This window comes from Mustelus asterias, chromosome 7, assembly GCF_964213995.1.
Source record: "Mustelus asterias chromosome 7, sMusAst1.hap1.1, whole genome shotgun sequence".
NCBI lineage: Eukaryota > Metazoa > Chordata > Chondrichthyes > Carcharhiniformes > Triakidae > Mustelus > Mustelus asterias.
In genome coordinates this window covers 124,759,825-124,904,003 of record NC_135807.1, presented here as the reverse complement: position 1 = coordinate 124,904,003, position 144,179 = coordinate 124,759,825, and the positions used below count along the sequence as shown (strand labels likewise).

General features: G+C 46.1%; 1 non-coding gene and 1 pseudogene across 1 annotated transcript; one reads left to right on the top strand and one right to left on the bottom strand.

Moving 5' to 3' along the window:
* The first annotated feature begins 49,708 nt into the window (after window positions 1-49,708).
* Window positions 49,709-106,552, top strand: LOC144495498 (dynamin-like GTPase OPA1, mitochondrial; annotated as a pseudogene).
* A 26,776-nt stretch (window positions 106,553-133,328) lies between these two features.
* LOC144496201 (U2 spliceosomal RNA) lies at window positions 133,329-133,521 on the bottom strand. The gene has a single exon (XR_013498388.1). It is a non-coding gene; the product is annotated as a U2 spliceosomal RNA (small nuclear RNA).
* Between the last annotated feature and the right edge of the window lie 10,658 nt (window positions 133,522-144,179).

Below are 144,179 nucleotides of genomic sequence, written 5' to 3'. Positions count from 1 at the left end.
CCCAGTCTATCACGCAAACCAGCCTCCCATCCATTGACTCTGTCTACATTTCCCGCTGCCTCGGCAAAGCAGCCAGCATAATTAAGGACCCCACGCACTCCAGACATTCTCTCTTCCTCTCTCTTCCATCGGGAAAAAGATACAAAAGTCTGAGGTCACGTATCAACCGACTCAAGAACAGCTTCTTCCCTGCTGCCATCAGACCTTTGAATGGACTTACCTTATATTAAGCTGATCTTTCTCTACCCCCTAGGTATGACTGTAACATTACATTCTGCACCCTCTCCTTTCCTTCTCTGTGAACGGTATGTATAGTGTGCAAGAAACAATATTTTGCACTGTATCCCAATACATGTGACAAGAATAAATCAAATCAATTCAATCATTACACATACCCCTGCCCTGTAAAATCCAGCCCTTGGTCCTGGGTTTGCCTCCTGCATTTCAGAGAAAATCAGGCAGGAGCAGTTAAAATGTGATAGGACCTCTGAGATATGTCCCAATCTGGTTGCCTGCAATATATCTCAGGCAGTGGTGATACCTGCCCCAATTCCAGTGAGGACCCTTTGAATATGCATGTCTGGCTCCAATGACCTCCTTGACCTTCCATTTTAACTTGAGTCCTGATTGAGGTCGGAGAGTTAGCACAGGTGACGTCTCCCTGACAGCGTCTCCTCTGTAATGGACTTACCTGATGTGATGAAGCCAAGGACCCGGGTTCAATTCCAGCCTTGGGTGACTATGTGGAGTTTGCACATTCTCCCCGTGTCTGCGTGGGTTTCCTCCGGGTGCTCCGGTTTCCTCCCACAGTCCAAAGATGTACAGGTTGGGTGGATTGACTATGCTAAATTGATCCTGAGCATCTAATGATCTGCAGGTTAGGGGGAATTAGCGGGTTAAATACTTGGGGTTACAGGAAAGGACCTGGGTACGATAAAAAGGTGGCTCGTGCAGACTCAATGGACTGAATGGCCTCCTTCTGCACTGTAGGGATTCTAGGATTCCAGTAAGGCCCACTGAACTAATTTCAGCCACTTCCGCGTCTGACCCTGGAATCCCACATTCCGCAATCATGATCTCCCCCCGCCCACCCACCCAATCTGCATCACCAACCCCCACAGCCCCTCCCCCACCCCCCTATCACCCACCACCTGCATCGCTCTCAGCCACGTGGCTCCTTCTTGACATAGAGACACAGAGAGCTGCACAGGGACACCTGTTCAACTACCCGTCAAGTTTAAGTGAGATCAGAGGGTCTGTTTACCACTCGAACGGGCAGGCACCTGGCGCATTCCATCAATTAGTCGGCCAAAGGCTAAAGTAGGCCCCTGTGACTGAAGAAAGCCAATCAGCCAAAGGTTTCTTTACCCGTCCGGGCTCTGACTGCCCACTTCCACATTGAAGAGCAAAGTCAATCAGTTTCAGCATGCCTGAGGCATGACGATATTCAGATGAACGCACTCCCCAGATTCTGCAAGGGGCAACTTCAAAACAATATTTGTATATTTGGAGACTGCGCCTGACTGGCATGTTTGTATTAACTGCAGTACAACTGGCTGCGTTTCGTGTAAACAGTGCACAGGAGGTTATGCAAAGGGGTCATGTTTTTGCACTTAAACATAGAACTATAAATATAGCATACTCAAAGTCAGTTGCTCGCTACTAACGGACTGTTGCAGATAGAAACGAGAGTCCCCCGAAAATCCAAACACAGCTTGACCTGACATGAACTGACCCCAGTCCGTTCAAATCCAGAGAAACCCAAGCACCAATCTGTGCGCCTGTCATGAGGTCCAAGAAAACACGTCTTTCGCTGCATTGTGCGCAGGAATTTCCCGTGTCCCATCAGCGAAATATTTTCCTGTTCAAAGTGTGGTTCATCGAATCAAATCATAGAATCATAGAATCCTATAGTGCAGAAGGAGGCCATTCGGCCCATCAAGTCTGCACCGGCCACCATCCCACCCAGGCCCTATCCCCAAAACCTCATACATTTATTCTAGCTAGTCCCCCTGACACTAAGGGGCAATTTAGCATGGCCAATCGACCTAACTCACACATCTTTGGAGTGTGGGAGAAAACTGGAGCACCCGGAGGAAACCTATGCAGACACAGGGAGAACGTGCAGACTCCACGCAAGACAGTGACCCAAGCCGGAAATCGAACCCGGATCCCTGGCGCTGTGAGGCAGCAGTGGTAACCACTGTGCCACCATGCCACCCGTTTTGGGAATTCGTTTCGGGAGTTCTGGCTGGATCGGTTGAGAATCTGCCACCCTTACCTGAACTGGCCTCCATGTGACTCCATATCCACAGCAATGTGGTTGACACTGAACTTCCCCCTCAAGGGCAACTAGGGGTGGGCAATAAATGCTGGCCCAGCCAGTGATGCTCTTGTCCCATTAATGGACAAACAAAAACCTAGAGTAGCATCTAGTGGGGGTTAAAAGGTCGAGACTCTTTGCCACATGTAATCTGGACAGCAGAGCCTACAGAAATAAATAGGTTTAGGAAATGGGAGAGCATTTAAAATTCACGCTTTGACCCAGGTAATTGGTCACTCTGTGTTTAGTCAAAGAAGGGACCATTTCCATTTAAAAACCTGCCCCTTCCCATGGCTCACTGGGAACCAGAGTTTGCCTTGGAATGTTTACCCATATACACACATAACCCGGGAGCAAGCAAATTAAACAGCTTCAATGCTCACGGAGATTTGGACATAAGTGGATTACGCCCATAGCTACAAAATGCCCATCTTTAATGTGGGTGGAATGTGTAATAGGTGTTTCAGTCACTCATCTGTTGAAATTACAGTAGTGGATTTGCAAATTTCTGGCCAAAGTAATTTCCTGGCGGTTTAAATAAAAGCTTACATTGCCTCGCGATTTGAATTAACCAATGTAAATAAAACAGAACTGGAGCTATTTTTAAAAAATAAACCAATAAACTGATCATTCAAATTGAAGTTATTTGGAGTTAAATGGAATAGTTTGGATACAGACACCACCTCCAGCTGAGAATCCCAGAAATGGGGTGTGTGGCACGGAGGCAGCAGAATAGTTCCCTGTGAGTTTCCTTCCTCACCATGTCACCCTCACAAATTACATTGCTTTCCTGGGGTAACTACCCATGAAAATTGTCCTTTTTTTAATTTGAGAAACTAATAAGGCAGTCAGGAATTAGGGAACAGAGTAGGAAGAAACCCTCTAGTTACAGAACACAAAGTTAATTGGCCTGGAGGGGAGATTAAATATTGTATCAGTCTGAACTCCAGCACAATGAACCTGAACATGCCAAACTGATGTGTGTGTGCATGCACATGTGCATGTGTGTGCGAATGCGTGCATGTGTGTGCATATGCGTGAGTGTGTGTGCATGTGTGTATTGCATGTGTGTGCATATGTGCATGCATGTGCATGCACATGTGTGCATATGTGCATGTGTGCGCGTGTGCGTGCACATGTGTGCATATGTGCATGAGTGCGCATGCACATGTGTGCATATGCTCATGTATGTGCATGCATGTGAATGTGCGTGCATATGAGTGTGCTTGCATTTGTGTACATGCATGTGTGTTCATGCATGTGTGTGCGTGTGTTTGCATGCGTACATGTGCCTGCATGTGTGTGCAGGCATTTGTGCATGTGTGTCTGTGTCCATCGGTCTCATTTCACAAACTGAGGCCCATTTTATCTTTGTGCGCTGATGTAAAATGAGTAGCAGGAAACTGGCAGATCACTTTGCATACCTTCCAATTTTTTATTCCGTTGGCCTAGTTTTGGGTGAGAGAGGTGCAAAGTGACCCGGCTTAGCCCTGCACTGGCACTTCAGCACATCTTCATCCCTAGTCATGTGGCTGTTTCACACAGTCTGGCTGTATTATTTATTGAGTCAAACACATTATTAACAAATCTGTCATTGTTGCCAGTAGCTGGCAAGCATTTTTCAGTCACAGGTATCTCATGACATGCCTTCACTTTTACTTAGAATGAAGTCTGACATCCTAATCTGGAAATTTAAAATTGGATTCATGACCTAACTTATTTACAGTTCTTTGAAAATGTGGGACTTGCACATGAATGGACATTACTCAGTGACTGCACACTCTATTGATCAAATGCGTCCTTGTGAGGCTACTTGGAATTTGTTTTAAATTTTACCACAGTGTCTTGGAAATGATTTTATGAGGAAATCCAAACTTTCTTTGCGCATAAACTGGAACAAGTCTAAAGAAATGCAGAAATAAGAGTTCATCTATTTTTACCCTTTTGATAATGTTTCAAATAATGTTTTAAAATTCTCATCATTGCTTTCAAAACCTTCCATAGCCTCAACCCTCCCTTTCTCCAACTCTCGAACTCTCTGAGATTTCTGCACTCCTCCAATTCTGGTCCCTTGCATATCCCTGGTTTTCATCACTCCACCATTGGTGGCCAAGTGTTCAGCTACCTGCGTCCTAACCTCTGGAATTCTCTTCTTAAACCCTTCTTCCCCACTATTTCTCTTTCTCCAGATTCATCAGAATGTTCCCAGGGCTCCAAGTGTTAGGCTATGAGGAGAGCTTACATAAGCTAGTCTTGTATTCGCTGAAACGTAGAAAATTAAAGGGTGATTGTATAGAAAACAGGGAATGGGATCTTCCAGCCCCGCTTACCCAAAGGTGGAACATCCCACATAAGGTCAACGGACCTTTGCATGGTCCGCCCCTCGCCCGCTACGATTCCCTTGGCGAGCGGGACAGGAAAATTCCCTCCTTTATCTCAGACCCAGAGTTCTGCAGGGTAGTATCCCACGCCCAACCACCTTCAGCTGCTTCATCAATGACCTTCCTTCCATTATAAGATCAGAAGTGGGGATGTTCCCAATTACACAATGTTCAGCACTATTAGTGATTTCACAGGTACTGAAGCAGTTCATGTCCAAATGCAGCAAGACCTGGACAATATCCAAGTTTGGGCTGACAAATGACAAGTAACGTTCACGCCATACAAGTGCCAGGCAATGACCATCTCCAACAAGAGAGAATCTAGCCATCGCCCCTTGACATTCAATGACATTACCACCACTGAATCCCCCACTATCAATATCCTGGGGGTTACCATTGACCAGGGCTAGCCATGAGCAGGTCTAAGGCTACCAGAATAGGTCAAAGGCTAGGAATTCTGTGGCAAGACGTTTACCTCCTGACTCCCATAAGTTTGTTCACCATCAACAAGGCACAAGTCAGGAGTGCGATGGAATACTCTCCATTTGCCTGGATGAGTGCAGCTCCAACAACACACAACAAACCTGAAACCATCCAGAAGCCCTCTTGATTGGCACCCCATCCACAAATATTCTTTGATTTGATTTGATTTATTATTGTCACATGTATTAGTATACAATGAAAAGTATTGTTTCTTGTGCCCTATATAGACAAAGCATACCATTCATAGAGAAGGAGAGAGTGCTAAATGTAGTGTTACGTTCATAGCTGGGGTGTAGAGAAAGATCAACTTAGTGCGAAGTAGATCCATTCAAAAGTCTGATGGCAGCAGGGAAGAAGCTGTTCTTGAGTCGGTTGGTACGTGACCTCAGACTTTTGTATTATTTTCCCGAAGGAAGAAGGTAGAAGAAGGTATGTCTGGGGTGTGTGGGGTTCTTAATTATGCTGGTTGCTTTGCCAAGGCAGCGGGAAGTATAGACAGAATCAATGGATGGGAGGTTTGTTTGCGTGATGGATTGGGCTACATTCACAACCCTTTGTAGTTTCTTGTGGTCTTGGGCAGAGAAGGAGCCAGACCAAGCTGTGATACAACCAGAAAGAATGCTTTCTATGGTGCATCTGTAAAAGTTGGTGAGAGTTGTAGCGGACGTGCCAAATTTCCTTAGTCTTCTGAGAAAGCACTGGTGGGCTTTCTTAACTATAGTGTCGGCACGGGGGGACCAGGACAGGTTGTTAGTGATCTGGACACCTAAAAACCTGAAGCTCTTGAACATTTCTACTTCGTCCCCATTGATGGAGACAAATGTTGATTGATTCATACATCTTATTGGGTTAATAATTCTATATGAATGTGAAGCTGTTGACGTTACCCATCTTGATTTGGACTGCTGCACCCAATTACTAAAAGTTTTACTCTTTTCTCCTGATTCTTACATGTTGAAAGTCCAGCTGTTTTGCTTGCCCAGATGTGTTGGTAAATTGGCTCACTGCCTAACATTGCTAACATCTGGCAAAGATACACCCCGTGATGTGATTGCACTGGTTCCTGGTTAGACGTGCTCCTGCGAAATGGAACTATCACCGCGATTGACAACAAGTCTACAATCTGTGCAAGTTCTTCAGGAGCGGTGGGGGCGGGGAGGGGGCAGGGGTGGGGGGGGCGGTGGGGGGGGGGGGGCGGTGTCAGCAACGTTTGAACTTAAAGTAGCCACAAGTTGGAAGAAAAAAGTGTTACTGCGAGGTGAGTAGCTGCTAAGTAAACATACTCAATGCATATCACTTTAAAGCCGAGATCTAAATTGACAGCCCGTGACACAGCACGTCCTATTTATCCACTAAAACTAAAAGAAATCACACGTAACTTCTTTTGTGGCAGCTTCCAGCATGAAACCTAGGGAAAATGCTTCCCAAGTTCAGCATCATCTGTGATGCATAAAGATCATATTTCAAAAGGAACTTTCCTTCATTCTCTGGTAATTTCATTATTATATATCTCCACCACTCAGTGTGCAATTACCAAGGACGTACTGTCAAGGAGGTGGATTATAAACAGCATCAAGCAGCAGAGTCGGACAAGTGGGCACTATGAGGTTCTGAAATTATTATAATATCAAAGAAATGCCATGAGGTTTTCCTTTTTGAAATTCCATATAATGTGGGTATAGTCTTTTCACCGATGTAGTGTAAGGGGCTCCATATTCTCTTTTTTTTCCCCCCCCCTCTCCTGGAAACCGAAAACCAGTAATCCCTTAAGAATGCAGCGCAAATCAAAAGCTCAGGGTGAGATTAGCCCTGAAGAAAGGGGGAATTCTACAGACGGCTCCTCAACACACTTCTAATGAATGGTGTATCATTACAGCTCCACATGGAGTAGTGTTGCTGCCGAAAGACAGATTGTGCTGAAGTGGAGAAAAAGGATACGTGGGAACAGTTTGCGAAATCAGGGTACTGTGCCGAATTAGTGACCAAATAACTCTGACTTAACCCTTTCACCCATACTTGCCAATATGCAAGAACTCAGGCCAGTACCTCCATGGCTACAAATCCCTTTCTATGTCAGTGAGGAAGTTCCGTCCACCGTTAGGGGTGAGGCAGGGCCTCAATCTCTCACTTTCCTGCTTTGGCTGAACCCAGCCTGACCTTCAGTCACATCGAACCTGAACCCGCAGCTCGAACGATTGAGAACACAGTAAGAAGTCTCACAACACCAGGTTAAAGTCCAACAGGTTTATTTGGAACCGTGAGCTTTCGGAGCGCCGCTCCTTCATCAGGTGAGTGGAGAGGTGGGTTCACAAACACGGCATATATAGACCGAGACACAATTGCAAGACAATGGTTGGAATGAGAACCCGGTGCCAGAGGGAGGAGCGAGAATCTGTCTCCGCTCCCACATTTGTTCAACTCCTGTTTTTAGCTATTGCATTGGGGCTCTGTCGCTTCAAGAGAAATACCTGCGCTGCGGTTCTGTCAAGTTGAAGGAAATCAAAGTTCTGAATCTGCTGTTATGATTTGGAGGGATCGGCTGGACAGCTCCTCAAACGATTCAGCATGAACACCTATCAATGATTTATCACTGAAATTATTTCACAAAAGACACTCTCTGCTTTTCATTAATCTGTATATTACAGCGAATTCCAATTCTCTTCCCACGCCGAGTGGTGCACCAAGGCAGATTTTTGTCTGCTTCCATAGCTAGTAATTCCCGGAATAGGTCGCTAGTCTGTCTTATAGCTTGAGAGAGGCCAATGAACATCAAGCATGGTGGACCAGGAGTCTCTGCCACTCCTGGAAGGATTTGCAGGTTGATAGTTGCCCTGTTTGGTCATGTTATGAATGCGCCTTCCTTGGTCATCAAGCCTCAGGGTGGACGCAGATTCATAGAATCATAGAATCCTTACAGTGCAGAAGGAAGCCATTCGGCCCATCGAGCCTGCACTGGCACTAATCCCAATCAATCCCCGGAAACCCATGTATTTATCCTGCTAATCTCCCCAACACTAAGAGGCAATTTACATGGTCAATCAACCTAAACCACACATCTTTGGAGTGTGGGAGGAAACCAGAGCACCCAGTGGAAACACCCAGAGGAAACCCATACAGGCACAGGGAGAATATGCAAACTCCAGGCACAGGGAGAATATGCAAACTCCACACAGTTACCCAAGGCCAGCATTGAACCTGGGGTCTCTGGTGCTGTGAGGCAGCAGTCCTAATCATTGTGCTGTTAGGAATGGGTTAACTGCAACCTTCCACTTCAGACCTAATTTGTATGTTAATTGTTTAATAGTACTCACCGGGATATATAAAGGGGTTACAGGTGGCACTGGGTATTAGGTGTGTGTGTATGTGAAGTTGTAAAAGAGAATAAAGTGAGTTTGTGAAGAAGTGGGACTTATATCATCTTTTATTACTGGACTGCAACTGAGAGGCTTAAAATGTGCCACTGTGCCGCCCTTTACTGTGGGGAGACAGCAGAATTCGAAGCTGGAGCTTCTGGCTCAGAGGCAGGGACGCTATCCACTGTCCCTCAAAACCGCCTTGTTACAGGGAGAGAGATCCAGAAAGTCCAAAATGTTAGAACCATGTCGCGAGCAGCATTTCCGCTCAATAAAGAAAAGGGCGAGATGGAGACTCAACCTTTCATCAACTGAGTGTTTTGTTTTGTTCTTTGGATGAGGACAGAAGTGCCCCCAATAGATAAATTCTTGCAACATCTGCAGAAGATTGATATTGCTTCAGGACACTCTCACTTCCTCACACTGCTCTCGGTGTACTCAATCAGATTGTTGTAACTCACTTAGTGCCCGCATTGATTGTTCTAAACATAAAAGTGACCAGTTTGAAGTGAGTAAGAAATAATCTAGACTGAAGAGCATGCTGAATTATTCTTGACTGTTCTTGGTGCAGATATACTTGGGGAAAGTTTCCTCCTGTTCTGCGTTCAATGGAATTGTAGCTGTGAGCATGAAGTTTGTGTTTATGGTTTTGCTACAAATAGCACATGGATTACATCTTCCCTGATTGTTAGCGACAGTGGATATGTAGGGGATAGTAAACCTGGTTCCCAGATGTTGAAAATGTTTTTCCTTCGCCTCATACTGTTGCGATTAAGCAACGCTGTAGTGTTTCTCATATCAGGAGCTGTGTGGAGGAGCAGTTTGATCCTTGAGAGAGATCCATCATTTCCAAAAATAAATGCCTTGAAACAGGAGTCCAATTAGCATTATTTCCATGAGTTGCAGCTTCAAGTAGCAATTTGCCAATTGTTTGCTCCGATTTACTATTGGCTGAACTGGGTATAGGACAGTGGGCGGGATGTTCTGGCTGCCTTCGCCCTGAAACCAGAAAATCCTGCCCAAGGTCAACGGTCCTTCCCATGGTCCGTCCTTCGTCCGCTCCGATTCCTGTGTCGGGCAGAATGGGAAAATTCGCCCCATAATTATCAGATTCCGATGTCAGGACATTTGAGATTTGCAGCTTTCTGTCACTGTGTTCCCCACATTTGCCCATTTAGATGAGGCAGTGGTATAGTGGTATCGTCACCAGACTAGTAATCCCGAGACCCAGAGTATTGCTCTGGGGACCCGGGTTCGAATCCCACCACTGCAGATGGTGAAATTTGAATTTTTTTTAAAAATTCAGAATTAAAAGTCTAATGATGACCATGAAACAATTGTCAATCGTCATTAAAACCCATCTGGTTCACTAATGTCCATCAGGGAAGGAAATCTGCCATCCTTACCTGGTCTGATCTACATGTGACTCCAGAGCCACAGCAGTGTGGTTGACTCTTAAATGTCCTCAGGGATGGGCAATGAACTAATGAAAAAAAAAGCTTTCCTATCAAGGTGACTGGACAAAGTACAGAACTTGTATCTCAGGCTATTTATTCCTCCATTTGGTCCAAAGATGTGTGGGTTAGGTTGGTTGGCCATGCTAAATTGCCCCTTAGTGTCAGGGGGGCTAGCAGGGTAAATACGTGGGATTACAGGGATGGGGCCTGGGTAGGATTGTTGTTGGTGCAGGCTCGATGGGCCAAATGGCCTCCTTCTGCACAATAGGGATTCTATGATTCTATGTTTCCCTGGTGAGAAGACAAGGATTAAAGTGCACTTTTCTTCCAGCTCTTTGCAGGACATATCACCAATGCAAAAGTCTATGTATGTTTCTTGACATTTGAAGTTTTAACAAAGCCATAATAGACAGAACATTGGCCTTTACTGCTTGACCAGAAGTTGGAATTCACATTGGAAGTGGTGTGTTACAGTTCATTCAGGACACGTGCTGTGACAACATGCACTTCTTATATGCATCTTGTGATGGCACTGGCTCCAATGTTCTCTCCATCACATGGCTGACCAGGAATCTCTCCTGTTCTTACCACCTGCATGTCTTGGAAGGATTCGCAGGTTGGTGCTCAATCTGTTTTGGCTGCATTGTGAACGCACGTTCCTTGGCCATCATGTCCTGCGGTGTCCTATGGGACTCAAACCTTGGAGCTTCTGGCTCAGAGGCCGGGGGACTACCCGTGGTGCCAAAAGACCTCCACAAACAATGGGTCAATGGAGTTTTACCTATGTGGGGAAGCTAGCAGCCCTCCATTGCAGCCTGGCATCATAAATGTGAGTTAAAATCCCATCATGGGAGCTTCAATTTCATCAATTAAATAAATCTGAAATAAAAAAATAGTATCTGGAATGGTAGCAATGAAACAACCAGATTATTGTACAAACCCAACTGATCCAAGAATGTCTTAGAGAGAAGACTGAGAATGAGAGAGAGAGAGAGAGACAGCGACTGGAATTTAACCACCCTGCTCACCACAGGAATTGGAGCAGGCAGGGGGGGGCAGGGGGGGCAAACCATGGGAAGGTCAGTTGACCTTGGGCGGGATTTTACAGTTTTAGGACGAGTGAGGCTGTAAAATCCCATCCAGAGAGTGAGAGACAGAGAGAGCGACTGAGAGAGATAGAAAGAGGGAGAGAGAGAGAGAGGCAGACAGAGAGCATGGCATGAACAGGCAGTAAAATTGTACCCTCCATTTTGCTGGCCCAGAAATGTGGTTGACTCGTAACTGCCCTCTGTCATAGCCTAGCCAGTTATGTCAAAACACTATGAAAGGTCCACCTTCTCAAGGACAATCAAGGATGGGCAATCAATGCTGGCCTTGCAAGTGATACCACATCCTGTGAATGAATATTTTTTTAAAAGCATTGAGTTTGCAATCGTATGCACTTCAGGATAAGAGACAAGTAAAGTAGTCCGTTAATGTAGGGTGTTGGCTGTTGGATAAGTTATTCTTGTGTATGTGATATAACGACATATGCGATCTCCTGCTTATCATTCATTTATCCAAGCACAAAACGGCCTTAAAAAAATTGTGAAACAGGCAGGAATGATTAAGGGGCAGGAGTTCACAAATTTAAAGCATTTACCCATTTTATTCATCCACTGAACAACTCTACTCAATTAGCACAGACAGGAATTTCACCCAACGCTTTGATCAATTAATTAAAAATGCCTCAGAGCATTTCCTTAAGAAGGAACCTTAAATCCCTTCTCACATCGCTTATATGTCCAACCCTGGTCTTTTCTGCGCTTCCCTGCCCTCAGGTCCACCAGTGTAACGTCCTAACTATGTTAAGGGTTGTGGGTTTTAATCCAAAAGAGATGTGGTTGCATGCGTATGTTCAAACTAACAACAACAGATTTATCCTCGAACCTCTTGCCTGTACAGAGCACAAACTGAAATTAAAAAGCAGCAGCCTGTGTAACACCCTAATGATATCGCCATCAAATCATGTGACTGGCTCTTAAAGCAATCATGCAACCATTTAAATAAATAACCACCAGCTTTCACATAACCTAAATCCTATCCTCTCAAACACTTACCCCAATGCCCTCCACCTATTCTCTCAATCTTTAAAAGCTTTTTTCCAAACTTATCTTTTCAGCCAAACATTTTAGTCATCCCATCCCAGTTTTCACATCTTTTGAATCTCTGGAGAGCTCCTTGGGGCACTTTCAAAGCTAAACACACTGCATAAATACACGTTCCTGTTGGACGAAAGGTTTCAGCGAAGCTATCTTGGGAGAGGGAGATCTTTATTGTGGAAAGAGCATTGCAGATTTCCTGACTACAATGCAATCATTTATAACACCGCACACAGACCAAAATTGTGCTATCGTTATGGAACTCTTTAGACAATTTTATTTTGAATTTCTGTAAAGATAGCCAGGGAATCTATTGCTTGACAACATACTGGCATGGTGGCACAGTGGTTAGCACTGCTGCCTCACAGCGCCAAGGACCCGGGTTCAATTCCCGGTTTGGGTCACTGTCAGTGCAGGGTTTTCACATTCTCCCCGTGTCTGCGTGGGTTTCCTCCCACAGTCCAAAGATGTGCGACCTAGTTGATTGGCCATGCCAAATTGCCCCTTAGTGTCAGGGGGACTAGCTAGGGTAAATACATGGGGCTCTTGGGATAGGGCCCAGGTGGGATTTGTGGTCAGTGTTGACCTGATGGGCTGAATGGCCTCCTTCTGCTCTCTAGATTCTATGATTCTATCTGAAGATATTGATAACACCCACCAACTCAAAAGTATTGAACCAAACTTGATCCAAAAGGTGGTGCAGAAAGCTTTTCTGCTGGGTTTTTAACTGTTAAATCAAGTGTGTAAGGAGTTAATCCAAAAGAGATGTGGCTGCACAAGTATCAAATATAACCCTATTTGAAATGTTCACTGATTCCTGCTGAACTTATAATTTTTGGGGGGGGTTGGGTTGGGTGAATAATTTGGAAATACACAGTTTTCATTCAGCAGGAGTGGACACCAGAAACTTGGCTCTACTCCTTGATTGGAATCAGAGAATCTCTACAGTGCAGAAAGAGGCCATTCTGCCCATCGAGCCTGCGCCAACAACAATCCCACCCAGGCCCTATTCCCATAACCCCATGTATTTATCTTGCTAATCCACCTGACACTAAGGGGTAAATTAGCATGACCAATCCACCTACCCCGCACATCTTTGGACTGTGGGATGAAACCGGAGCACCCGGAGGAAACCCATGCAAATACGGGGAGAGCGTGCAGACTCCACACAGACAGTGACCCGAGCCGGGAATCGAACCCGGGTCCCTGGCACTGTGAAGCATCAGTGCTAACCACTGTGCCACCGTGCCGCCCACTGTCACCCACCCCCTTCATCTACAAATTTCCTCTTTGCAACGCATGGGCAGATGGCCTAAACTGGTCACCCATACCCAATACACACTTCCATTGAGCATAGCTCTGCTGCCGTAGGACTGCTAAGTCGTAAAGTGTCTTCCATTTTACCTTTTAATTGCTGGGCACTTGCGGGAAAAAGAACAGTTGAGGCAATTCGTCTAGTAAATGCCGCAGTGCCTTCAGAGTCTGCTACTAAGTCTGTTTTAGTTATTAATCAATAGCTCCATAGCAATGCCCCATCAGATCTTTTCCCATATTTATTTCCCTTCTAAATCCTCAGCTGCTGTATCCTTAATTGTTTGCTCCACTTGCAATAAATTGAACACCGTGGGACTCCCAACAGACAGAGGAATGTCATATAACTGCATTAAGCCCTCAGCCAGCGATATTGCCAAGGGTAAGTTATAGCTTACTAAAAAAAATTGACAAAATCGCCTTTGAAGTTACAGGAATTTGTTGAACACAGTGCAGCGTGTGAAACATCAGCCTTGCACCTATGACCTGAGTTCAAATCCCAGCCCAAATTAATGACCAAGGCATTCTCCTCGCTGATGTCGGAATCTGACGTGAAGTTGAGTCTGGGAAATCTCAATTCAGTTGTTACTTTCCATGGGGGCTCCCCCTTCTAAACTGGCACTAAATGGGAAGTTTGGGACCAAAGGGTGACTGGTGTGTGTGTGGGGAAATGGAAAATGGGGTTCTCCTCTGTAATTGGGGCAGGGCACATGGTTCCAAGTCATCATGTTGCAACAATAAATAGGGGCCACCACCCAATAGTGCCAGGGGGCTCTGTAGTATTGGGTGTGGAGGCCTGAGATCTAATCCTCATACAGTCAGCACATTACATTGCAGGCAGGAAACACCCAGGAGACCCGAATGAACACAAAACACATTCAGTTCATGAGCTGTCTTTTAAATAAGCTTTCCTCCACAACAGGCACTAAAACCCGGCGAGATGCAGAAATGACCTTCGATTCTCCCGTTTAGCACGCTCCTTGCAATATGGCCACCCAGGGTTTATGTCCTTTCATTTGCTTGACTTCCCCAATCGGCCTTGGCTGACTGTGCGGAGTCTGCACATTCTCCCCATGTCTGCGTGGGTTTCCTTCAGGTGCTCCGCTTCCTTCCACACTCTAAAGATGTGCAGGTCAGGTGGATCGGCCATGCTAAATTACTCCTTCGTGTCCCAAGATGCATAAATTAGCAGGATAAATACGGGTGTTATGGGATAAAACTCGATGGGCCAAACGGCCTCCTTCTGCACTGTAGGGATTCTATGATTCTATGAATTTAGAGGTCTCTGTATCCCATGGGATTCTTTATTGAAGTGTTGGCATTTTAAGGGCAGCCAGAAGCCTCCTTTATAGAAGCCAGTTGCTTGACATCATGGTCCCCTGACTCCATGACACATTTGTCGCTAACCTCTCAGTCCTGGGAGAACCATAAAAATATTTCAATATCGATCAAGGTCATCTCAGTTGGGGTGCTGTTCTTGGCAGTGAACAGTACTATATTATTGTCCCCAGAGAGTCAAAGAGACAGCTAAACTTATTCACTCACAGAATCAAGGCAGTGCAGGAGAGGCCAGTAGTTATTGCCCATCCCTAATTAATATTTCAGATGGTAGTTAAGAGTCAACAACATTGCTGTGGTTCTAGGCCGGAGCAGGTAAAAATAGCAGATTTTCTTCCCAAAAGTACTTTAGCGAACCAAATGGGGTTTTCTATACCAATTTGGTAGTTTCACACTATTTTTTTAATTTAAATTCCGGATTTTATTTAATTGATTGAATTTAAACTCCACAATTGCTTTATTGCGGGATTTGAATATTTGTGGGTCATTTATTCTGGCCTCTGATTACCAGTCCGTTAGAATAACCACCATACCACTGCTCCCGAGTGCGTCATAGAAGAATTATAGATTCACTGCAGTGCAGAAGAGGCCATTTAGCCCGCCAGGTCTGCACCAACTCTCTGGAGTATTTTATCCAGGCCCTCTCCCCCACCCTATCCCTGTAACCCCACGCATTTACCATGGTCAATCCATCTAACATACACATCTTGGAACACTAAGGGTCAATTTAGCATGGCCAATCCACCTAACTTGCACATCTTTGGACTGTGGGAGGAAACCGGAGCACCCGGAGGGAACCCACGCAGTCACGAGGAGAACGTGCAAACTCCACACAGACAGTGACCCAAGGCCGGAATCGAACCCAGATCCCTGGCGTTGTGAGGCAAAAACGCTAATCAGTTTTCACTTGTGGAATCCAGGCAAGAGTTTCACCAAAAGATCCATTCAGCCCAGTTCACTTCCTAATGCATCCCTGAACTCTGTACCTCCACGTTTGTCTGTTCAATTTTTAATTACAATGGAGTTGCGACAAGCGCTTTGCATCGATCACAGATCAGAGGGAAGTGAGTAGTTGGTTTTACATTTACGGTAAAAAAATTACGTAGTAACTGGCAATAACTGAGAAATAACAGACCTTAACAATGTAAGATCTGTAAGTTATTTGGCACATTGATGTTATCAACCTGAATTTCAACTGCAAGTGATTAAATAGTCTTGCAACACAATCAAGGCTTTTATCTAAAGCATCGCATTTAATACTGAGCAGACACGGGGAGAATTGCAAACTCCACTCAGACAGTGACCCAAGCCAGGAATCGAACCTGGGTCCCTGGCACTGTGAGACAACAGTGCTAACCACTGTGCCACAATGCCACCCTGGGTTGGTATTGACTGGAAGGCTGGTGTGAATCAGTTTGGTGTCCGTAGCAAGGCGGTTCGATCCATTGTTTTAGCTCAGGTGGATTTGGAACCTGCTCCATGGTGGAGATTGCAGCATTGCAGGTCAGACCTGCTTTCGGGCAGAGAACGGAAGCAGAAATGCTCTTACAGACTTGAATTCAATTCCAAGTATTTTAACACTGAGGAAGCATGTTTTTGACAAATTCTTCCAAAAACACTCTTGCCTCGTTCATACTTTACCTAACTGCAAATCTAAGTTTACCTGTATTTTTTTCATTATTCATTCAAGGGATGTGGGCTACACTGGCGAGGCCAGCATTTAGTGCTTATCCCTAATTGCAGTGGAGAAGGTGGTGGTGAGCTCCCTTCTTGAACCGCTGCAGTCTATGAGGTGTAGGTACACCCACAGAGCTGTTAGGGAGGGAGTTCCAAGATTTTGACCCAGCGACAGTGAAGGAATGGTGATATATTTCAAAATCACAATGGTGATTGGCTTAGAGGAGAACTTCCAGGTGGTGGCGTTCCCAGATATCTGCTGCCCTTGCCCTTCTAGATGGTAGTAGTCAAGGGTTTGGAAGGTGCTGTTTCGGGAGCCTTGGTGAGTTGCTGTGCATCTTGTAGACAGTACACACTGCTACCACTGTGCATCTGTAATGGAGGGAGTGGATGGGGTGCCAATCAAGCGGACTGTTTTGTCCTGGGTAGTGTCAAGCTTCTTGTGTGTTGTTGGAGCTGCACTCATTCAGGCAAATGGAGAGGATTTCATTACACACCTGACTTGTGCCTTGTAGATGGTGGACAGGCTTTGGGAAGTCAGGAGATGAGTTACTTGCTGCAGGATTCCTAACTTCTGACCTGTTCTTGTAGCCACACTATATAGCTAGGCCAGTTCAATTTCTGCTCAATGGTAGCCCCAAGATGTTAATAGCAGGGGATTCAACAATGGTAATTCATTGAATGTCAAGGGGTAATGGTTAGATTCTCTCTTATTGGAGATGATCATTGCCTGGCACTTGTGTGGCACCAAAATTACTTGGCCACTGGTCAGCCCAGGCCTGGATATTGTCCAGCTCTTGTTGCATTTGGATGTGGACTGCTTCATTATCTGAGAAGTCACGAATGGTGCTGAATATTGTGCAGTCATTAGCAAGCATCCCACCTCTGATCATATGATGGAAGAAAGGTCATTGATGAAGCAGTTGATGATGGTTGGGCCTAGGACACTACACTGAGGACCCCCTGCAGTGATATTCTGGAGCTAAGTTATCTGACCTCCAACCAGCTCAACCTTCTTCCTTCGTGCGAGGTATGAGTCCAACCAGTGGAGAGTTGAGCCCCGCATTCCCATTAACTATTTATTGTTACGTGGGAAGTTTTGAGACAGAATGAGAGGGCAGGTTTCTCAGTAAGTAGTCAGCACAGCCAAAGGCCTGAAGCAGAACTAAGGCATGAGAATTGTGAGGTGGGAGTCTGAGAAGAGAAGCGGCAAGTTAAAACTGCAACGTTGCAAGGTAAAGCTCATCGTTCAACACCAGACCAAAGCTTGACTCCTCATTTTATTTCTTTACTTGCTGGATCAAGATACTCTCCAGACAATTCAAAAATTGAATTTATTTTCACTTCATATCTAATTACAGTAGTTGTCACTGAATCATAGAATCTCTACAGTATAGAAGGAGGCCATTTGGCCTGTCGGGCCTGCACCAACAACAATCCCACCCTATCCCTGTAACCCCATATATTTACCCTGCTAATCGCCCTGAAACTAGGGTCAATTTAGTGGTCAATCAACCTAACTCACTCACCTTTGGACTGTGGGAGGAAACCGGAGCACCCGGAGGAAACCCAGGCAGACACGGGGAGAATGTGCAAACTCCACACAGATAGTGACCCAAGCCGGGAATCGAACCTCGATCCCTGGTATGAACGTAACTCTTTCAACCCCTCTACTGGCTCCGACTTAATTGACACACTTATTCTCTGCCATCCAGTATCAGATGAGCAGAAGTTTCCTCCAATGGAGAGAAGACAAGCTCTATTCCCAGGATATTCCCAGGATTCACAACTTTGGCAGACCACGAGACCCTGATATAAGTTTTGACCCTACATTGGAGAGTGTCCACTTCCACCTCCATAACATCAGCCATCTTCACCCTTGCTTATCTGTCCCTCAGACTCCATCAATGTTGAACCATCCAGCCTCCCAATTTCCATGAATTTAAGCTCATCCAAAACCCTGTCACTCACATTCTAACTCCCACAAATCCCGTTCACCCCTGTGCTCACTGACCTGCATTGGCTCTTGATCCCACAATGCCTCCATTTTGAAATTCTCACGCTTATTTTAAATCCTTCCATGACTTCTTTCATCCCTGTCTCAGTTACCTCCCTCAACTCTACAACCAAGAACAACAAAGAACAGCACAACACAGGAACAGACCCTCCGGCCCTCCAAGCCTGCACCGATCACGATGCCTGCCTAAACTAAAACCGTATGCACTTACAGAGTCCGTATCCTTCCATTCCCTATTCATGTATTCATCTCATTGCCCCTTAAATGCTGTTATCATACCTGCTCCCACCACCTCCCCGGGCAGTGCGTTCCAAACATTCACCACCCTCTGTGTAGAAAACTTGCCTCGCACATCTCCTCTAAACTTTTCCCCACGCACCTTAACCCTATGTCTCCTAGTACTTGACTTTTCTACCCTAGGAAAGAGCTTATGACTATCCACTCTGTCCATGTCACTCATAATCTTGTAAACCTCTATCAGATCGCCCCTCAATCTCCGTCATTCCAGTGAGAACAAACCAAGTTTATCCAATCTCTCCCTACATAACCCTCCAGGATATGTTAGCTCCTTTAATTCTGGCCTCTTGCCAGATACCCAGCGCTCCACCATTTGTGACCATGCCTTCAGCTACCTATAGGCCCCAAACTCTAGAATTCCCTTCCTTAACCACTCTGCATGCCTCAAGGTGCTCCTTAAAACCTAACACCTTGACCTTGCTGGCACCTCCATGTTTGTGGATGTGGTCACACTGGATAGAGGAGCTGGTGTCTCCCCCATCCAGATATCATGTAGAATATGAAGGTATGGCTACACTCAGTTTCTGCCTCAGGTGACATTTAAGGCTATAGTGTGCAGCAATTTGCCCCAAACACGGTGCGGGATCTACATTAAAAGATGTTGATTTTGATTCCTTGACTGAACAAGAGTGCACAGGTTTGTCCGACTATTGGAGGACTCCACAACTTTCCTCATTGAAATTTAGCCTGTGAACTGCGAGGACATTAAACAAAATGGAGCCAGCAGCATAACTCAAACCCCTTTGATGGCACGGTGGCACAGCGGTTAGCATTGTTACCTCACAGCGCCAGGGACCCGGATTCGATTCCTGGCTTTGCTCACTGTTTGTGTGGAGTTCGCACATTCTCCCCGCGTCTGCATGGGTTTCCTTGGGGTGCTCCAGTTTCCTCCCATACTCCAAAGATGTGCGGGTTAGGTGGATTGGCCATGCTAATTGCCCCTAGTGTCAGGGGGACTAGCTAAGGTAAATGCATAGGGTTATGGGGATAAGGCCAGGGTGGGATTGTGGTCGGTTCAGACTCGATGGACCGAATGGCCTCCTTCTGCACTGTATGATTCTATGATTCTGTGCCCATGGCCAACACATGGCAGAGAAACACCAACGTTTACGATGGTTCTCTATTGCCTTTGTGTGTGGCCACATTTCACCCATTCTCAATACCTTTAACCGAACATGAAACTTTAAAAGGTGCGCTTTTCAACATTACCTCTGGATCATAAAAGGCGCTCATTATAGATTTGTACAAACAGCTGCAAACCGGTCTAGGATGTAGGGGTTTTTTTTCTCTTATCTACAATTACAATGCTGCGGGCAACCACTTCAAAACTTACCCAATTAATACAGCTTTACCAACAATTAGCAGTTAACAATTTACCTCAGAAACCATTCTTCCCTGTGGGAACTGCAAAACGTTAGCCAATGAATTGTGCAGCGGCTGGCTGCTTTCATCCAATTCAGAGAAAGTCTTAAACCCTTAATTCATTACAGCAGATTACTCTGACCCGTCTTTGAGCTCAGCGACCTTAAGGCCGAGGTCTCCCCTCATGGCAGGAACCTTTGTGCCTTTTCGGTCAGCCGTTAAGCTGTGGGCTGCTGTCCTTTTTAGCTTGACCTCTGAAAGTCAAAACTGCTCTGGCTTATTTCTTCTCCCCGCAGTAAAACAAAAAAGGGGAGAATGAAAATGGATGGTAAAACACTTAACATGAAAAAGACGTCAGTGAATGATGGGATTTTTATCAGCCCAGAGTTAACTGAGGTGCTTTTGATGAGATCGGCAGAGATCACGAGAGGTCAAAGGTTTCAGTGGACAATCTGTGAAGTGGAAACGTAATGCTGGCCACAGAATTGATGTGAAGGCAAGGCACAGCGTTGAAGATAGGAATTTGGATTCTGGACTCACCCAGAGTGATGACAGTCTTGCACATGGGCTTTCTGCTGTTGACCTAAGGGTAAATGCTCAAAGAGCTAGAAGTGATTATCATGATTTATAAAACAATCATCATCCAATGAGCAACTTAGTGTCAGTGTTAAATTGCAGGTACTCTGTGGAGTGACGCTCCTATGGACCCATGTTATAACACTGCTTCTACCCTATTACTTAACTGGCTGCACTGAGACTTGCATATGTTTTTTAAAGTTTTCCATTTAAGTTTTATTTTGTTAGTGTTGCAAGTCGACAGGGCAGTGAAGTTACTGTGAAAATCCCCTAGTCGCCACACTCCAACGCCTTTTTGGGAACACTGAGGGAGAACTTAGCATGGCCAATGCACCTAACCGGCACATCTTTGGACTGTGGGAGGGAACCGGAGCACCCAGAGGAAACCCACGCAGACACGGGGAGAACGTGCAGATTCCGCCCAGACAGTGACCCAAGCTGGGAATCAAACTCAGGACCGTGGTGCTGTGAGGCAGCACAGCTAACCACCATGCCACCGTGCCGACCTTTCCATTTCACCGTTCCATTCAATTGTACTAAAAATTGAAGTGAAGAGCAGCTGAGACCGGTACATTGGCTTTAATGTGGTGAAACGTCCCAAGGTGGTTTGCAAAGAACAATTTGGGCAGGAAGCGGGAGAACATTCAAAAGAACCATAAAAGGAAGGGTTAAACAGGTAGGCTTTGAGGGGGATTTTGTGTGTGGGGCAAGTAGGAACTGCAGGGAATGCATAGAAATCCAAGCGTTAACTTAAATCCAACCTGTGTCCGATCAGAATGGAGTTCGGGGAGGGGTAAAAAAGACGCAGTGTTTTGGGGCCGCACTCTCGCCAGGCACAATTTTAACTCTGGGGTTCTGGGAGGCGTGACAGGCCCACACTGCAAGCAGGTCAGGAGCTTGTAAATATTCCAAAGCTTCCCCCTCTTTACAGATTCAGCGGGAAGGATTGTCCGGCAGACTTCTGGCCCTTGGTGACAGAGCCAGATGGAGCTACAGTCCCCGATGTGACTTCCTAATCAGCAACTTTGGGTTCAAAGAACAAAGAACAGTATAGCACAGGAACAGACCCTTCGGCCCTCCAATCCGGCGCTGATCATGATGCCTGTCTGAACTAAAACCATATGCATTTACGGAGTCTGTATCCTTCCATTCCCATCCTATTCATGTATTCATTTAGTTGTCCCTTAAATGCCACTATCGTACCTGCTCCCCCCACCTCCCAGACATTCACCTCCCTCTGGGTAAAAAACCTGCCTCACACAGTGGTTAGCACTGCTGTTTCACAACGCCAGGGACCAGGTTCAATTCCCGGTATGGGTCACTGTCTGTGTGGAGTTTGCACGTTCTCCCCGTGTCCGCATGGGTTTCCTCCGGGTGCTCTGGTTTCCTCCCACATTCTGAAAGACATGCTGGTTAGGGTGCACTGACCAGAACAGGGGCCGGAGTGTGGCGACTAGGGGAATTTCACAGTAACTTCATTGCAGTGTTAATGTAAGCCTTACTTGTGACTAATAAATAAACTTTATTTGACTTTACTTTAAATTTTTTCCCACACACCTTAAACCTGTGTCCTTCACTTTCCTGTTCAGGATTGCAGTTGCACCCCCCCCAACTCCCCCTCATTGCTGCAGGCCCAATCACAAAGCTAGCAACACTACAGCCTCCTCCAATCCACTGTGAGAGTTGAAGGTCAATCTCCAAGACACTGCCGCGTGCAACCCTGGAGAAAAATCAAGGGGATATTGGGCCAAATTCTCCAGCCTCCCAGCCGTGGGTTTCCCACCAGCAGGAGGTGGCCCGTTGTTTGCTAGCGGTGGGATTTTCGGGTTCCCGCCACTGTCAATGGGAATTCCCACTGATGTCACCCCACGCCAATGGGAAACCCGTGGACAGGGGCGCGCTGCCGGACAGACCAGAAAATCCCGCCGGCATGAATGGCCAGAGAATTCCGGCCATTGTCTTTTTGGTCCTTTTCTTTGAACATTTCTCTTTAACAGATGTAAGAATATTGAAAATTGGAGGATGAAAAGTCTGTTTGGCCAATAGTCAAGCATCATCCAATTGGATAATGAGACCTTTTGCTTCCCAATTGGCTGAGGAAGGCAATGTATCAGACGGATGGATCTGCTGGCTGACTCATGTCAAGAACATGTTGTGATGAAACCTCCAGGGATAAATTTAATCACAGTTGGCAATCCAAAGGTCAGATATGTTCTGGATAGACGGGTTCTGAATGTAGACTGAAGGGAGTCTCTGCACGCCACAACCAACAAGTTTAAAAACAATATTTACTCCCTCTCAACCCAACATTAAAACTGTGGACCCGCCCTGATCCCAATCCTAGCCCCCCGCCCCTCCACCATCCCGATCACCTGACTGACCCTCTCCTAGTTCCCCCACCCTTTACCAACTATGCGGGGGTCTCTGCTACCTGGCCAGTAGGCCCAGAGTTTGAAGCCTATTCCTGTCCAGTAGCTTTAACTTAAATGAGGCCTGCAGTCCAATATCGGAGGAGGTGCCTCAGGCCTAACCTATCCCGGACCAGGGACCATAGGGACACAATGTTTGGGGTTTAGGCATTCCAGTATACAGTGTTACTGAATGTTAGCTGAAGAGGCATTGCTTGGGCTTCTCGTCCTGTCTTCCAACAACATGGCAAGGCAAAAAATCCGTTCAAACGATAATTTATTAGGCCGGAACTTTCCAGCTGATCTTCCAGTCCCGCTGACAGCGCACCCCACAATGGGTTTCACAGGGGGAGGGGTGCATTCAACGGGGTTCCCAGATGAGAAGATCCCGCTGCTGGCCAATGGTGGGCCGCCTTCCACCGTCATGAGAGCAACGCAGTGGGTTACACAGTAAATCCCACCCAAAGACTTATACAAAATATCCTGGAAAATCTGTAGAATCTTGAAGTGATGTTAGCCTGCATGCCCTCTGGGCTGTGTCACTTTCTTCTCTGTTTCCTGAGTTGCAACAAAGATGTACCTCAAAAGTACTTCATTGGCTGTAAAGTGCTTTTGGATGTCTGTCGTTGTGTAAAATGTTGTATAAGTCACTCAAACTAGCCTCCCATCCATTGACTCTGTCTACACTTCCTGCTGCCTCAGAAAAGCAGCCAGCATAATTAAGGACCCCACACATCCCGGACATTCTCTCTTCCACCTTCTCCCATCGGGAAAAAGATATAAAAGTCTGAGGTCACGCACCAACTGACTCAAGAACAGCTTCTTCCCTGCTGCCATCAGACTTTTGAAATGGACCTACCTCGCACTAAGTTAATCTTTCTCTACACCCTAGCTATGATTGTAACACTACATTCTGCACTCTCTCCTTTCCTTCTCTATGAAGGAATGGTATGCTTTGTCTGTGTGGCATGCAAGAACCAACACTTTTCACTGTATACTAATACATGTGACAATAATAAATCAAATCAAACACAAGTCATCCTTTCTTTTTCCTTTTCTTTTGGGGCGAAATGGTAGCACAGTGGTTAACACTGCTGCTTCACAGTGCCAGGGACCTGGGTTTGATTCCCAGCTTAGGTCACTGTCTGTGCGGAGTTTGCTCTGTGGTTGTGTGGGTTTCCTCCAGGTGATCTGGTTTCGCTCCCACATTCTGGTACTGGTTAGGTGCACTGACCCGGACTGTGGCGACAAGAGGAATTTCACAGTAACTTCAATGCAGTGTTAATTACTTGTGACTAAAAAAACTTTAAACTTTTTCTGTACAATTAAATGCAAAGCTAGGAGCAGAGCTTCCAGGATATCAGGATGTGTAATATAAATACTGAATGGTATCAAATCACAAATGAAGCAGCAGGTGTTGAGTCGTGTACAGATTTAAATGATGGGTTGTATTCGATTTTTGTTAACAGGATATGTACCCTAATTGCATTTTTGTCACACTGTTTAACAGCTCGAGGTTGGAAAAGAGCAAGTTTTAACCACATGTGGGTTTATTTCCTTGCATTAAGTTTTGGCAGAGCAGACTTACATACACACACCAACAAGCCAAGATGAACTAGCACTTTCACTGGCTGTCCTAGTAATCAGCTGCCAATGATCCATTGAACGAAAGTCTCAGAGTACGCTAATTGCCTATTAATAGCAGCAGGGGATAAAGCAATGCCGAATGGCCTCCTTCTGCACTGTCAACAGCCAGAAAGTTATAGCCAATGTAACCATGTCATCCATTCTGCAATTATGTCATTATATTAGCAATTGTAACTTGAATTGCGAGATGTTAAGTTATATGGCGCAACTTCGATAAAGTGAGCCCAAATAATGGGCGGCACGGTGGCCCAGTGGTTAGCACTGCTGCCTCACAGCGCCAGGGACCTGGGTTCAATTCCCGGCTTGGATGATTGTCCGTGCGGAGTTTGCATGTTTCTATCCGTGTCTGCGTGGGCTTCCTCCGGGTGTTCTGGTTTCCTCCTACAGTCCATAAGACGTGCTGGTTAGGTGCATTGGCCATGCTAAATTCTCCCTCAGTGTACCCGAACAGGCGCCGGAGTGTGGCGGCTAGGAGAATTTCACAGTAATGTCATTGCAGTGTTAATGTAAGCCTACTTGTGACTAATAAATAAACTTTACTTTACTTTAAATACAACTATTTGTCCTGCATGTCTCTGCTCATATTGGGTCATTGCATTGCGCCTACTGGCCTAGATAACTACATGAGCATTATTAATCGTCCCCCATACCTCTGCGTTCTTTACTGTGAAAGGAACTGAAAGTGTCGACCCTGCTGATTAAAGTGTCAGTTGCCTGGTGATACAAGTTTGATGATTCGCAATTTTGGAAAGAACTGAAGACATACAAATTGAGCGGAAACGTCACTTTGGTATATTGTATATCTCAGGGATATGTAGAGATGACACCAGTTTCTTTGTATGTAATAGGTTTTACTGAAAGTGCTTTAAGATGTCTACTCCATGCTTCTAGCTCTGGCTGCCAGCTCTTTCTGCAGCTTTTGTTTATTTTCCCGAAGTCCACACCCAAGTTCAACTAATCGAGCACAATGAGCATCAATGGGATAGACTCACATAATCAAATACAGGACAATTTAATGCTACAGTCACCTTGGCAACTAACAACAGCCACCCCATGCTGAAAGTTGGCTTGAGTTCTTGTTGACGCACATAGCAGTTAAGCTGGAGTCATGTCCTCACTACCAAACCCCAGTCTGACTCCTTAGTCATTTTAGTCATTTGTGAACTGAACTCCCACTTACCTGACGAAGAAGCAGCGCTCCGAAAGCTAGTGGCTTTTGCTACCTAATAAACCTGTTGGACTTTAACCTGGTGTTGTGAGACTTCTTACTGTGTTTACCCCAGTCCAACACCAGCATCTCCACATCCTTAGTCATTGCCAAACCATGGTCTGGGCACCAAGCCTACTAAGAGTCGGAGACACTTATTGATGAATATTTAGTTATTGCAACACATACAGAGTACCAGTGTTGCCCATTTATTTATCCAGTACAGTACATTTCATTCTTCTGCATTAAATGCCATCCTCCAATTGCTCTGGCCACTTTTATATTTTGTCTAATCATTCTGAATTTCTGAGATCTCACCTTTGATCCCACTGCCTGACCCAACTTGGGAACACCTCCACATTACTCTCCTCAGGAACCAACATTCCTCCAATTTGGATGATAAATAATGCTGATGCCCCACTGTGTGTTTATGACATGCACAGAAACAGACATAGAAAATAGAAGCAGGAGTAGGCCATTTGGCCCTTCGAGCCTGCTCCGCCATTCAACATGATCAAGACTGATCATCAAATTCAATATCCTGACCTTGCCTTCCCCCCATACCCTTGATCCTTTTAGCCCCAAGAGCTATATCTAATTCCTTCTTGAAATCACACAACATTTTGCCCTCAACTACTTTCTGTGGTAGTGAATTCCATAGATTCACCACTCGCTGGGTGAAGATATTTCTCCTCACTGCAGTCCTAAAAGGTTTACCCCTTATCCTCAAATATGACCCCTAGTTCTGGACTTCCCCATCATCGGGAACATTCTTTCTGAATCTACCCTATCCAATCCTGTTAGAATTTTCTCAGTTTCTAATTTAGGAGAGGTGATGGCCTATTGGTATTATCACTAGACTATTAATCCAGAAACTCAGCTAATGTTTTGGGGACCAGGGCAGAGAGTGGAATTTGAATTCAATAAAAGAAATCTGGAACTAAGAATCTACTGATGACCATGAAACCATTGTCGGAAAAATCCATCTGGTTCGCTAATGTCCTTTAACGTGGAGATGTCGGTGTTTGGACTGAGGTGGACACAGTAAGAAGTCTCACAACACCAGGTTAAAGTCCAACAGGTTTATTTGGAATCACAAGTTTTCAGAGCGCTGCTTCTTCATCAGGTGAGCTCATGATTCCAAATAAACCTGTTGGACTTTAACCTGGTGTTGCGAGACTTCTTACAATGTCCTTTAAGGTAAGAAATCTGCCGTCCTTACCTGGTCTGACCTACATGTAACTCCAGAGCCACAGCAATGTGGTTGACTCTCAACGGCCTTCAGGCAACTGGGATTGGGCAATAAATGCTGGCCAGCCAGCGACGCCCATGTCCCATGAATTAATTTTTAAAATCCCTCTCATTCTAACTCCAGTGAATATAATCTGAACCGATTTATATATGACAGTCCTGCCACCCCAGGAATCAACTTGGTAAAGCTTTGCTGCACTCCCTCTATGACAATCACTGAACATCAGGAAGCAACTCAGATTTGACCAATGTCATACAATTGCCCCCACTTCAACGACGTCTGCCAAGAGAAATCTCTCAGACTTCACTTTATTTCTGCAACACACTGATGACATGTTTATATTTTCTTATTTCATCCTTCCCTGGCAGGCATGAATGGTGCATAGTGACAGCAAGAGTGGGAGCTCGTTTCACATTACACCGTGCAAATGGAGCCCTGCGACCAAAGTAGTAGCGTATTGGTATTACCGCACTGCTTCCAAGCCACGCCCAGTACTGAAAATGTAATGTAACGCAGCAGAACTTAATTAAAATGACACAAGCCGCGAGCTCCATTATGCATTCTGTTGGCGTAGCAGACATTACATCAGCTTCACGTGTGTTGAGTTCAGCACAGAGTTCACAAACCATTTTTTCTGCCATTTGGCAAAGTGCCCAACGCTCAAAACCTCAGCGATTTACACACTATCACCAAAAGAAACCTTACAGCATCTTCTCTTCCTATTTTGCCAATGTTTGTAATAAGATGACGGTTTTAGACAGCACATAAGCAGTTATGTAACCTTCGAAAACAAGCCTCTGCCAACAAGCTGTCATTCATCCCCATCACTAATGAACTTTTAAAAGCCACCTCTTCCCTTTTCCAGCGACTGTCTTTGGCAGATGCCAATTGCAGGTCAGTTTCATAGATTTCAAAATCAACCAGACAGGGTCTCTGTGTGCTGATAATGATTTAGTCATTTCTTTAATACTTTTAACTTCCCTTTTTTTATATAGTGTGAACAGGGCCATGGTTTATGTTTAAACGTTTCATAAAAGTTGCTAAAATGTGGATTGCTTCCAGATTACTGGACCCTTCCGAAATGCTGGGTGTGCTGAAATGGGTATTCAATGGCCACACAAAATGGGCTCATAAGTGAATTGGCACCATGCCCAACTTTCTTTCTTGTTGATGTGCCTTAACGGGCACAGTGTGAAATGGTTTGCCAACTCGCTACCAGCCTGATTCACACTACATATAACAAGAAAATACATGCTGGTTAGGTGCATTGGCCATGCTAAATTCTCCCTCAGTGTACCCAAACAGGTGTCGGAGTGTGGCGACTAGGGGATTTTCACAGTAACTTCATTGCAGTGTTAATGTAAGCCTACTTGTGACTAATAAATAAACTTTAACTCCTGGTCTGTTTGGAATATGAATCTATTTCTCTCTCTCGGGCACTGCTCAGTTTATTAAAAACTCCCACCATCTTCTGGAAAGTGCTAATCTCATTTACTAATGCTTACGCCAACTCTTACACACCCAATTTTGATATGATGGGGGGGGAATTTTCCCGTCCAGCCCGCCACGGGAATCGTAGCAGGCGGGGGGAGGAGCGAACCATGCAAATGTCCGTTGACCTCAGGCGGGATTTTCCAGTTTTGGGGCGAGCGCTGCTGGAAAATCCAGCCCAGTGTCTAAGCATGTTGCAACTTTCCCGATGAACAGATTATTTACATGCAATGACTTCAGTTCAGCTCTGCGTCTCCATCGTTCATCCGGAGCAGAATGATCAGTCTACATGGCTAGCCTTTTTCAAATGCTTAACTTTTGAAGATGGTTAATTATTATTGAAGGTGACAGTGCCCTATTATGTTAACACGGTCTTCACAAATTAGGCATTCAATTGGATGGTTTGCACAATTTATCATGCTGAATTTCCATACTACATTGGGTTTTCTTTTAAATTCGTCAAGTGCATGACATGAAATCAGCTTATTGGCAACTAGATTAACACAATAAACTTTAACACATTTCTCAGATCAAAATGAATTAGGAGGAAATAATTGTAGGGATTTCACTGGGATCAATTTAATTCGCTGCACCTCAGTTCATTGCATGAAGCTCTTTGAATTGTTGTCATGTGAAAGATGTTGTATAATGCCAATCACAGAACAGGTTTAAAAGAGGTTCATTCAAAATGCTGCCAAGTTATTTGTCACATTTACAAAACCCATCTATCTGTGGAATTGTATACTGACTTGTGAAATCACTGCAGTGTCCAGAAAGACTTTTTGAAACAGATGAGGGAATTAGACCATAAGATATCGAAGCAGAATTAGGCCATTCGGCCCATCGAGTCTGCTCCACCATTCAATCATGGCTGATATGTTTCTCAAGCCCATTCTCCCGCCTTTTCCACGTAACCTTTGATCCCCTTACCAATCAAGAATCTATCTCTGTCTTAAATATACTCAATGAACTGGCCTCCACAGCCTTCAGTGGCAATGAGTTCCACGGATTCACCACCCTCTAGCTGAAGAAATTCCTCCTCATCTCGGTTCTCAAGGGCCGTCCCTTCACTCTGAGGTTGATCCTAGTCTCTCCTACTAGGAGGTTAAAGTCCAACAGCTTTATTTGGAATCATGAGCTCACCTGATGAAGGAGCAGTGCTCTGAAATCTTGTGATTCCAAATAAACCTGTTGGACTTTGACCCGGTGTTGTGAGACTTCTTACTGTGCCCATCCCAGTCCAAGGCTGGCATCTTCGCATTAAAGGACATTAATGAACCAGATGGGTTTTTTCGACAATCGACAATGGTTTCATCAGTAGTTTCTTAATTCCAGATTTTTTTTATTGAATTCAAATTCCACTCTGTGCCCTGGTCCCCAGAACATTAGCTGAGTTTCTGGATTAATAGTCCAGTGATAATACCAATAGGCATCGCCTCCCCTAAATTAGAAACTGAGAAAATTCTAACAGGATTGGATAGGGTAGATTCAGAAAGGATGTTCCCGATGATGGGGGAGTCCAGAACTAGGGGTCATATTTGAGGATAAGGGGTAAACCTTTTAGGACTGCCGTGAGGAGAAATATCTTCACCCAGCGAGTGGTGAATCTATGGAATTCACTACCACAGAAAGTAGTTGAGGCCAAAATGTTGTGTGATTTCAAGAAGGAATTAGATATAGCTCTTGGGGCTAAAAGGATCAAGTGGTATGGGGGGAAGGCAAGGTCAGGATATTGAATTTGATGATCAGTCTTGATCATGTTGAATGGCGGAGCAGGCTCGAAGGGCTGAATGGCCAACTCCTGCTTTTATTTCCTATGTCTGTTTCTGTGCATGTCATAAACATGATGTGGAAATGCCGGCGTTGGACTGGGGTAAACACAGTAAGGAGTCTAACAACACCAGGTTAAAGTCCAACAGGTTTATTTGGTAGCAAACGCCACTAGCTTTCGGAACGCTGCTCCTTCGTCAGATGGAGTGGAAATCTGCTCTTTTCAGATTTCTTTTAATATTCTTCCTTTCCAAATATTTATATAATTGTACTTGATACTTATTGATGAATATTTAGTTATTGCAACACACACAGAGTATCTGCAGATTTCCACTCCATCTGACGAAGGAGCAGCGTTCCGAAAGCTAGTGGCGTTTGCTAACAAATAAACCTGTTGGACTTTAACCTGGTGTTGTTAGACTCCTTACTATGTCATAAACACACAGTGGGACATCAGCATTATTTATCATCCAAATTAAAGGAAAGTTAGTTCCTGAGGAGAGTTATGTGGAGGTGTTCCCAAGTTGGGTTAGGCAGTGGGATCAAAGGTGAGATCGCAGAAATTCAGAATGATTGGACAAAATATAAAAGTGGCCAGGGCAATTGGAGGATAGCATTTAATGCAGAAGAATGAAATGTACTGTATTGGATAGATAAATAAGCAACACTTGTACTCTGTGTGTGTTGCAATAACTAAATATTCATCAATAAGTATCAAGTACAATTATATAAATATTTGGAAAGGAAGAATATTAAAAGAAATCTGAAAAGAACAGGAACATTGAACTACCTACATACAACCAGTCAGAATGGTGATAGCAGGACACAATGGGTTGAATGGCCTCCCTCTTTGATATAATTTCTGTGTTTCTATGAAAGCACACATTAAAATACTCTAAATCTGACTCCATTTGGCCAATTTACAAAAGAAAAATGGCCAGTATAGATCTGGAAGTGTTTGATCTTTTAGATTAATAGTTGTATATTCTTTACCAGTGATACGCGATTAAATCACTCGGGAGGCTAGATTGTACCCGGGAAATAAGGGCTTTTATTACTGACAAGAATGGAGCACACTATATACAATACAATCCCAGACTAAAGGGTCACCAGGCAGTGCAGTGACCTTCATACTTCCCCTGGTAGGCGGAGCCAACTGGAGTGTACCACAGAACAATATCAACAGGTAGAACAGCCCAACCCTAACACCAACAGTAACTACAGTAACATATCTACAAACACCCATAGTGCTGACCATCCATGGCTCAGCACTCATAGTGGTAACCAACTATGGTTCACCACAACCAGGAAACAAGATAAACCTGTGGCTCCATTCAGCACAGCAAGCAATATTTTCAAATAACATCCGACATGAGAAAACATTGCACTGAAACAATGTTTGCCAATTGAGAATGAGGCAGGATTTCTTATTCATTTACGTACATTCAGCAGCTGACCACACAGTGAATTAGCACTTAACTGCTTACATAGCCAGCAATCCAGCAAGGGCAGTGCGGTGGCAAACACTGCTGCCTCACAGCATCAGGGAACCAGGTTCGATTCCAGGCTTGGATCACTGTCTGTGCGGAGTCTGCACGGGTTTCCTCCAGGTACTTCAGCTTCCTCCCACAGTCTGAAAGACATGCTGGTTAGAATCATAGAATCCTTACAGTACAGAAGGAGGCCATTCAGCCCATCGAGCCTGCACCAACAACAATCCCACCCAGCTCCCTATACCCGCAGCCCCACGCATTTACACTGCTAATCCCCCTAACCTACACATTTTGGGACACTACGGGGCAATTTAGCACATCTTTGGACCGTGGGAGGAAACCAGAGCACCCGGAGGAAACCCACACAGACATGGGGAGAACGTGCAGACTGCACACAGACAGTGACCCGAGGCTGGAATTGAACCCGGGTCCTTGGTGCTGTGAGACAGCAGTGCCAACCACTGTGCCACCAGGGCATAGGTGCATCAGCCATGCTAAATTCTCCCTCAGTGTAACCAAACAGGCGCCGGAGTGTGGCGACGAGGGGATTTTCACAGTAACTTCATTGCAGTGTTAATGTAAGCCTACCTGTGACACCAATAAATAAACTTTAAACTTAACTTTGTCATGGTCATGTCCATCCCAGGCAGTTCTTGTTTGTCAGAAAGCGATCATACAGGGTATAACTCCATTGCCTCTTCAGGCGAGAATGAAGAGGCAATGATGAAGCCAGGTTAGACCATAAGACACGGGAGCAGAATTGGGCCATTCAGCCCATTGAATCTACTCCACCATTCAATGCGACTATAATTGATCTGATATGATAATCCTCAAATAAGGTTCGTCCCTTTATTCCAAAATCCATAAACCGAAGAGATGAACTCAGCAGGAAACCAGGTAAGCTGTTCCTTCAGGGGTCTGTCCATGTGGTGAACTTTGAATGTGATACTGCAGCACTTTGGGGCTTAATGGTTAAAGCTGGTCTCCGTGGGTTTTTTGATTAAAATATTCATAGAATCCCTAAAGTGCAGAAGGAGGCCATTCGGCCCAATGAGTCTGCACCAACTATAATCCCACCCAGGCCCTATCCCCGTAACCCCACCCATATTTACCCTAGCTAGTCCCCCTGACACCAAGGGGCAATTTAGCACAGCCAACCAACTTAACACGCATATCTTTGGACTGTGGGAGGAAACAGGAGCACCCGGAGGAAACCCACGCAGACACGGGCAGAACGTGCAAACTCTGCACAGACAGTCACTCGAGGCCAGAATTGAGCCCGGGTCCCTGACGCTGTGAGGCAGCAGTGCTAACCACTGTGCCACGGTGCCACCCAATTGTTATTTATAACTTTTTATCAAGGCACTTGTTTTGTGTTCCAGTTCTATTACATTAGCAATCACATCCAGCATAAGAATGGTCATGAAGTTCCTACTGATAGTTCTTGTTTAGAAACACTTTTTCCATGACATGAATATTATGTACTCTGTTTGAAATTTGTTTGGTTTTTTTATTCTCTCAGTGACTATCCTGTCCATCAAATACATACATGTGATAGGTAATGTGGTAACATTAAAATCTAATCACATCAACCTGACTATAAAAGCAAGTTTTAATTTGGTGAGAGCAGTTTTAAATTTCAAACCCTGAGATTTAGCATTGGTGTAAAGTGACCACATAATAAAATGTATTCGGAAGGTTTGGGTGAAAACCCAGAAGTTTCAAATTTCAAACTGTGGCTGAATTTCAGAGGCACTGCCTCTTAATGTCTTGCCTCCAAGATGCTACCAGCACCTTCCAAACTCACGACCATTACCATCTAGTTTTAAAGTTTATTTATTAGTGTCACCAGTAGGTTTACATGAACACTCCAATGAAGTTACGGTGAAAACCCCCTACACTCTGGCACCTGTTCGGGTACACCGAGGGAGAATTTAGCATGGCCAACGCACCTAACTAGCACGCCTTTCGGACCGTAGGAGGCAACTAGAGCACCCGAGGAAAACCCACGCAGACACAGGGAGAACGTGCAAACTCCGCACAGGCAGTGACCCAAGCCAGGAATCGAACCCGGGTCCGTGGCACTGTGAGGCAGCAGTACATTTGCGGACGACACAAAGATTGCTGGAGTTGTGGACAGTGATGAACATTGTCAGAGAATACAGCAGGTTATAGACTGGCTGGAAAATTGGGCGGAGAAATGGCAGATGGAATTTAATCCAGATAAATGCGAAGTGACGCATTTTGGTAGATCTAATGCAGGGGAGAGCTATACAATAAATGGCAGAACCATCAGGAGTATAGACACACAGAGGGATCTGGGTGTGCAAGTCCACAGATCCTTAAAGGTGGCAGCACAGGTGGAAAAGGTGGTGAAGAAGGCATATGGCATGCTTGCCTTTATTGGACGGGGCATAGAGTATAAAAGTTGGCATATGATGTTGCAGTTATATAGAACATTGGTTAGGCCACATTTGGAATACTGTGTCCAGTTCTGGTCGCCACACTACCAGGATGTGGAAGCTTTGGAGAGAGTGCAGAAAAGGTTTACCAGGATGTTGCCTAGGATGGAGGGTATTAGCTATGAGGAGAGATTGAGTAAACTAGGTTGTTCTCCCTGGAAAGACAGAGGTTGAGGGGCGACCTAATAGAAGTTTATAAAATTATGAAGGGCATAGATAGAGTGAACAGTTGGAAGCTTTTCCCCAGGTCAGAAATGACAAACACAAGGGGTCGCAAGTTCAAGGTAAGGGGGGCAAGGTTCAATACAGATATGCGGGGGACGTATTTTACACAGAGAGTGGTGGGGGCCTGGAATGCATTACCAAGCAAGGTGGTTGTGGCAGACATGCTAGGATCATTTAGGACTTATCTAGATAGCCACATGAACAGACTGGGAATAGAGGGATACAAACGGATGGTCTAGTTAGGAACACATGATCGGTGCAGGCTTGGAGGGCCGAAGGGCCTGTTCCTGTGCTGTATTGTTCTTTGTTCTTTGTTTGTTCTTTGGACCACTGTGCCACCGTGCTGCCCAAGGCAACAGGCACACGGGAACATCACCACCCGACCACCCGAAAGTTCCCCTCCAAGCCATTCACCATGCTAACTTGGAAATATATCACTGTTCCTTCACTGTCAATGAGTCAAAATCCTGGAACTTCCTCCCTAACAGCACTGTGGGTGCACCTATACCACATGGACGGCAGCGGTTCAAGAAGGCAGCTCACCACCACCTTCGCGAGGGCGATTAGGGATGGGCAATAAATGCTGGCCCAGCCAGCGACGCCCACATCTCGTAAATTAATAATAAAAACAAACCACAAAAAGCATGATAATTTAAACATTCAGAGGAGCAGCTCAGAGGCAAACCTGAGATGTTGGCCAGAAGAGGCCAAGTTACGTTCAGAAAGACAAGTTCAACATGGATTCTTGTGGACTGGGAGTGCTGCCAGAGCCTTGTTCAGATAACATAGGCCTCCCCTTGTCCAAGCTGTAACCACCCCCATCACCTCACAACTGCCAACCCCTCTCCATCCTCAGTGACCTTACTGGGGTCCGTTTCTATCAGTTATCACCAGCGGCCGACCTTGGCAGACAGATGCTTTGCCCACACTGGCATTCACTCTCGATGACTTTCAGGGGAGTCAGTTTCGGTGGATATTCAACTGAGGCCCTGACCAGAATAATTTTCATTCAGTTTGACATGCCGTAGCATCGATTACACCGGGGCCGGCGGGTGGGGATGGGGGGGGCGGGGGGGGGGGTGGGGGGGGCTTGTTCAAAGACACTCAAGACTAAAATGGGCCCTTATGTATCTGATGCAGCACAGGCTTTCTTTCACAACGTTTTGCCAAGCTTTATTTGATGAAGAAATCAATTAGTGGCAGCAGATGCACATTACCACCCACAGAATCACATCCTCCAGTCTATGTCCATGTTTTGCCAAATTCATGGCCTGTTTAAAGATGCCATGATTATGTTTGCAAAGGGGATTTTTTTCCAATTCCAGCTCAGCTTGTTACACAAGGAGCTGAGTCACGGGTTCATATTCTTTCCAAAGCAGCCTAAGTCAGTTTTATTTGCCAGATTTCCATTCCGTGCTAGTGTAGGAAAAGGTTGTGTGTTATCTTACAGCAGTATGATTACTGCTCAGCACTCGCCCTAATCCTCGCCTGCATTCAGTAACCATTGTGAGCTCGTTAAACACACTGGGATAGCTGGACTTGTGAAACAATGGCCTACATTTTCCGGCCATTCCCGTTGGAGGGATCAAGGGCACAGTGGGGGAATTTTATGCCTTGTTTCATGCCATGCTCAGAGGTGGGAGGTTATTTAACCAGACAGGAGAGTGACCTGCGAGCACCCCTTCCCTTTCCTGCTTCCCTATCTGGGTTGGAAAGACCTGTGGTCAAACCTCACCTCCAACAACCAACTGAGGCCCTTAAGTGGCCAGATAATGAACATGTAAAGGTCTGATCCTGCTGCCACTGGCATTAACCCAATAGTGGGCACAGAGCTTAGTATGCCAGGAACACGCCAAGCAAACCTGTGTGAGCTGCTTGTGGTCTCCTGAGGTGGGATGGGGAGGGGGAGGGGTGGTGGTGCCTCGTTCAAAGGCATTCAATGCCTGATCGAGGAACCTGGCAACGGACCTGGCAAAGGTGCCACTTGAGAACCATCATCCTGCCCTTGCTGCCAACAAAACCCCCACCCTTTCCCCTGAGAACCCTCCCCACCACAAGGCTCCTTCCACCATGCTTACCTCTGACCTGGTTCGTTCATTGCTATTGAGTATCCAATGACTTGTCATTCCCGCAGCAACCATCGCCTCCCTGGTGACACTGGTGAGCGGCTAGCCTTAGATTGGCCAGGATGGTGATCCAGATTTCAGGCCCTGGAGTTGTTTGATCCAAGAAACATTGACTGAAGGAGCAGTTAATACCCCTGGGTCTTCCCAAAGGAGGCAACACGGGATTCTCGCTGACTCACCAGCTGACCCAGGGAAACTAATTTGTACATATCAGGTTCCCACAAAGAGAAGGGTAATAATGGCTAAATAATCTGTTCTACATCATACTTACAGCATAAAAACAGGCCATTCAGCCCAACATTATTGGCTGCAAGATCAATATTGGCTAGGACACTAGGAGAACTCACCTGTTCGTCTTTGAATAGTGCCATGTGATCCTTCATATCTACCCGAAAGGACTGACAAAGCCTTTGCTTAATCAATAGGTGGCACGGTGGTTGGCACTGCTGCCTCACTGCGCCAAGGACCTGGGTTCGATTCCCGGTTTGGGTCACTGTCTGTGCAGAGTCTGCACGTTCTCCCCGTGTCTACATGGGTTTCCTCCAGTTTCTTCCCACAGTCCGGACGATGTGCTGGTTCAGTGCATTGGCCATGCTAAATTCTCCCTCAGTGTACCCGAACAGACATCAGAGTGTGGTGACCAGGAGATTTTCATAGTGACTTCATTGCAGTGTTAATGGAAGCCTACTTGTGACACTAATAAATAAACTTAAAACTTTAAGTAATGTCTCTGACAATACAGCTCTTCATTGGTACCACATCTGTGATATATATATATATTTATATGTTACATACATGTTAAATGTGTAGCATGTGGGCTTTTAACAGAGTTGATTTGGATTACATTCTGCACTTCTGTCTGTTTTCACATGAAAACGGAACCCACTGGCCCTGAGCAGCAGCAGCGCCAAGAAAACATCCAGTGCTGCTAGGTTCATTCCAGGCTACTTGGGAGGCTCTGCACTGAGCAAAAGCTGACTGCTGTTAGCAGCGGAACAGGGAGCTTAGTGCAAGGGCCTTTGGCAGAGCTTTGGTAAGCAGCGTTGGAGGGTTCAATGGTCCCATTAGTTGGATGTGTTCAAAAAGAACAATGCAATGTCAGTCAAAACAGGCAATCAGATCATGCGATGGGCAAATTAAATACTGCTCTCATTTAAAGATTGTTAGCTGTGTGGAAATAAAAGTGCAATCATAAACTTGCTTATAAGGGAAACCTTTACACTGCCAGTGCACACAGAGGCAATCTCCCCCACATTGTGAGCTCAATTTACATGTTGGGAAATGTGCGTTATATTCTCATAACTTTGTCTTATCTTAATAGAGGTATCAATTCTTAACCGATACAGGTAAGATCCCAGTCCTGAAGTGCCGAGTTCTTCTCAGTCTCCTGTCAAGACAGTATGTACATCTGGGACACCTCTTTTAAATATATTTTCTCCTACGTGGTCACTAAATCCTGTGTTTTAGGAGATCCAAAATGGCAGCTGGGCAATGTCTGCTGTATATTACAAGAACTCAGTGGTTAATGGTGATCCCCACTCACAAGCTGCTCACTGTAATTGTGGTCCTGTGATGTGAAAGTGCACCGACGAATCTCTTGGAATCATTTCAACCTCAATTCTACGGGAAATGGAAGCTGACCATGTACAGATTGCAAGCGCAAGGCTCAGGGTCACAGGGTCGCAACCTGCTGGCCTGCATGTCACCAAACAGGATGTTCCTGTCTGAACTCTTCCTAAGTATTTGCTGCCATCTACAGTCCAATTAAAAGCCTCAGCCATTTAGGGAGATAAATATGTGTATGTGATAAGAAGAAACTTTTTCTGAAGTATTCCCACTTGTAAAATAAATGCGATGTGAATAAATCAGCACACGCATGTTGGCCTGAGCAAAGACCAGAACTGTGTCACACAGGGTGGAATTCTCCCATGGTCCCAACAGATAGGTTCAATGGCAGACAGAGGGGGAATGTGGGCGGCGGGGTTGGTTGGGGGGGGGGGAGCAGTGGGGGGGTGGGGGGGGGAGCAGTGGGGGGGTGGGGGGGGGCAAGAAGGCAAAAATCAGTTTCACGCCAGCATGAATTTCCCACATTATCTTCCGCCGGTACACCCACCATGGCGGATCAGGAACCCTGCTGGAGGCTGGCATTAAATTGATTTGCATCCCGCTCATGAGGTGCAGATGAAGACTCATCCGGAATCTTCCAGCCACTTCCGATGGTAGTAGGCAAGCACGCCAGTGCAAAGTGTGTCTGGAACAACACAGCATGCAGATGTTGAGACTCACCTGAACAATGTTTGGGGATGCCTCCGGAGTTTGGGATAGAGCCCACCCAGCGACTCTGGAGCCTGGAACACCACAGCAGTATTTCCAGGTGGATAGAACAAAGAACAATACAGCACAGGAACAGGCCCTTCGGCCCTCCAAGCCCGCGCCGCTCCCCGGTCCAGGATTGAATCCTGAATCCAGGATCCCCGCCCAATTTTCCAGCCTATCTACATACCAATATCCTATCCACCGAGCTGTCCCTCACAGCTATGATGCTTTGTTCATTACAACCTATTAACTTACCCCCACCCCCCCATTCCAGACCATGTGATCTCCAGGGAGAGGCGAAAACCCAGAGTGAAAAACCCCAGGGCCAATATGGGGAAAAAAAAAAAAAAATCTGGGAAATTCCTCTCCGACCCCCTGAGGCGATCGAAACGAGTCCAGGAGATCACAATGGCCCCGATCGGAAAATGCTTCCCAACCCTAGTCATTTCCACTTCCACGAACACCATATGAATTCCCTGCCCCCGAGACAGGTTCCCAACTATCCGCAGTCTCACTCTGTACTGGCACCAGCAAGATGATCGTAGAATGAAGCCTTGAAACGAGAAACCAGGAACAATTAGCCCGCGCCGCTCCCTGGTCCAAACTAGACCACTCTTTTGTATCCCTCCATTCCCACTCCGTTCATATAGCTGTCTAGATAAGTCTTAAACGTTCCCAGTGTGTCCGCCTCCACCACCTTGCCCGGCAACACATTCCAGGCCCCCACGACCCTCTGTGTGAAATATGTCCTTCTGATATCTGTGTTAAACCTCCCCCCCTTCACCTTGAACCTATGACCCCTCGTGAACGTCACCACCGACCCGGGGAAAAGCTTCCCACCGTTCACCCTATCTATGCCTTTCATAATTTTATACACCTCTATTAAGTCTCCCCTCATCCTCCGTCTTTCCAAGGAGAACAACCCCAGTTTCCCCAATCTCTCCTCATAACCAAGCCCCTCCATACCAGGCAACATCCTGGTAAACCTCCTCTGTACTCTCTCCAAAGCCTCCACGTCCTTCTGGTAGTGTGGCGACCAGAACTGGACGCAGTATTCCAAATGCGGCCGAACCAACGTTCTATACATCTGCAACATCAGACCCCAACTTTTATACTCTATGCCCCGTCCTATAAAGGCAAGCATGCCATATGCCTTCTTCACCACCTTCTCCACCTGTGACGTCACCTTCAAAGATCTGTGGACTTGCACACCCAGGTCCCTCTGCGTCTCTACACCCTTTATGGTTCTTCCATTTATCGTGTAGCTCCTCCCTACATTATTCCCACCAAAATGCATCACTTCGCATTTATCAGGATTGAACTCCATCTGCCATTTCCTTGCCCAAATTTCCAGCCTATCTATATCCTTCTGTAGCCTCTGACAATGTTCCTCACTATCTGCAAGTCCTGCCAGTTTTGTGTCGTCCGCAAACTTACTGATCACCCCAGTTACTCCTTCTTCCAGATCATTTATATAAATCACAAACAGCAGAGGTCCCAATACAGAGCCCTGCGGTACACCACTAGTCACAGGCCTCCAGCCGGAAAAAGACCCTTCCACTACCACCCTCTGTCTTCTATGACCAAGCCAGTTCTCCACCCATCTAGCCACCTCCCCCTTTATCCCATGGGATCCAACCTTTTTCACTAGCCTACCATGAGGGACTTTGTCAAACGCTTTACTAAAGTCCATATAGACAACATCCACGGCCCTTCCTTCGTCAACCATTTTGGTCACTTCTTCAAAAAACACCACCAGGTTCGTGAGGCATGACCTCCCTCTCACAAAACCATGTTGACTATCGTTAATGAGTTTATTCCTTTCTAAATGCGCATACATCCTATCTTTAAGATCTTCCAGATTCAGGGTTATCGAGGAGGTCCAACTTCCAGCCTTAGTGCTCCCAGAGATCCATACTCTTTCTCAAGAGCTCCATCTTCTTTCTTCAATAGTAGATCGGTGGTGTTGAGTGCCTTTTCAATATGACACTCATTAAGGAAGGTGGAATACGTGCCATCAGCTCTGCCCGCCACGGAATAAGGCGCAAAACACCCAGTTTCATAGCTAGTGAGATTGGGGTCAGAAGATATGATGTGGTATCCCGCCGGCCTCCGCAATGGGAAACACTCCACATTCCCACCCACCCCCATCATGGAACTAAATCCCAGATCGCCCATGGATACTCTTGTATCAGTAACTCATGGAAAAGTCTGTAAAGCAATTCTATCGACACGGCGGCACAGTGGTTAGCACTGCTGCCTCACAGCGCCAGGGACTCTGGGTTCAATTCCCCCCTCGGGTTACTGTCTGTGTACAGTTTGCACATTCTCCCTGTGTCTGCGTGGGTTTCCTCCGGGTGCTCCGGTTTCCTCCCCCAGTCCAAAGATGTGCAGGTTAGGTGGATTGGCCATGCTAAATTGCCCCTTAGTGTCAGGGGGACTAACTAGGCTAAATGCATGGGGTTATGGGGATAGGGCCTGGGTGGGATTGTGGTCGGTGTAGACTCGATGGGCAGAATGACCTCCTTCTGCACTGTAGGGATTCTATTGTGGTATGAAAGCGCATGGAATAAGATATTCAGCTCATCACCCAACTTACTTCCAAAGATTATGTACAAACCGAATTTCACCCAACCTCTTTGTCACCTGGAAGGTAAAACAAATGGAAATCTAATCTCACCTCCTAATTACTCTGTTCGTTTGATTTTTTGTGTGTTCTTTAGCACTGCGATTCCATTGTGACTGTTTCTTCTCTCCCTGCACCGCCCCTTCCCTCCGCTAGAAAATAATAAAGGTTACCCCAAGACCTCTTAGGAAGGTGACCTGGCTTTGAAAGCCGTGCAGTAGATTTTACTTATCTCCAGTGTTGCTATGGCAATGTATCCAGCACTGTAGGATAGATCCTCTCATCCAGAACTCACAGTGGGAAGCCTTGCTTGAAAGGAGTATGCACTGAAGAGCCAGCGCTTGTGTTGGTGTAACATGCAATTCCATAGAATTCATAGAAGCCCTACAGTGCATAATGGGAACCATTCAGCCCATTGAGTCTGCACCTACTCTCTGAAAGGGCATCTTACCCAGGCCCATCCCCACATTTCGCCCCCCCCCGGCCCCGCCGCCCCGCCCGCCCCCCCGCCTCCGTCCCATCCCCGTCCCATCCCCGTCCCATCCCCGTCCCATCCCCGTAACCCTGCGCATTTACCATGGCTAATCCACCTAACCTACACATCTTTGACTCTAAGAGGCAATTTAGCATGGCTAATACACCTAACCTACACACCTTTGGACTGTGTGGACTGTGGGAGGAAACCCACGCAGACATGGGGAGAATGTGCAAACTCCACACAGGCAGTGACCCAAGCCGGGAATTGAACTTGGGTCCCTGGCGCTGTGAGGCAGAAGTGCTAACCACTGTGCCACCATACTGCCAATAATAGAATTGGTGAACTTATCTTCACATTATAGACTCATACATTTCGGCAGGTAGGCTGACTAGGTCATGGGTGAGATTGTATCTGCTATTAATTAATTATTTCTCAATTTCTTTCCAATTAAAGCATTAAATCTAAATTAAATCAAGCAATGTAGAACACTCTCAACATAACCTCGGTATTTTCCATGCAGCAGTTTTGTTGCTGCTTCTGTGTTTTGTTCCTGGAATGGTCAAGTGTAGCTTGCTCTGAAATTCCCTCTTGTTTTTTGTCTATTGAAAAGATTGTACCAAATGCAAGGTTCAGCACAGGGACAAATTTCAGCCTTTGATTTTAGTTTATTTTATTTATTTGTCACAAGTAAGGCTTACATTAACACTGCAATGAAGTTACTGTGAAATTCCCCTAGTCGCCACAGTCCAGCACCTGTTCGGGTCAATGCACCTAACCAACACATCTTTCAGAATGTGGGAGGAAACCAGAGCATCCGGAGGAAACCCACGCAGACACGGGGAGAGCATGCAAACTCCACACAGACAGTGATCCAAGCCGGAAATCGAACCTGGGTCCCTGGTGCTGAGAGGTAGCATTGCTAACCACTGTGCTACCCTGCCGCCAAGTGTTAAATTAATTAATCTGTGCTGGGGCCCATGACCGGGTGATTGTGGTTGGATTCCTGCTCCCATATATGCACACTTGTCCGTGTACAAACATTGTAGAATGCTTCATTGGACTCTTTGCCATGTCCCACAAACTCAACAGCGTCCAGCCTCACCGAAAGAGAGTAAGCATTAGAGATTCAGGGACGCACTGTACATGATTTCAAATCATTCTCTCTTAACCTAAAGTTAGAGTGTTAATAACTATGTAAACTAGAGATGAAGTTAATGTAGATTACAGTTGATGTAGTGCACAGTGTACACCAGGTGAATAGCACCAGTGGCTGGCTGAGTCCAGATAGATGCATAGTCTCAGGATATGGTGTGCCAGAAATTCCTGGGCCTGGTGGTCAACACAATGACAGCACAGAGTGGATTGATTTGATTTGATTTATTATTGTCACATGTATTAACATACAATGAAAAGTATTGTTTCTTGCGCACTATACAGACAAAGCATACCGTTCATAGAGAAGGAAAGGAGAGAGTGCAGAATGTAATGTTACAGTCATAGCTAGGGTGTCGAGAAAGATCAACTTAGTGTGAGGGAGGTCCATTCAAAAGTCTGACGGCAGCAGGGAAGAAGCTGCTCTTGAATCGGTTGGGACGTGACCTTAGACTTTTGTATCTTTTGCCCGATGGAAGAAGATGGAAGAGAGAATGTCCGGGGTGTGTGGGGTCCTTGATTGTGCTGGCCGCTTTTCTGAGGCAGTGGGAAGTGTAGACGGAGTCAATGAATGGGAGGCTGGTTTGCGTGATGGATTGGGCTACATTCACAACTTGTTCTAATTTCTTGCGGTCTTGATCAGAGCAGGAGCCATACCAACCATACCAACCTTTCTGGTACAACCAGAAAGAATGGGTAGGACAGGAAATTCTGGACAGGTCCTGAATCCGTCCGGTCTCCAAAATCTTTCAAATTGCACCCAAAGTCCTCTGGAAGTGAATTGTTTTTTGAGTCTGTTCCACCCTGCTTGCATTAACAGAATGGTTTTGCTGGTACAATGGGACCATTTGTCACAAGTACCATCATTTCCACCAATATTATGCATGCATTCATTTTGGGACCAGATCGGGGCAGGTGTGATCTCACAACATATATCATGCTTCTAAGGCCAGGACTTTTAACCCCTGATGGGGCAGGAATGAAAATCCGTGCCATCTGTGGGCTCTTCACTGGTCTGTTCCTGGGTCATTTTGCAGGGGTGGTAGAGTGGGATTGGCAGGGTTGGAAGCCTGAAAGCAGCAGGTAGCCAATTTAGGTAATTAACAGCCTACTGTTGGAGGCTCTCAGGAATTTTTCAACCTCCTATTGGCCCTCCCAGCTTCAAGAGCCCACTGTTGAATTTAATTGGATGGTAAACATGTGCTTTGGTCAAAGATTGGCCAGTTCAGGGAAAATCACTGCCAGGAGGCACAGGCAGCACGGTGGCACAGTGGTTAGCACTGCGGCCTCACAGTGAAAGGAACCCGGGTTCAATTACCACAGCGGATGACTGTGTGAAGCTTGAACATTTTCCCTGTGTCTGCGTGGGTTTCCTCCAGGTGCTCTGGTTTCCTCCCACACTTCAAAGGTGTGCGCATTAGGTGGACTGGCCATGATAAGTTGCCTCTTAGTGTCAGGGGGACTAGCAGGATAAATAGGTGGGATTATGGGGATAGAGCCTGAGTGGGATTGTTGTCGGTACAGGCTTAATGGGCCAAATGGCCTCCTTCTGCACTGCAGGGATTCTATGATTCTCTGATTCTAAGTGGCTGTTCCAATACAGTGCGAGCTTCTGATCCCCATTTGACACCAAAGTTGGGGTCCCAAAATGAGACGGGAAAATCCTGCCCCGATGCCAATCGTTAGCAGGGTAATCTGGGGTTAGCGGGGTAACTCATTGGGGAGAGTTACAGAACAAAGAGATCTAGGGGTACATGTTCATAGCTCCTTGAAAGTGGAGTCACAGGTGGACAGAGTGGTGAAGAAGGCATTCAGCATACTTGGTTTCATTGGTCAGAACATTGAATACAGGAATTGGGATGTTTTGTTGAAGTTGTACAAGACATTGGTAAGGTCACACTTGGAATACTGCGTACAGTTCTGGTCACCCTATTATAGAAAGGATATTATTAAACTAGAAAGAGCGCATAAAAGATTTACTAGGGTGCTACCGGGACTTGATGGTTTGAGTTAGAAGGAGAGGCTGGATAGACCGGGATTTTTTTCTCTGGAGCGTAGGAGGCTGAGGGGTGATCTTATAGAGGTCCATAAAATAATGAGGGGCATAGATCAGCTAGATAGTCAACATCTTTTCCCAAAGGTAGGGGAGTCTAAAACTAGAGGGCATAGGTTTAAGGTGAGAGGGGAGAGATTCAAAAGTGTCCAGAGGGGTAATTTTTTCACACAGAGGGTGGTGGGTGTCGGGAACAAGCTGCCAGAGGTAGTAGTCGAGGCGGGTACAATTTTGTCTTTTAAAAAGCATTTAACAGTTACATGAGTAAGATGGGTATAGAGGGAAATGGGCCAAATGCGGGCAATTGGGACTAGCTTTGGGGGTTTAAAATAAAAGGGCGGCATGGACAAGTTGGGCCGAATGGCCTGTTTCCATGCTGTAAACCTCTATGATTCTATGACTCTCATCAATGAGAAAATGGTGAAATTGAATTTGAATGACGCAGCCAATCTTTAGCTCATGCTGCTGGGTCCGGGGTCATTTTGACTTTATAGTAAGATGGGCGAGAGGGCTAGCTCCACCCCCATTTGGGCGGCACCGTGGCACAGTGGTTAGCACTGCTGCCTCACAGCTCCAGGGACCTGGGTTCGATTCCTAGCTTGGACCACTGTCTGTGTGGAGTCTGCACATTCTCCCCAGGTCTGCGTGGGTTTCCTCCGGGTGGTCCGGTTTCCTCCCACAATCCAAAGATGTGCGGGTTAGGTTGACTGGCCACGCTAAATTGCCCACAGTGTCCTGGGATGTGTAGGTGAGAGGGATTAGCGGGGTAAATGTGTGAGGTTATGGGGATAGTGCCTGGGTGGGATTATCAGTGCTGTCTCGATGGGCCGAATAGCCTTTTTCTGCACTTTCGGGTTTCTACGATTCTATGATTAGCCGATGTAAAAGTGATTGCAAGAAGCAACATTCAAATTCACTTCTTCAGACTGTTAATCAACCTAAAAAGTCTTCACCAGGGAATGGTGGTGATAATGCAACAACAAAGATGTGACCCACTTTCAAGATATTTTTATTTCCCAGTGGGGCTTGAAAACTGGAAGGAGGTAATTTGTGTTCTCAAGGCCTTGCTAGCCATTCATCACAGAACTAACAACTGAAGGTAAAAAGTGTGTTAAGTAGAAATTAGATCCAGCTTGAAATTGCTGTCAGTAGATCAGACACTGCAGCCACCTGGTTGGAATTTTCATATCACAGGATCGGATCTGTTCACAGTGATGGAGAAGTACATCATCATTACTGCCTCTGACTGGATAATTTTCACTTTTAATTGGTTCATTATTTTCTGGAGGACTGAAGGTGAGGAAAGAGTGGCAGACCCATTCAGTCTTTTGAACCTGCTCCGGCACTGAGTTAGATCATGCCTGACCTAACCAAGGGGTAGCACGGTGGCACAGTGGTTAGCACCGCTGCCTCACGGCGCTAGGGACCCGGGTTCGATTCCCGGCTTGGGTGACTGTCGGTGTGGAGTTTGCATGTTCTCCCCGTGTCTGCGCGGGTTTCCTATGGGTGCTCTGGTTTCCTCCCACAGTCCAAAGATGTGCGGCTTAGGTGGACAGGCCATGCTAAATTGCCCATTAGCATGAGGGGAGCTAGCTAGGGTAAATGTATGGGGTTATGGGGATAGGGCCTGGGTGGGATTGTGGTCGGTGCAGACTCGATGGGCTGAATGGCCTCCTTCGGCACTGTAGGGATTCTATGATCTGTATTTTAGTTCCATTTTCCCACCGTAGCTCCATAATTCTCTGAAAACCCTTGCTGATAAAGATTTAGCAATCTCAATCCCGAAACCCCAACGTCAATGCTTTTTCGGGGAGAGACTTCATGATTTCCACTGCACCTTTGCGTGAGGAAGTGCTTCTTGACATCATTGTGTTGATGAAGGTAGGGCGGTTGATGTCATATACATGGATTTTAGTAAGGCGTTTGATAAGGTCCCCCATGGTCGGCTTATGATGAAAGTAAGGAGGTGTGGGATAGAGGGAAAGTTGGCCGATTGGATAGGTAACTGGCTATCTGATCGAAGACAGAGGGTGGTGGTGGATGGAAAATTTTCGGACTGGAGGCAGGTTGCTAGCGGAGTGCCGCAGGGATCGGTGCTTGGTCCTCTGCTCTTTGTGATTTTTATTAATGACTTAGAGGAGGGGGCTGAAGGGTGGATCAGTAAATTTGCTGATGACACCAAGATTGGTGGAGTAGTGGATGAGGTGGAGGGCTGTTGTAGGCTGCAAAGAGACATAGATACGTTGCAAAGCTGGGCTGAAAAATGGCAAATGGAGTTTAACCCTGATAAATGTGAGGTGATTCATTTTGGTAGGACTAATTTAAATGTGGATTACAGGGTCAAAGGTAGGGTTCTGAAGACTGTGGAGGAACAGAGAGATCTTGGGGTCCATATCCACAGATCTCTAAAGGTTGCCACTCAAGTGGATAGAGCTGTGAAGAAGGCATATAGTGTGTTAGCTTTTATTAACAGGGGGTTGGAGTTTAAGAGCCGTGGGGTTATGCTGCAACTGTACAGGACCTTGGTGAGACCGCATTTGGAATATTGCGTGCAGTTCTGGTCACCTCACTATAAGAAGGATGTGGAAGCGCTGGAAAGAGTGCAGAGGAGATTTACCAGGATGCTGCCTGTTTTGGAGTGTCGGTCTTATGAGGAAAGGTTGAGGGAGCTGGGGCTGTTCTCTCTGGAGCGGAGGAGATTGAGGGGAGACTTAATAGAGGTTTATAAAATGATGAAGGGGATAGATCGAGTGAACGTTCAAAGACTATTTCCTCGGGTGGATGGAGCTATTACAAGGGGGCATAACTATAGGGTTCATGGTGGGAGATATAGGAAGGATATCAGAGGTAGGTTCTTCACGCAGAGAGTGGTTGGGGTGTGGAATGGACTGCCTGCAGTGATAGTGGAGTCAGACACTTTAGGACCATTTAAGCGGTTATTGGATAGGCACATGGAGCACACCAGGATGGTAGGGAGTGGGATAGCTTGATCTTGGTTTCAGATGAAGGTCGGCACAACATCGTGGGCCGAAGGGCCTGTTCTGTGCTGTACTGTTCTATGTTCTATGTTCTATCACCCATGAATGGTCGAACTTTAAGTTTGAGATTGTGCTCTCTTGTCTGGACTCCTCACCCGAGGAAATAACTTCACCACATCTCCTTTGATCAAATAAACACTTTAATTAGATCACCCCTTAATCTTAAACACTCAAGGGAATACAAACCAACACAGCCTTTCCACATAATTTATCTTTTTTAGCCCCTGTGTCATCCTGGTGAACCGGTACCTACAGTAACAGCACAGTGGCACAGTGGTTAGCACTGCTGCCTCACAGCGCCAGGGACCTGGTTCGATTCCCAGCTTGGGACACTGCCTGTGTGGAGTTTGCACATTCTCCCCGTTTCTGCGTGGGTTTCCACTAGGTGCTCTGGTTTCCTCCCACAGTCCAAAGATGTGCGGGTTAGGTGGATTGGCCATGTTAAATTGTCCCTTAGCATCAGGGGGACTAGCTAGGGTAAATGCATGGTGTTATGGGGATAGAGCCTGGGTGGGATTGTGGTCGATGCAGATTTGATGGGCCAAATGGCCTCCTTCTGCACTGTATGATTCTATGATTCTATCCCCAAACTATCCAAAATATTGACTGAAGTGCAGTCACTGCAAATCTCGTGCTAAATTATTGCTACTTGTTCCGTGAATGGAATGGTTATGATTCCATGGACTTAGTTGGAAGGAGGGACTGTTAAACTGTTTAAGAGTAGTTTTCTTTTATCCTAATTGTGTGGATAGGTGGTCCAGGGTGAGTGGGACTTGAGGTTGTGATTGTTTGACCTCCAAGGCACATGTACCATTCCTGAGGGATGGTGCCCAGAACACTATGGACCAGGGCCAAATTCCCCGTCATTCACCCCCCACCGTTGCTGCAAGCGAGGACAGAAAATTTGGCACTCCATTCACTGCAGGAGGACCAGAGAAACCTGCTGGCAAGAGCAGCCAGACAATTCTCACCCAGGTCTTTATATAACTGCAGCAAATCCTCTCTCACTTTGTATTTCAGTCCGCTTGAGTTAAACATCTTAATAGCCTTTAAAATACTTTAGCACCACTTCTTCTTGAGTTCTCAGCCCAAAAGGAAGGTCCCACCATGGGTAGGGCAAGGAGACAGATCCCGAATTCACCCCAGCCAGAATGGGAATTGAACCACATACTGCCAGCACCAGTTTGATCCACACTGGCCGACCAGCTAACTGGTTCCCCCCAAGGAGGCAGAGGAGTCCGAGTTACCATGGCAGCACACACTTTTACATGCATGTTGCAGCCTGGAGCTATGGACATTGATGGTAGAGACTTCAATTTCTTCCATTACATGGCTGATCAGGAAGCTCTCCCGCTCTACCTGCCTGATCGCCTGCCACTGGTATGTGTTGAAAGGATTTGAAAGCCAACCCTCAACCCTTTTGGCCACAAGGGTAAGGGCAAATTAATGGCAGGGCCCTGAACAGCATTGATGTACAGAGGGATCTTGGGGTTCAAGTCCATAGCTCCCTGAAAATAGCCACACAAGTAGATAGGGTGGTAAAGAAGGCATATGGCATGCTTGTCTTTATTGTTTGGGGAATTGAGTACAAGAGTTAGGATGTCATTCAATTCTGGTCGCCACATTACAGAAAGGGTGTGCAAGCTTTGGAGAGAGTGCAGAAGAGGTTTACCAGGATACTGCCTGTGAGCTATAAGAAGAGGCTGGACAAATTAGGGTTGTTTTCTCTGGAGTGGCGGAGGCTGAGGGGAGTCCTGATAGAAGTCTATAAAATTATGAGAGACGTAGATAGGGTTGACAGTCAGAATCTTTTCCCCAAAGTTGAAATGTCTAATACTCGGGAGCATACACTTAAGGTGAGAGGGGACAAGTTCAAAGCAGATGTGAAAGGCAAGTTTTTTACACAGTGAGTGGTAGGTGTCTGAAACACACTGCCAGGGATACAATAGGGACATTTAAGGGGCTTTTAGGTAAACACATGAATATTCAAGGAATACAGCGATATGGACCAAGGGCAGGCAGAAGGGATTAGTTTAATTTGGCATCATGTTTGGCACAACATTATGGGCCAAAGGCCCTGTTCCTGTACTGTTCTATGATCTATGTTGTGTTCTATTATAAACACACCTTCCTTGGCCATCAGTTTCTGGAGTAAGTCTTGAATCCAGACGTGCTGTCTCAGAGGTAGGGATGCTACTGAACCAAGACCTCCTCCTTTTATACCTGCCTACAGGATTTCTGAACATGGGATTCCTAAATCGCTCTGGTCCTCTGCTGTTCCAGTTGAAAGATAGTCTGATCTTTCTCTCTTAGATCTAAAGTAGGTGAGTTATTTGTGAAATAACTCCTGAGAGGCTGGTATCCCTTCATCACACTCCCTTTATTTATGAACACAATTCCACTCCTAAGAGTGCTTCAGATACAAAGTCAGTGTCCGGAGTGCCAGTAGACCTCACACTCATCAATGTATAGAGATACAGTGAGGTTCCCTGAGGCAATCATTAACTCAACAGTCAGAGGAGGAATATATTTACCACTGATAGTCACATATTCCATGACTTACATATTACAATTTTCTTTCTGCAACCATTGTGTTGTCTCTTCCAATTCTGGCCTCTTGAACATCCCTATTTTAATGATGGCACCACTGGTGGCCAGGTCTTCAAGTGCCCAGATAGGCCCAAAGCTCTGGAAACCCTTCGCTAAGCCTCTCTGCCTTTCTACCACCCCTTCTCCCACCTTCTGCAAGATGCCCCTTAAAATCTACCTCTTTGATCAAGCTTTCAATCACCTCTCCCGATATTGTCCATGTAACCTGGGATCAAATGTTGATGGACAATGCTGCCGTGAAGCATTTTGGGATGTTTTACGATGTTAAAGGTGCTATATAAATGAAAGTTGTTGCTGTATCATCTAGTGCACTGGCCAAGGCCTTTGTGCAGCAAATCAGCATGATTGGGGCCTTCCAGAGGAGCCAGGCTGCAGCTGTGTTGCTGCCCAATCAATGAAGACAAAATTCAGAGGAGGGCTCAGAGAATTAGCCACTGCGGAAGCTGTTGCCTGTCTCGGTGGTTACTGCACACGCCATAAAATAACCTATTGTATTGTACACAGCCAACTGATAAGGTGGGGAGCTATTACAGTGAGGCAGCATTTAGTGAAAAGTTGAATGTGTCTGGCGTCTTTACCATAAAAACGTTCAAAGGCACAGTGGAAGAAAAACAGAAAATGATCGGTGAGATTAGGACAGGGTCGTCAAAGATATGTGTTTCACAGAGGCTTTTAAAACATGGAGGGACTTTTGCTTGGTTTATTTGTTCATGGGATGTGGGTATCGCTGGCTAGGCCAGCATTTATTGCCCATCTCTAATTGCCCTTGAGATGGTGGTGGTGAGCCGCCTGTTTGAACCGCTACCACCCATTTGTACCCTCAGCGCTGTCAGGAAGGGAGCTCCAGGATTTTGACCCAGTGACAGTGAAAGAACGGAGAATCAGGACAGTGAGTGGCTCGGAGAGGTACTCACAGGTGGTGGTGCTCCCTCGCATCTGTTGCCTTTGTCCATCTAGGTGGTAGAGACCACGGGTTTGAAGTGTGAGGTTTGAGAAGATAGTTTCAGACTGTCGGACTCAGGCAGCTGAAGGGTTTTTTAAACCAAGGGTGGAACAAAAAGCTAGGCAGATTCACAAAAAATGGAAGGCTGAGGAAAAGTCACTGGGGAGAGTAGGCTGTCGGCACGGGGGAGACTGCAGAGAAAACTTCCACCAACACAACGAAGGGATTTAAAGATGAGGACAAAGATTTTCCATTTACTATACTGGGAGATAGGGATCCTGTGTAATTGAGCAAGAACAAGGCTGATTAATTTGACAAGATGCCTGGCAGAAGTGTGACTGAGTTTTGGACAACTTAGTTTTTAATGGATTGTCAAAGTACGAGGCCAGGAAGGAAAGTATTGAAGTTATTAAATATGGAGATGAGGAAATATACTAGAGAGTTTCTTCAGTGAAGAGGCTTAAGCTGAAACAAAGGAGGGAAATTCTGCAGAGTAATTAATTTTTCTGTTGGGGGGAAACAAAGTAAGTGTTTGGAACTCACTTCAGTGTTGATCAAAATACCAAGTTTGCAAACTCTTCAGTTCAACTTCAGAGAGGGACTGCTGAGGGGAATTGAGTGACGTGGCAAGAGAGCAGAGTGTGTGTGGTAGGGGCTGAAGAGAAAGGCTTTCACCTTCCCAGGGTTGAACTGGAGAAGGTTACACCAAGATCAGGGCAAGATGTTTAACAAGACTTGAAGGAGACATCTAGAGAAATGTCAGAGAGGTGGAGCTGGGTGTGCTGGGTGTACATGTGGGAACTTGACTTGTACATTTGCAGAATATTGTCACTGATGTACATAAAGGGAGAGGAGGCACAAGAAAAGTAAAGTTTAAAGTAGGCTTACATTAACACTGCAATGAAGTTACTGTGAAAATCCCCTAGTCGCCACATTCTGCCGCCTGTTCGGGTACACTGAGGGAGAATTTAGCATGGCCAATGCATCTAACCAGCACATCTTTGGACCGTGGGAGGAAACCGGAGCACCTGGAGGAAACCAACACAGACACGGGGAGAATGTGCAATCTCCACACAGACAGTGACCCAAGCCGAGAATCGAACCTGGGTCCCTGGTGCTGTGAGGCAGCAGTGCTAACCACTGTGCCACCGTGCTGTCCCTCTTGGGTGGCACAGTGGTTAGCACTGTCGCTAACCACTGTGACTCTTGGTGGAAATCCCTGGCTGTGCAACTCAGGAAGGAAGACATTCCTGGAGGTAAGGTGGCTCTTTGGAGGGGTAAATTACAGCCATGTTAGGGCAGTACTACAAAGCTGAACAATAAAGAAGAAATATTGGAAGAAGATGGCCAACTGTGTTGAATGCTGTGAGGAGGTGAATGAGGAGAGATAATGCTTCATATTCTCAGTTACAGAAGATTAGCGCCATTCCGATTAGCGCCATTTTGCAACATGTTCAAGAGTAAAGGAAAGAAAGGAAGGTTAGAAGTAAGATCATTGTCATCAGATAGAAAGGACGAGATTGTGTTCTTGACAAGAGTGTACTAATACTTCTGTTGAATGAGAAAAAGATGTCTAAAGTAAAAGGAGCCAACAAACAATGCCATCCAGCAAGGGGGCTTGGAAAGAATAAACTAGTTTTTGAATATATTCCTGATGTTGCTACACCAGACAATCGCAGCAGTTTAACCCATATTATTATTTGAAAGAACCCAGAATGTTATGTTCCTGCTTGTAGAAAACATAATCCCATTGAAAGAGGCGCTTATATCTGACAGCTAATTCTGTTGTTTGGTAAAACTCCCAGAGGTGTTGTATTTCTGTTAGGTTTACTTTGGGCCAACACCTGCCAAAGAACACAGAGCAGTTTGAAAGTCAGGATCTGTGGTTCACAGCAGATGTGATCAACCATTTCCTGGTAGTTAGCATGTGTTGTGTTTTTTGGATGACTTATTCAAGTGGTTCCAGTAGCACAGGTAACTGGCGACAAATACGTGTAATCTACTCTTAATTTTGTCATTCAAATTGTCTGATAATTCCATTCTTATCATGTATTCATAGTTCAGTGTCTCACTTAACATGATGAGTGGTCGGACAATCCAATTTTGTAGAACAAAAATCATTGGCTGGAATTTTTCTGTCGGCCAGAGGAATTGGAGCAGGCGAGGAGCGGACAATGGAAAGGTCTGTTGACCTTGGGCGGGATTTTACAGTTTTGGGATGAGTGAGGCTGTAAAGTCCCACCCATTGAGTTATCATACAACCATACATGCAAACATATTAACTAGGAGTAGGTCCCTCGACCCCTCTCCGCCATTCAATACAATCATGGCTGATCTAATTGTAACATCAACCCAACATTCAGGCTTACCCCTGATAACCTTTCACCCCCTTGTTAATCTGCATGAAAAATATTCAAAGATTCAAAGAGAGTTCCAGAGACTCACAACCCTTTGAGAGGAAAATAATTCTCCGAAGTAGACTTTTGCCCCTTGCTTTGCACTGTAAATTATTATTGATCAGCATACATTAAGCTATTTCCAGAAAGTCAAAATAAGTAATTTGGTGGAGAGTGTACGGGCAGAATTTTCTGGTCATGCTTGCCCCAAAGCCTGCCCGAGGTCAATGGACCTTTACATGGTCTGTGACCCATTCACTATGATTCCCCTGGCGGGTGGGACTTGAAATTTCCAACCTAAGAACCATCTAATCAAAGAATCCCTCCAATGTAGAAGGAGGCCATTCGGCCCATCAAGTCTGCACTGACCACAATCCCACCCAGGCCCTATTAACGTAACCCCACATATTTCCCCAGCTAATGCCCCTAACATTAGAGGTAATTTAGCATGGCCAATCAACCTAACCCGCATGGGAGGAAACCGGATCACATGGAGGAAACCCACGCAGACACGGGGAGCACGTGCAAACTCTACAGACAGTGACCCGACGCCAGAATTGAACCCGGGTCACTGGCACTGTGAGGCAGCAGTGCTAACCACTGTGCCACCATGCCGCCCACAAAGATTACAATGAAAGACACCAACTTTGGCCTAAATTGCCTCGAACTGGTGGCCTGCTGTGATGGCCAAAAGAGGGCCAAAAGGACCAAAGACAATTTGTACTCTGGTCACATCAGAATAAATCAGGCCAGCTGTGAATGCCAATGAGACACCCTGATGCAGCCTATCTGCCAAGTCTTTACCCATTCTGCCATGCCCCAAGACCCAGGAAAATTAAGGAAGGGGAGGGCTGTGAGGTCTACAGAGGTTTGTAGTAGTTTTGTGGGGTCAGGGGGTGGACTCCTGGTCCTTCCAATTCCACAAAACACTGGCACTTTTCTGATCAGCCTCCATCAGTCCCTTTAAGAACTGAGAGCCACAAAAATCTAACCGCATTCCTTGTTCCCACAATGATGCTTTACAATGCTGCATTAAGCTTTCCTGCACTAACACTGAAGAGTAATTTGTGTTCAACAATAGGCTTGTTCTTAGACCTGGGTTTTTGTGGGTCAGGGAACAAGGGCATGCTGAGCCTATATACTTGGTTATCCAACTGCCAGGGTTGCTAACCCAGCCATACACTTGATGAGAAACTCCAGCATAAATTCAGCAAGGAGTTTGCTTATTTTAAATCAACATTTCCAGAATTGTAATTGTGAATTCTAAATTTTTTTGGCATTCATTTACCAATGTTGTTCCACTGATGCATAGAATTCCTACAGTGTAGAAAGACACCATTTGGCCCATCGAGTCTGCACTGACACTCCGAAAGAGCATTCCACCCAAGCCCTCCCCTCCGTCCTATCCCTGTAAACTTGCACATTTACCATGATCAATCCATCTAACTTACCCAACTTTGGACGCTGAAGGGCAATTCAGCATGACTAATCCACCCAACCTACACATCTTTGGACACTAAGGGGCAATTTAGCATGGCCAATCCACCCAACCTACACATCTTTGAACTGTAGGAAGAAACTGGAGCAGCCGGAGGAAACCCAGACAGACAGGGGGAGAAAGTGCAAACTCCACTTAGACAGTCACCCAAGGCCAGGAACGAGTCCAGGTCCTTGGCACTGTGAGGCAGCAGTGCTAACCACTGTGCCGCCCTATCAGATAAGTTATCTGCTATCCTTAACAATGCCACAAAGAGTGTGAGAAATACAAAAACAAGAGTCCAATTTATTATACAAATTGATGATCAATGCAAAGTAGAATAAATCTGTTTAGTTGGGAGCATTAGTGAAAAATGTGACATATCATCAATGCTCTGGTTGAGACAGGTCCTTGGTTCATTGTCTGTGGATACTTCATCCTGCATCATTTTTCTTAGCACATTATTTTTTGGTTGTTAGCTATTGCCTCCTACTCTGAAGGGCAGTGCAAGGAGGCAGGTCACAACCCCAGCTGGAATGGGCAGTGGATCTGTGCTACTGGTATCATTCTGCAGCACCTACGAATCATCTAAGCTAACCAGTTCCCCTGTCTTCAATAGCAATTTGATATATAGGCCAGTAGATCCCAGGAACATTGATAAACAACAGGTTAATCCAGGCCATTTTTCAAAGAACAAAAATCGAATAAAATAGATAACCCTGTTCAAAATACACCAGGCTCAATATTGCCTTTCATTGGGTTGACAATGTCTGCAATTAAAATAAATATAGGAATTAAAATCATAGAACAATAGGAGAAGACTCAGAAAATAAATAGAATAGTAAATAATGTTAACATTAAATAGCAAGGCTCTATTTTATTTTTAAATACCAAGCAAGAAGATTAGAGGAGTACTTTCTGATTTGGGACACTGTTGTTTCCAAATGCAATTTGAAATCAAGGTTAGGCTTCAAGTTTCCACTAAAAATTAATTTGAGTAAAATGAATTTGCATAATGACAAATGTAAAATCTTCCAAGAGTCAATGTAATTGGAGCAGGACTTTAAGGTGTAACTATTTCTTTTTATTTGCTTCCATTAAATAGTGTTCCTTGTTATATTTAAGCCTTGTGACCTAGTATTGTTTCATTGCTACAACTGAAAATGGTGTTAGCAGCACTTTTTAATAATAGATCTCCCATTTTCCATCTGTGAGTAATCTGACTTAATATCTTTTGATTTGATTTATTATTGTCACATGTATTAACATAGAGTGAAAAGTAGTTTCTTGCGCGCTATACAGACAACGCATACCGTTCATAGAGAAGGAAACGAGAGAGTGCAGAATGTAATGTTACAGTCATAGCTAGGGTGTAGAGAAAGATCAACTTAATGCAAGGTAGGTCCATTCAAAGGTCTGACAGCAGCAGGGAAGAAGCTGTTCTTGAGTCGGTTGGTACGTGACTTCAGACTTCTGTATCTTTTTCCCGACAGAAGAAGGTGGAAGAGAGAATGTCCGGGGTGTGTGGGGTCCTTAATTATGCTGGCTGCTTTTCCGGAGGCAGTGGGAAGTGCAGACAGAGTCAATGGATGGGAGGTTGGTTTATGTGATGGATTGGGCTACATTCACGACCTTTTGTAGTTCCTTGCGGTCTTGGGCAGAGCAGGAGGCATACCAAGCTGTGAAACAACCAGAAAGAATGCTTTCTATGGTGCATCTGTAAAAGATAAATGATTTACAAAAAAACATACTGAACTGTTCAACTGGTGCGACAACAATAATCTCTCCCTCAATGCCAACAAAACCAAGGGGATAGTCATCGACTTCAGGGAGCGTAGTGGAGAACATGCCCCTATCTACATCAACGGGGACGAAGTAGAATTGATTGAGAGCTTCAACTTTTTAGGTGTCCAGATCACCAACAACCTGTCCCGGTCCCCCCATGCTGACATTATAGTTAAGAAAGCCCACCAACTTTCTCAGAAGCCTAAGGAAATTTATACCCACTACGACTCTCACCAACTTTGACAGATGCACCATAGAAAGCATTCTTTCTGGTTGTATCACAGTTTGGTATGGCTCCTGCTCTGCCCAAGACCGCAAGAAACTACGTGAACGAAGCCCAGTCCACCACCCATTAGGCCTGATTTTACCAGCAGGTTGCGTCCATAAAGTCGAGGTGAGTAGCGCAATCCATGCCCATTTCTGCGCTGGTTCCCCCATTACCAAGGGCCGAAAATGGCCACCGTCGGGACTGCGCCCGAAATGTGCGCGAAGTCAATTTAACCGCATTTGCATGCATTTAAATTGACTTAATGGGCTGCACGCCCAAACTTACCGGCATTTCCCCCTTTATCATTGCTTTCGCCCGTCCAGATTCGGCACAAAACAGAAATGGTCCGTAAAGGTCCAATTCGGGCGTTCCAGCTTCTGAGGAGGTAAGTTCTGAGCTTCCGACGGCTCTCTGACTCAGATCAGTGATGGGATGGGAGGGATGTGGGTCAGATGGCCCCACTCAGATTGGTGGTGGGGGGAGGGGTGGGATCCGCTGCCATTCTGCCTCTGCTCAGTGAGGGGGAAGAGGAGTCCGCTGCCACTCTGCGTGCGATTGGTGGGGGGAAGGGGGGCGGGGGGGCCATGATTGGTCTGGGTAGCAAGGGAGTGGAGGGATAAGGAGGTCACTAATGTTGTGGGGGTGGGGCAATGTCTGTGCAGGCCAAGGGGAGACATTATCCGGCCCAGGGGCAATGTGGCAGGGGAGCATTTTTCTATATTTTCTTTACTGCGCATGTGCAGTTGGAGGCACCAATCGGAGCTGCCGATCAGGCGCGTTAAGCCCTGCCCACAGGCTTCTGCTGTGTGATTCAAAATCGCTGCTATTTTTTCAGGCAGAGTGCGTATGGGGGCATCTGAGAACGGGTCTAAAAGTTGGATCTGAAACACTCCCAGCTTCAAGTCCACCCAGCACTTAGAATCAAAATGGTAAAACAGGGCCCACTGACTCTGTCTACACTTCCCGCTGCCTCGGAATAGCAGCCAGCATAATTAAAGACCCCACGCACCCCGGACATTCTCTCTTCCACCTTCTTCCATCAGGAAAAAGATACAAAAGTCTAAGGACACGTACCAATCGACTCAAGAACAGCTTCTTCCCTGCTGCCATCAGACTCTTGAATGGACCTACCTCACATTAACTTGATCTTTCTCTACACCCTAGCTTTGGTTGTAACACTACATACTGCACTCTCCCCTTTCCTTCTCTATGAATGGTATGCTTTGTCTGTATAGCGTGCAAGAAACAATAATTTTTGCAGTATGCCAATACATGTGACAATAATAAATAGTTCAAAAGAGTTCCATGGTGTACGCTGGTCAGTTTCTTCGTAAAATATATATTTTTGGTATAAAAAAGCATTAAAAACATTTCTGCCAGTGTTTGTGGGACTAAGAAAATGAAGACAATTGGACAAGCCTTCTTGCAATTGGTTGAATCGTTCAGGTTTGCCCTGGATGGTGGCCATTTTTGTGGGTGGGGCCTGCAATGAATTGAATTTGACCCAGCATAAAAAAATTGCAGACAACAGGTAAATTATTTTGCGTGTTGTAATTACCTCAATAAGTTACATTGAAGTTGGCCTCTTGGAGAATGAGCTCCAGAGAAATGCAGACAAATGAAAGACAATGATTGTCATGGGAACTAAGATAACATGAGCTCTTGGAATGGACTTTCCTCTGCTTTCCCACCCAAAATTGAGTCTGCTACTGGTAGGCCTATTTCCATCTTTCCTCCTCAGACTAAATTTTCCACTCCATCCCATGCCACATGCTATACTTTCAGTGCTCAACACTTGGCAGTGAGGGGTTGAGGCCCAGCTTCCCAACCTGCTTCCCTCCTGTTTTTCTGCTGTTATTGCTACACTACCACATGGTTGGAAATGAAGGTTCCTTCACCTCATCTCCAGATGCTACACTGGTGTCTCCAGTTCAAAACCACTCAATGTTCCTCTGCAGCAACAGTGGGGCATTTAATGGCAGAATGAAAGCTGCCAGGCTTGGATGATGATGCGATCCGATTGCCAAGAGGAAGCGTCAGAACCAATGGTTCTTTTTTATATTCATTTGTGGGCGTCGCTGGCTGGCCAGCATTTATTGCCCATCCCTAGTTGCCTTTAAGAAGCTGGTGGTGAGCTGCCTTCTTCACAACTGAGCAGCTTGCTAGGGCATTTCAGAGGGCATTGCTGGGGCTCTGGAGTTACATGTAGGCCAGACCAGGTAAGGATGGCAGATTTTCTTCCATAAAGGACATTAGTGAACCAGATGGGTTTTTCCAACAATGGTTTCATGGTCATCAGTAGATTTTTAATTCCACATATTTTTTATTGAAAAAATCTGCCGTGGCGGGAATCGAACGCAGGTCCCCAGAACATTAGGTGAGTTTCTGGATTAATAGTCTAGCGATAATACCACTGGGCCATCGCCTCCCCACATGGTTTAAACACCATACAGCTTCCCTGAATCATAGAATCTCTACAGTGCAGAAGGGGGTCCACTGGCCTATAGAGCCTGCTGACACCAATCCCGACCAGGCCGTAACCCCATAACGCCACGTATCTACCCTTGTCTCCCTGACACTAAGGGGCAATTTAGCATGGCCAATCAACCTAACCCACACATCTTTGGAGTAGGGGAGAAAACCGGAGGAAATCCATGCAGACACGGGGAGAACGTGCAAACTGCACGCAGTCATCCAAGCCTGGAATTGAACCTGGGTCCCCGGTGCTGTGAGGCAGCAATGCTAACCACTGTGACACTATGCCACACAATGTTAGTATACCAAGTACAAATCCACTGCAGAAAGATTAGCATTTAAACAGACTGCTTTTAAAGGATCCAAAGTAAGAAAACAAAATGGAATACAAAATAGACCCTCACTGTGTTTGAACTAGTGGATTTTATAGTCCTCAGAACTCAATAGCAGAATTATCTGGGAGACTGCAGTGATAATGAGCAAAGATAAACAGCAACAACAGGCAGACCCTTCAGGATGTTCATCACATTACTGGGGAAGGAAATGCCAGAAGGATAAACAGAAAATGCTGGAAAATCTCTGCTGGTCTGGCAGTTTAAGTTTATTTATTAGTGTCACAAGTAGGCTTACATTAACGCTGCAATGAAGTCACTGTGAAAATCCCCTAGTCGTCACACTCCGGCACCTGTTCGGGTACACTGAGGGAGAATTTAGCACGGTCAATGTACCTAACCAGCACATCTTTCAGACTGGAGGAGGGAACCAGAGCACTCAGAGGAAACCTACACTGACATGGGGAAAACAAGCAGATTCCACACAGACAGTGACCCGAGTCAGGAATCGAACCCGGGCCCCTGGCGCTGTGAGGCAGCAGTGCTAACCACTCTGTCACCGTGCTGCCCCACAGCATCTATGGAGAGAGAATAGAGCTAATTTTGAGTCTGGATGACCCCTCGTCAGAGCCAAAGAACAGGAAAATCGGACAAGATTTACACTGTGGAGGTGGAGGGCTGTAATAGATAGGGAATGGTATCGACAAAAGAACAAAAGGAATGTAAATGATGATGATGAAGGTTAGGAATGATGCTAAGAGCATCCATTAAGAGATCAGAATGTGTAAATGGCGGAACAAAGGTGCAGAGTGTAGGATTGTAACAGATGGCCCCAGTCGGGGGGGTGGGGGGGGGGCGGGGGGGAGCGGGGGGGGGGGGGGGGAGGGGGGCGGGGAGTAAACAAGATGGAAAGTGAGATTTTCGAAATGAAAAAATAAAAATAAGATTATAAAGTAATAAAAATGGATGTATAAGATGAAGAGAAGAAATAGAATAAAATGACTGGAGATGGAGTGAAGGTGAAGGAAACAGAGGAAATACCAGTGTCTCTGAAGTAGATATTATTTATAGCTTTAGATGAGGTTTATGATAGTGGTTTTGGAAGGACAGCAGCAAAGGTTTTGAGGAGGTTATAGACAGTGGTTATAAAAATAGAGCAGTCGTGGCTTTCTTCAAAAAACTTGTTGGTCACCTTTGTTACCTCCGTTCACGATTCTGCATCTGGTTTCCTTATGACTATCCTGTGAGGTACCTCGAGGCTATTTTTACATTGAAAGGTGCTGTATCTGCTGTCAGTATTATTAATAATGATGAGAAGGAAATGCAACAACAAGTTGCCACAACGTCTGTATCGACATCAGTTCTCTTACTTCCCCATTTTTTGCATCTTCCATGCCTGGCCTTTCTCAGCTCACTACCCCCTGAAATGCCAATTGAAAGAACTGCTACCTCTGAGTCAAAAGGTTGTAGGTTCAAATCTCGTTTCTTGAGTGTGTTTGCTAAATTGACATGTATTATGACACAGCACAGAAAAAATGCTGCATTGTCTGAGGTACCTTCAATCGGACGAGAAATTAAACAGAGGGCCTATCTGTTGGCTCAGTTAGAGGTAAAAGATTCCATGACAGCAATTAGAGAAAAGCAAGAAATTCTCCATTTAATCATTTGGTGGAACTTAAGTATCGCTGAAAAAAATACATTTTGTCAAAGGTTTTCATCTGACACTCATTATGACAATCGCAGGTATAACAATGTCAGGGGAAACAACAACTTTAAGAGAAAAGAGTGTTGATTGGTTGACAAGTGGACTCCGATTGGTAGAGGCATTGCCATGGAGGGCGCACCAGTTGACAGTGACTGACAGTTAACCGCCAAGCATTATTTGAAAATTTAAACCAGGCAGCCTGACTCTGATAGGTCAAGGCAATGCCCTGTGGAATAAATGGCTACGCCTTATTTTGTTTAGCTGAATCTCCATTTATTCCGTACTGCGTATACCCCACTTCAGCCAACAAAAAAACAAATAGTTACTCATTCATTAAGACACCATTGAGCATAAATTTGCTGCAGCACTTGCCTACCTAACAATAATGACTTTAAGTCATTCCTAGTTTGAAAAGAGGTTTGCGGTGTACCGAAAGGATATCACAAGGCACAATCAGAACCGGAAATCTAACCTGTGTTTTGGGACTCCTCACACGGTTTCCTACTCCCACCGCCACCCCCAACTCCCCCCACCGCCTCAGTAAACGGGAGCGGAAAATCTCGCCCCTCTGATATTGGAGACATGTCCGGATGGAATCTCTCGACCACTGTTTTAACAAAGATGTGAACTTGCACCTTCGCGATAAAAAAAGCATTCAGAGGAATTTCTTTAAGATGCATCAATCTGACCATTGCCGCTGGCACACAGTTTATCATCAACCCGACAATTTCAAAATATCGTTTTATATATAGATTTATTTCTAATTACGCTTGTGCATGCCAAAATTTAAGAAGGTATAAACTTACATTGATAAGGTGGATAAGGGAAGTAATTAGGCAGAGAAGTGTTTGTGGGTAATTGTAACTGTTATCTCGGGTGAAAATAGCAAGGCTATTTTTAATTAACTTTCCCATTGACATCGGTGGAGATGAAAGTCAGACAGGGTTTTATATCGGCAGCCGATTCACTATCTCCTATTATTCATTCACTGCTAATGACTCCCAAATGTATTAAATTGTAACACTGTGGCATAAAATTCCTCAGCCAGCTGCAGGTCTTTAAACCTCAGCATAAAGTTATACTTCAATTTGTCGAACACAGCCGTGATCTATCATTCTGTAAATAAAATGCAATTGTCTTTCATTACTGTGCGATCATACATCTTCAAGCAATGGTTCTGGTCTCTCAGAGCTTTGAGGCTGTCCTCCCTGCTGAAATATTAACAGTTCCACCACACTTTCTGATTCCATGGCTTAAAAACAATAGGAATCTGTGAGACGTGTGGAATGATTGAGATGTTCCAACACATTTTTGGAAAAAAATCAATGAAGTGAACAAAAGTAGATTTGTGCCACTTGCAGATAAATGGGAGAAACCAGGGAATAAGAGAAAAGATTGATAAATGGCGAACTGGCCGAGCTTGTCCCCTGCGTTCAACTCTTGGGTGTGACTGGCAGACACAGGTAGCATTCACTGCATTTTACTGCTTCTCAAGTACAATGTGTGCAGCGGCAGATTCCTCCATTCTGAGCAAGGAATGTATGTGGACAACACAGTTCATTCTAGTTTTTTTAAGTTTTAGCTTTTTTATTAGTGTCACAAGTAGGCTTACATTAACACTGCAATGAAGTTACTCTGAAAATCCCCTAGTCACCACATTCTGGTGCCTGTTCAGGTACACTGAGGGAGAATTTAGCACAGCCAATGCACCTAACCAGCGCGTCTTTCGGATTGTGGGAGGCAACCGGAGCACCCGGAGCAGACGTGGTGAGAACATGCAAACTCCATTCAGACAGTGACCCAAGCTGGGAATCAAACCCGGGTCCTTGGCACTGTAAGATAGCAGTGCTAACCACTGTGCCACCGTGCCATCATGTGGATGCCTTATGAGGAGACTTTAAGGTAACCAATATCACAAAGGAGCCATTGCAGGGCTTCATGCTGCTCTACCCTCACCCCAACCCAACCCAATCCCCACCCTGAAAGCGAACAGGATCGGAGGGCAGTATGGGTAGACAACTGCCAGTTAAGTTTCAGTAAACTACTATGGCTCATTTTATCTTCTGTTAAAAGTTGCCACTTTATTTGTTGACTCGTTGAGAAATCAAGGATGATTAGATGGAGTTGAGATATAGGTCAGCTTTGATTTGAGTGTCAGAAAAGTCCAAGGATCTGAACAGCTTATTCCGGCTCCTAGGATTCTCCTGTTTTAAGATTAAGATCTCCTGCCTACAGATGTGGCTGATATCCGGGTTTTCTGCATTCACCCCCAGCTGAATTTTTGGGAATTTCAAAAACTATTTGTTTTGTAAAAAGACATTGCTCTACATTCATAATCACTGTTATATATTTTTCCCTCTCCCTCCTGTGCCAGTTAGCAAAGAGAATTTCTGACTCTCCACTTAGGAATGCGGTGTTCCGAGAGATTTTCTTCATCCGTTTGTTCCCAGAGTTTTATGCCTGCGTTTTTTATGAAGGGAGGAACTCCAGACACCTGAAGTAAATCAACAAGCAGTAAGCCAGTGCGTCGCAGGACAATCATTTATTTTAATGTAGTGTGGTGAACTGACAAGAAAGAATCATTTTCTCTGAATGCAGGCACAGAGACAATGGGGCAGTCACACCCTTGCATCAGCTGAGCATTATCTAACCCCAAATCATAGTTTAAACAAAGTTACCAGAGCCAGGCACTCTGTGGCATCATTTCTCTAAAGTTCTGACCTTGAGAGGAGGCTTTGTCTGAGCTATGTGTCACCGACATGAGAAATATAGAGGGAGGATTGCTTCAGTTTACTGTTTCGGACGAACCTGTAGGGTTTTTTTGACAATCGCGTTTACGATTTTCTACAAATAGGGACCATAAGGGGATCTAACCGCTATATTTACCAGGTCGCTAACTCAGTGACTAGTGGAAATCCTAACCCTACCCCCTACCCACTAACCAACCCTCCCCAGTCTCGCCTCACTGCATCTAATGCTGAATCAACAACAAATGCAGTGCTATCAGTCACTCCTGTAACATCAGCCGATTGAAGGCAGACACATTATTGATTCAGATAAGGGTCGGAATGCTGATTCCGCCAGCACTGCCTGAAAGAGGATAATGAAAAGAATAATAACCAGCTCGAGTGAGGCACCAGGGAACCCAGTCTGCTGCCGCAGCTATGGTTGTAGTTCACTGCATCAAATATAGATGCTTAGAAGAGAGGTTGATGGATGTACGGGTGCAATTATAAAGCAGTAACCTCCCATTATATCTTTGGTGGGAGATCGTTGGGATCCCCATTGAAATCATGTAAAGATCAAAGAACAGCCACAGATATTGGGGGCGATCTTACCAAAAAGTTCTAAGTGCCGAACGAGCATAAAAACGGAACAGAAATGCGCCAACATTTTGGGCAAGTTCCGCAATCATACAGCAGTTAGGAAAAAAAAGACCCCAGATGTGATTCTCGCCAGTAGAGGGAGGGGCGGAGCCTATTCTCACCGGAAAGCTGGCTGCCGAGCTCTGGGGGCACCATCGCGCAAGCTCCCCAATCTCCCAGTGCACAGCATCCGGGACTCACTAATTTATATTTAAACTAGGTAATGAATATTGATACCGGCTTCGCGCCCAGCCAATTTCGCCGGCAGATCAGTGTCGGTAACATTGCAAGAGGCAGAAAACCAGACGCGGATCCAATTTTCCGCCTCCTCACATCCGATCTTACCAACTCGCCACTCCACTTGACCAGCGGGACGAGCTGGTAAGATTGCACCCCCCCCCCCCCCCCCCCGCACTGTTTCTGCTGGGTTTCCACCAATCCCCCCCTGAAAATTCGGGGAATCCTGCGTAAATCCTTCCCTGTTGTGTTTCACTCACTACTTTATATGTTGTCAAACGTGGCAGGTGTTGACAGGCAGTGCATCCTAAGTTTGCAGATGATAGAAAGATGTATAGAGGGACAGGTAGTATTGAGGAAGCAGGGGGGCTGCAGGAGGACTTGGACAGGTTAGGAGAGTGGGCAAAGAAGTGGCAGATGGAATACAATGTGGAAAAGTGTGATGTTATGCACCTTGGAAGGAGGAATGGAGGCATAGACAATTTTCTAAATGGGAAAATGCTTAGGGAATCAGAAGCACAAAGGGACTTGGGAGTCATTGTTCGAGATTCTCTTAAGGTTAACATGCAAGTTCAGTCGGCAGTTAGGAAGGCAAATGCAATGTTAGCATTCATGTCGAGAGGGCGAGAATACAAGAGCAGGGATGTACTTCCGAGGCTGTATAAGGCTCTGGTCAGACCCCATTTGGAGTATTGTGAGCAGTTTTGGGCCCCATATCTAAGGAAGGATGTGCTGGCCTTGGAAAGGGTCCAGAGGAGGTTCACAAGAATGATCCCTGAAATGAAGAGCTTGTTGGATGAGGAACGGTTGAGGATTCTGGGTCTGTACTCGTTGAAGTTTAGAAGGATGAGGGGGGATCTTACTGAAACTTACAGGATACTGCGAGGCCTGGATAGAGTGGACATGGAGAGGATGTTTCCACTAGTCGGTAAAACTAGACCCAGAGGGCACAACCTCAGGCTAAAGGTACGATCCTTTAAAACAGAGATCAGAAGGAATTTCTTCGGCCGGAGAGTCACGAATCTGTGAAACTTTTTGCCACACAGAAAGCTGTGGAGGCCAAGTCATTGAGTGGTCTTTAAGACAGAGATAGATAGGTTCTTGATTAATAAGGGGATCAGGGGTTATGGGGAAAAGGCAGGAGAATGGGGGTGAGAAAAACAACAGCCATGATTGAATGGCGGCTGAGCAAACTCGATGGGCCGAGTGGTCGAATTCTTCTCCTATGTCTTACGGTACCATGGTCTTATGATCTCATCCACACTAAACAATTAATAATCATAGAGGGGGCCTTTACAATTTCTCGCTACTTTTCTGCCTTCCATACCTGAACCCAATGACTCTTGAGGGTAGCACAAGGCAACCTTCTGTCTTGTAAGATGATGGTTTGCACAGTGGTGGTCAACTCTGCGATGAGCCTGTGTTGTGTTAATGGTCCGCAGCGAAACTGAGGTGTCCTCTCCAGGACACAAGTGAGCAAAAGCTATGAGACCCTGGACTTCCCAAACATTCACCCCTCCATCTCCCCAGTTGTGTCCAAAAGAACACAAAGCATGACATTTGGAACCAGGAGTTGCTGGAAATGTGACAGGTTGAGACAACAGACCACCTTTCTTCTGGATTTTTCTCAGGGTTCACTCTCCTGAGGTATCCGCAAGGAAGTGGAGCCATTTGCCCACAGAGAGGAATTTGGTTCGAAAGTGCCAGGGCATGTCCATGGGCCGGTGGGACTGCACACTGCATATCGAGTGGCCAAACCTCTCGAGTTGCTCTGAAGCTTTATCCTGCTGGCACAAGAGCATTATCCTGGGTCTCTGTATTACTAGTCCAGTGACGATATCACTCACCATCACCTCCCTCCCCCTCTCATATAATGGGACACATGCCCATAATGGGGAGGATGTTGAAGACCTATGGCAGCCTATGGTTTCACCGAAACCCCACGTTTTTGGTAAAGTAAAGTTTATTTATTAGTCACAAGTAGGCTTACATTTACACAGCAATGAAGTTACTGTGAAAAACCCCTATCGCCACACTCTGGCACCTGTTCAGATACACTGAGGGAGAATTTAGCATGGGCAATGCACCTAACCAGCACATCTTTCAGATTATGGGAGGAAACCCATGCAGACATGGGGAGAATATGCAAACTCCACACAGACAGTGACCCAAGACTGGAATCAAACCCAGATCCCCCGCACTGTGAAGCAACAGTGCTTGCCACTGTGCTATTTCAAGGAGCAATTCAATCCTATGCAGGGGTACAATTGATTGGGTAATCTGTTGTCAAATTCTTCATTTCAGGAGCATGATGATAATGAGTTTCTGATATTCTTAAAGAGTTCCAATCCAACCTTGGGCAGGAAAGAAAGGGCGGCACGGTAGCACAGTGGTTAGCACTGCTGCTTCACAGCTCCAGGGTCCCGGGTTCGATTCCTGGCTTGGGTCACTGTCTGTGTGGAGTTTGCACATTCTCCTCGTGTCTGCGTGGGTTTCCTCCGGGTGCTCCGGTTTCCTCCCACAGTCCAAAGATGTGCGGGTTAGGTTGATTGGCCAGGTTAAAAATTGTCCCTTTGAGTCCTGAGATGCGTAGGTTAGAGGGATTAGCGGGTAAATGTGTGGGGGTAGGGCCTGGGTGGGATTGTGGTCGGTGCAGACTCGATGGGCCGAATGGCCTCCTTCTGCACTGTAGGGTTTCTAAAGGGGTTGAATTTATCTAGTGCTTTACAGCCAATGAAGTACTTTTGAAGTGCAGTTATTGTGGTAATGGAGGCAACATGGCAGCCAATTTGCATGCAGCAGGGTCCCACAAACAATATTGACCAGATAATCTATTTCAGTGTTTTTGGTTGAGGGATAAATATTCACCAAGATACTGGGAGAACACCCATTCTTCTTCAAACCTGTGCCATGAAATCCCCACCATTCTAAGATTATGGTATGCAGAATAATCGATTAAAGTCTCCTCGGAAAGGCTGCACTTTCAACAGTGTGGCACTCCCTCAGTACTGCGCTGGAGTGCCAGCCCAGATTTTGTGCCATTTTATTTGATGTGTGACTTGAACCTGCAAATTTCTGATTCCGAGGCCAGCTTGCTACCACTAGCTAGTGGTAAAAACCCAACTGGCTCGTTAATGCCCTTTCGGGGAAAGAGATTTGCCATCATTACCTAGTTTGTCTTCTTTTGTGAACTCTGATCCCACACTGATGTGTTTGCCTTTTGCCCAGAAAACCGCTTGGGGTGGGTGGGGAGGAGGGGGTGGGCGGGGGAGGGGGGGCGAATTTTCTGCTCCCATTTCTGCTCAGGGGCGCAGTGTGGTGAGATTAGTAGCGGGAGCGGGAAACAGGAAATCCTGGAAGAATCCCAAAACACCATTTATGCTGACTGTTGGAGGGATGGGATGGGGAGGAGGGTGGGAGTTGTTCTGAAGGTCCACGCTTCCCCCCCTCCCCCAATAATGTAATGGGAATTCTGACGTTGCAGTCAGGTAATATTGATGTGTTAACGGCAAGTTGGTTGAAGTTCCCTTCTGAAGGGAATATAGAGAGAGGCAAGCTGAACGAATGCACCTGTTTTTATGAGGATCGGTCAACTAGATATCCCAGGTGCCTAGTTTTTTATTTTATTTATTCATGGGATGTGGGCATCGCTGAAGTAGGATAATGCCCATCCTTCTTACCCTTGGACTGAGTGCATTTCAAAGGTCAACCACAGGCAGGCCAGGCCAGGCCAGGGAAAGGTGACAGGTTTCTTTCTTAAAGGGGCATTAGTGAACAGATCAGCTTTGACAACAATCGGCAATTTAATTCCAAATTTCTATTGAATTCAAATTTTAACGGGATTCGAATCCGGGTCCCCAGAGCATTATCCTGGGTCTCTGTATTACTAGTCCAGTGACAATACCACTCACTATCACCTCCCTCCCCCTCTCATATAATGGGACACATGCCCATACTGGGGAGGCTGTTGAAGACCTATGGCAGCCTAGAGGCAGCATGGTTGGACAGTGGTTCGCACTGCTGCCTCACAGCGTTAAGGAGCCGGGTTCGATTCCCGGTTTGGATTACTGTCTGTGTTGAATTTGTACATTTTCCCCACGTCTTCGTGGGTTTCCTCCGGGTGCTCCAGTTTCCTCCCACAGCCCAAAAAACGTGCTGGTTAGGTACATTGGCCGTGCTAAATTCTCCCTCAGTGTACCCAAACAGGCACTGGAATGCGAAGGGATTTTCATGGTAACTTCATTGCAGTGTTAATGTAAGCCTACTTCTGACATTAATAAATAAACTTAAACTTAAAGTGAAAAGTATTGATTCTTGCGAGCTATGTGGACAAAACATACTGTTGATAGAGTCATGGGGAGAAGGGAAGGAGAGGGTGCAGAATATAATGTTACAGTCATAGCTAATAAATCATACATAATAAATCAAATCAGATCAGCTGGGGAGTAGAGAAAGATTAGCTTAATATATGGTAGGTCCATTCAAAAGTCTGATGATATCAGGGAAGAAGCGAGGAGAGGGGGGCGCGGGGGGTGGTGAGCATTTTCACAAAGGCCATAATAGTCCAGATTATCAGTCCATTAACTACCACTGCTCCATTGCCTTCATGTTGCTCTTCATACCCTGCTGCTGCTACTGACTCCCAGTGTTCAGGTCTCTTGTAATGAGCTGAAAGATCAGAGGTGCCGAACTGAATGATTCACTGAGCGCTGCAATACTTTTCCCAGCCGTTGGCCATAATGAAGCCAGCAAGTTTAACTTGCTGCTCCTGACTCCATGGGATGTTTGTGTGGGAGCTGATGGCAGACACCAAATATGACATCAAAGCTTCGAACAGCTCCAAGAGGCGTTGAAGGCTTACAGGGTTAAGGGTGGGCTGTAAAATTCCTACATCTGACATTTCACTGAACGTGTGAGCCACGAAAAGATAAGCAAGTTACTTCATTAGTTTACAAAACACTTTGTAGAAAATTGACTCAGATAATTCCTTTTCCAAGAAAGATTAGGAGCTTTGTCACACGGGAAGTGTCTTGAAACTTGTTAATTTTTGTTGTTGCTTATTTTGTTCTGGAATGGAAGGTATTCTTGTGTAACAGAAGTGAGAACAGTTAACATGTTCAGGGGCCCCTTCCAAAAAGACACGTCTTAAATCCACAGAATAGCTACCAAAAAACCACAGAAATGAAGTACATATTTTACTCATCATAGAATCATGGAATCCCTACAGTGCAGAAGGAGATCATTCGGCCCATCAAGTCTGCACCAACCACAATCCCACCCAGGCCCTATCCCTATAACCACATGCATTTATCCCAGCAAGTCCCCCTGACACTCAAGGGCAATTTAGCATGGCCAATCCACCTAACCCACATGTCTTTGGAGTATGGGAGGAAACCGGAGTGCCCAGAGAAACCCATGCAGGCACGGGGAGAACATACAAACTCCACACAGACGGTGACCCAAGCCGGGAATTGAACACAGATCCCTGATGCTGTGAAACACAGTGCTAACCACTGTGCCTCTGTGCCACCCATCAATATATATTTGAACTTCCCAGGTTCAATCCTCTGTCTCTGCTGACCCAGCCAGGTAACCAGAGCCTCAGAATCCCAAGGCATTGAAGTGAAGGGAAATCAGCAAGGGTTTCTACTCTTGACTGCTCACTACTGACCCTGCCTTACTACTGGCTGGATAAAAATTGCATTGGTTGACATGGGAAGCAGAGGTGCCAACTTTTATGTGTCAGCTGTGGCACAGTTGGTTGCATGCTCACCTCAGAATCAGGACCTTATGGGTTCAAGTACACTGCAGGTCTTGAGCATAAATGGGTCACTGTCTGTGTGGAGTTTGCACATTCTCCCCGTGTCTGCATGGGTTTCTCTGGGTGCTCCGGTTTCCTCCCACACTCCAAAGACATGTGGGTTAGGTGGATTGGCCATGCTGGAGGTTTTATTTTTATTCATTTATGGAATGCGGGCATTGCTGTTTGGGTCCGCATTTATTGCCCATCCCTTGAACTGAGTGGCTTGTTAGGCAATTTCAGAGGGGAATTAAGAGCCAACCACGTGGCTCTGGAGTCACATGTAGGCCAGACCAGGTAAGGATAGCAGATTTCCTTCCCTAAAGGAGATTAGTGAACCAGACAATCGACAATGGTTTCATAGTCAGCTTTAGACTTTTAAATCAGATTTTTATTGAATTCAGATATCACCATCTGCCGTGGGAACCTGGATCCCCAGCGCATTACTCTGGGTCTCTGGAATTCTCACCCAGTGGCAATACCACTACACCACAACCGTCCCCCCCATGTATCTTTCCAATTTGAAATTGAGTCCTTGTCTACACTCTCAGGTGGACTCAGAAGAACCTGTGGTATTGTTTCAGAGAAGAACTCGGGGGGTTGGGGGTGCGGGGGGCACAGAGTGGGGCGTTATTCCTGGTGTCCAAGCCAATTTTTATCCCTCAAATCAATATCAACAAGAGAGATTGTCTTCTCATTTTCACGGTGCTCCAAGATAACTGTGTTCACATTGACAGTCACGTTTCCTATATTACAACAGTGACCTTACTTCAAAAGAACTTCATTGGCTGTGAAACACTGAGGCTTCTGGCCGGTTGTAAAAGGTGCCACATAAATGCAAGTCTTTCTTTTAAATAATGGGGAGAAACTGCAGCTATTTGCCATGGATTGTTAGGTCAATGCCCTCAATAAGGATGAGAAAAATGATAAATATAGCAGCACAACATTATTTTTAAATGACAGTCATTGGACCTTTTTTTAGTTTATTTATTAGTGTCGCAACTAGGCATACATTAACACTGCAATGAAGTCACTGTGAAAATCACCTAGTCGCCACACCCTGGCACATGTTCAGATACACTGAGGGAGAATTTAGCACGGCCAATGCATCTACACAGCACGTCTTTTGGACTGTGGGAGGAAACCGGAGCACCCAGAGGAAACCCACAGGGAGAACATGCAGGCTCCACACAGACAGTGATCCAAGCTGGAAATCGAACCCGGGTCCCTGGCATTGTGAGGCAACTGTGCTAACCACTGTGTCACCCAGATAGTTGAGGGTCCTTTGATCAGCAGAAGGGGAAGCCTGATACCATGCGTTACCAGCAGACTTGGAGAGGTCCTGCGTGGACCCCTCAGAAGGCAATTTCCATTGGTCCCTCCAAACAACCAGTCAAGCACCAGCTTTAGGTGCAGTAACTGATCGGAAGGTCTCTGTCAAGGAAATAAATTACTTTCATTTATGTTGTATTTTTCATGAGCCAAGGCCATCCAAAAACATGTTAGATTGTGAAGTACTGTTGTAATGAAGGAAACACAACAGCCAACTTTAGGCACAGAGAGTTCCCACAAACAGCTATGTGACATTGATGAGATCATTTGTTTTAGTAATTTTAGGATAAATATTGGTCAGAGCACCATGGAGAACTCCCCTGTTCTTCTTTGATTAGTACAAAGGGAACCTTTCAGAACCACAACCCTTGGCCCTTACCATCTAGAAAAACAAGGGCAGCAGACACATGGGAACACCACCACCTGGAATTTCCCCTCCAGGACGTGCACCATTCTGACTTGGGAACATATCACTGTTCCTTCACTGGGTCAAAATCCTGGGACTCCCTCCCTCCCTAACAGCCCTGTGGGAGTACCTACACCATGGACGGAGTGATTCAAGGAGGCAGCTCATCACCACATTCTCCAGGGCAATTAGGGATGGGCAATAAATGCTGGCCCAGCCATCGACACCCATATCCCTTGAATGAATAACAAAAAAAAGGCTTCAGTTTAGTTATCTGAAAGACATTGACAGTGCAGCATCCCCCTGAGGTAGATGTGAACTCATAACTCAGAGGTGAGTGCGATAACAACTGAGCCAATGGACAGGATTTTACGATCTCGCACGAGCCCAAAGGGAATTTCACAGTAACTTCATTGCAGTGTTAATGTAAGCCTTACTAGTGACGAATAAATAAACTTTACTTCACTTAAGGTCAGCGACATTTCTGTTGTCCGCCTCTGGCCCGCACCGATTCCGTGAGGGGGTGGAGGGGAGGGGGTGAGGGGGGGGGGGGGGGGGGGGCGGGGGGGAGGGGGGCAGTGCGGTAGAATTCCAGCGACAGGGATGCAGTTGTGGTGCGGCCACCTGCTCCAGGTAGTACAATACTGTGTTGAATCCTTCTCGGGCATTTGACTCCATTGTGTCCCTTGCAATCTATCCCAGCTCCATCAAGGTGGCACTGTGTGCTTCCATACCATTGTCACCATCGCCCTGGCTAACCCTCCATTCAAGGATAACATCCATTCAAGTTTTTTTTCATGGGTCTTCATGTGACTTAACAGGCCAATTCGTGACCCACAAACCTTTGGGCACACGGGGGCAGGAAGTCCCATGAGGCAGTGGGATCAAGAGTGCAGGGCTCCCTTCCTTTCCTTTCCTTTCTCTGCCACCGTTCAGCCTCATCATTAAAGCATTGGGAATAGAATCGTAATAGACAAATTGTCTCCATGGAGAGATTGGTAGCAAACCCCCCCGCCACCCCCCCCCACCCCACCCACCCCTCCCCTCTCCACCTCCCCACCCTCTCATCAATGCCAACGCTGCCACAAAAGTAGTGCTTCACAGTGCCTTTGAAGCATTTTCTTTGTCCTCCTCTATAACCGTGATCTGTTGAAAGTTGGGGAAATGATTTTTAGCTATCTGGACACAGTGTCCAGATGGTCAAAGTTGATTTTGCCGGCATTTTTCCTGAATGCTTGTTGTCCTGCTTTCAAAAAGGGTTCGCTGATCCTCCCATTACACCTGGAGGAGATGGTAGAGACATTGCTGACGGACTGGTACACAGTCCAGGTCTCACCACAGTACAGGAGCACAATGACCACAATTGCATTGTTTAGCTGGATGTTTGTTGACATTCGGAGGTCTTTGCTGTCAAACCCTTGTGGCTGCCCCAGCCTTGGATCTCCAGGTCAACGGTGGCCTTTTGAGAGAGATGGCAGCAAGGCTCGTCTTGCTTCTGTCTTTATGGTGCAGGACACCAGGAGCTGGAGTCAACAAGTAACCATCTGAAACTCTGAACATCTTTTTTCATTACATAGGAGCGTGAAGTTTCATGGTAGTCATACTTCACGGTAGCCTCCCCCTCCACAAAATGCATACCACATCAGTAGCTATCATGTCCCCTAACACCAAACAATCTATTCCTCCTACTGTGTATCTCAGTTACCAGAGCATGAAGGTCCTATTCCTTGACGTCTGTCCCACTCTGCGTCAACTTGGCTGACATTCTTATCATGCAAGTTGCCTGCTTTCTCTGGTACAGCTCTTTAAGCAGCAATAGGTGTTCTTCATAGAATCTACAGGACAAAAGGAGGCCATTTGGCCCATCAAGCCTGCACCGACAACAATCCCACCCAAGGCCCTATCCCCGTAACCTCACATATTTACCCTCCTAATCCCCCTGACTCAAAGGAGCAATTTATCATGGCCAATCCACCTAATCCACACATCTTTGGACTGTGGGAGGAATGATGTGGAGATGCCGGTGTTGGACTGGGGTAAACACAGTAAGAAGTTTAACAACACCAGGTTAAAGTCCAACAGGTTTATTTGGTAGCAAATACCATTAGCTTTCGGAGCGCTGCTCCTTCGTCAGATGGAGTGGAAATCTGCTCTCAAACAGGGCACAGAGTCGCAAAATCAAGTTACAGAATACTGATTAGAATGCAAGTCATGGTGAACAATCACTGAAACAACTATATGATGACATCAACAAGTTCCATCCTACCATCAGACTCACCATGGACTACTCTCCGGAATCAGTTGCATTCTTGGACACATGCATCTCCACCAAGGACGGTCACCTCAGCACCTCACTGTACCGCAAGCCCACGGATAACCTCACCATGCTCCACTTCTCCAGCTTCCATCCGAAACACGTTAAAGAAGCCATCCCCTACGGACAAGCCATCTGTATACACAGGATCTGCTCGGATGAGGAGGATCGCAACAGACACCTCCAGACGCTGAAAGATGCCCTCATAAGAACAGGATATGGCGCTCGACTTATCGATCGACAGTTCTGACGCGCCACAGCGAAAAACCACACCGACCTCCTCAGAAGACAAACACGGGACACAGTGGACAGAGTACCCTTCGTCGTCCAGTACTTCCCCGCAGCGGAGAAGCTACGGCATCTCCTCCGGAGCCTTCAACATGTCATTGATGAAGACGAACATCTCGCCAAGGCCATCCCCACACCCCCACTTCTTGCCTTCAAACAACCACACAACCTCAAACGGACCATTGTCCGGAGCAAACTACCCAGCCTTCAGGAGAACAGTGACCACGACACCACACAACCCTGCCACAGCAACCTCTGCAAGACGTGCCGGATCATCGACATGGATGCCATCATCTCACGTGAGAACACCATCTACCAGGTACACGGTACCTACTCTTGCAACTCGGCCAATGTTGTCTACCTGATACGCTGCAGGAAAGGATGTCCCGAGGCATGGTACATTGGGGAAACCATGCAGACACTACGACAACGGATGAATGAACACCGCTCGACAATCACCAGGCAAGACTGTTCTCTTCCTGTGGGGGAGCACTTCAGCGGTCACGGGCATTCAGCCTCTGATCTTCGGGTAAGCGTTCTCCAAGGCGGCCTTCACGACACACGACAGCGCAGAGTCGCTGAGCAGAAACTGATAGCCAAGTTCCGCACACATGAGGACGGCCTAAACCGGGATGTTGGCTTTATGTCACACTGTCAGTAACCCCCACAGCTTGCCTCCTGGACTTGCTGGCTGTCCTGTCTGGAGACAATACACATCTCTTTAACCTGTGCTTAATGCTCCCTCCACTCACATTGTCTGTATCTTTAAGAACTGGTTGGCTGTAGAGATTTGCATTCTAATCAGTATTCTGTAACTTGATTTTGTGTCTCTGTGCCCTGTTTGAGAGTAGATTTCCACTCCATCTGACGAAGGAGCAGCGCTCCGAAAGCTAATGGTATTTGCTACCAAATAAACCTGTTGGACTTCAACCTGGTGTTGTTAAAATTGTTATTGTGGGAGGAAACCAGAGTACCTGGGGGAAGCCCACGCAGACATGGGGAGAACGTGCAAACTCCACACAGAAAGTGACCCAAGCCGGGAATCGAACCCGGGTCCCTGGTGCTGTGAGGCAGCAGTGCTAACCACTGTATCACCATGCCACCCTTTTCTATCCTTCTCCTGCACTGGGTCTCTGTCTCACCCTCTGCTATTGCCCACCACCTCCCCTATATCAGGCCCCTTTTTCGTACCAAACGCCGTGCCCGTTTGCCTAGTTTCCCACTGCCTCACTCTCCGCCCCTCCCCCGAATGTTGCGAGCTGGATTAAGGTAACCTGTATGGAGTGATGCAGGTTAATGAGTTGGCCCTAGAACTTTCAGTGGGATCATGCTGGTGAGAAGTTCCATCCGCCTCAAACCCCAGGCCTGCAACTGTGCTGCCAGAACATCAGACTCTGGGCTGGCTTGCTTTGGAACTTACATTATCATTGAGAGAAATGGGACTCTCCAGAGCATAATTAAACATCAATCAACAGTCCATTAGTCTTCCCTAGCTTATCACCTCCACTCATCATTCTTGTCCGATATCCTACTGTAATTAGTGAACAGTGATAAATGCAGATCTGGATTTTTAAGGACCATTTTGCTGGACAAAAAGATAAGGTTGGTTAATGGGTGTTTAATATTTTATAGCAGAAACAGCAACATTATGCTTTATGTTGGATGTGGTGCAAGGCAGTGACAGTACTGAACTCCACCTTGTCACAGCCCAGTCACAGAAGACTACTTGAGAATGGAACAGCAACCTGATCTTGGGACACTCAGGGGCAATTTAGCATGGCCAATCCACCTGCACACCTTTTAGACTGTGGGAGGAAACCGGAGCACCCGGAGGAAACCCACACAGACAGGGGGCGACACGGTGGCGCAGTGGTTAGCACTGCTGCCTCACAGCTCCAGGGACCTGGGTTCGAATGCCAGCTTGGGTCACTGTCTGTGTGGAGTTTGCACATTCTCCCCATGTCTGCGTGGGTTTCCTCCGGGTGCTCCGGTTTCCTCCCACGGTCCAAAGATGTGCGGGTTAGTTGCATTGGCCATGCTAAATTGCCCCTTAATGTCCTGGGATCCGTAAATTAGAGGGATTAACAGGGTAAATATGTGGGGTTACGGAGATGGGGCCTAGGTGGGATTGTGGTCACTGCAGGCTAAATGGCCTCCTTCTGCACTGTAGGGCTTCTATGATTCTATGATTGAACAGTCACCCAAGGCCGGAATCGAACCTGGATCCCTGGCACTGTGCCACCGTGATGTTTATTTTCCCCAAAAGTAGTGGCCATAAAGACAACATGAACACAGCCAGTCACCCAAGCTGGGAATCGAACCCGAGTCCCCAGCACTGTGAGGCAGCAGTGCTAACCACTGTGCCACCGTGCTGCCGGGATTCAAACCCAGGTCCCCGGCACTGTGAGACAGCAGTGCTAACCACTGTGCCACCGGGATTCGAACCCGGGTCCCCGGTGCTGTGAGACAGCAGTGCTAACCACTGTGCCACCGTGCTGCCGGGAATCGAACCCGGGTCCCCGGCACTGTGAGACAGCAGTGCTAACCACTGTGCCACCGTGCCGCCAGTACAGGAGTATTAAAGATATGAAAATCTTTCTTGCTGTTACTTTTGGACAAAGAAACATCACAGAGACGGCTTGGATAAAATACTCTGTCAAAGAGGTGGCGCAGATTCGATGGGCCAAATGGCCTCTTCTGCATGTAGGCATTCTATGATATGTATCTTTCGAGTTTTAAATAACGCAAACAACCTTTTCTTCTCTCAAAGTATCTGAGCATTTTTGTCTTCCAGTCCTTTTGTTGTATACTTAACCCGATAGATGCAGAGGTGATGAAATCTTCATCCTGCACAAATTCTGCTTAAAATAAAATAGGCATTTCTAGATTTGAGCCCTTATCTGATTCACACTGAATTGAAATTCTGCAGGTCTCAGTCTGGTATTTTTAGAGAATCTTTATTGTAGACTATTCTCAGAGGATATTCTCAGAAGATGTTTCGGGGTCGATACTGGACTGGAAGCAATCTAATGGATGGACTTGTCTTTGGGAATAACAGGAGGTTGTTAATCTCAAAGCAAGAGAAGCAGTGGGGAACTATTCTTCAGAACATTTTCGCAGGAGTGTTCGTGACGAACAGTGGGGCAAGATCAATATACCCTGGCATTAATTGATTGGAAACTCACAGCAGCCTACATTATCCATCGCCAGATAGCAAATGAAAAGCATTGAAGGCAATCAAAAGATTTCATGTACAGCAGAGTTGAATGCTTCAAGTTGGCACTGAACATTGAAAATAGCACTAACATTTTACAGAAATCTTTATAAGTACTCACTTTTCTTTTGCATTTTCCAATGTGCATCAAAAATACTTTCAATACATATTGGAATACATACTGCCATATGGGTGACACAGTGGCACAGTGGTTAGCACCGCTGTCGCACAGCGCCAGGAACCTGAGTTCGAACCCCTGTCTGTGCGGAATTTGCATGTTCTCCCTGTGTCTGCGTGGGTTTCCTCTGGGTGCTCCGGTTTCCTCCCACAGTCCAAAGATGTGCGGGTTAGGTTGATTGGCCATGCTAAGTTGACACTTAGGCTGGAATTTTCCTGTCCCGCCTGCCACGGGATTCGGAGCGGGCGAGGGGCAGATCATGGAAAGGTCCATTGACCTCGAGCAGGATTTTACAGTTTCGGGATGAGCAAGGCCGTAAAATCCCGCCCTTAGTGTCAGGGGGATCAACAGGGTAAATACGTGGGGTTACGGGGATAGGGCCTGGGCGGGATTGTTGTTGCTACAGGCTTGATGGACTGAATGGCCTCCTTCTGCACTGTTGGGATTCTATGATTCTATATTGAACTTTAAACAGGAGGCAGATCAAGACATGCCGATTTTCAATATAAGCAAGCATCAAACCTTGAATGTTGAGTCATAACACCATGTAATATATAAGGGCTTGTCAGACATCAGTAAAACATGAGTTGCATTACTTCACTTTAAGACTATTATGTTCCCAGAGCAATCATCCTCCTCGTCTAGTGATAACAACATGTTAGGAAGTAACTTTTCAATCGTATAAACTGGGGCTACCTGGTAGGAGTGATTTTAAGCAATGGTTGACAGTCTTAACAGAAGACAGGAACTCCAACTGAATCAAACCCAGAAAAACTCCCAAAAGTAAATAATACCACACTTCATTACTGGAAATATATTTGTAAGCCTATTAATATCCAGAACAATACCAGTCATAGTTCATTTTTTAATGGGACAGCTTGACTAAACTTTGAATTAAAAAGGGAGAGGAACTTTTCAGGGGACTAAGATCTCACACTGTATATTTTTATAAAATATATGTGCATGTGTATTTGTATTTCCTCATGGATAATTTGTAAAATTTTAAGAACTGGCTGAAGCTATCACTGTCTGTGACCCTCAGACAATACCTGCGAACATGGCATTTTATTGAAACCAACACCTTGTTATCTCTGGAAAGGTCCCAATGACCCCCTATGGGCTGCAGTGGCCAGATTCAAAGGGAACTATACAAAGGCCATCTACACTTCATCAGCCAGTTTTTACGATGATCGATGATAGTTGTCATGGTCACTATTACTGAAATTATCTTAATATTCCAGATTTATTAATTGAACTTAAATTCCACTAGCTGCTGTGGTAGGATTTGAACCGGTGTCCCCAGAGCATTAGCTTAGCTCTCTGGATTACTATTCCAGTGATATTACTACTGTGCCTCCACAATATAATAAGCCTATTCCTATAAAGTTTATTTTATTAGTTGATGTAGGCTTACATCAACACTGCAATGAAATTACTGTTACTGTCGCCACACTCTGGCGCCTGTTCGGGTACACTGAGGGAGAATTTAGCATGGCCAATGCACCTAACCAGCACGTCTTTGGACTGTGGGTGGAAACCGGGCACCCGGAGGAAACCCACGCAGACACGGGGAGAACATACAGACTCGGCACAGACAGTGACCCCAAGCCGGGAATCGAACCTGGGTCCCTGACGCTGTGAGGCAGCAGGGCTAACCACTGTGCCACCGTACTGCCCCAATCCAATAATGGAGGCAATTCTACCAAAAAAATTCCAAGTGTCGAATTCGTGTAAAAACTGGAGTAAATCCCATTGTTTTTTTAGCAGAGGTTTCAAAATGAATCTCCCACACTCTGCGCACTGCAGAGTGCACTCGTGTAAATCTCGCGGAAAATCAGTGGGGTCTATCCCCACCCAGGAGGCCGACAGCATACCGCTGAATGGGTCACTGCACATCTGCTGATCTGTCAGCGCCAAGATCGGCGCATGCACAGTCACCCTGCACTGCTGCCTCCCGATCGCTGGCCAGCTCTATCTAGCCTCTGATCGCAATCCCAAGTGCAGAGTGGCAGCGGGACCCTCTCCCCCACCGATCTCCCCTCTAGAGACCCTGCCCCATTAAACTCCGCCCCCTTGGCACTGCCCAATGCCTGGTGGGCAGTGCCAAGGTGTCCTCTGTGCATTCCCAATTTGCCCCTTGGGCAGTGCCGGGGGTCAGGCTGACACTGCCAAGCTGGCAATGCCCAGTGGGCATCCCCCTTTACCCCCGACCCTCTGGAAGAGCCTCGATGGCTCCTCTGCACTCCAGCGGGGTCGGGCCACAAGCTCCCCACAAGTGGGGAGCTATAGGAAACCCCGCTGGAGTGAAACACCCCTGGCAGGGGGTGGGGGTGGGGGTGGGAACACTAGCGGGTCTGGAGACTTCAGTCCTGGTGCCACTAATTATATGCTAAATACATTTGAATGCTTGTCTAAATAATTTATTCAGCTCCGTGCCAGAAATCGGCGCAGAGTTGATGGCGCCGGAAATTCGGCTGCCAAGACTTGCGGAGGCCCAGCGGGAAGCCCACTAAACAGCTTCCGTTTGAGTCTCCTGGGCCGCTGCTAACATAGCGCAGCAGGCTGGGAGAATCTGTCGAACAGAGTTGGACTTCTTTTCCCATAAGGTTTTTATTCTTTGAATAATCATTGAAAATTCTGATTTTTAAAAAAATGTTTGCCATTGCTTATCTATTGTCGTATTGTTTTGAATGGACTTACCTCGCACTAAGTTGATCTTTCGCTACATCCTAGCTATGACTATAACACTACGTTCTGCACTCTCTCCTTTCCTTCTCTATGAATGGTATGCTTTGTTTGTATAGATTGAAAGAAACCATACTTTTCACTGCATACTAATAAATGTGACAATAATAAATCAAATCAAATCTTCTAATCGAGTCCTCAACCTACCTTAGCCAACTAAAAGGGCGGCACGGTGGCACAGTGGTTAGCACTGCTGTCTCATAGCGCCAGAGACCCAGGTTCGACCCCTGGCTTGGGTCACTGTCTGTGTGGAGTTTGCATGTTCTCCCCATGCCTGTGTGGGTTTCCTCCAGGTGCCCCGGTTTCCTCCCACAATCTGAAAGACGTGCTGGACAGGTGCCGGAGTGTGGCGACTAGGGGAATTTCACAATCACTTCATTGCAATGTTATTGTAAGCCTACTTGTGACTAATAAATAAACTTTAATCCTCCTATCTATGTTGCTCTATTCAATTTTAAGACTCAAAGGTTGGACTTCGCTAAATCATTCTGAAACTCATTATAACCTTCATTATATTCCCAGCAGCTCATTTTCCACAAGGTTATTAATTAACCCTAACTCATTGTTCTGTTCTAGATCTAAAAGATCCTGTTCCTTCATTAGTTCCTCAACTGACTGATCCAGAAATCTATCTTGAATGCATTCCATGAACTCATCCTTCATGTTATTACTGCAAATGTGATTTGACTCATTTATGAAGATTAAATTCCTCCGTGATGTCTGTAGTACCCTTGTTATTTGCACCCCTAATTGCCTGATTCTCCTTTGCCCTGTACTACAACAATTATTTGGGTACCGATAAAATACACCCCCGAGTTTTCTGCCCCTTGTTTTCTCTTAGCCCCACCCAAACAGTTCCTAAGTTTTGATTTTCCAATCTAAGATGCTTTCACTCTATCTTCCGACCCTTTATTATCAGAGTTACCTCCTCCACCACCACCACCTGCCTTACCTCCTTTCTCCATTTTGCCCATCTCTTAAAAGTCAAATAATCTGAGATATTTAGTTTTAGTCACTCTTTAACCGTATCGCCACATTGGCTATGTTGGGTCCATTCATTCTTTTGAACCGACAAGGGGAAAGCACCAGTATGGGGTTTAAAATGAATTTCTTTTATTGAACAAAACTTAAGAAAATTAACATGACAACAGCGAAGAGAAAAAGCAAGGTTTGGAGACTGGCTTCTAAGCAAGCCAGTCCCTGTACTGATCACACTGAACCAAGCTTGGACAGGATCTCGAAAACAAACTGAACACACAGTTCCAAACTATATTTCAATTCTTATCTCGTTATTGGAAATGTTTTTCACAGTCAGCCTCTGTTTAGAAAAAAGCAGCTGCTGTCCTTTGTCTGAGTTGTGTACTCTTTAGGAATGCAGTCCATTTTCAGCTAACCTTTAGCGTTCTGAGTTTTAAAATGAAGTCAAGTTAGCAGTTGATTTTTTAAAGCTTAACAGAGTTAGTTACACAGGTAGAAATATCTTAAAATGAAGTCTTTGCATAGACTGAAGCAAACAGGACTAAGCATACACAGGATCACTCAGGCTATCAGATCAAACTCATTCATTTCTATCTGTATTCATCTATTTTGTTGCAAATGCATCCCTTAACTTATGTATAGTGTCTTTAGCTTTAACTTATTCCTATTGTCTCACTAATATGAAGCCAATCACAGAATTGTTATATTAATGATTTGGATGAGAATATAGGAGGCATGGCTAGTAAGTTTGCAGATGACACCAAGATTAGTGGCATAGTGGACAGTGAAGAAAGTTATCTCCGATTGCAACAGGATCTTGATCAATTGGGCCAGTGGACTGATGAAGGGCAGATGGAGTTTAATTTAGATAAATGCCAGGTGATGCATTTTGGTAGATTGAACCAGGGCAGGACTTATTCAGTTAATGGTAGGGCGTTGGGGAGAGTTACAGAACAAAGAGATCTAGGGTACAGGATCTAGGAGAATCCCAAGGCTTTCTACAAATATGTCAAGAGTAAAAGGATGAGATGTGAAGGCATAGGACCCTTAAAAGGTGAAGGGGGAAAAGTTTGTGCGGAACCGTTAGAAATGGCGGAGCTGCTTAATGAATACTTTACCTCGGTATTCACGGTGGAAAGGGATCTGGGTGGTTGTACTGCTGGTTTGCGGTGGACAGAAAGGATCGAGCATGTGGACATAAAGAAAGAGGATGTGTTGGAACTATTGAATGGCATCAAGGTTGGTAAGTCGCCGGGACCGGATGGGATGTACCCCAGGTTACTGTGGGAGGTGAGGGAGGAGATTGCGGAGCCTTTGGCGATGATCTTTGCATCGTCGATGGAGACGGGAGAGGTTCCGGAGGATTGGAGGATTGCAGATGTGGTCCCTATATTCAAGAAAGGGAACAGGGACAGCCTGGGAAATTACCGACCGGTGAGTCTAACCTCAGTGGTTGGTAAGTTGATGGAGAGGATCCTGAGAGACAGGATTTATGATCATCTAGAGAAGTTTAGTATGATCAAAAGTAGTCAGCACGGCTTTGTCAAGGGCAGGTCGTGCCTTACGAGCCTGGTTGAGTTCTTTGAAAATGTGACCAAACACATTGACGAAGGAAGAGCGGTGGATGTGGTCTATATGGACTTCAGCAAGGCGTTCGATAAGGTCCCCCATGCAAGACTTCTTGAGAAAGTGAGAGGGCATGGGATCCAAGGGGCTGTTGCCTTGTGGATCCAGAACTGGCTTGCCTGCAGAAGGCAGAGAGTGGCTGTGGAGGGGTCTTTCTCTGCATGGAGGTCAGTGACCAGTGGAGTGCCCCAGGGATCTGTTCTGGGACCCTTGCTGTTTGTCATTTTCATAAATGACCTGGATGAGGAAGTGGAGGGATGGGTTGGTAAGTTTGCTGACGACACCAAGGTAGGTGGTGTTGTGGATAGTTTGGAGGGATGTCAGAAGTTGCAGCGAGACATAGATAGAATGCAAGACTGGGCGGAGAAGTGGCAGATGGACTTCAACCCGGATAAGTGTGTAGTGATCCATTTTGGCAGATCCAATGGGATGAAGCAGCAGTATAATATGAAGGGTACCATTCTTAGCAGTGTAGAGGATCAGAAGGACCTTGGGGTCCGGGTCCATAGGACTCTTAAATCGGCCTCGCAGGTGGAGGATGCGGTCAAGAAGGCGTACGGCGTACTAGCCTTCATTAATCGAGGGATTGAGTTTAGGAGTCGGGAGATAATGCTGCAGCTTTATAGGACCCTGGTTAGACCCCACTTGGAGTACTGCGCGCAGTTCTGGTCACCTCATTACAGGAAAGATGTTGAAGCCATTGAAAGGGTGCAGAGGAGATTTACAAGGATGTTGCCTGGATTGGGGGGCATGGCTTATGAGGATAGGTTGAGGGAGCTTGGTCTCTTCTCCCTGGAGAGACGAAGGATGAGAGGTGACCTGATAGAGGTTTACAAGATGTTGAGAAGTCTGGATAGGGTAGACTCTCAGAGGCTATTTCCAAGGGCTGAAATGGTTGCTACGAGAGGACACAGGTTTAAGGTGCTGGGGGGTAGGTACAGAGGAGATGTCAGGGTAAGTTTTTCACTCAGAGGGTGGTGGGTGAGTGGAATCGGCTGACGTCGGTGGTGGTGGAGGCAAACTCGTTGGGGTCTTTTAAGAGACTTCTGGATGAGTACATGGGATTTAATGGGATTGAGGGCTATAGATAGGCCTAGAGGTAGGGATATGATCAGCGCAACTTGTGGGCCGAAGGGCCTGTTTGTGCTGTGGCTTTCTATGTTCTATGTTCTATGTTCATAGCTCCTTGAAAGTGGAGTCACAGGTGGACAGAGTGGTGAAGAAGGCATTCGGCATGCTTGGTTTCATTGGTCAGAACATTGAATACAGGAGTTGGAATGTCTTGTTGAAGTTGTACAAGACATTGGTAAGGCCACACTTGGAATACTGCATACAGTTCTGGTCACCGTATTATAGAAAGGATATTATTAAACTAGAAAGAGTGCAGAAAAGATTTACTAGGATGCTACCGGGACTTGATGGTTTGAGTTATAAGGAGAGGCTGGATAGACTGGGACTTTTTTCTCTGGAGCGTAGGAGGCTGAGGGGTGATCTTATCGAGGTCTATAAAATAATGAGGGGCACAGATCAGCTAGATAGTCAACATCTTTTCCCAAAGATAGGGGAGTCGAAAACTAGAGGGCATAGGTTTAAGGTGAGAGAGAAGAGATACAAAAGTGTCCAGAGGAGCACTTTTTTCACTCAGAGGGTGGTGAGTGTCTGGAACAAGCTGCCAGAGGTAGTAGTAGAGGCGGGTACAATTTTGCGTTTTAAAAAGCATTTAGACAGTTACATGGGTAAGATGGGTATAGAGGGATATGGGCCAATTGCGGGCAACTGGGATTACCTTAGCGGTTTAAAAAAAAGGGCAGCATGGACAAGTTGGGCCGAAGGGCCTGTTTCCATGCTGCAAACCTCTATGACTCTATGGGCCCGATTTTACCAAAACGTCAAGCCTGTTTTCAGGCGCGAAATCGCGGTAAAGTTGGGCGTCAAGGCCTATACCGCGATCTGCACCCGATTCCGAGCAGATCGCGGCTTTACCGACACCCGATTCGGGCACGGGTCCGGCCCGCGCCCGAATCAGGCGGCCCGATGATTTAAATGCATTAGCATGCATTTAAATCGACTTAATGAACCGCGTGCCCAACCCGACCGCCAAATCCCACTTTACCGTCTTCTGGCCCGTTCTGAATCCGCACTTTTAGCGACCTGCAGAATAAAATTCCGAAGCGGATTTCTAATCTGCAGGGGAACCTCCGAAGCCCTCTCTGCCCTTGTGAAGTCGCCATCCTCCTCAACCATCCTTCGCGGACCCCCCCGCTAACCACCCCGGCAGACCCCCCCCCGAATCAGACCCCCCTGGGAGGCAGGCCCCCCTCGGCAGAGCACACCCCCAACCTACCTCAATCGCTGGTCTCCCTCCATCATCCTTCCGTCAGCAAGATAAGCTGTATGTTCCTCAGCTAGATCCACTTTGGTCAACACAAAGATGGTCCTTCTGCCTTGTGGGTCCATCTGGCTCACCAAGTCAGTTACAATACTGCGTTCAGCATCTACTGAACCATCTTGGATACAAAGGATAATGAATGGTACTGGTTGATCTTCCTGGTGCTATCAGTACTGTAACATCAGGAGTGGCTGCCGACACCAAGGATGTAATGTTTAGCATAAGCAAGGCTTACACACAGAACCCTAATGCCATTATCCTTTGTATCCAAGATGGTTCAGTAGATGCTGAACACTGTATTGTAACTGACTTGTTGAGCCAGATGGACCCGTCACACCCCCTCTCCTCCTCCCACCCCCCCCACCCCCAAAGGGTGATGTGGGTCCCGCCCCCCCCCCCTCCTCCCACCCTTCCCCCCCCCCCCCCCCCCCCAGATGATCTGGGTCAGAGAGCCGCTCTCTCTGCTTTTTTCTCCCCGCCTGGGCGCGCTGCTTCGAATTTTTTTTTGAACCGCGCATGCGCAGTTCAGAGCTGCCGTCGTTCCGGCAGCGCTAAGTCCCGCCCACAGCGCGGATCGGACCGGAGTCGGCAAAAAGCACAGGGGCGCGCTGGAAAGAGGATTCCGGGCTCGGATCTATTTAACGCCCAGATTCGGCACTTAGACTCAAAATGGTAAAATCAGGCCCTATGACTCATTTGGCCCATCATATCTGCACCGGCTCTCCAAACGAGAATCATGGCTTAGTGCCATTCCCCCGCCTTTTCCTCGTTCCCCTGCACATTGTTCCTATTCAAATAATCAACTAATACCCTCTTGAATGCCTCAATTGAACCTGCCTCTCCCACACTTCCAGGCAGTGCATTCCAGACACAACCCACTCGCTATGGGAAAGTGATTTTCCTCAGATCGTATTCTCTGTCCCTTCATAACTCACTGCTTCTTTAAACCCAACTCGTTACCCTACTCTACAGCTTTGACATTTCTCCTACTGCGTTTGAATTTACCCTTTACTGAATCCGCCTGCCTCCCCATCATTATCCCCATCCGCCTTCAAGGGCAGCATGGTGGCACAGTGGTTAGCACTGCTGTCACACAGCGGCAGGGACCCAACTTCGATTCCCGGCTTGGGTCACTGTCTGTGTGGAATCTGCACATTCGGGCACAGTGTGAAATGGTTTGCCAACTCACTACCAGCCTGATTCACGCTACATATAACAAGAAAATACATGTTGGTTAGGTGCATTGGCCATGCTAAATTCTCGCTCAGTGTACCCGAACAGGCTCCGGAGTGTGGCGACTAGGGGATTTTCACAGTAACTTCATTGCAGCGTTAATGAAAGCCTATTTTTGACACTAGTAAAATAAACTTCTAAACTTAGTTTGAGCAGTGCCACAGCAAAGAAGCTTAAATCCTACATACGCTTCTCAAATGGCCACCAATTGATATAGTAAACATTCACTCCTAGGGATTGGTTGAGGACTTACAACCAACTCACACTGTATGTCAATATGAGGAATGTATTGGCTGTCCCTATGAGCTCTTTCTGCTATTCCATATACTGACGTATTGGAAAGTTACAGAAAGCGCCTGGAAAACTCTGAGATGAGGACCTCAGTCACGAATGTTTAGTACCTTTTCATATGGTTTCCATGAATGGAGTTTCCACTGAGGAACTTTTACTCAGCACTATCAATGTGATAAACATTACACTGGCACTGGTGGTTCAGTATATCAGTAAATATTGAAGAATTCCACACAATAATGCATAAAAGGCATTCTATCAGGAGGTCATGTCTGGAACCGTACTGCATCAAATTTGTTCATTTTTAATTTTGCAGCTGCAGATTTCTCAACAGCCTACAAACCTTCGCAGTATTAAGGTTTAATTTTCCATGTATTTTTTTTATTCATTTGTGGGACATGGGTGTCGCTGGCTGGCCAGCATTTATTGCCTATGCCTAGTTGCCCTTGAACTGAGTGGCTTGCCAGGCCATTTCAGAGGACAGGTGAGAGTCAACCACATTGCTGTGGCTCTGGAGTCACATGTAGGCCAGACCAGGTAAGGACGGCAGATTTCCTTCCCTAAAGGACATTAGTGAACCAGATGGGTTTTTCCAACAATCAACAATGGTTTCATGGTCATCAGTAGATTCTTAATTCCAGGTTTTTATTGAATTCAAATTTCACCATCTGCCGTGGGCGGGATTCTAACCTGGGTCCCCAGAACATTCGCTGAGTTTCTAGATTAATAGTCTATCAATAATACCACTAGGCTATCACCTCCCCTATATTGTCATAGAATATAACTTGGCTATCATGGAAATCATAGAAACCCTACAGTACAGAAAGAGGCCATTCGGCCCATCGAGTCTGCACCGATCACAATCCCACCCAGACCCTACTCCCACATCCCTACATATTTACCCACTAATCCCTCTAACCTACACATCTCAAGACACTAAGGACAATTTTTTTAGCATGGCCAATCAACCTAACCCGCACATCTTTGGACTGTGGGAGGAAACCGGAGCACCGAGAGGAAACCCACGCAGACACGAGGAGAATGTGCAAACTTCACACAGACAGTGACCTGAGCCGGGAATCGAACCCAGCTAAGTGCATGTTTAGTTTTTAAAGTTTATTTATTAGTGTCACAAGTAGGCTTACATTAATACTTCAATGAAGTTACTGTGAAGATCCCCTAGTCGCCACACTCCGGCATCTGTTCGGGTACACTGAGGGAGAATTTAGCATGGCCAATGCACCTAACCAGCACGTCTTTCGGACTGTGGGGGGAAACTGGAGCACTCGGAGAAAGCCCACACAGACACGGGGAGAACGTGCAGACCCCGCACAGACAGTGACCCAAGCCAGGAATTGAACCCAGGTCCCTGGCGCTGTGAGGCAGCAGTGCCACCCTACCATGTGTTACTTTAAGAACTTGTAAAGTTACAAATAACACATATTAGTGCAACGCAAAATATCATTAGTACATCAGTTAAAACCTTGAAGCTGTACTGCTGAGAACGGACATTTCGGAGATCACGTGGGCCTCTGGTTGCTACAAGGAGATAGTTGTAGGAAATTGGATAGGGTTTCTGATCAAGTTTCAACATGGCCACCCCAGTGAATGTCTCTGATGTAGCAACTATACAATGATCGAGGCATATAGGAGGACCGAAAGGTAGAATTAGAACAGTACAGAAAGTCAGCAGGGATCTGCGGAAGATATAAGGAGAAGTGTAGCGGAGTCTTCTACAATATCATATCCAGTCTTTTTAGATTCGTGCTTTCACTACAAAACTTACTTTGAAAGCATTGCTATTGTGGCTATGGGGTTTGCGACCAGTCTAATGCTTGAGAATTAAATAACCACCATGAATGCAAGCAAAAAGGAGGTTGAGAAATGATATTTTCCCCAGCTGCCAAAAACAAACTACTGTCTGAAAAGGAACCATGAGGGAGTACAAATCTAACATACCAGATCTCCTGAATCTCAGACTTCGCTATATTTCTTTCCAACCCCCCATCTCCCCCCAACGTTTTGCAGCAGCCCTACCCTATCAGTATGTGTCCCTGACCTCAGAGTAGCAACGCAATATGAGCCTGGTGCAATTGATCCTCGGACAAGGTCCACTGTAAGTCAAAATAAAAGCGCTCTTATGGAACTGCTCCTTTAAAAACACTAATGATGTAACCACATCAGCGGCCTTGTATGGTCAAAACAGTGCAATCCTGGAAAGATTGTGCAATTCCCTGCCGCTGCTGTGCAGCTGTGGGAACGTCTCATGTTGACAGAGAGCGCTCGAAAAGTACTTCTATCCTTGGACAGTCAGGTTGGGTTCAGCGCAGGGTCAGCGCCGAGGACCCAGGGGTTAAGGGAGCTTGAAGCAAATGTGTTAGCTCCACGTGAAGTGGTAACTGCTCTGAGATTCACATTTGGTGATGTAACACGTTCCAGCTGTACGTTAAGGAATTCTTTCCTAGAATTTGGAATCGCTTTCACACATGTGCTGAATATGGTGGGGCCAAGGCATTTCCTGGAATGACATTTCGCCAGAAACCTCATGTGAGAGAGCTGCGCAGTCCATCTCGGCTCACAGAACATGTGAAAGTGTTTAAAATAGTTTATAAGACTTTGGAATTATAGTCTAGAAATTGCTGTTGGCAATAATAGCAGACGGATGGTTAACATATATATAATATATATGAGCTTCCTCTGTCTGTTATTACAATGGTGATGTTAATTCTGTTAAAGTAATGGATAAAATAAATTTATTAAGGACGCATTAAGCCTTCATCCACTCCCAACTTCTAACGTAATATGTTTTGCGAGACGGTGCACTTGAGTTCAAACTTTGGCAGAGTTGTAAAAGTGGTGCTGGCAGATCAGTCACTCATTAAAACATTCATAGAATCTCTACAGTGCAGAAGGAGGCCATTCAGCCCATCGAGTCTGCACTGACCACAATCCCACCCAGGCTCTATCCCCTTAACCTTACATATTTACCCTTCTAATCCCCTGACACTAAGGGGCAATTTAGCATGGCCAATCAACCTAACCCGCGCATCTTTGGACTGTGGGAGGAAACTGGAGCACCCGGAGGAAACCCACGCAGACATGGGGAGAACGCACAGACTCCACACAGACAATGACCCGAGGCCGGAATTGAACCTAGGTCCCTTGGCACTGTGAGGCAGCAGTGCTAACCACTGAGCCACTGTGCCGCCCCTGCCACCATGCCTTTAGTTATAGGAAAATTAGAGAGACTGTATAACTGGCAGCTGATCCCTAGGGTGTAATTTTCCAACCACACTCGCCCCAAGGCTGGAAATTTCCGCCTGAGGTCAACAGACCTTTGCATGGTGTGCCCCTCGCGCGCTACGATTCCTGTGGCGGGTGGGGAAATAGTGCCCCCCAGTGTCTGATTGAAGGATTGTAATGATCACGAAGGGCGAATATTTATCTCTCAGTGAGATAAGTTGCAAAATACTGATCGTGTCACTGAAAATGATGAGTTAATTCGTCGACGGGCAACCTGTTAAACAAATAGTGGGATAATTGTTGGGAGCAACGTGATGTTAATAATTATTGTGTAGTTTAACGATTCTGCAATGAAATCCCAGAAGTGGTGGTTTCTTATGTGGTTTCATTGGGCTGCAAAGGATATTTGGCAATATGCCAGAGCAATGTGCAATCAGAGTGCCACAGGTTAAATCTTATCATTGTATTGCAATGGGTATCACTTCATTTTCATCAAATCAACACATTACAATTTTTAGTGATTAGAACAAAATATACAGGGTTGATGTTTATCAGTGGATAACTCAGAATACAGGTCCAACAAGTCAAACAGAATGTTGCCCTTTATATCAAGGGAGCTGGAGTATAAAAGTGGAGAGGTTTTGCTATAGAGGAGATGGTTAGATTCTCTCTTGTTGAAGATGGTCTTTGCCTGGCACTTGTGTAGCGCGAATGTTACTTTCCAGGTATCCAGGCCCACGCCTGAATGATGTCCAGATCTTGCTGTACGTGCAAACAGACTGCTTCTCTACCTGAGGAATCGCAAATGGTGCAAAACATTGTGCAATCATCAGCAAACATCCCAACTTAAAGTTTATTTATTAGTGTCGCAAGTCGGCTAACATTGACGCTGCAATGTAGTTCTGTGAAAATCCCTCAGTCGCCACACTCCGGCGCCTGTTCGGTTACACTGAGGGAGAAATTAGTATGGCAAATACACCTAACCAGCATGCCTTTTGGACTCTGGGAGAAAACTGGAGCACCTGGAGGAAACCCACACAGATGCGAGGAGAAACATCGCAACATGGCCTGTATCATCCGCTCAATCCCTAGCATGTAGTCATGAGATACTGACAAGTAAGCCATCTATTTGTGGTGGGATAAATTCAGCCTGACTACTAATGCGATTATAGCATGATGTGGCTGAAAAAGGGGTCGACTTGTAAGCTGTGTATGAACAATTATGTGGGGTGTGATTCTCCCATTAGCGCAACGGGTCGGGGGAATCATCCCCCGAGCATTCGTGCCACAATTGCACCTCCCAGGCCTGGATTTCTAGAGGTGTCTGCATGGCACAGGAAACTGGCTGGGAGGCGGGGCTGATATGCAAATTCTATTTTAAATTCAATTTAAATGTATTTAGCGGTCCCGGGACTGAATTCTCCAAGCCCGCTAGCATCCCCCCCCCCCAGTACAATTTTCAACTGGCAGCATTCAGACCACCTCCCAACTTTCAGGGATCCAGAGGGATGACCCTGCTGGAGTGAAGAGGGGGTAATTGGGGCCCTCCAGAGACTCAGGCAGCAGGGGGGGGGTGGTGGCCCCTGGGCATGGGCACTCTGGCACTGTCAGCCTGTGCCCGGCACTGCCCAAGCAGCAAAGTGCCCATGCCCAGGGGGCACCTTGGCACTGCCCACCATGCATGGGGGACAACAGTTCTTACAACCCAGGACGGGACTGGCCTGGAATGGTCATGGGGACCGCGATCCAGCCGTGGGGGTGTCGAGAGGTGTAGCACTGCAAGGGTCCCAGGCTGGCCAGCGATCAAGCTGGCCAGCAAACTGCAGGCTGACAGATAGGAGCCACTGCGTATGCTTAGAGGTACATCGTCTGGACATGGCTACAGTAAATACAATATCAACATATACACATAGAAACATACATAGAAAATAGAAGCAGGAGTAGGCCCTTCTAGCCTGCCCCACCATTCATATTGGTCATGGCTGATCATCAAATTCAATACCATGATTCCACTTTCCCCCCCCATATCCCTTGATCCCTTTAACCCCAAGAGCAATATCTAATTTCTTCTTGAAATCAGACAAGGTTTTGGCCTCAACTACTTTCTGTGGTAGTGAATTCCATAGATTCAGAAATTTCTTCTCACCTCTGTCCTAAAAGTCCCTTTATCCTCAAACTATGACCCCTAGTTCTGGAATCCCCCACCATCAGGAACATTCTTTCTGAACCCACCCTGTCTTATCCTGTTAGAATTTTATAAGCTTCTATGAGATCCCTCTCACTCTTTTGCACTCCAACGAATATAATCCTAACCGACTTAGTCTTTCTCCATATGACAGACCTGCCATCCCAGGAGTCAGCCTGGTAAACCTTCGCTGTACTCCCTCAATAGCAAGAACATCCTTCCTCAGGTAAGGACACCAAAATTGCACAAAATACTCCAGGTGTGGCCTCACCAACACCCTATACAATTGCAGTAAAACATCCCTATCCCTATGCTCAAATCCTCTATTAATTCATCCATTTTATTTCAAATGCTCCAAGCTTTCAGGTACACAACCTTAAGGCTAGTCCTTTCAAAGTTCCTTGTCCAATTCCTATTCTGACCCTTGATTTCTCCTCCCATCACGTTTTATTATTCTTCCCATCTTTTTCTCTTGTTCTTGATTCCCCTGCTCTGAATCCTCACATAGGTTCCCATCCCCCTGCCATATTAGCTTAAACCCTCCCCAACCATTCTATTAAGTACCTCTCTCAAGGACATCAGTCCCAGTCCTACACAGGGGTAACCCGTCCAGTTTGTACAGACTCCACCTCCCCCAGAACCGGTCCCAATGCCCCAGGAATCTGAAACTCTTCCCTTCACACCATCTTTTCAGCCACATATTCATCTTATATATCCTGCTGTTTCTACTCTGACTGGCACGTGGCACTGGCAGTATTCCTGAAAAAACTACCTTTGAGTCCTACTTTCCAACTTGCTCGCTAGCTCCCTATATTCTGCTTTTAGGACCTTATCCCTTTTTTAACCTATGCTGTTTGTACCTCGGCAACTGGCTGTTCATCCTCCCCTTACAAAGTCCTGCAACCGCTCTGAGACATCTTTGACCCTAGCACCAGGGAGGCAACATACCATGCTGGAGTCTCTTCTGCGGCCACAGAAATGTCTATCTATTCCCCTCACAACTGAATTCCCTATTGTGTTTCTACTCCTGTGCAGCAGAGCCAACCGTGGTGCTACGAGTTTGGCTGCCGCTGTTATCCCCGAGAGGCCATTCCCCTTAACAGTATCCAAAACGATATATCTGCTTAGCTGGGGAATAACCACAGGAGATTCCTGCATTGCCTGTCTTGCTCTGCCTGGTGGTCACTCACCTCCTTCCTGCCTTTGCAGCCTGAGCCTGCAGTGTGACCACCTCTCTATACTTGCTATCCACGATCCTCTCCACCTGGCAAATGCTCGGCAGTGTCCCCAGCTCCTACTCCGAAACCTGAGCTACCAGGAGCTGCAGCTGGAGACACTTGCTGCACACGTGCTGGTCCTGGGAACTAGAAATGTTCCTGGTCTCCCACGTGGAGCAAGAAGAGCAGACCACGGCTTGGAGCTCTCCTGCCATGTCTTACGCCTTTAAGTTAAATTAATCCTTTTAATATCAAACATATCAACAAGGTCCTTCTTCTCTGTTTTTTGTTGTTTGTAAGAAATATATTCTGTAATAATGAATCATTACAATGATATCTTAACAATTATAACCAATCGTAGTAGCAAGTACCTCCCCAACTGTACCCACCCAAACAGCTGTTTAGATTTCCTTAGTAGATATAAACTTGCACTCCGCTCATTCTTACAGTCTTTTAACTATCTGGTTCTGCTATAAGATGTAGCAAATCCATCATTTGGATGAACTCCACAGGATACACGGACATTATATTAAACCTGATACAACATGGCCAATTTTAAGTGGAAAGACAGTATTATTTTAAAAGATTACATTGAAGCAAAATGGCTGCAAACCAGACATTGGAATATACAACACCACTAGACCATTCAAGGAATGAACAAAGGGGGCCATCAGTTGCAGCCCATCAGATACCTCCGAAAACAGATTGGGCTCTTTCTCATTGAAACTGATCAATATCAGTTTCATCCTGTCAGCACTTTGCACCCATTGTTCTGAAACTGACCGATGGGAGGAGTCAGCCAATTTGATTAAGGGCAACGTCTTTTAAAAATATCGAAATCTGGCCAAGAGGAGGGAGAAGTGGTTGACCTTTCAGCAGTTAACTTGGAAAGGAGTTCTGTGAAGTTCGGTACAGAAGAGTTGTGTGAGGTTGGAAAGGAGTGAATTCAGGTGGCCAGCCAGACAACTACTTTGTGGCAGAGGAAAGAACAAGGAAGATCCAGCAACAAGCAAGACATCAACTATTTTCTCAGCAGCAGCAAGGACTTTTGTTTTTAAGATGATCCGAGGAGTGGTGCGTATATTCTCTCAGCCTTCAGAAATCCCCCAATTAGGTGAAGATTGAGGAGGGGTCTAGGATTCTTGTTTTTTGTGTAAATCATGTAATGCTAAGAATTTACGTTGTGCCGTAAGAGTTTTCTTTCCATAGCATGGTATTGTAGCGTCTGTGTTTTATTGACTGAGTTTGGTTGAAGTTATTCTTGAATAAATTATTTTCCTTCACTTCGACTAGCCTCTCTCTCTCTCTCTCGCTCATTGGCCGTCCTGGTGAGTCACTAGAAAGCCAGAACATAATTCCGGGGTACAGAACCGTAAAGGATCCAAGCACTCACTCAAGGAGATCTACTGGTCAGGAATAAACAGTGGTCCCTCTCTCTCTCTCTCTCTTCTGAAGCTGTCCCAGTGTGGCACTTCTGGGTTGTATTTCACTACCTACAAGAAAGAGAGACACATGGTCGTAGGTGGCAGCCAGGGTAACTCGTGTGGCATAAGGGCAAGCTCACTGGTCAGGGATAAACAGTGAGTCTTTCTCCCTCTCTCTTGCGAAGCTGTCCCAGCGTGACACTTCCGGGTTGTGGTTTGAACACCTGCAGGAGAGAGACACCCACAGTTATCAGTGGCATCCGAGACCAATCTGTGTGGAGTAAAAGGACCTTTACACTGTTCTTAGATTTACTTTTTCTTAACCCCTTTATCCTCCCAGCTTTGCTCTCTAACTGCTATCTTGTTTAGTTAAGTTTCAGCTATTTAAAGACAGTCCCTAATATCAGTTATTCACCAACGAGCTTACCACTTTCCTGTGAGTGCATTGTTTGGCGACTGTCCCTCGCGGGTCCGGTGCTTTCCGTGCCCCAAGGAGCCCGGGGCCTCGCACTCCCTTTATCTTCCTGCTCCCGGAAGAGTGGTGCTCACAGGTCCAGTGCTCTCCACTCCCCAAAGGTTACAGATAACAAAACATAGCAAGTGTGTTTTCCCTGTGAGGAGGACTGTGAGTAAACATCAGGGTACCTGAAGAGTTCTTATGGGAGGTTATCAACCTGAAACACTGGGCTAGGTTTTCATGAAGGAAATGGAAGGCGGAAAGTTCCTGACCTTGCAAACCAATCACATTACAGAGGCTGTTGCCCACCATATTTTTATACGTGGGAGGTGGTGAATGGAGTCCGGTCTGCCACCAGAGACCAGAACCACGGTGGGCGAATGGTCAGGCGGAGAATGTGCGCAAATGTCCATTTCCATTTACTAGGACCTCAGTCCAGTTCTGATCATGATTGTCAGGCCTTCAAGCTCTCGACCCTCCATATACCAACCCCCCCCAACACCACTGCATCTAACCTGCCCTCCGTGCCCTCATGCCTCTACGTCTCCCGTATCCCTTCCATACCGTCCAACTCTCCTCAAACGCCTGAGTTCCAAGAATGGCTGGTCCTCTTAAATCTCAGCAGACAATGTCCATATAGCTGCAGAGGGGAGCAAAAGCTTTGTCTGACTGATGTCTCCATTACGTTGTAAAAACTTGCCGCATCTTTGAAGAGATTTTTCACTGCCTGTATGTTTATTTCCAAACGATTAAGAGGTCTGATGTGGATTAAATATCCCGACATTGATAATAAGGACGGTTGTGGTTGACTGATAGCTTTATGAAAAGGTCAGTGGGCAATGAATTTTGAATTCCTGTTTTAATTTGGATCTCCACTCAGGAATAGGGTTCCCATGGTGAACAACTCCTCTGAGGTGCTGTAGTCACAGAAGGGGCCCAGCTCCATTAACATTGCTGGGTAGTTTTAACTGGATATCCCCACAAATGGAGCCAGCAAGAACATTTGGGGATGTGACTTCTGAGCTCCATGGCATCATATTGGGGGGTACGCCATAGATGCACTGGGGAAACCACACCCACCAAGCAGAGAGGACATTGTTTCCTTTCTTTTGATGCTATAGGTCGCGGGATGCGCTGCACTGCCCAAATCTCCCTCAACCTTAGTCGGAAAGTTAAGCAAGACGGGATTTTGGATGTAACAAAAAGGAACAATAATCCTGCCTTTAATTGGAAGGTAAATGCCACCTGGACCTTGTAACTTAATGTCTGATGGATAATAGATCATTGTTGAATGCAGTCAAGATCATTTGGTAATATATTAACAGCCAATCCAGTATACATTTTAAAAGTAGTATTGATACATTGAACTTGTAATTTAACTGATTAAGACTATCTACTGTCAAGGGAACTAGCTAGGGTAAATGTATGGGCTTATGGGGATGGGTCTGGGTGGGATTGTGGCTGGTGCAGACTCGATGGGCTGAATGGCCTTCTTCTGCACTGTAGGAATTCTATGATTCTACCTTCCCCAAGGAATTTCGCAGGGTCATCGTTTCCTGGACTTTCCGATCTTTGGAAGGAATGTGCTTCTTAAATATTTACTGTCTTTCGACTTTGATAAAAATTTGCTGGATTTGCGGAAATGCTTGAAATGGCCAGTTTTGCCACACTGGAGGCCTTAGTGTTACTGTGAATTACAGCAATTAAATGCTTGCATACTGGATCACTTGATCAAACGTAAAATCATTGCTGGTCTGCAGAAAGTCGGAATTAACCCTTCATACCACACCTCCCCAAGTATGCTATTCTATTTCTTGGTTTGACACCTCGTGCAGTATAACCGTGTTGTGGTGAGGAACCCAGTTTGAATAATGTTCTGGGGTACCCTTCAATCTTCTGAACATTTCATAAATGCATCATTTTTAAAATTCATTCATGGGAGGTAGGCATCGCTGGCTGGCCAGCATTTATTGCCCATCCCTAGTTGCCCTTGAAACTGAATGGCTTGCTAGGCCATTTCAGAGGGTAGTTGAGAGTCAACCACATTGTTGTGGCTCTGGAGTCACATGTCAGCCAGATCAAGTAAGGACGGTAGATTTCCGTCCCTAAAGGACATTAGTGAACCAGATGGGGTTTTCCAGCAATCTACAATGGTTTCACAGTCATTAGTAAATTTTTAATTCCAAGCAATTTTTATTGAATTCAAATTCCACCAGCTGCCACGGCGGGATTCGAACGCTGATCCCCGGGACATTAGCTGAGTTTCTGGATTGATAGTCTAGCGATAATACCACTAGGCCATTGCCTCCCCATTCGGTTTGTGTGATGGATTTTCATTCTGGAGTTGTCTGAAACACTTAGAGAGTGAGGATGTTCCCAAGGCAGAGAATTCCAATCAAAGCCACGCTGGCACCACAACCTGACTGAAACCGATCTAGAGACTGCCTGGTGGCTACTGTACTGATTCTTAAATCTATAAAGCATGTCTGCTGTTAAAAATGCCTGCTCTGATTAAAACCTGGAAGAACTCTCAAACATCTTGAGGCTTTGGCTGCCTTTCCAAAAAAAAAAGAAACGCTACATCAATCGATTTTCACTTAGCAGCGAGGCTCCACATAGTTCACATGCACAGTTCATGTAAGCCTTCATCGCAGTAATGTAAGCATCGCTATCTGTACAGCTGTGTTTATCTGCGATGCCGTTGAAAGCTCAATGTTTTCACATCACTTGACCCACATGAAGCTATTATGAGCTCCCTTGACTTCACCTGATAAAGAAAAGGCTTTTCACTATCTTCTGCGCTTTGTGGTTGCTGAAACACTCTGAACTGTGAAAATAAAGGTTGAACAGAAGTGAACTGATTGTGGAATGGTTGCATCTTCCCAGTGACCTTAGTTTCAATTGTAACTGAAACATCAGTATTCACATGCCTTAACTTTACACAAAAACTTACCTCGCTTTGCCTGCAAGCAATGCTTCTTTCCACCTGATTAAATCCCAGCTTTTTACGCTGTCATTAGCATTTTGCATTTCAAAATTATAAAATCAATTGAGGCCAAGACTGCCTGGATCCACTGCAGTTCACCTATCGCCGCAACAGGTCCTCAGCCATCTCCCTGGCCCTGCACTCAACCCTGGAACACCTCAATAACAAAGACACCTATGTCAAACTCCTATTCGTCGACTACAGCTCAGCCTTTAACACTGCTATTCCGACAAGACTCATCTCCAAACTCCGTGGACTGGGGCTCAGCTCCTCCCTCTGCAACTGGATCCTAGACTTCCTAACCCACAGACCGCAGTCAGTAAGGATAGCCAACAATACCTCCTCCACAATCATCCTCAACTTCTGGTCCCGCCACGTGGATGCTATAGTTAAGAAAGCCCAACAATGCCTCTACTTTCTCAGGAGACTAAGGAAATGTGGCATGTCTGCTACAATTCTCACCAATTTCTACAGATGCTTCATAGAAAGCATTCTTTCTGGTGGCATCCACCTTCTTCCGTTGGGAAAAAGATATAAAAATCTGAGGTCATGTACCAAGCAACTCAAGAACAGGTTCTTCCATGCTGCCATCAGACTTTTGAATGGACCTACCTCACATTAAGTTGATCTTTCTCTACACCCTAGCTATGACTGTAACATTGCATTCTGCACTCTCTCCTTTCCTTCTCTATGAATTGTATGGTTTGCCTGTATAGCATGCAAGAAACAAAACTTTTCACTATATATCAATACATGTGACAATGATAAGTCAGTCAAATCAAATCAAAACCCTGCTCTGTCCAAGACCGCAAGAAACGACAAAGGGTCGTGAACGAATCCCAGTCCATCATGCAAACCAGCCTCCCATCCACTGACACAGTCTACACTTCCCGCTGCCTCAGGAAAGCAGCCACCATAATCAAGGACCCCATGCACCCCGGATGTACCTTTTCAACCTTCTCCTATCAGGCAAAAGATACAAAAGTCTGAGGACATGTACCAACCGACTCAAGAACTGCTTCTTCCCTGCTGTCATCAGACTCTTGAATGGACCTACCTTGCACTAAATTGATCTTTCTCTACACCCTAGCTTTGATTCTAATACCACATTCTGCACTCTCTCCTTTCCTTCTCTATGTACGGTATGCTTTGTCTGTGTAGTGGTCAAGAAACAATACATTTCACTGAATACTAATATATGTGACAATAATAAATCAAATCAAATCAAAAACCCTCTTCCCTAATGTTGCTCTTCTCTAGATTCTGGCTGGTGCATTCTGTCGGTGCAAATTCTCATCTCTGGCATGACAAATGAACTTGCAACATGATTGAGGAGGTTCTGTGCTGGGTGGAAAAGAAAGTTGAGGGAGCAAAAGGATGACAATGAAGATGAGAAGAAAGGTGAAAAGATGTGACAATGGGGGTAAGAAGGAAGTGGATATGAATATTTAAGAGCCGCATGGTGGCTCACTGCTGCCTCACAGCGCCAGGGGACCCGGAGTCAATCCCGGCTTGGGTCACTTTCTGTGTGGAGTCTGCATGTTCTCCCCGTGACTGCGTGGGTTTCCTCCGGGTGGTCTGATTTCTTCCCACAGTCTGAAAGACATGCTGGCTACGTACACTGGCCATGCTAAATTCTACCTTAGTACTCCCAAAGAGGCGCTCGAGTGTGATGATGAGGGGATTTTCACAGTAACTTCATTGCAGTGTTAATGTAAGCCTACTTGGGACACTAATAAATAAACTTTAAACTTTTGTTGAGGTAAAAACATTTACCAAACTGTACCGCCAATCATTTTCCTGATGCAAAGTGTGCAAGCTCGTATGTTGATGAGCAATTTTAAGTTTCAGCATGACACATAATTTACTGAAAACACTTTAACAACGTAATTATTAATCTAGAATATCTCTATTAACACAGGGATGACACAGTGGAAGAAAACAAAGCTGGTGCTTAACCATGTTTTCAGCTTCACTGCACCACACTTACTCCAGCATTGTGATCAAATCCAACTCCGAGATTTCATCTGGGGTCAGCCAGGTTGAAGTGACCTGACAGTTCACTCCCAGGTCGTTTTGCTCTACCTAACCTGGCATCCACTCTAAAGCTTTAGAGTTAATAAAATTTCCATAAAGTGCTTAATATTTGATGTCGCTGGTCCATGGTCAATGGAAAGCACAAAGGGTTTAATCAAAATAGTTGAATGGCTACTTTGAAGAGCATTGGAAACATTTTTACACTGACTGGTGAGGCAGTGTAATGAATCTCTAATTAAGGCAGGATACTAACAAAACCCCAGCTCCCTATATAAACACAAGACAATTCTTCAATAAGAGACCACTCTTTTCTTTTTGTTTTCCCTTCCTTTCACATTGCACCGAGCGACACACTTCTCCCCCGTTGTTGGATTGTGGAAGCAACCTGTTCTCAAACCTCCTCCAGCAGGATCTGTGGGTGCGCCTGCTGACTGAGTGTTTGATTTCTGACAGTTTAACAGGAATCGAGTTATATTGCTGTCAAATAATTTTCAATCTTGAGCACTGGAAGAAAGAAAATGCTTTCCTATAGACCTGGGATCAAAGATACTCACTCCACTCTAACTTAAAGGAATGAGAGGAGTCGGCGATGAACGCGTGGCACAGTCTGAGGCTTAATTTAAATTTATTTATTGTTGTCACAAATAGGCTCACTGCAATGAAGCTACTCTGAAAATCCCCTTGTCGCCACACTCCGGCACCTGTTCGGGTACACTGAAGGAGAATTTAGCATAGCCAATGCACCTAACCAGCACTTTTTTTGGAGTGTGGGAGGAAACTGGAGCACCCGGAGGAAACCCATACAGACGTGGAGAGAACGTGCAAACTCTGCACAGATAGTGACCCAAGCTGGGAATCGAACCCGGGTCCCTGGTGCTGTGAGACAGCAGTGCTCACCACTGTAGCACCGTGCTGCCCCTTATGTTGAGCTTATGTTGGGATAGGAGCTGGAATTCTCCGACCTCGCCTGCGGCTGGGATTCTCTGGTTCTGCTGCAGTCAATGGAGTTTTGGCTGAGTGCCAAGTTCTCCTTGCTCGCTGGCAGTGTTGGCGGAGCGAGAGAGATGGAGAATTCCAGCCAATCTGTATAAGAGGATCCAAAATTTCACCCTTGAGAAAAGGGAGGACTTTGCTTTCTTACCTGACAACTTAAACTCGAGTTCCCAACCCTCCAGGATCTTATTTGAAACCACAGGAATTAAAGATTAACCCACAAGACAATAGTGCAAACAACAAGGGAGAGAAACCATAGGAGCAGTGTAAAAAAACAATCAATTTCATTTGCTTTGAACATTTTCATTTACGAGACGTAAAAAAATTGGCAATGAGAATAAAAACGTTGTTTCGCCGACTAATGGTTGGCTGACAAAAGGGTTCACTAGCTTTCCAAATGCTATGGGAAGATCTATCGCTTGGAGGATGGGTCACTGGCAGGAGTGTGGAGGTGGGTCAGTTTGAGACAGGAGATCAAGTGATGAAACCTCCAGGTGTACTGCCAACCAAGTGGGCAACTCTAACCAGGAGGCTCAGGATCTCATTTTAACCATACCCACTTACTGGGCATGGTGGGTGGGTGGGTAGGAGGGAAAAAAAACAGTTCAAAATTGTCAAGTCCAATCTGACCTACATATCTTGGCGGCATTAAGGGGCAATTCAGCACAGCCAATCCACCTACCCTACACATCTCTGGACATGTGGATGGAAACAGGAACACCCGGAGAAAAACCCACACAGACATGGGAAGAACATGCAACGCGCAAACAGTCTCCCAAGGCTGGAAACGAACTCAGGTCCCTGGAACTGTGAGGCAGCAGAGCTAACAACTGTGCCATGAAGAAGTCAATCGACCCTCTCAAATCCTGATAACACTTTAAAGACAACAAACAGATCACCCACGAGCCTCCTAAAATCAAGGGAACACAAGCAACCTGTCCTCATAATTTAACCCTTTAAATCTTGTACCATGGAAGCTGCATTTAAAACTACACTCAAGTGTTAGATGAGTGAATAATCCGACAATTTTGCTATCTGGTTTGCCACGATATATCCAGCTTCCACGTCCACTTCTTCCACACTTAATTTAATCTGATCGCTCTAAGTAGCTTTGCATTGTTGACGTTGTTGGAGGGCACCTCCAGAATCAAATGGAATTGAGGCCTGAGGGTTAAAGTTGCCCAGGCCACACATTGCTGATGCTGTTAAATCCACCTCACTGAGGCTTCCCCTCAACAATTACTCCACAGCCAGGCGTCAGGGAACATAGCTCTTTGTTATGCCTACTCGCTCCACACTCCAAACGCTGACTGCTCACACCAGGCGGTTCCCAACAGCTCACCCCACACCTGAGGTCACATGACCCGCTCCCTTAAAGGGGCTACACCCCAACATACATAAAAGATACTGAATTTTACCCTCTCACCCACCATGGGAATGGGAATTGTAGTAGGGCACTGGGGGGTGGAGGGGTGGATGAACCATGGAAGGGTCCGTTGACCTCAGGCGGGAATTTCCGGTTTTGGGCGAGCGAGGCTGGAAAATCCCACCCACTGGGCCCGATTTTACCAAAACTTTCACCAGAAAGATGGTTCAGTAAGATGCTGAACGCAGTATTGTAACTGACTTGGTGAGCCAGATGGACCCACAAGGCAGAAGGACCATCTTTGTGTTGACCAAAGTGGATCTCGCTGAGAAAAACCTTGCCAGTCCAAGTCGGACCTCAACAGATTGTGGAAGGCAAGTTGTTTCCAATGAAGGCTTTGGGTTACTTTGCAGTTGTTACCCGGTCGAGGCAACACCAATGAAGGTATTGATCCCATAAAAGATTATGAAGGAGAGTTCTTTCAGAATTCAAAATTGTTGAAGACAGGGATGCTGAAAGCACATCAAGTGACAACTAAGAAATTGAGCCGAGCAGTTTCAGACTGTTTCTGGAAGATGGTGCGCAAGTCTGTGGAACAACAGGCTGATGCATTTAAAGCTACTCACTTCAACCTTGAAACTGAATAGAAGAACAACTATCCTCGGCTGAGGGAACTCGACAGGAATGAACTATACGAGAAGGCGAAGAATGGAATTCTGGATGAAGTGATCGGCTTAGGTCAGGTTACTCCAAAACACTGGGAAGAGATTCTATAAAGGAAACTGTGGGAAAGAGTCTCTACACATGTGATAGAGAATATTGACCTTCCTGCTGCCCAGTCTGTGAATTCAGGCACATTCAATACCACAGTGGGCATCAAGCTCAAACAGTGGACTGACAAACAGTTGCCTCACAAAGCAGTAGAGGTTGCTTGGGGAACCTTGGAGGATGAATTTGCTTGATTTATGTCAGAGCACAAAGGGAAGGACCATGATGATATCTTTGACAAACTAAAACATGCTGTTAAAGATGAAAGTATAAAACGCCACAGATGGGATGAGCAGGCTGAAGACAGTCTGCGAGTCATCCAGCACAATGCTTTAGAAGATCGTTCCATATCTGACAAACAGCAGTGGGATGCAGCTATCCATTTCCTGGAAGAAACCTCGCAAACCCGTCTTCGAGATACTGAATCTGAAATTTCGTGATATGGTGGGGCCAAATTGGCAAGAAAGGTGGTTCTACTGGAAATCACAGTCTCCAGAATAGCATGTTTGAAATGAAACCAAAACCGAACTGGAAGGGCTGCTAAACATCACTGAGGAACATACAGCTTATCTTGCTAATGATGAAGTTACAACAGTTCGTAAAAACCTGGAGGCCAAAAATGTAGATGTGGACACCATTCTGATTAAAGATACCTGGCACCAAGTTTACCGAAAACACTTCCTAATGGAATCGCTGAACCATTGTAATCTTTGCAGAAGAGGTTTCCACTATTACCAAAGGCATTTTGTAGATTCTGAGCTTGAGTGCAATAACGTTATCTTGTTCTGGCGCATTCAGCGAATGCTAGCTATTACAGCAAACACACACCGACAACAGCTAACAAATACTGAAGTGAGACGCCTCGAAAAGAATGTGAAAGAAGTGTTGGAGGGTTTTGCTGATGACAATGCTAAAAAAATTCAACTGTTGACAGGAAGGCGAGTTCAACTAGCAGAGGACCTCAAAAGGGTTCGTGAGATTCAAGAGAAGTTAGAAGTATTCATTGAAGCTCTTCATCAAGAAAAATAACACAGTGTCTCATCACACACTGCCATACGTTCCCCCATCCTCCCACCTCCCCCAGAGGATGATCCGTCACACCCCCTCCCCCCCCCCCCCCCAAGTTCTCCTTGCTCGCTGGCAGTGTTCAGGGCTCCGATCGGTCCGGCAGCGCTAAGCCCCGCCCACTGCGTGGTTCGGACTGGAGCCGGCAAAACACGTATGGGCGCACTGGAAAGGATTCCAGGCTCGGATCTATTTGACGCCCAGATTCAGCACTTAGACTCAAAATGGTAAAATCAGGCCCAATATGTTTGATTCCCAGTTTGCACTGCGTGTTGCACATCTGCACTTACCTGAAAGGTTTTACAGGAACGCAGTGAGAATGCTGGGAGACTACTGGAGAAATCAAATCAACCAAAGGAAGATCAATTTTCCAGTCGCTTGGAAGAGGAGGCCAACACAGATGTGCCCTAATCTTCAGAGCATACTTAAAGTTTAAAGTTTACTTATTAGTCACAAGTCGGCTTACATTAACACTGCAATGAAGTTACTGTGAAAATCCCCTAGTCGCCACACCTATTTGGGTACACTGAAGGAGAACTTAGCATGACCAGTGCACCTAACCAGCACATCTTTCAGACTGTGGGAGGAAACTGGAGCACCCGGAGGAAACCCACGCAGACACGGGGAGAACGTGCAGACGATGCACAGTGACCCAAGCCAGGAACCGAGCCCGGGTCCCCGGCGCTGTGAGGCAGCCGTGCGAACCACTGTGCCACTGGGCCAAATTAGGTAGCTTCTTCCAATCGTGCATACACTGGTGAGTTCAGCGTGGGTGCGACCCCAAATGGGTACTGGGACTGGCCCAGAGAGTTTACAAACCTGAGTCCCTCAAAAATCCTACCCAGTAATACCAGCATGCGGTCATGTTTAATTGGACATTTGGCCTCACGGGAGAGTGTTTGACAACAGCTGCTGTTTTCTCGCACACACAAGACGTGATGACCCAATCTGCATAATTAGGATGTGATTTGTTCATCGTGATCTTATCGTATTGCGTCATGTGTTCTCAATTCAGGAAAATACCCTACCTCCCGACGTTACGATGCATGATATTATCAAAGGCAACTGCTTTACTGGCTGTCTTTGATTATTTAAAACATAGGAAAGGCATGTTTTGCAAGCTTAGCTGTTATCTGGATTTATTCAATACATTTTACGCTTTAAGCAAAAAATAAATTCAGGTTAAAAATCAGATTAGGTAGCAAATGTTCCGTCATAATATTATCATCACTCGATTCATCAAACTGAAAAATAGAAAGAAAAGGAGATCAGACAAACAGATTTCCCAGATTTCCTAAAAATACATTGCAGCTTTAAGAAGTGGCTTTGTCCTTGTGTTTTTCCACCCAAACAAATAATGTTGTTCTTTGCATTGCAAGGCTCCACAATTATCACTGGATGTCACTCTATCACTCATCCGGGGCCCATTTATAATCGTCAGCTTTGCTACACACACATAGCACCCCTCTGAGGTGGTACATCCCACAGCGAGAGCCGTTTCTCTGAGCCCTGCTGGAATTGATCAAATTCAACTGTTTTTTTAAGTAGTTTTCATAGAATAGAACCCCTACAGTGCAGGAGGAGGCCATTTGGCCCATCGAGCCTGCACTGACAACAATCCCACCCAGGACATATCCCCGTTACCTGACCACTAAGAGGCAATTTAGCATGGCCAATCCACCTAGCCCGCACATCTTTGGAGTGTGGGAGGAAACCAGAGCAACCCCACGCAGGTATGGGGCGAATGTGCAGACTCCGCACAGACAGTCACCCAAGGCTGGAATTGAACCCAGGTCCGTGGCGCTGTGAGGCAGCGGTGCTAACCACTGTGCCACCGTGAGTGATGGACTGCCAAGACGGGCGGCACGGTAGCACAGTGGTTAGCACTGCTGCTTCACAGCTCCAGGGACCTGGGTTCGAATCCCGGCTCGGGTTGCTGTCTGTGTGGAGTTTGCACATTCTCCCTGTGTCTGTGTGGGTTTCCTCCGGGTGCTCCGGTTTCCTCCCACAGTCCAAAGATGTGCGGGCTAGGTTGATTGGCCATTCTAAATTGCCCCTTAGTGTCCCGGGATGCATAGGTTAGAGGGGTTAGTGGGTAAATATGTAGGGATATGTGGATAGGGCCTGGGTGGGATTGTGGTTGGTGCAGACTCGATGGGCTGAATGGCCTCTTTCTTCACAGTAGGATTCTATGATTCTAAGAAGACACTCAAACCGAAGACTCTTTGCTTGTGCAGCCAGCATCATGTGCATAAGTATTCAAGTGTTATTTAAAACTAACTGGGATATTCATCAATTATCTTTAAATATTACAAGGGAACAAAATACCTTCACAAAATGAGATATAATGATGAGATCACATTAGAAGCTGCACTTGAAATCTCAATTCTCCAGAACCTCCCGAATGCAACCCAGAGTTGCCTATTTTGGGCTCTAATTCATTTTCAACAATCATAGACACTGTACAGTGCAGAAGGAGGTCATTCGGCCATCAAGTCTGCACCCACTCTCCAACAGAGTAACCCACTCACGCCCGATCCCTGGAACTCCATGTATTTACTCTGTTAATCCCCCTAATTTAGGGACACTAAGGGGCATGGCCAATCCACCTAACCCGCACATCTTTGGACTGTGGGAAGAAACCTGAGCACCCAGAAGAAACCCACGCAGACATGGGGAGAATGTGCAAACTCCACACAGACAGTGACCCAAGCCGGGAATTGAACCCTGGTCCCTGGCACTGTGAGGCAGCAGAGCTAACCACTGTGCCACCCTAACAATAATGTAGGCATTTGGAGTGCAGCCATGTTTTGACTTTACCACTGAGCAGGTGTAGGGATTAGAATCCTACAGGGAATTATGTAAAACTTTAGAGCACAACTGTAGATTCCACCCAACTTCTGTATGTCGGTATTTATGCCCCACACATGCCGTTTCCTACCATCAAACATTGCGTGGGCGGAAGAAGGCTCAAGTGGAGCATAAATGCTAGTATAGACCAGTTGGGCTGTATGGCCTGTTTCACTGTTATATATTCTATGTAATTCTACATTCTCTAACTCTATCGACGTGTCCTTCTATTTTTCTCAGCCTCTTAAGGGACCAGTTAGCTCATGTTGGCTAAGAGCTTCGGCATGGGTTCAGTCCCGTTACTAGCTGAGATAGTTCTCAGGACCTATCTCCTTACCCTGCCCCACAGTGGTATCATGGCATAAGCCTCGATTACCAACCCTTGCAGCAAAGGGCGAAAGCAGAGGAGTATCTGCAGCAGCAATCCACTGCGGCTGCCAGGCTACCCTGATACCTTAGCTCCTCTTTGCCTCTGGGATCATGCAAAGCAGGCAAGATAGTGGAGGCAGCAGCAGAGATCTTCCCTTCCCTATTATCAAATTCCTTCATGTAGGTTTAGCCCTTTGAAATCACTTAAAACTTGACCGCACTCAACCAGTGAAGGGTCTACCACAACTACCACCCTCCAGTACTTATCTAGATTCCTTTTAAATTGGGCAGATTTTCCAATATTTTGGCAAAGTGTCAAGTCGAGTGGGAAAACAGGAGTGTTGCTTACTGGCGGCAGTGGCAACTTTTCCCACCATATTTTTAGCCGCCTCTGTGGCGGTTGGAATCTGATTGGCCCAGACCACCGAGTGCTTCAATTACTGGGGGGGGGGGCTCAATTTAAACGCCTCCCCAGCACCTGTTCCAAATCCAAAGCAGAGGATGGCTGCCAGGGAGGCCGTGCCAAAGTTTTCAGACCGAGACTTGACCAGAATGCTGGACGTGGCGGAGGCAAGGCTTCGGATCCTTTACCCTCGGGCAGGGAGGAGACCCTCCAGCAAGGTCACCAACCCAGCATGGGCAGTGGTGGCAGCGCTGGTAAGCACCAACTCCCCGCACAAGGAGGATGAGAATGGACGACCTCCTCCGCTCAGCCAGGGTAAGTCACTGCCCTCATCAATCTCTGCTCGCCCACTCTCGCTCATACACCTACCGCACGGCCTGCTTACACTCTCCCCGTTCCCTGGCAGGAAAAGCCGTCTCACAACTGAGGCGAGAGAGCACAGGCGGGCGGATTTGAAACTCCCAATGGAGGCTTCGATACCAGGCTTACAAGGCTTTCTGCTTAGCATGACAATTCCTTAATGGGTTGTGGAAATTTGCAATCTTCCAATAGTGGTGAAGATGTTCAAATAATGAGTTTGCAGGCAAGAACTACTAACCAAACAGCTTTGATCTGAGAAAGTTCTGTTTATAGAGGCAACAATGTAAAGGAGACGAGCGCTACCCCCACCCACAGGCAACAGTAATCCTCCAGACATTATGGTATATTCCCTTATTTTCCATTTCTGAGACAAGAGTGTAGACGTACATTTAAAATAGACAGATCTGGTTAGAAAATGCAGGCAATTTTATGATATAACACATGATGGAACATCAAACCCATTGCAATAGCACTTGTCCTTTTAACTATAATGAGATTCTAAAACCAATGCAGATGTATTTCCAACATGAATGTGACAAAATATATTTCCGCCTGTATTCAATTATCGAGTTGAGTTTCTTATTTCTCGTAACAGCGCATGAGGGGTTAATAAACGAAGTTCAAACAGAAAATGGCCAGCCACTTCAAAACATACTTAGCGTGGAATCCAGACAGAATGGCTGAATGAGAATCAATGGGATATTATATGTATGTATACAGTGAGTCTATGTATGGCTCCACTGCAGCTAAAGATGGTTTCAATGTGCGAAGGCCAATTGAATCCAGATGCAGCGGCCTGGAAATGTGTTGAAGCTACACACATTCTGCCAACAGGTGGCTCGGCACCCGGTATGGTGGGCAGTCTGTACACCAACCTTCCGTGCCAAGGTGATGCCAAATTGGTAGAGGTGGAAGTATGGGTGGCCAGTGTTGGCATTAAAAATAGGCATGTCCAAATTGATGCCTGTTTCAATCATATTGATTCCTTGATTTTTGACCTATTGACCTCTCAAAACAAAATGGGAACATAAGAACATAAGAAATAGGAGCAGGAGTAGGCCATCTGGCCCTTCGAGCCTGCCCCGCCATTCAACAAGATCATGGCTGGTCTGAAGTGAATCAGTTCCACTTACCCGCCTGCTCCCCATATCCCCTAATTCCCTTATCGATCAGAAAACTATCTACCCGTGATTTAAACATATTCAACGAGGAAGCCTCCACCACTTCAATGGGCAGAGAATTCCAGAGATTCACTACCCTCTGAGAGAAGAAGTTCCCCCTCAACTCTGTTCTGAACCGGCCCCCCCTTATTTTGAGGCTGTGCCCTCTAGTTCTGGTTTCCCTTCTAAGTGGAAAGAATCTCTCCACCTCTACCCTATCCAGCCCCTTCATTATCTTATATGTCTCTATAAGATCACCCCTCATCCTTCTAAACTCCAACGAGTACAGACCCAATCTGTTTAATCTCTCCTCATAAGCTACACCCCTCATCTCCGGTATCAACCTGGTGAACCTTCTCTGCACTCCCTCCAAGGCCAATATATCCTTTCGCAAATAAGGGGACCAAAACTGCACACAGTACTCCAGTTGCGGCCTCACCAGTGCCTTGTACAGTTGCAGCAAGACCTCCCTGCTTTTATATTCTATCCCCCTCGCGATAAAGGCCAACATTCCATTCGCCTTCTTGATCACCTGCTGCACCTGCTGACTGAGTTTTTGCGATTCGTGCACAAGGACCCCCAGGTCCCTCTGCACAGTCGCACGATGTAATTTTTCTCCATTTAAATAATATTCCAATTTACTATTATTTCTTCCAAAGTGGATAACCTCACATTTGCTAACGTTATATTCCATCTGCCAGATCCTCGCCCACTCGCTCAGCCTATCCAAATCTCTCTGCAGACTTTCCGCGTCCTCCACGCAATTCGCTTTCCCACTCACCTTCGTGTCATCAGCAAACTTGAATACCCTACATTCAGTCCCCTCCTCCAGATCATCTATGTAAATGGTAAACAATTGAGGCCCCAGCACCGATCCCTGCGGCACGCCACTGGTCACCAACTGCCAACCAGAAAAGCACCCATTTATCCCAACTCTCTGCTTCCTGTTAGATAGCCAATCCCCAATCCACGCCAACACCTTACCCCTAACTCCGTGTACCCCAATCTTCTGCAGCAACCTTTTGTGAGGCACCTTATCGAACACCTTCCGGAAATCTAAAAACACCACATCCACCGGTTCCCCTCTGTCAACCGCACTAGTGACATCTTCATAAAAGTCCAGTATATTCGTCAAACACGACTTTCCCTTCATGAATCCATGCTGCGTCTGCTTGATCGAACCATTCTTATTCAGGTGCTCTGTTATTTCCTCTTTAATAATGGACTCTAGCATCTTCCCAACTACGGACGTTAAGCTAACCGGCCTGTAGTTACCCGCCTTTTGTCTACTTCCTTTTTTAAACAGCGGCGTAACAGTAGCTGTTTTCCAGTCAGCCGGCACTACCCCAGAGTCCAGCGAACAGCCATTCCTTGCCCTCATATTCACCCTCGTATTCTCTCGCTCTCTAATTCATTTTCACAGCAGGCTCCTTTGACCTCTCTGTCTCACATGGCCTCGTTATTCCCATTATAAGCAGGACCAACTCTGAACACTCTCCACCCATATCCTCATTCCAGGCCCTAACCCTTCCTCCTTCAGTGCTCACCCCAGAGAGACTATCCCCCGATTCTAAATCCCAAATTCTCCAGTCTTTGGTCCTCCATTCCGCCTCAGCTCGTCTGTTGATGAAACCCTTATCCACGCCTTAGTTACCTGTAGACTTGACCGTTCCGGCATGTCGCCACCTCCCACAATCTACCCTCTGTAAAGTTGAAGCTGTTCAAATCTTCACTGCCTGTGTCTCTGCTCACACTCAGTTCAAATCACCCCAGCTCCCTGTCAGGCAAGGCCCTGATTTTAACATTTCCATCCTTGCTGCCAAATTTCTCACCCTTTCCCAATTCCTCACCCCCTTCTGTCTCTATAATCTCCTCCATTCCCACAACCCTCCTAAATATCGGTGCTCATCCACTCCTCTGGGACATCCCCAATTTTAATTGCTCCACCATTGGCGGCTCTGTCTTCTGCAGTCTGTAGGCCCAAAGGCCTTGAATCGCCTTCTTAAGTCTGCCCATCTCTCAACCAATCACCAGACTCATCTTTGTTAAAGTTTAAAGAGATGGGACATGGTCTAGTTGGTCTTGATCCCAATGTTGAGGCCCTAGCCCTCTATACGTGTTTTAATCCCCCACCCTGGCCCACTCTAGTCTATGCTGGTGTTTGGCGACATAAACTGCCTCCTGTTCAAAGCCCATTGGGCGCGATCTTACTGCTCGCTCCTGCCACGCTCCCGCTGCAGTGAAGACGGAGATTTTGTTAAGAAGTCAAATCTCCGTTCACTGCAGCGGGATGGGAAAATCCCACTGGCGTGAACGGTAGGAAAATTCCAGCCATTATGTTTAATATTCCTCTTTTTCAAGCAGATAACTACATGCCTTTGAAAAGTGTTCATGAATTCTGCTTCAATAACATTGTACAGGAGCCAATTTCACACCTTCTGCGTGAAGACATAGGCCACAATTTTACCCCCCCCCCCCCCCCCCCCCCACCGCCTCCACCACCACACCCCCCTCGCTGGCGGGTTCTGAGGCAGGGATAACGAAAAATATCATGGATGAGATTCCCTCTGGGATCCTGCCCACCCCGACCCAGATGATTTCACAGTGAGGCAGGCAGGACATTGGACAGGAAGTCCACCCATAGCCCTGTTACATAGAAAGAAGAAGAAACATAGAAAAACTACAGCACAAAACAGGCCCTTCGGCCCCACAAGTTGTGCCGAACATATTCCTACCTTCTAGGCCTACCTATAACCCTCCATCCTATTAAGTCCCATGATAGAAACATGGTTACGGCTCCTAACTGCCCACTTAAGGCCTTTACCCGCCCAGCCTCAATCTTTAGGCTGACAGGTGCCCAATGACAAAGGGTGGGAAACTGACAAAGGAGGGGGGGAGGGGGAGCTTCAATTGGAAGGCCCCATCAGACTGGGGAAGCCTCCCCTCAAGGACCTAGGAGCTGCGGCCCTCCTCACCCCCCCTCCTCCCCCCCCCCCCCCCCCCCCCCGGACTACTCTCCAACTATGAGTTTACCCCTCCTCCCAACGGCCCAGGGGTTTCTTACACCCTTCTCCCTCCCACCCACCCCCCCAACCCTGCCAGGGACCCCTGGTCCTCCCTGATGTGCACTCCCAGGATCTGGGTTCAGGTATGGCACTGCTGTACCTCTTTTGATGACTGCAGCACTGTGCCTTTAGAATTATAGAATCCCTACAGTGCAGAAGGAGGCCATTTGGCCCATCGTGCCTGCACCAACAACAAACCCACCCAAGCGCTATCCCTGTAACCCCACATATTTACCCTAGCTAATCCCTCTGACACCAATGGACAATTTATCATGGCCAATCCACCTGACTCGCACATCTTTGGACTGTGGGAGGAAACCGGAGCACCCGGAGGGAACCCACACAGACATGGGGAGAATGTGCAAACTCCACACAGACAGTGACCCAAGTCGGGAATCGGACACGGGTCCCTGACGCTGTGAGGCAGCTGTGCTAATCACTGTGCCACCGTGCTGCCCATTAATCTACCCTCTGTAAATTCTGCCTGGAGAGGCTGGAGAACTGTCGGCCAATTTGTTTGGCTGCCAACTCTCCAAGGTGGGTCGTCTGTCCAAGTGAGGACGGAGATCTCACCTGCTACCAATTGAGCTTGAAATGCCAGTGGGCCTGTCAGGGTTGGCAGGGATGCATTCCCCACTGACCCTCAGGGTAACAGGCACCAAGCGCTCACCATCCTGAAAATTCAGGCCACATTCATAAACACTTTAAACTTGTTTCCTTCCATTACTGTCTCACCTACCACTTGAAGAATGATATTCCTACTCATCTTGTCCATCAGGTTACCCTAACCTTTTAAGCCCTCCAGCCGGAACTTTTGCTGTACTAGACTGATATAGGATGACACTGGGCTGAATTTTCCTGGAATTTGGCCGATAACAGGTGGGAAAAGCAGCATTGAAGCCAGCAACAGCAATGTCATCTTTCTCTGCAATATCGTCCCGGACTTAGTGTCAAAAACCCAGTGGCAGATGCCGGCGCTTAGCCCCTGAAAGATTGGGCTGACATTTTTAAATGCCACCCCAGGGCAAAAGAGTTCACTTGGATCCACGTGGCGCTCCAGTGAGGTACTGAGGAAATGCTGCACTGACAGAGGTGCCGTGTTCCAAGTGAAATGTTAAACTGAGGCCCTGTCTGCCCTGCCAGGTGGATGTAATGATGCCTTGGCACCAACGGACAGAGGAGATCCATCCACCAGGTGTCCTGGGAAATATTTATCTTCCAGTTAACTTCACTAAAACAGATTATCTGAACATTATCATATCGCTGTTGGTGGAAACTTGCTATGCGTGAATTGGATGCCATATTGCAACGGTGTCTACATGTGAAAAGCACTTCACTGGCTGTGAGGAATGTTGGGACATTCTGAGGCCATGGAAGGTGCTACATAAATGTAAGTCTTTCTTTGAATATATTAAATCCAACATGAATTCTCATGACTGACTATCAGAATCCCTACAGTACAGATCGAGGCCATTCGGCCAATGGAGTCTGCTATGACAACAATCCCACCCTATCCCCGTAACCCCACATATTTACCCTGCTAATCCCCCCCGAAACTCACCAACGCAGATCCCATTCATAATGTGCCAGTCCCTTTCACAGGACCCGACTGCTCTGCTGTGTATTTCCAGCACTTCTGCTTCTAGTTCAGATTTCTGGTTTCCTACCATTCCACTTTTTCCGTCTGACAGAGAGTGAAAGCAGATTTCGTTGCTGTAAAATTGCTGGATTGTATGGAAATGATGACAAAGGATTAACAACATAAGCGGTTTACTAGAGTTCTTTAGTAGCTCCCACATGCTGAGTGTGTGGCCCTCCCGGGGAGAACTCCCATGCTACATCCCTGTACATTGAGGGCATGTACATGGTTTGCTTTGCCCTACATTCTGTCGTTTCGACCCCTGGGTGTCCTTGGTGGAATTCATGGGTATAGTGTCTCTCCAGAGAAGTGGGGATGACGAACCTCTGGCCACACAATATCAGTCCGTCTTATCATAGAATCCCCGCAGTGCAAAAGGAAGCCATTCAGCCCATTGAGTCTGCACCGACTCTCCAAATGACCATGGGCCAGAGTTTGCGGCCTCGCTTGAGCAAGACCGGAAATTCCTGGCTGAGGTCAACAGGCATTTCCGTTGTCCGCCCCTCGCCCGCTCCAATTCCACGGTGGGCAGGGTTGTAGAATTGCGGCGCGTCTTACCCAGTGATCCAGCCACTTCACTGTAACAGGGAATGGTACTTAGATAAACAATTTGTCATACCTAGGACATGCTCTAAGACATGTTTGTCCTCAGGAGTGGACATCTGCTGTATAGTCATTATCTTACCTGGATCTGGCTTCACATCATCAGCTGTGAGCAGGTGGCCCATGTAAGGAACTTGGTTGACCCTGAATCTGCATTGAGCAGAGTTGAGCACTAACTGTCTGGTCCTGATTCTGCCGAGGACCAAGCATAGATGTGCATCATGTTCTTACGTTGTACAACCCCATACCAGAATGTCATCAATGATGATTTCACAGGGTTGTCCTGCAAAGAGCTGTTTTATAGACTGTTGGAAGACCTCATTACCAGTGGAGATCCCATAGAGCATGTGGAGGAAATGGTATCTGCCTACCGGAGATATGAACGTAATGAACCTCAAGGATTCTTCTTCCAGAGGGATTTGCCAAAATTTGCACTTTCGGGATGTTGAACACCTTATCATTGGGCAGGTCAGCTCTGACCTGTTCAACCATCTTCATGGGATGGTGGGGTCTCAACAGTGCCTTATTCAGATGAACTGGGTCAATGCAGATCCTGATTGTGCCATCTTTCTTTACCACAGCCACCCGCGGTTTCATCTATGGGGTTATGATACCCAGTCTTGCCAGTCGATTCAATTAATTGACTACTTTCTGTTTCATGGCAAGGGTTATTCTTCTTGGAGCACAGATAGCAAGCGGTACTGAGTCATTTAGGTCTTTGTATTCTAACATCTCTGGGTCTTGGTGCCATAGGTTGTGTACATCGGGCCCAAGGTGGATTCGTCCCTGTGCATTGCTGTCATGGAGACCCAGCTGCGGTTTTACACCTTGGTCAACTACGTGGAATTGGAACTTGCATTGTGTGCAGTGCAGGGTGACCACACCTTCTATATGTATGGCTTGCCTGCCATATGTGAGGTGAGTTACCTTGGTGGTGGAACCGAGTGCAGCACAGAGCTCAATACCCCACAGAAACAGCTTCAGCAAAACATTTTTCTCCGGTGTAGATTTTGAGTTTAAATTTTGCATTGCTGTGTTTTAATGTTATGAATATTTCACCTTTCCCCGTGATCAGCCCCTGTTAAAGGAAACACTTTAACAGTAAAAAGTTTTGAGCGACTCAGTGCTTTGGTTGTTTCCTCCAGCTCATTTACTCTGTCCGTATTCCAAACCTTGGAGGGGTAGACGGCTGCAATGTGGCCAGTGGAAGCGGCAACTTAGAATCCCTACAGCCTATCAAGCCTGCACCAACCACAATCCCACTCAGACCCTATCCCCACAACCCCATACATTTACACCCTAGCTAATCCCTCTGACACCAAGGGGAAATTTAGCATGGCCAATCCATCTAACCTGCACATCTTTGGACTATGGGAGGAAACTGGAGGGAACCCACGCAGACAAAGGGAGAACGTGCAAGTTCCACACAGACAGTGACCCAAGCCAGGAATCGAACCCAGGACTCTGGCGCTGTGAGGTAGCAGCCCTAACCACTGTGCCACCCTGCCACCCCCAAATTGCTGTGGCTTGGACTTAGGAGGGTGAATCCATTTGCCACAACTGTTGCAATGCTTATTAAGTGCAAAGCACGCATTCCTTTCTTGTGGAATCTGGCTGCTGCAGTTCAGGTAGGGTGTTTTCTGTAGGGTGAAAACTTAGTTTCTCTGAATTCCTTGGTACATCTGTCAGACTGCTCATTTAGCATGTAGATACTCATGGCGGATTCTAACATGCATTTTTTTTATCTTGGAGCAACCACTTTCACGCAGCATCACTATGTATTCCACAAACTATACGGTCTTTTACAAGTTCCTCAGTGAGAGTGCCAAACACACACTTGTTCACTTGAAGTTCAAAGCCGAAGCATTTGGTTGCAACATCTTGTCGAGTTTCTAGACAGTGGTGTAAAAAACATGTCAGTCTATCGTGACATTTCTTAAAGATGCACATCACAGAATCACAGAATATTACAGTGCAGAAGAGGCCCTTCGGCCCATCGAGTCTGCACCGATGCTTGAAAGGTCCTGACCTGCCCACCTAATCCCACTTGCCAGCACTTGGCTCATGGCCTTGAATGTTATGATGTGCCAAGTACTCATCCAGGTACTTTCTAAAGGATGTGAGGCATTCCACCTCCACCACCAAAGAGAACAAAGAACAAAGAAAATTACAGCACAGGAACAGGCTCTTCGGCCCTCCAAGCCTGCACTGGCCATGCTGCCCGACTTAACTAAAACCCCCTACCCTTCCGAGGACCATATCCCTCTATTCCCATCCTATTCATGTATTTGTCAAGACGCATCTTAAAACTCACTATTGTATCCGCTTCCACTACCTCCCCCCACAGCAAGTTCCAGGTACCCACCAGTCTCGGTGTAAAAATCTTGCCTCGTACATCTCCTTTAAACCTTGCCCCTCACACCTTCAACCTATGTCCCCTAGTAATTGACTCTTTCACCCTGGGAAAAAGCTTTTGACTATCCACTCTGTCCACGCCCCTCATAATCTTGTAGACTTCTATCAGGTCTCCCCTCAATCTCCGTTGTTCCAGTGAGAACAAACCAAGTTTCTCCAACCTCGCCTTGTAGCTAATGCCCTCCATATCAGGCAACATCCTGGTAAATCTTTTCTGTATCCTCTCCAAAGCCTCCACATCTTTCTGGCAGTGTGACGACCAGAATTGAACACTATATTCCAAGTGCGGCCGAGCTAAGGTTCTATAAAGCTACAACATGGCTTGCCAGTTTTTAAACTCAGTGCCCCGGCCGATGAAGGCAAGCATGCTGTATGCCTTCTTGACTAACTTTTCCACCTGCATTGCCACTTTCAGTGACCTGTATACCTGTACACCCAGATCCCTCTGCTTATCAAGACTCTTAAGGGTTCTGCCATATACTGTATATTTCCTATCTGTACTAGGCCTTCCAAAATACATTACCTCACATTTGTCCAGATTAAACTCCATCTGCCATCTCTCTGCCCAAGTCTCCAATCGATCTATATCCTGCTATATCCTCTGATGGTCCTCATCACTATCCGCAAATCCACCAATCTTTGTGTCATCCGCAAACTTACTCATCAAATCAGTTACATTTTCCTCCAAATCATTGATATATATTACAAACAGCAAAGGTCCCAGCATTGATCCCTGAGGAACGTCACTTGTCACAGCTCTCCATTCAGAAACGCACCCTTCCACTGCTACCCTCTGACTTCTATGACCGAGTAAGAAGTCTCACAACACCAGGTTAAAGTCCAACAGGTTTATTTGGTAGCAAACGCCACTAGCTTTCGGAGCGCTGCTCCTTCGTCAGGTGAGTGGGAGATCTGTTAACCTTACTGAAGTCCATGTAGACAACATGCACTGCCCCACCCTCATCAGTCATCTTCGTCACTGCCTTGAAAAACTCAATCAAGTTAGTGAGATATGACCTCCCCTTCACAAAACCATGTTGCCTCTCATTAATACATCCACTTATTTCCAAGTGGGAGTAAATCCTTTCTCAAAGAATCCTCTCCAATAATTTCCCTACCACTGACATCAGGCTCACCAGCCTGTAATTACCTGGATTATTCTTGCTCCCCTTCTTAAACAGAGGGACAACATTGGCTATTCTCCAATCCTCTGGGACCTCTCCTGTAAGAAGTTTAACAACACCAGGTTAAAGTCCAACAGGTTTATTTGGTAGCAAAAGCCACACAAGCTTTCGGAGCTGCAAGCCCCTTCTTCAGGTGAGTGGGAATTCTGTTCACAAACAGAGCATATAAAGACACAAACTCAATTTACATGAATAATGGTTGGAATGCGAATACTTACAACTAATCAAGTCTTTAAGAAACAAAACAACATGAGTGGAGTGAGCATCAAGACAGGCTAAAAAGATGTGTATTGTCTCCAGACAAGGCAGCCAGTGAAACTCTGTGGGGGTTACAAATAATGGGACATGAACCCAATATCCCGGTTGAGGCCGTCCTCGTGTGTGCGGAACTTGGCTATCAGTTTCTGCTCAGCGACTCTGCGCCGTCGTGTGTTGCGAAGGCCGCCTTGGAGAACGCTTACCCGAATATCAGAGGCCGAATGCCCGTGACCGCTGAAGTGCTCCCCAACAGGAAGAGAACAGTCTTGACTGCTTGTAAGTATTCGCATTCCAACCATTATTCATGTAAATTGAGTTTGTGTCTTTATATGCTCTGTTTGTGAACAGAATTCCCACTCACTTGAAGAAGGGGCTTGCAGCTCCGAAAGCTTGTGTGGCTTTTGCTACCAAATAAACCTGTTGGGCTTTAACCTGGTGTTGTTAAACTTCTTACTGTGTTTACCCCAGTCCAACGCCGGCATCTCCACATCATGACCTCTCCTGTAGCCAGTGAAGGTACAAACATTTCTCTCAAGGCCCCAGCAATTTCCTCCGTTGCCTCTCTCAGTATTTTGGGGTATGTCCCATCAGGCCCTGGGGACTTGTCTGCCTTAATGTTTCTCAAGAACCCCAATACCTCCTGCTTTTTGATCTCAACATGACTCAAACTATCTACTCACCCTTTCCTAGATTCATCATCCACCAAGTCCTTCTCTTTGGTGAATACTGACGCAAAGTACTCATTTAATACCACACCCATTTCCTCTGGTTCCATACATAGATTCCCTCCCCTGGTTACCCTCTTGCTCTTTATATATGTATAAAAAGCCTTGGGATTTTCCTTAATCCTGCTGGCCAATGATTTTTCGTGACCCCTTTTAGCCCTCCTTACTCCTTGCTTAAGTTTCTTTCTACTTTCCTTGTATTCCATATTTACTTCGTGTGTTCCCAGCCTCTTAGCCTTGACAAATGCTTCCTTTTTCTCTTTGACTACGCTCACAATATCTCTCATTATCCAAGGTTCCCAAAACTTGCCATATTTATCCTTCATCTTTACAGGCATGTGCCGGTCCTGAATCCCCATCAACTTATACTTGAAAGCCTCCCACATGCCAGATGTTGATTTGCCCTCAAACATCTGCCCCCATTTTACATTCTTCAGTTCCTGTCTAATATTGTTGTAATTAGCCTTCCCCCAGTTTAGCACCTTAAGTTGAGGACTACACGTTTCTTTATCCATCAGTACCTTAAAGCTTACTGAATTGTGGTCACTGTTCCCGAACTGCTCCCCTACTGAAACGTCGACCACCTGGCCAAGTTCATTCCCCAATACCAGGTCCAGTATGGCCCCTACCTTAGTTGGCCTATCTACATACTGTTTCAAGAAGCCCTCCTGGATGCTCCTTACAAACTCTGTCCCATCCACGCCCCTAGCACTAAGTGAGTCCAGTCAATATAAGGGAAGTTAAAAGTTCCCACCACAACAACCTCCCAGGCAGCGCATTCCAGCCCGTCATCACCCTCTGGGTAAAAAAGGTTTTCCTCAAATTGTTCAAAATTTTTGCAAAGCTTCACAAGCTTTTGAATGAAGTAATTTCTTTTCATTTCAGTCCTAAATGATTGGTGCCTTATCCTGAAACTGTACCCCCACATTTTAGATTCCCCGGCCACTGGAAACAATCTCTCAGCACCTACCCTCGTAAGCCCCTTTAAAATCATGTAGGTTTCAATGAGATCACCTCATTTTTCTGAACTCCAGACCCAATTCACTTTGTGCCCCATCATAGCACAAGCCCCTCTACACTAGGTCCACTTTAGTGAAGCTTTGCTGTACAGCCTCCAGTGTAAATGTATCCAAAGTGATCCATGACAACTGGATCCTCCCCTCCCACTCCAAGTTCCTTTCCATGAGGAGACGTCCTTAACCCTGGCTCGGGTCTTCAAGGTTTTCCTCCTCTTTGGAAGGCAAATAATTCAGATTTTCCAACTGCCTCCTGGCTTGCTAGATCCAACTGCATGCACGTTGGTACTTTCTTTGATTTATCAGACAGACCAGCATAACAGCGAATGTGCCATTCTTTTTTAAAGAAAAGAGAGGCGGCACGGTGGCACGATGGTTAGCACTGCTGCTTCACAGCGCCAGGGACCCAGGGTTCGATTCCCAGCTTGGGTCACTGTCTGTGTGGAGTTTGCATGTTCTCCCCATGTCTGCGTGGGTTTCCTCCGGGTGCTCCAGTTTCGTTCCACAGTCAGAAAGACGTGCTGGTTAGGTGCATTGGCCGTGCTAAATTCTCCCTCAGTGTACCCAAACTGGCGCCGGAGTGTGGCGACTAGGGGATTTTCACAGTAGCTTCACTGCAGAGCCAATGTAAGCTACTTGTGACACTAATAAATAAACTTTTTTTAAAAACTTAACGATCTTCCGATTATTGGCGATATTTTCATTGAGAATAAGTGAGTCAATGCGATGCAGTCCTTGTGCTATCCCAACCCGCTCCTGACACCACGTAAAGGAATGGTGACAAAGGACTAACATAAACAGTTTACTAGAGTTCTTCAGTAGTTCTTACATACCGAGTGTGTGGCCATGCCAGGAGAAAACTCCCACACTAGCCACACTTATCTGTGTACAGGACATCACAGCATACTCACCAACACACAGTCTACAGTTGCTATCATACTGGGTAAACACTGCCTGTGGTGAGCTGTATGTTTCTCAGTCTTTCCAACCATTCACATTGCCCCACTGGGATCTCCTGCCACAACAAACGGGAACAACTATCATTCCTGAGGGTGGTGTTGCCTCTTTTTGTGGGATTGATGGCAATGTGGTTGTAACTGGAAGTGAGTGCTGCAATATGACCCCAGTGGGAAGACATTCCGGCAATTTCCCACGCCCGTTTCCGGCAGCTTTGGCTGCTGGCCTGTTCTGCAGTTTGAAGGGAACTGTGCTGAGTAACAGACCCAGCATCAAATACCATTGATTACAGCAATTTATCCACCGGGACATGATTAAAAATGAATTCAAATTTTGAATTAAAAACACTGGCAAAAAGATTGCAAACACTTAACAGCGAGATCGGCAATAGCAATGTGGCAGCATTGTTAAAATCAAACTATTGTGACTGTTTTTTTACCAAAACTACAAAGGAAACACTAGGTGGGATTTTAAAGCCAGCCCGACCCGAGACTGGAAAATCCCGCCCAAGGTTAACGGACCTTTCCATGATCCGCTCCTCACCCGCTCCGATTCCTATGGCGGGCCGGCGGTAGAATTCCGGCGGGCATATTTAAATTTGCAAAGTAAAAGCTGAACATTTCAAGCTCAACAGTTCATTTTGAATTCCCCTACAGTGCATCAGAGGCCATTCAGCCCATCAAGTCCACACTGACTCTGACCCCTCTCCTATCCCTATGACCCCCACACATTTACCATGGCTAACCCATCTAACCTACATATCTGGGACCCTAAGGGATAATTTAACATAGCCAATCCACCTAACCTGCACATCCTTGGACTGTGGGAGGAAACCAGAGTACCCGGAGGAAACCCACGCTGACACGGGGAGAATGTGCAAATTCCACACAGTCACCCGAGCCCAGAATTGAAACCAGGCACTGTGAGGCAGCAGTGCTAACCACTGTGCCACTGTGCCATCCCACTGCAGCATCAGTTTTGTGCTCCAGTATCTGGAGTGGGTTTAACACCAGAACATTCTGACTCCGAGATTATGTGATGCCACTATCCCCTTCTTCCTTCTCACCCCCTCCCTCCTCCAAGCCACAATTAGCATGTAGCAAAAACTTTTATTCCCCACTTAAATGTAGAGGGAATATCACAGAATCTCCTACAGTGCAGAAGAGGCCATTCGGCCCATTGAGTCTGAGTATCTTACCCAGGCCCTCTCCCTCACCCTATCCCTGTAACCCCACACATTTACCATGGCTAACCCATCCAACCAACATATCTGGGACATTAAGGGACAATGCAGCATGGCCAATCCATCTAATCTGTACATCCTTGGACTGTGGGAGGAAACCGGAGCATCCGAAGGAACTCCACGCAGACACAGGGAGAATGTGCAAACTCCACACAGACTGCAATTCCCAAGGCTGGAATTGAACCCCGGTCTCTGACGCTATGAGGCAGTAATGATAATCACTTGAATTTTCCTGTACACAAAAAGCAGGACAAATCCAACCAGCCAATTACTGCCCAATCAGTCTACTCTCGATCATCAGTAAAGTGGTGGAAGGGGTCATCAACAGTGCTATCAAGCAGCACCTGCTAAGCAATAACCTGCTCAGTGACGCCAAGTTTGGGTTTCGCCAGGGTCACTCAGCTCCTGACCTCATTACAGCGTTGATTCAAATATGGACAAAAGAGCTGAATTCCAGAGGTGAGGTGAGAGTGACAACCCTTGACATCAAGGCCGCATTTGACCGAGTGTGGCATCAAGGAGCCCTATCGCAACTGGAATCAATGGGTATCAGGTGGCAAACTCTCTGCTGGTTGGAGTCATACCTGGCACATAGGAAAATGGTTGTGGAGCGTCAGTCATCTCAGCTCCAGGACATCTCTGTAGGAGTCCCTCAGGGTAGTGTCCTAGGCCCAACAATCTTCAGCTGCTTCATCAATGACCTTCCCTGCATCATAAGGTCAGAAGTGGGGATGTTCGCTGATGATTGCACAATGTTCAGCACCATTCGCGACTCCTCAGATACTGAAGCAGTCCATGTTCAAATGCAACAAGACCTGGACAATATCCAGGCTTGGGCTGAGAAGTGGCAAGTAACATTCACGCTACACAAATGCCAGGCAATGACCATCACCAAGAAGAGACACTCCAACCACCGCCCCTTAACAGTCAATGGTGTTACCATCACTGAATCCCCCACTGTCAACTTCCTTGGGGTTCCCATTGACCAGAAACTCAACTGGACTCACCACATAAACACAGTGGCTACAAGAGCAGGTCAGAGGCTAGGAATACTGTGGCGAGGACTCACCTCCTGCCTCCCCAAAGCCTATCCACCATCTACAAGGCGGAAGTCAGGAGTGTGATGGAATACTCCCCTCTTACCTGGATGGGTGCAGATTCAACAACACTCAAGAAGCTTGACACCATCCAGGACAAAGCAGCCTGCTTGATTAGCACCACATCTACAAACATCCAGCGCCAGGGACCCGTATTCAATTCCCAGCTTGGATCACTGTCTGTGCGGAGTCTGCACGTTCTCCCCGTGTCTGCGTGAGTTTCCTCCGAGTGCTCCAGTTTCCTCCCACAGTCCGAAAGACATGCTGGTTAGGGGCATTGACCATGCTAAACACTCCCTCAGTGTACCCGAACAGGCGCCGGTGTGTGGCAACCAGGGGATTTTCACAGTAACTTCATGTAAGCCTACTTGTGATTAATAAAAAAACTTTTTTAAAAAGGGATTCAGCAGATTCCAAAGATTCACAATCCACTGAATGAAAAAGCTTTTCCTCATCTCAGTGTCCTAAATGGTCAATCACTTATCATCAGACTATGATCCCTAGTTCTATATTCTGCAGCCAGGGAAAACAGGGACAAAAACACTCTCCTATTTTCCTTGCCAGGGAAACATAGTGAAGTCCTCTAAGAATTGTTTCAGTGAGATAGCCCCTCATTCTTCTAAACCCAGAGAATATAGGCCTGGTCTACTCAATCCCTCCTCACAGGACTATCCCCCCATTCCAGGGATTAATCATGCACCATCATTGTCCTATTACAAGTATATTGTTCTTTAGGCAAAGAGACAAAACTGTACACAGTACCCCATGCATAGACTCATCAAAGACCTATATATCTGATCAAGACCGGCCCGGTGGCACAATGGTTAGCACTGCTGCCTCAGAGCACCAGGGACCCAAGTTTGATTCCCAGTTTGGTCACTGTCAGTGTGGAGTCTGCGCATTCTCCCTGTATCTGCGTGGGTTTGCTCCGGATGCTCCGGTTTCCTCTCACAGTCCGAAAGACATGTTGGTTAGGTGCATTGGCCCTCAGTGTACTTGAACAGGTGCCCGAGTGTGGTGACTTGGGGACTTTCACAGTAACTTCATTGCAGTGTTAATTTAAGCCTACTTGTGACACTAATAAATAAAATTTAAAAGAAAACCTATACTCCAACCCTTTCGTAACAATGGCCAATATACCCCTTGTCTTCCTAATTGTGTGATGTACCTGCATACTCATTTTCTATGATTCATGTACAAGGACTTCTAAATACCAACATTTACTAGTTTCTCACCTTCAAAAAGTATTTTGCTTTTCTTCCTAACAAAGTGGATAATTCCATATATTATATTTAATCTGCCATCTTCTTACCCAAGCACTTAACCAGTCTGCATCCCTTTGCTGCCTCTTTGTGTTCTCCTCACAGCTTACTCTCCCACCTAGCTTTGTATCATCAGCAAAGTTGGATATAATGGCACTCAGTCTCCTCAGCTAAGGCATTGATATAGGTTGCAAATACATGAGACCTAAGTACTAATCCGTGTGGCATTCCACTAGTTATATTCTGCCAGTGTCTCAGAGTCCTTCAGAAATCTCATGTGTGCAATCTGAGTTAGGACCTGCCCTTGGGACAGAACAGAATGGATAGACGGATCTTTCCTAGGACTATATAAACACAGATAAATGCCATCCAATAAGTTTAAGTTTATTTAATAGTGTCACAAGTCGGTATACATTAACACTCAAAAAAACGCAGTTGCTGTGGAAATCCCCTAGTCGCCGCACTCCGGCGCCTGTTTGGGTGCACGGAGGGAGAATTTAGCATGGCAAATGCTTCTAACCAGCACGTCTTTCGGACTGTGGGAGGAAACTGGAGCACTGGGAGGAAACTCACGCAGACACAGGGAGAACATGCAGACTCCGCGTAGTCACCCAAGCCGGGAATAGAATCTGGATCCCTGGCGCTGTGAGGCAGCAGTGTTAACCACTGTGCCACCATGCCTCCCATGTACCAAACTAACATCAAAATGGATGAAAACATCCACCGAGCATCAGTCCACCTCTGCACCTAGTCACCGAGAATCAAGCACTCGTCAATAGGCTACCAAAGCAAGTTTTACTGCTGTGCCTTGTGCAGGCAACACAGCATCTAGATTGATGCATGAAACAGATGGCTGGATATAGCGAGAGCCAACTGAAAAAGCATACACCATACCAACTCAATGAAAAACATCCACTCCAGCTCATGCATCTGGTCCAGTGTTCTGCCCTAACTATATTTATTATTCCACAGACCCATGGATTTAACTCAACTGCTTCCAACTGGATATGCTAACAATGACTAGTTGCTGCTGATGTTTCTGCCAAAGTTAATTTAGCCCCAGGAATCAGTTCTAGTGTCACTCTTGGACCTCAGCTTTTTGGGAATATTTTTCCATTGCCAACAGGATGGAAGGAGATCAGGAGAGCATCACTCTACCCCCCACACTCCACCACCAACACCCCTTCGAAAGAGCTTTCATTCTGCTTTTAGATTAGACCCAAACTTTAATATTTTTATTCAGTTTTACGGTATCATTGTCCTGCTGTTGAGGGATTCCTAGAAGACTTGGTGTGCTATGTGACCATAGATCCCTTCACAATTGTTTGGAGCTAAAGGGTCATCTATCATTCAAAATACTCAAACAAACATTAAATGCACTTCAGAGGTGCTCAGGCTTCAATCCATGTTTGCCACAACTTCAGAGTTACACTCTATAGTAGAGCAAACCCAGGGAGTGTGGGCTACAGCAGGAGAGGAATGAATGGAAAGGGTTAAACACTCAGCCTGACTGTAGTATTCACACTCACTGTGGGCAGACATGACAAATTGCCATATCCCAGACAGCACTAACACTGTCTCACCCTAGGTGAGATCTTTCCGAGGTCACAGCAACATTAAGAGAATCGATATCTTATCAAGGCTTCACGATGTCTAGAGGAGCCATTGTGCCTCTGGAAAACTAATCAAGTATCAGGGAGATGGGGACAATTAACACAGCATCAAAATTGGTTTGACAAACACAACGCTTTGATATTGTAAACAGGTAGACAGGATATGACCAGAAAACAATTAAAGTTAAAGTACACAGGACAATGGATCAACATAATGTGATCAAAACAAAACTTTAACAAAGTTAAAGTAACAATCTGATGACCTAATCGAAATGTTGCACTTTGTGCCGTGAAAAAGTATAAGAATATGTAAGAACCTATGATTAGCAGAGTAGCTCGGAAACAAACTGGAATTACAGCTCTGAGTTCTGCTCTCCCTCATGTATGTTGAATAAAGCCGCTTTTGTTGAAGTTCTATATGGTCTCGGAAAACTCAGTTTGTTCATTCTCTCCAACACACTCCCTGCAAAATCAAACAGAATGGAATGAGAATACCTCTGAAATCCTCTCACTCCCATGTGTCTGAAGGGAGAACCTCAGCCTGCAACTCTGGGGTAGCGACTGGCTGTAGTTTACCGGTAGTGTCCTAGTGAGGTTAGTAAGCCAATTTGCCACAATCTTGTTGCTGGTCTCCTGTACACCATACATTGTACTGTGTAGCGTACGTTGCACTGGGGTCCATTCCCCAAGTGGAGTGCTACCGAATTTTGGGAGGGAAAGGGGGGAGGGGGATGTCAGAGGGAGGGAGGGAGAGGAGGTGGGAAAAGGAGAGGGAGAGGAACAGGGGGAGGGGAGGGAGGGAGGAAGTAGGAGAGGGGAGGAGAGAGAGATAGGGAGGGGGACGGAGTGAGGGAGGGAGTGTGAGGAGGGATATTGGGACGGGGATGTGGGGGGCAGAGGTGAGCAGAAGGTGGAGAGGGGAAGTCGGGGGGAGGCCTCACTGTCTATAAAAGGCAGGAAAATCAGCACCCGCAGTCTGTCCATCTCTCAACCTTGTCAATCACCTGAATGGTCTTTGTTAAAGTTTAAACAGATGGGAACATGGTCTGGTTGGTCTTGATCCCAATGTTAAAGTCCTAGCCCTCAATGCATGTTTAAATCTCCACTCTATTCTGTGCTGGTGTTTAGCCACACATCAACTGCCTCCTGCTCAAAACCCATTGGGTGTGATCGTACCGCCCGCTCACGCCACGCTTCCGCTGCAGGGAAGACGGAGATTTTGGCAACAAGCCAAATCTCCATTCACTGCAGTGGGATGGGAAAATCCCACTGGCATGAACAGCTGGAAAATTCCGGCCATTAAGTTGAATATTCCTCTTTTTCAAGCAGTTAACTACATGCCTTTGAAAAGTGTTCATGAATTCTGCTTCAATAACATTGTACAGGAGCCAATTTCACACCTTCTGTGTGAAGACATTGGCTAGAATTTTACACTCCCCCACACGACCACCCCCCACCTCGCTGGTGGGTTGTGTGGCGAGGTAGCAAATGGATGAGATGGAAGTTGGGAGGGAGAGGGGAGGGAAATTGGGAGGGGGATGTGGGAGGGGCAGGGGTGAGCAGAAGGTGGAGGGGGAGGAGGCGGAGGAAGGCCTCACTGATCATATAAGGCAAGAAAGGCAGCACCCAACGACCTCCCTTGAAGGACCTTCCAGAAGAGATTCAAGCCTTTTTCCCTCCTTACCTGGCCCAGCTCCTAGAACTTGCTGCATGACTCAGCAGTGACCACATCTCCCAGTGGCGCTGCTGAGTCTTCAGAGCTGCCAGCCCTGTGATTGGCCCGACAGCATCAGGAGCCCGTATGCCACCTTTAACTTGTTGGTGGGGCCACAGGTGGCCAATAAGGAGGCAAAATTGCTGAACAGGTTCCACTGCCAGCATCTGTCAGCTTGGGGAGCCACATTTTACCCTAATGTCGGGATCCCAGCCCCACTCAGACTTTGAAAATATATCAGTCAATGAAAAGTTAAGACGAAAACTATTCCCATTGCACAAATGCTGGTCAACAGTCCAAAAGCTTTGAAAGAGACGTTGGGAATTAAAGCTGATGGATCAAGAAGGGGAATTTGGAAAGGATTCTTGGTGGAAGATCAGCATAAAGCTTGTGGCAAGTATGGGTGGGGGACAATATTTTTCTTCACGACTTTTAAGGCCTTGGTTCCAGGAGCAATACTGAAAAATGTAACAACTGTTGTTTCATTTCTCCCAAATCAACTCACAAATCTACCTGAAAAACTGAGGTTTAACTAACAATGGACGTGTGGAATTTCTGCAGGAGAAGGGAGGTCGGGGGGGGGTGGTAGTGTTGTGGAGGGGGGGTACTGTGGGGAGTGGGGGTAGTTGTGTGGGGGAGTGTTGTGAGGGTTGGGGGTAGTTGTGTGGGGGAGTGTTGTGAGGGTTGGGGGTAGTTGTGTGGGGGAGTGTTGTGAGGGTTGGGGGTAGTTGTGTGGGGGATGGGGGTAGTTGTGTGGGGGAGTGTTGTGGGGGTGGGGAAGGTTGTGGAGGAGGCAGAGGGAGAGTTGTGGGAGTTGGGGGTAGTTGTGGGGGGGAATGCTGTGGGAGATGGGGGTAATTGTTGGGGGGTGGGGATAGTTGTGGAGGAGGCAGAGGGGGAGTTGTGGGGGATGGGGGTAGTTGTGGGAGTATTGTTGTGGAGGAGGCAGAGGGGGAGTTGTGGAGGATGGGGGTAGTTGATGGGAGGGAGTGTTGTGGGGGGTGGGGGTAGTTGTGGGGGGTAGTTGTGGGGATGGGGGTAGTTGTGGGGGGTAGTTGTGGGGATGGGGATGTGGAGTGTCGGGGTTGCGTGGGGGCTAAGGGAATTTGAAAGATTCAGCCCAGACTGTTTACAGTGTTTTTCACTAATCATCCACTTCAAACCCTGCCAAAAGTTTAAAGTTTATTTATTAGTGTCACAAGTAGGCTTACATTAACACTGCAAAGAAGTTACTGCGAAAATCCCCTAGTCACCACACTCTGGCACCTGTTCGGGTACACTGAGGGAGAATTTAGCATGGCCAATGCATCTAACCAGCATGTCTTTCAGACTGTGGGAGGAAGCCGCAGGACCTGGACAAAATCCACGCAGACACTGGGAGAACGTGCAGACTCCGCACAGATAGTGACCCAAGCCGGAAATTGAACCCAGGTCCCTGGCACTGTGAGGCAGCAATGCTAACCACTGTGCCACCCATAGGCTCTCCCCTGACGACATTTACTATCTGCTTTAACTTTCCACATCGGCTCCAAACATACCAGCGCTGAAAAGAACGTTAGTCTTGTCTCTTTATTTCCATTTTACGTCACTTAAACTCCATCAGAAATCTTGTCTGAATCTCAATCTTGTTGATGCAAGCAGAATGATTAAACAACAACCCGAAGTTTACCTTCTCATTCTAGCCTGTTTGTGATAACACCACTTGTCCCTGGCAGTAAACAGTTCTACTCATTGCTGCAACTGGTAAAACCCGTGTAATTTAAAACACATCAGTTAATTGCCGCAATTAATTAAACCGTCAATTAGGGCTACTGCATGACTGGATGGCCCTGTTATCCAGGTTTGCAACACCTGCTGTTTATTTATCTCATTTATTTTTTGAAGTGGTAAAAATCTGGTTAAATGACATGAATTTGCCTCAAAACAAATCCAATGATGGGAGTCTCGTAATGAACAGATGAGCGAGAATAGCTGGAATGTTTTCCTGTAGGACATTAGTGAACCAGTTGGGTTTTTAAACCGCATTCTGTGTCACTTTTTTTTTACTGATAACAATATTTACTTCCAAATCTATTAAACGGAATTCAAATCTTTCATGCTGCCAGATACGAACATAAGAACTAGAAGCAGGAGTAGGCCATCTGGCCCCTCGAGCCTGCTCCACCATTCAATAAGATCATGGCTGATCTTTTCATGGACTCAGCTCCACTTACCCAACCACTCACCATAACCCTAAATTCCTTTACTGTTCAAAAATTTAACTATCCTTGCCTTAAAAACATTCAACGAGGTAGCCTCAAGTGCTTCACTGGGCAGGGAATTCCACAGATTCACAACCCTTTGTGTGAAGAAGTTCTTCCTCAACTCAGTCCTAAACCTGCTCCCCCTTATTTTGATGGTGGGATTTAAGTGCATGTTCTCTGGATTAACGCAGGCCTTTGAGATTTCTAGTCTAGTAATATAATCACCGCTCCAACGTACCTTTGCACATGATTCACATTGCTGCTTTGATATCACTTGTTAGTCGTCGGGTGGCTTGGGATGGCACAGAAGAAGTACTTTGGCTACGCCAACCACGTAGTCAAAAGAAGTTAGGCTGTCTGGCCCAGTAAGTGGAGCCAGTTTAGCCACATGACGGGCTGTGACCTGATAGCTTTGTTACTTCTCTGATTTTTTTAATACTTTTCCAATTCAATCAAATCAAATCCAATTCAGAGTCTCAACAAGTTGAGACATTTCAGATCCAGGCTGACAAGACAGGGCGGGAGACCAAAACCACCCTGTCCTGGGCCTGATCGACATGAGTCAAGCTGATTGGAGAAGGGGGAGGATCCTCCTCCAAGACTTGAGCTCATTTGCATCTTAGCCAAAAGGCCGAGATGCCGCTTTAAAAAATTGCTTCATATGGAACATATGAAGCTTCAGCGTAACCCAATGACCCCAACCAAGTGCAGGCGATCCATACTACACTTGATCTTAGCCAAAAGGCCGAGAAGCGAGGGGAATCACAGTTGCAGAGATGACCACTCTCCTGACACCTCGGAGTCAAGGTGTGTTGAGGATTAACCAGACAATGCACAGTGAGTACTCAAATCTTTTAAGCTTTTATTACTCGCGAGTCAGGAGAACAGGCACAGTGAATTTTACTATGATGTTCTAACAGAGTTCTGCAGAACAGTATCAGTTACAGACCATAAGACATAGGAGCAGAATTAGGCCACTCAGCCCATCAAGTCTGCTCCGCCATTCAATTATGGCTGATATTTTTCTCACCCTCATTCTCCTGCATTTTCCTCATAACCCCTGACCCCCTTATTAATCAAGAACCTATCTATCTCTGTCCTAAAAACATTCAATGACCTGGCCTCCACAGCCTTCTGCGGCAAAGACTTCCACAGATTCACCACTCTCTGGCTGAAGAAATTCCTCCTCATCTCTGTTTTAAAGGATCGTCCCTTTAGCCTGAGGTTGTGCCCCCTGGTTCTAGTTTTTCCTACTAGTGGAAACATCCTCTCCACGTCGACTCTATCCAGGCCTTGCAGTATCCTGTAAGTTTCAATAAGATCCCCCCTCATCCTTCTAAACTCCAACGAGTACAGACCCAGAGTCCTCAACCATTCCTCATATGACAAGCTCTTCATTCCAGGGATCATTCTTGTGAACCTCCTCTGGACCCTTTCCAAGGCCAGCACATCCTTTCTTAGATATGGGGCCCAAAACTGCTCACAATACTCCAAATGGGGTCTGACCAGAGCCTTATACAGCCTCAGAAGTACATCCCTGCTCTTGTATTCTAGCCCTCTTGACGTGAATGCTAACATTGCATTTGCCTTCCTAACTGCCGACTGAACCTGCACGTTAACCTTAAGAGGATCTTGAACAATGACTCCCAAGTCCCTTTGTGTTTCTGATTTCCTAAGCATTTCCCCATTTAGAAAATAGTCTATGCCTCCATTTCTCCTTCCAAAGTGCACAACCTCACACTTTTCCACATTGAATTCCATCTGCCACTCTCCTAACCTGTCCAAGTCCTTCTGCAGCCCCCCTGCTTCCTCAATACTACCTGCCCCTCCCTGTACTGTCAGCCAATAGTATTTAACGTCATTTCAATCCTTCATTCGCATCCTTATCACCTATACATGCAGCTGTGCAGAATCCTTGACAAATTAGCAGGCAACGTTCAGTAAACATCCGTGTTTTCTTTAACCACAATCAGCACTTGGAACATTCTGTGTTTTCTCCAGAACCCATTCAGGCTGCAGACTCAAATCTATCACCTGCTAATGGCTGGTTCCAACTTCCAAAGGTGCAAGATCTAATACCTTACACTCCTGTCCAGTGTGGGTGATCTGCCGCTCCCTCTTGTTCCAGCTATTGATGACCTGTGCCCTTTCCGAGGTGCCCTCCACTTGTCCATTCAGTCCGCGGGATCCTTCACGTTTCGGTGATGCCCACCTACCGAGATCCCACCGTATTCCTTTCTCACCGTTTCCACCACATTTGGAAATCACACAAGTCATCACTGGCATTGTGAGCTGCGTGAATCAGCTGTGAGGATAAGAAGGAAAGATGGATGGAGATTGGAAATCCAAAGAGAAATGTTGAACGCGACTATATTTGAACTGAATACTCCACACTATTCTGTTGTGAAGTTGAGTTTGTAAAGATGTAAAAGAATTGTCAAATATGCTGGAGGGAAAGAAAACAGTGTGTGGTCCTTATAAAAGCTGTTTTTGAGTTCTGTGCTAAAATGCAGAATACACACAGACTCCAGGTTGCTGTGTTTTGTTTCAAAAGGACTAAGCATCAGGGTTGACTTGCAACAGGTTTTTGCAGTCAGCCAGCCTATCAGTTTAAAAAGGACCATCAACTATTAAGAGCCTATCAGATTTGAATTTGATGGTGTTGACAGCATCAAACCAATCCTGGTGTGAGGAAATTGCGAGGTCATTGCAGGTATAAAGGCCAAAGCAACATCTCCAGAGCTCAGGGCAGCCATTCGAAAAGTCAGCATTCATCCTTAGAGCAGCTCTCCACCCCAGCCAGTTTAAATAGCTCTGAAGAGAATTATCCAGCTATCTAACAGAAGGATACTGAGTCAGAAATACCTTAGAGACAGCAGAAAACTACAGAAGAACTCCAAAGCTTTCAAATTCCATCAAGCCTGGTTGTATAATTTCTTTGAGAGTGATTAAAATTCTGTTATTACTGTTTTGGTAATGAATGTTCCTTGTATTATTTGAACAGCATTTGAGTTGAACCGTGCCTTAATTAATATGTTACTTGTTTGGTTAAAGTTCCTGGTTATTTAAATAAAATACCTTGTTAATTATTCACTTAAAGCGAGTGTCAGGCCTTTATATTAATGAATCTCTAAACACTAATTAAGAACAGATAACATTTCCCCAAATTTTTTTTTTGTACTTTTCCAATTCAATCAAATCAAATCCAATTCAGAGTCTCAACAAGTTGAGACATTTCCGATCCAGGCTGACAAGACAGGGCAAACGACCAAATCACCCTGTCCTGGGCCTGATCTACATGAGCCAAGCTGATCAGAGGAGGGAAAGTAATACCTCCTCCAAGACTTGAGCTCATTTGCATCTTAGCCAAAAGGCCGAGATGCCGCTTTTAAAAATTGCTTCATATGAAACATATGAAGCTTCAATGTAACCTAATGACCTCAACCAAGTGCAACATCCTATCCATACTACACTTGATCTTAGCCAAAAGGTCGAGATTATGACGCGAGGTACAGGGGATTAACCTCTGTGTCGTAACAATTCTCTGTTCAATTTATGGACTCTAAGACCACAAAGAATGCCCAGCACCACCCCCATCTTCCAATTGGGCACTTTACAACCTTCCGGACTGAACATTGAGTTCAACAACTTCAGAGCCTAAACTCTCCCCTCCACATTCACCCCATTCCCATTTATTTTATTCTATTTCATTTCCTTTTTATCTTATTTATTCATTTTTCTGATTATATGTTTTTTTAATTTTCATTTCTTCCAGCATTTCATTTGTCAAATTCTTAAAAATCTCACTTCCCATCATGTTTATGACCTCCTCCCCTCCCCCACCCCCATTAGGGGCATCTGCCACATGTCTCAGGTTCTCCTTCGACACTCTGTGCCTTTGCGCTGCCGTTTACACATTCTGATCCCTTAATGGGCCGTTATTAGCACCCTTCTTAGCCATGATCACCACCATTTACATTCCCTTTGTCTTTTTGTCTATGACGTCTTTGTCAATTATACCCCTCACCTGAACAGTATAAACCTTCTTTCTTTGTCTTTAGTTCTGACAAAGAGTCCTCCTGACTGGAAACGTTGGCTCTATTCTCTCTCCACAGATGCTGTCAGACCTGTTGAGATTTTCCAGCATTTCCTGTTTTTTGTCCCCACCCCCAACCCCCTGCCAAGTTTCCTTGCATTAATATTCACGGATGTAAAGTCATGAGGAACGCGTGTGCAATTGCATGACACGTGCTCGCTATTGATTTGGAAAATCAGCTATACATCCTTAATTGACCGTATCATTCATATTAAGAGTGATGTGATGCTGTCAGGTTGAAGTTAGGGCTAGATAGCTCCAGTCTGTGCCCTCTTCAAGTATATCACCCTGCTAGGAAGAATTAATCACCCTATTATCTCAACAAATGGCACGTATTTGGAGTTCTTCGTGGACTGTGGGTAAACTGCCCCATAGTGCCCAAAGATGTGTAGGTTAGGTAGATTAGCCATGGCAAATGCATGGGTCATGATGTGGAGATGCCGGCGTTGGACTGGGGTAAACACAGTAAGAAGTTTAACAACACCAGGTTAAAGATAAACCTGTTGGACTTTAACCTGGTGTTGTTAAATGCATGGGTTACAGGGATGGGATGGTGAGGAGGGTTTGGTTGGGATGCTGTTTTAAGGGTGGCACGGTGGCACAGTGGTTAGCACTGCTGTCTCACACTGCCAGGGACCTGGGTTCGATTCCCGGCTTGGATCACTGTCTGTGTGGAGTCTGCATGTTCTCTGTGGGTTTCCTCCAGGTGCTCCAGTTTCCTCTCAAAGACCAAAGATGTGCAGGTTAGGTGGATTGGCCATGCTAAATTGCCCCTTAGTGTCAGGGGGACTAGCTAGGGTAAATCCATGGGGTTATGGGGATAGGGCCTGTGTCGGATTGTGGAGAGTGCAGACTCGATGGGCTGAATGGCCTCCTTCTGCACAATAGATTCTATGATAGCTGGGAGTGCTGTCACTCAGATGAGAAAATAAACGGGGACATCGTTGGTTCTCCCAAGTGGTTGCAAAATATTCCCATTTTGAGGAAGAGCAGGGGATTCATCCCAAGTGTGCCGGACATTATGCATTATTATGAAAGCAGATCAGCCGGCCACTATCACATTGTTGTTTGTGAGAGCTTGCAGTGCGAGAATTGACTGCCATGTGTTCTATAACGTAACAGTGGCTCACTTCCAGGAGTACTTCAGTAGCTGCAAAGTACTTTGGCATGTCATGAAGTTGTGAAAGGCGCTACATAAATGCAAGTATTGCTTTTTCTACGTGTGGGTAAATTCTTGCTGATTCCATACCCAAGGTGGATTTAATGAGGGCAGCTGAATCCACCAGCAAAGTGGGTGGCACCCCCTCTAACTTCATCTCTGGGAGTCCCTTATTTGTAGCAGGAATTCTGCCGCTATGGCTCCAGGCTCCATGGGATACAATGATTCCTCGATTCGGTGACTTCCCCAGTGAGGCAAAAATCCCATCCCTGAGAGCTGACTGGCCAATCAAAGACCAGATGCCCTCCATTCCTGGCAGTGCCAGCAGGCTTTGACAAAGGGTCATCTGGACTCGAAACGTCAGCTCTGCTGAGATTTGCCGACATTTTCTCTTTTGGAGCAGGATTGGTGCCAGTTATACACTTGGACCTTCACCAATTGCGTGGATTCCTGGCGGAGTGACGGCAGGATCAAGGGTCACGGGAGAGGATTGCTAGCAAGGGGGGGAAGGGGCTTGCATGAAAGGACAAGTTACTGAGGTGAGTGCACAGTAGGAAGAGGTGTTAGGGGGTTTAGCGGGGTATATACCTGGGGTAATGAGGAAAGGGCCTGGGTGGGATCTCGTGTCAGAGAGTCGGTACAGGCTCGATGGGCCAAATGGCCTCCTTCTGCACTGTCGGGATTCTATGAGAAAACAAACAATGTCCATTGACTATTGCGTTTTAAGAGGTTTTGTAGTTCAGCCTCCCTCCCTTTCCTTTCCCCTTCACATGTATGCACTGGTTCCACAGGTAATGGCTTCCTTGTACTAGTCCACCCATATGGCCATTGTAGATGGTACACACCATTACCACTCTTGACCGGTAGTGGAGGGAGTAAATGTTGAAGGTGACGGTGGATGGGGTGGCAGTCAAGCAGGTTGCTTTGTACTGGATGGTGTCAAGCTTTTTGAGAGCTGATGGAACTGCATTCATCCAGGCAAGTGGAGAGTCTTCCATTCCCCTCCTGACTTGTGCCTAGTAGATGGTGGACAGGCTCTGGGGGGTCAGGAGGTGAGTTACTAGCCACAGGATTCATAGCCTCTGACCTGTTCTTATAGTAACAGTATTTATATGGCTGGGTCCAGTTCAGTTTCTGGTCAATGGTGACCCACAGGATGTTGATGTGAACACATCGGGACGGGTTGCAGCTCACATAGTTTCCTTATTGTATATAAGGAGGCTTGATGTGCTTTCATTCTGCTTCTATAAAGTAACACCCTAAACTTTGAACACAATCATACACTCAACAGTTACATCTTCAGATAGCTTTTCAACGCAGCCCTCCCTAACGCTGCTGTTTGCTGGCTACCTTTACCATCAGCCTGTGACGTTGATCTTACAAAGAATGTCACAGTACAGCACTTGGCAAAATAAAATCTGCTGTCCATCAGCTTTCTCACTGAGCTGTGTGTTCCGGCCATTAGTTAGGTTCCAGATGCGTAAAATAGGGCCTTTTGTTCCATACAGGAAAAGTTGGATGAACACCAAATGTTGTTTTCTACATCTGCGGACATTTGCAATCCCATAAACTGAGCCCTTTTGCTGCTCCTCGCAATGTGGTCATTGCTGAGTTGTGAAAGATTAAGGAATGTTCGCAGCCAGTTCTCTTGGCCCCCGAATTATAACTGCTGGATTATAGTCCTGGTTCCTGTGCAATGAATCAACTCTTGCAGGATCTTTTGCAATGTCTCAGTAAACAAGTCCGATTGTTGCAGATTATTCCAATACCCATGACAAGTAATCCTCACAGTGCAGTGTGTTCTGGCTATCAATATTGATCCTAATCAGCGTCGTAAAATGTTCACCTTACACTCTCCAGTGTTCTATCCCCATTTCTCTCAGCTTCCATACCTCTCTCCTCCTTTAAGATGCCCTTAAAACCAAATTCTTTTCTCCTCATATCTTCTCATTTGGCTCATTGTCAAATTTGGTTTGCTAGTGTTCCTGGAAATCAACTTGAGAAGTGGCAGTCAAAGTGCTACATAAATGCAAGCTGTTACTTGGAGCCTGTCCAATCTTGACTGTGACTCAGCCTCAAGTAAGGAGTCTAACAACACCAGGTTAAAGTCCAACAGGTTTATTTGATAGCAAAGGCCACTAGCTTTCGGAGCGCTGCTCCTTCGTCAGGTGAGTGGGAATTCTGTTCACAAACAGGACATATAAAGACACATTCAATTTACAGAATAATGAACAATGATTGGAATGCGAGTCTTTACAGCTAATCAAGTCTTAAAGGTACAGACAATGTGAGTGGAGAGAGCATTAAGCACAGGTTAAAGAGATGTGTATTGTCTCCAGACAGGACAGCCAGCCTCCCCGTCAGCCTCAAGAACAGTATTCCTGAGGGACTCTCAGTCCTGAGGCCCATCTTCCTGCTATCCTCATACATCCCACCACCAGTGACTCATCTCCCCATTGAAAACTGGTCTGAGAATGCCCAAACTGATTTCATGACGGGCTCTTAGAATCATAGAATCCCTACAGTACAGAAGAAGACTATTCGGCCCATTGAGCCCGCACCGACCACAATCCCACACAGGCACTATCCCCGTAACCCCACATATTTACCCCAACACTAAGGGGTCATTTTAGCATGACCAATCCACCTAGCCCAGACTGTGGGAGGAAACCGGAGCACCTGAAGGAAACCCACACAGACACGGGGAAGAACGTGCAGACTCCGCACAGACAGTCGCCTGAGGCCAGAATTAAACCCGGGTCCTTGTGGTTGTGAGGCAGTGCTAACCACTGTGCCACCATGCCGCCCCTCTCGCACATAGCGGCTGTTACACAAAGCGGAGGAGATTTTCTTGTTTTCATTCTGCGGTGTGTTTGATTCACAATCCCAGAGATAAATGTCCCTGTGCCCCGTCGTTCTGTACCATCCAATCCCACCAGAAATAAAAGCTTCTAACTGCTCAGACTCCATGCGTACTCTAGCATCCAAACATTTCTGTTCGGCCTTGCCTGATTATTTTTAACTACAGAAGATAAACTGTGTATAATTACAGGAACTCACATTAGTTGAGGTCAAATAGGTTGTTGCTGAAAGATTGTGTGCGTTGACCATTCATAATCTATTGACCCCCTGTCCCAGATAATGTATGTGGACAACAAGGAACTTGTTGATTTGCGTGTTAGAAGCTATAATCAACTTCTCTTGATTCCTTTTAGCTTTCCTTGTTTTATTTTTCTCACAGGAAATAGTTGGGAATCATTGCTGCCATGAATTTACCTGAATCCAATGAGCACATTTTCATATCAGTGTGTTTTAACTTTGCAGACCCTTTGAACACAAGAGGTTAGAGTGATATTTGAAGTGTCACAGAACTACCAGACAAATTACCAACTACTCATTGCTATTGGAATTGCTACATATCAAAGATCAGGCAGAGGAAACAGGCCCTGCTCCTACTGACCATTTAAGTCTAAGACAAAGGATACCTATATCTGCTAAGCCACACTAAATTGAATAAGGCAGAGTTGCAGAAATTTCAGCATGCAATGCCCTCATCAATAACAACAGCAGAAACTTGAATTCATCTTGCCCTTTGAGGGCGGCACGGTGGCACAGTGGTTAACATTGCTGCCTCACAGCGTCAGTTCAATTCCGGCCTCAGGTGACTGTCTGTGTGGAGTTTGCACATCCTCCCCGTGTCTGCCTGAGTTTCCTCCAGGTGCTCCGGTTTCCTCCCACAGTCCAAAGATGTGCGAGTTAGGTGGATTGGCCATGCTAAATTGCCCCTTAGTGTCCCAGGATGCGTAGGTTAGATGGATTAGCCATGGTAAATGTGTGGGTTACGGGGATAGGGCGGGGGAGAGGGCCTGGGTCAGATATTCTGTCAGAGAGTCGGTGCAGACTCAAAGGGCTGAATGGCCTCCTTCTGCACTGTAGTGATTCTATTCTATCCTATTCTCACAATCAGCAGCAGCACTGTGTATGGGAATTCATCACCTACCACCTTAATATGGTCTACAATCTTTTGTATGAATAGTGTAATTCTTGGACCTCTCTTGTCCTCTAGCGATAGAACACAATCGTCTATTATGGAAGAGGAAGGGAGGATAGGAGCCCATTCCTCTATTCAAACTACCAGTCCCATTATTTTAATGGAGGCCCCTTACTACTGTGATAGGTGGAATAGTTTTCTGTATAATATCCAGCTGGGGAAGTTCCTTGTGATGGGTCTCAGGAAAGGCAGTGAAAAATCCTAGCAGAGCTTTTACCCGTTATCTATTCTCTGATGTGCATTCAGGGAATATGAAGATAAAAACACAGAAGGGAGAAGAAATAAGTAAGAAAGGGAGAAGAAATAAAGGACAGACAGAAAAGAGAGAAGGAAAAAGTGAGACCGATTATGTTTGGCCTTTCCACATGATATTGCCCTGGGATTTTTGGTGCCTCCTCAGTGGTACATAACTGGGCCTTGTGCCTGACATAGGCCAGAGTAGCCAAGGTAATGAGGTCCGAGGAGGGCCTGAATGTTCAGGATGGTGCGTGTCCGGCGTCCAGGGAGCTTTGATTCACAGCAGGCGGGATTTCTGTCCACGCAGGAAGGACGGCACAGTGGATAGCATTACTGCCCCGCAGTACCAGGAACCCAAGTTCGATTCCTGGCTTTGGGTCACTGTCTGTGTGGAGTTTGCACATTCGCCCTGTGTCTGCATGGGTTTCCTCCGGGTGCTCCGGTTTCCTCCCACAGTCCAAAGATGTGTGCCTTAGGTGGATTGGCCATGATAAATTGTCCATTAGTGTCAGGGGGACTAGCTAGGGTAAACAATACTTTTCACTGTATACTAATACATGTGACAATTATAAATCAAAACTCTATTAGGGGTCTCCCTCAAGCAATCCGTGGCTGCCCCAAATTCAAAGCGGGATTCCTTTTTTCTTTAACATTTCAACCTCCCCCCTGCCCTGGGGACGCTCTTTGGGCCTGCAATTGGTGAAAGGCCAGCAATTCCATCCTCAGCTCCCAATTCCAAGCAAAGGCCGTGCCAAGGGACGCATTAATGTCAAGAATGCACCTGAATCATGCAAATAGCTCAGCCCAGCAACTCAGGGACATCCATCCCCTTGAAGCACAGTGGACCTCAGGTGCGCTGTGCCTGCTGGGTTCCTGGGGTACGTATGGAGAAGGGCCAGAGAAACGTTTGATCTTTCCCTTCGCTAAGTGATTTCCAAAAAAAATGATTGGTCAGAAATGTTTCTTGCTGCAATTATCAGGTAACTTTAACGCTGCTTAAGAAGTATCAATGCTTCTGATTAATCATTTAATGCGTAACAGAAGAGGAAACTTCAATGATACAAAAACTAACAGGGCATTTCCAGGAAACAGCTGCAATTATTTCTCATCGTATTTAGGTTTTTTGACATTTTTTTGTATTTGCTCGTGGGACAGAGGCATTGATGACTGACCAGCATTTATTACCCATCCCTAGTTGCCCTTGACTGAGTGGCTTGCTAGGCCATTTCAGAGAGCAGTTGAGAGTCAGCCACTTTGCTGTGGCTCTGGAGTCACATGTAGGTCAGACCAGGTAAAGACAGCAGATTTCCTTCCCTAAAGGATATTAGTGAACCAGATGGGTTTTTTTCCGACAATCGGCAATGGTTTCATGGTCATCAGTAGATTCTTAATTCCTGATATTTTTTATTGAATTCAAATTCCTTCATCTGCCATGGCGGGATTCGAACCCGGGTCCCCGGAACATTAACTGAGTTTCTGGATTAATAATCTAGCGATAATACCACTCAGCCATCGCCTCCCTGTGTCCGCAGTATTTTGCTCTTATATCTACCTGAAGCATGGGTCAATGCTTCAGTTAGATATAAGAGCAAAATACTGCAGATGCTGGAAATCTGAAATAAAAACAGAAAATTCTGGAAAAACTCAGCAGGTCTGGCAGCATCTGTTGAGAGAGAAACAGAGTTAACGTGTGGAATGCTCCCATTTTGTGACTAAGTGCCATGAGCGCGGGGGAGAACATGGAGTGTTTACCACTGCAGTGGCTGGTGGGAAAACGCACCAAATTCATTAATTATGCATCAGTGTGTTTTATCCCAAATTCCGTGGTGGGCCAGGCCTGGATGGCGCATAGTCCATCATCGTGTCTGGGTG